Source organism: Trachurus trachurus (assembly GCF_905171665.1).
Source record: "Trachurus trachurus genome assembly, chromosome: 20".
In the NCBI taxonomy this organism is placed as follows: domain Eukaryota; kingdom Metazoa; phylum Chordata; class Actinopteri; order Carangiformes; family Carangidae; genus Trachurus; species Trachurus trachurus.
In genome coordinates, this window is record NC_139911.1 from 17769643 (window position 1) to 17913821 (window position 144179).

General features: G+C 40.8%; 1 protein-coding gene across 1 annotated transcript; it reads left to right on the forward strand.

Moving 5' to 3' along the window:
- Positions 1-15997: 15997 nt before the first annotated feature.
- LOC311003835 (cadherin-12-like) lies at positions 15998-86308 on the forward strand (the record flags this gene model as incomplete). Its single annotated transcript, XM_083995722.1, has 11 exons — positions 15998-16243; positions 37072-37366; positions 40824-40943; positions 42688-42855; positions 45451-45638; positions 58605-58858; positions 63645-63781; positions 67220-67341; positions 81318-81438; positions 82819-83070; positions 85797-86308. The coding sequence occupies 11 exons, from the start codon at positions 15998-16000 to the stop codon at positions 86306-86308; spliced, it is 2415 nt and encodes an 804-aa protein (XP_083851848.1).
- Positions 86309-144179: the final 57871 nt, after the last annotated feature.

The window sequence follows — 144179 nt, forward strand, 5'->3', positions numbered from 1 at the left end:
TTTGTATAATACCAGCCCTGAACTTGTTATTGGAACTGGGACTGGCACCTTCAAAATGCCAGAGAAGTGAACATTGCAGGTTCATTCTTTTTTGTCATCCATTAAACACATATTCAAGAATTGTTTAGGCCACTGCCCATTCTCTCTCCCCCCTCTCTCATATCTAATTTATTGCCATCTGCTCAGCCTGAGTGTAAATCTGAACACAGACTGACTTGCTCGCCCAAGCTTTATCTGTTAACATTTAGCAATGTCTAATTAAGCGAAAATGGAAAGTGTGTCGACTGAAAACTGCCGTGACTGGGAAATGACAGTCATAATAGTTGACAGTCATAATAGTTTGGGATATATGTCTGTTACAGCAAACAAATGCACTTATTACATCAGGGTAATTAGAAGAAGACAACAGCAGACAGAAGCTGTTCATCTGTGCTTAAAGAGGCCAACTTGCACTACATCAATTGTTTTCTCATAAAGTTTCAGCTGGCATATGACTAATGAAGGTCACAAATGCAAAATACTTAAAATTCTCCCATTCACAATACCCACTGAAGGCTTGATTAAAACCCACTAATGCTGAAAATGCTCTTTTGGATAATCTGATGGAAACAACACTTATTAACTGTGCAGGATCAGCTCCACACCACTGAATCACCATCACTATAGCCAGCCAAAACTGCTTAAAGGCTGATCTCTCTACCATGTGTATAACTTGACTGCACAACAGAAGGTACAAGGTACATTTTTGTGCATTTTACTGTCGGCTTGCTGACTGAGTAACATGACTGATGCGTATGAAAAGAGTTTGTTATGCAGATAAAGTTGTATTCTCTGTGGAATCACTGCTCTGTGTGTTCAAAACCATTACCAGTAAGTTGTTTGTTCATCACATGACTACTAAAATGTTCTATGTTAAGGTGAAAATACATATGGAGAATAAGAAATTCAAGGGACCTAAACCAAGTGGTACTTAACAGACCAAATGTATCCTCTTAATGTTACTGTTGCTACTCAATTTATTCCTTCCTAAGGGGTTTAACCCATGACTGAATTTAATGTACTTTACTTAAGGGGCTGCTCCTCTACCTCATATGCCAAGTATAGGGGTAATGGTTGCATTAAATTCAGTAATTTAAGGGATAACTCGCTCAACTCGCTTTTTTTCGGTGCCCAGTCAACGGAAGTAAAATAACCGTTGTAATGTAACATTTTTGCAACGTGAATCATGTGTTTTAGTGGGCCTGTCAGGCAGCAACACATATGCAACACTTGTAGCAGAAAAGTAAATTATTACATTATTTGACAGCTTGTCAGAGTGGAGCAGGCACCGAAAAATAATGTCACTTACTTATTGTTAAACAACAGGAAAGTGTTTTTCTTCCTGGAAAACACTATTACCAGCACTGCTGTAAATCCATCCCTTGTGTGACATAAACATATGTTGAACAATGATGTTTAGGGATTCTTCTCCCATGTTAAACCCATTTTATATTGAAATTAGTGAAGCATATTAATGAACTTTGTGTCATACTGTCCCATGATTTTGAGTGATAGGATTTTATGACCATGAGTTTCTTGAAGACCAACATTTAAGTTTTTTTTTTTCTTTTTGCAACTACATTTTATTTATCTTCTCTACCTAGAAAAGAAAAGTTGGGGTGTTTGCCCAGTGTCTGTCTTGTTATCGTGTGACTACCCATCAATAACCTCTGTAGATAGCTGACATCGCCTTCAGGAAAATTTAATGACACACAAAATTTAGCCATAGACTGTCTTTTCTTAGTTCAAACTGAACCAAGCAGCAAGGGTCAAGGCTTTATCTGAGATTGCACTGCACACCCTGTAGTAGCACGTAAAACGAGACACCCCCCCCACCCACCCACACTGTCAATTTGGCTTGTGGGTACGTTGTCAAGCTGTGTGCTGACAGGCCTCCACATTGACACCTTTTATTTTAACGTACAGTCATTCAGTTCAGATCAGAGAGCAGCGGCACTTCTTACTCAAACAACAGAAACCCAGCATCAGTTTTGAGCTGTTTCACCTTTTGGGATACTTTTCTGTATGTGTGCAATATGTCACAGATTATCCCTAGCATCTAGGAATGAAAGGAGAAAAATCCATAATTCAGATCCACAGCACCTATCTGAAGTTATGTATTTTCTTTTTAATCATAACCTTTCAATGGAGCCATATCTGTTGCATCATAGACTTTGTTGGCAGAGGATACAGACGTGTTCACACTGGGGAGAACTGAGTCAACTTGGTGCTTCTTTATTGCCTCGGGCCAGTTTTGTCTCAACAGCTAAGCCTTCCATATCTATGGGGGGAAAAGTTCATTTTCGAACAGAGAGGCAACCTTCGTTCAGTAGGACACTCAGCTAATTTATTTTTCATCATCACTGGATAATACTCTAGGTGATATAGCATCTCCGGTAGTGTATGTACTCAATGATTCGAGAGCTTCTAATTGGACAAAATTGCACTTATGAAGATATTGTCAGTACATAAACTACTGGAGAAAGGTAATCTATGGTTGCAACAACATCTCAAAAGGTTTTTGTATGCTGCGGGAATACCTTTTAAAGAACAAACTTTCTTTTAAAGAAAGAAAAGATAGAACTCTTGAGTAGTCAAGTGATTTGCGGCTGAACCAGAATTTCAAGGTCACAAGTTTCTTTCTTATACACATGTCAGTCTGCTGCTTTGGAGAAGTGTCTTTAACAAGCTGTGTACACCTGACTCGTCTCAGCCTTGTTATTCATTTGTCTATCGTGTTGTAGGAGTCACATGCTTCATTTGAATCAATGCACCTGCGTTAATTGATGCTATTTACTTCTGATCTACATAAATACACATCCATTCATTCATTCATTAACCTTTATTTAACCAGGCAAAAATTGCTAAGAAAATAATATTCTTATTTAGACAATGGCCTGGTAGGAGGTTAAGGACCTCCTAGGGGGCTACACAAAATGTATGTACTTAAGTATGCACTGCAAGAACACAGATGGTAACACACTGTATAATGTTACTGTACATCAAATGTAGACAGAGACTGACAGTATTGCAGGTCTTCTACCTGCTTGTTATAACCAGAATCTTTAAAATAAGATCTTAATCAAAGCATAAGAGTATTTAGTTGCTCACAAAATATTGTCTTCAATAAATAACTATCACCATTAAAGCAGAAGTAAGTGGTCCGGTCGTTTTGGCTAATGCTGCGTTCCAGGCAGGCTTTTGAAATCGTAAATTACAACTTCAAGTCACAACTTACGACTTTGTAGCGTTTCAGGCAACCCACTCATGTTTTTCCGACCTGTTTTACCGGTGAAAGTCACTATAACGGCCACTCGTAACTTCTGACCGGTGAACTCGTACCAGATCGAACTGGTACCACTTCACGGTCGGAAAAATACGAGTTTCCTTGAACGCACCATAACAGTCCTCGTCCCTACGTCGCCACATTCACGGCGTTCCTTGGCTGCACACACAGCCCTGCATGCCGTTCTCTCTCCTCATTGGATAAAAACTGTAGGATACGATAAATGTTTTCTCTTCGGCTCAGAGCAGAGCAGAGGGACTGAGAGACCCGTGTTTCAGTCCAAACACTCTATGTAAGTGATTGCTGTCGGACGATATAACTATTTAAGACTTATATTAACACAAATATATCACTTACTTCTGCTTTAAGTGATGGGGTCAAAACTTAGTTCTTAAGTGTGCAGGGATACAACTGTCTGCCTGGATGACAGCGATTGCCTGTGCACCATTGGTGCTCTATAGCTACCTTGGGGCAACAGCGCTGCTTCTTTTCATCTTTCATCTCAGTAGCTGCCTGTCTTTCACTGCTCCAGAATAAGATCAGGCATGTCTCCTGACTCTGAATATTTGTATCTGTCAAAACTTCAGATGTCATGATATGATATAAAACATGATAAAAGATAGCTGAGCATGGGATTATCAGTTATGCGATACCTGAGGGGAAAAAAGATTTGTCTTTTTCATTATTTACAGTTTATGGTTGTATACGAAACATTACCATAAGCTCTGGTACAACTGTGTAAACATGATTAAGCCTGAGGAATACTGCAGTTTAAATACATTTTTTGAAACAGAACTTTAAGTTTTGCGTATCAACTTTAATGTTCTGTGTTTTGAAGGTTGAAAAATGAAAATTATTTTCATGGTTTAAACATAGTAATATATTATTTTACTATGAAAAAAAAGTTAACATCCCTCCCTCACTCTCCTTCTCATTCCCATTTATGGATAACAAGAAATGAATTGGCTTGGGTTTAGGCTGAAAATATACTCTCTGGCAGTAAGGTGTCAATTCTGAAATATAGGAGTGATGGATGACAGACATTTCAATATGCATACATAAGAAAAACTTGACATCTTTTGTATTACCTTCTGTAGCAGTCCTAACCTTGACTCGTTGGCTTTTATTGCCAGTCTGTGCTCTCTGGCAGTCACTTGTCAAAGCCTTCCCATTACAAACACTGTGCATATGTCTGCAAATAGGGCTGTCCGGCTCATAATTCTAAGGCCCTGATCCAATTCCTCCAACACTGGGTATCTGCTGATTCCCATACTGAGAATATTCTTATATTTACCTCATATTTTCTATTGAGCAAACTAACTGACAGGTACGTAAGAGCTTTTGAACACCTTAAGCTTCATAAGCTATTTTATCTAATTACTGTAAATCTTGGTTCAAACATTCAGTTAGAGAGTAGACACACTTTATTACTCTTGCAGTTGTTGAACTAACAAAACCCTCATGGAGTGTTGTTACATTATGGAGCTTATTCCCTCTAAAAAAGAATATTTGGCCAATTACTGGTCAACAAATGAGTTTAATTCTGACCTGCCTTCAATTTCCAGACAGAACTGACATTAATCAGCAGCTGTAATATGACAGCAAAAGCTCTGGTCAGTGCTGGGGCCCTGAATGTTTTCTACACAGCTCTTTGCTAATGAGAAAGAGAGCGTTAGACTTGAGGCTTAGAGAATCCATGTGACATTACTTTACCAACCCAGGTGTCAAAACAGTCACTTTTACTGGTGCACACAGTTACATCCGCATTCACTGGCAGGAAAACTGCATCATGGGTCTCTCTTAGAGGAGAGAAACACTGCAACACAAGCAGGATCAGGAGGACAATACACAGTAAAGCACAATTAATCTTTTCAAATACAGCCATATAAATTTTCATAATGGTATTTCACAGTACAACAGTTTCCAGTTTAGTTCAGTTCAGGTTAACTTATTGTCATTCAACATGTTAAAAACATGAGGGAACAAAATATGCTACTCAGGTCCTGCAGTATTACCTTTAAAAAAAAATAGTTGTTATAATGAATACATAAAATAGCCTAAAAGAATAAACAGAAATAGACACATAGTTTAAACCAAGCAGCAATAGTCATAGCAGTGCAAAGTGTAAAGTGTGGAAGGCATTGAGTTCATAAGCATCATTCACAGCCCCTGAGAAGGAGCTGCACTTTAGCCTTGTTTCTGAAGTTGTGGGTTCTGAAATATGTTTTTTAAATAAATACATTGCATACCACTTCTGAATAAACTACTAAGTATTGTTGTTGGTTTTTTCCGTTTTCTTTTAACATTTCTGTAGTCCAACATTGTTTCTTTCTCTTTTTTTTCCACTGTCAGGCTGTAAAGACTGTACACCCAAAGCAGCTTCCACAGCACAACCAAAACCTTCTGCAAAGTCTCTTTCCTGTGATGACTTCTTGGTTCTGCCGACATAGCACTTTAGTAAAGTAAGAATCAAGGCACATTTATCACAGAAATAGCTTTGGCAATGAGAGAAGTTGCTATTTGTCACTATTAAAAGAATGTGTTTTGGCTTACTGTCTTAGTGTTCTAATGAACTCCATGAAAGATGGAAGTGTTCCTCGGGACAAATATATACTGTAGTTCAGAAACCTTACTGGTGTTCAATAGAGGTATTCCCTCTTAAATCAACAAGGTTATTTATGGCAGAGCCAAATGTGGTGCTCTGTGCATCAGGTGTTTTGGTTACCAGCACAAAGAGTGGGTGAGGAAAATAAGAGAAACATCTAACGCAGTCATTCCCAACCTGTGGGCCGACAGTATTGCAAGTGGGCCGCCAAATGATAATTTTCAAAATAGCATAATTTTTGTGGAAATCTTTTTTAAAAGATACTAAATATATTATAGGTGGGTGATAAAACGATCTCCAATCGCGACCATGATTACGATTATCAACTATAGACATGTTTCCTTGATATCACACAGCAGAAATTAACAGGACAGCAGCCTGTCACTCTGCCTATTGACACACTGCCTCCTGTCGTGAGTGTGTATAGTTTGAGCTGCAGCAGCTAAAGCTAAAAGGGAAGGGGCGCATGACGCCTGTCCGACTACCCATTTCTCCGACCATACATTTCTTTATTTTTGCGTCCATTAGTCCGACCTCCCACTTCTCCGACTTAAGTAGCCCTAACCCTTAACCTTACCCTAAACCTAACCTTAACACTGTAGAATGGGTAGTCGGAGAAATGAGCCGTCGGACTTTTGGGCAGTCGGACTGACGTATGCTCCCCAAAGGGAAGAAGGATAAAGTGAAAGTTGGAAAAGAGTAGGGGTGGGGGAAAAAATCGATTCACAATTCTGAATCCATTCATAAACTTAAAAAATCTATCTTTTATTAACGTTTCCTCCTCCTCTCCGCACGCCCTCACAGGCTTCTGTACAGAGGGTTCAGCAAGCTAAGATAACCGACGCTTGTTAACCGATTGATAAGCGTTAACTGATAAGATTAAAATACTCTATTGAATGTCTGTGACTAGGCTTATGCCCATCAGCAACCTGACCCTCTATCGAGGAAAGAGGACAATCGCTGTGTTTTTTCTTGCCGTTCTAAAATACATGCTGCTCCAGGTGAGCATCCACATCTACTGAGCTCTGGATCAACTAATCAGCTCTCAGATGGAGGTTAGATCTTCACATTTTCATACAAAGTGCAGCCAAACACCAGGCTGAAGAGAAGAGAGAGGATGTCTGACAGCTGCAGGTGAACCAGCTGGAGAGCGGAGCGCTGTCCTTTTTTTTTTTTTTTTTTTTTTAGCAGCGCCGCTAGGTGACGCATATGAGAATTGATTTTGAACCGAATCGAGACACCCATAGATTCACATCCCTACAGTCCAGGCTTTTGAAAATAGACTATATGTTCAGATAAATTTGACAGTTTATTTTATAATGGTTCAAATGTATTGTTGCTGAATAAATCTTAAAAACTGACTCACATGTGATGTGGTGCTGTTTTTTTATAGGGGAAATATGGCTCCAGGGGCCGTATTCACAAAGAATCTTAAGGTTAAAAGTAGCTCCTAAGGGCCGAATTTAGGAGCAACTCCTAAAAAAAGTGGACGTGTCAGTCTTAAATTTAGGACTCCTAGTTTTTTAAAATAAGAGTAATTCACAAAGTATTTTAGGCCTAAAAGTAGCTCCTAAGTCTGGGAGAGCTTAAAAGTCCTTGTGAGGACTCCTAACTCAGTAAGACCTATTCACAAAGAATCGGAAATGGCTGCAGCCAGGCAAATGTAGGGAGGACTGCGAATTGCTGCAGAGGGGGGTGCTGGAGCACCTGCCCCTTTGCCCTTTGATGCCCAAAGTGCCTTTTTGTCGGTGTTTTTTTTTTTTTTTTTTTTTGTCATCTACAACATTTTCGCTATAAAACGGGAGTAGTGACGGTGACGGATTGTCCAATATAGGCGTCATAACGGTCGGACCGAGGTAACTGCTACCGCTGCGATGCAGTCATGCTGATGTGAGCCAAAAATATTTTTAAAAAGTTGCTGGGTGCGCTAGACACAAACATCTGTTAGTAGTAATAGCTCACGTGATAGGGCAGCTCCTTCAGTAAACTTAACTTGTTGTCAGTCTGGGGTCGAATCCTGCTATAGGCCACAATGTGGGTAATGCATTTTCTTTTCTCATCATTATTATGATCACCATATAATATTAGGGCTGTCAACGAATGTGAAAATTAATATTCAAATGTGTGAAGAAAAAAAAATCAGCGGCTGCTTTGCGAGTGTGCGCACTGACCCACATAGGAGTTGCAGTTGCACAGCGTCACTCTGAAAGTGGAAGTGACACGCGACAAAAACTGTAGCAGAAAGATGCAGATGGCAGAGAGAAAGACAGAAAGTTCAGAGCCCAATTTGGCAGCAGAGAGAGTGGTTTGGACTCAAAGCAATCTAAAATGCCCCATCGGACCTGACGGCAAAAAAGTGGAGCGGAGCGGGCGGCGGCGAGGAGGAGGGAGGGGAGGGGGCGGGGGTGCGCCGCCGGCACTCAACAACCAATCACCGTGTTGAGCTCCTCGAATTCGTGCATGAGAACTGACGTAATCCATAGCAACGGGGCGTCACCAGGGCGTCACTCTTACCTTGCTCTTAGTGATTTATCCTTAGTAAGAGTAGGTCTCAGCGGCTTTGTGAATAGCTTTTAAGAAAAAACTCCTACGTAAAAACTTTTAGTGCGAGTTAGGAGCACTCCTAGCGGTAAGATAAAAGGCTTTGTGAATACGGCCCCTGATCTGTATCATCATAATCATTCAACTTTTTAACATGGTCTGGTGTTAAAAAAGCTAACTAAACATTGCAAAAATCGACAATATCGAAAAATCGCAATTTAAATCAAATCGGCACCCAAAAAGTTGTAAAAGAGAAAAGCATATCGTCCCAGCCCTAGAAAAGAGGGAGGAAATTAGTGGAAGTGGAGCAACTAGAAGTGGCAACTAGAAGTGGCAACTAGAAGTGGCAGCCAAAGTGACGGTGAACGTGTGGAGTGATTCATGAGATGAGTCCGGCCCGGTCCATTCGCCTGTCTCGGGTCGTCATGTGTTTGAAGCCTTGCACCGGAGACCCAGCAAAGTACTTTCATTAGTGTCAGAGGCGGAGGGTTGAGTGTCCAGTAGAGCAGCATGACAGTGAGGAGACAGAGGAGGCTCCAGCAGAATCATTTCTGCTATTGTGTGGAGCAGTGTGGATGATACAACGGTAAGCAAGAGGAGGAGAAAACTGTGGAAACTGAAGCCATTCTCTGTTATTTAGGATTTAGTCAGGATTAGAGTTGCACGATACCCACGGTAGCCACGGTACCCCGCGGTGCCAAAACGTAACGGTTCCTACTATACTAGAAATTCTACACGACGGTAAAACAGGGGATTACTACTACGGTGCCAGTTTCCGCTACATATCGGCCGCCTCTCCTCTCCTCCCGGCTTCTCACCGCATGCTACTCCCTTGTAAACAAAACCCACATGCACCCACTGCAACCTAACTACACAGCTGCTGAATGATTGGCTGTTTGCCTGTTACTGGTGATGTCCGGGGATATGATAAAGTGTTTCCGCACGCTGGGTCCGCCCGTCTGTTATCTGATTGGCTGTTTGTGTGTTCATGCCGACAAGAACGGACTCCATGAAGACAGCTGAGACAGCTCCGCTTCGATAGAAATTCGCTTCAAAACAAACAACGAGCTAAAGTTCTGTCTCACCCAGACGCGCGCACGGCTTCACAAACACGAGACAACACACTCACCACGGCTGACGCACCGGGCCCAAGTGGCGAGTCTGCCGCGTCGTCGTCGTCAGTGGCACTTAATTAATTTAGCTCTGTTTATTTTCTCATTGGCTAATATCAGGCTATATGCTCCTTGCACAGGCTGAGGAATAAAGAGTTAAAGGATGTCCAAGTATAAAGCACCTAGAAAATGCATAAAAATATAGTTTTCACAGGGAATCAGTTCCTGTTCATTGTATTTTGTCCTGTATGTTTTATTATGTTGGAGAAGAAGCATTATTGTCAAATAGATTTTTTTTAAAGACAGTGGATTTCTTTTTAACCTAAGTTGATTATTTATATTTGTTAAACATAAATGAATGTGCAAGAGACTAGTTATTTATTTTCAACCATATAAATTCCAACTTCATTTATTTGTTTTTTATTGCTTATTTAAAAATATTTGTTTCAGTCTAATTCCTACTTCACCAGTATTATGTTTATAATGCACCAAACAACATTATAAGTAGCCTAATTAATAAGTATTTATAACTTGTACAAATACATTGCAGTTCATAAAAATAATTAAAAAAGGTTGCAGTATCGTGATATTACCCGGAACCGTGATACTTTGTCTGGTATAGTACCGTGGTTACTCATTCTGGTATCGTGACAACTCCAGTCAGGATGCTGCTCTAACTGGCGGCATCAGTGTGCTGTGTTAGTGACTGTGGAGCTTCCTACATGCCCCCTGCTCTCAGTTCAGTCCTGAATCTTTATCATTAAATTAAAAAAGTGCTCTGAGAATGCATCATTTGGTCTATTATTTGTTTAAGGTGGGCCACAAACATCATTTAGATTTTCAAGCGGTCCCTGATTTGGAAAATGTTGGGAACCCCTGGTCTATTGGCACATAAGAAAATAGTTTCTCATTAGGCTTTCTGACAGTAACTATAACTAAATATTTACAATACCTGTCTTTGGGAACACAATGGGTGGGAACTTTATTCTTATACTGTAGAAGGCATACCATCAGTGACATGCTGAGAGGTGACTTTTGCCAAGTAAAAACTCATCATATTCCTGGTATGAGTGCCCACAGCATTCTGTATCCGCAAACAAGTTAAACAACTGCCGAGACATAATGTGAGTTGAAGGCATCCTTTGGCTCTCCCCAAACATAATGTGCGTGGGATGTAAGAAAAAGTGGGGAAGATGACTCATCACATTAATGTTTCCATTGTTCAGAGAACCAAGTTTTGTGCACAAGCTTTGTATGCAGGCAGCCAACCAACGCATATCATAAAGAACATAAAGTCTGTCTTCAGCGTGGTATCCATCTTTTCCAAACACAACATGTCCACTGCGGTGCAAAGTCATTGTTTTACACCTAGACATGGATAGAGCACCCAGTTTTCATGCCAAGCCAACACAATGGCTGATGCCAAACTGCATCGTAAATGAGTAAATGTGTCTGAGTAACTAACAGAGCCATTTCATTCACTATTCATTACTTTGGTTGTGCTATAACCTACACATGAATTGTTCTTTGATAATTTAGCTTGACTGGCCAGCTGTGTTGTTACTACCATTTTCATTACATTCCTTCCGCCTACACTTATTTCCTCCCACACTACCAAAGAAGGGTTCCAATGATAATAGAGCCATAGTAATACAAGAACAGTGTCTTCACAGTGATTTTCGTGACGGACTAACGTTTTGGTTTCCCCCCTCCTCCCTTCAGCCTTAGAGCACATATTTTATCATCAGTCAGGGCTGCAGTTCAGTTGAGGTCACAATTTTGATCACTGAGGTGACAGAGCTGAGCATCAACACATCTATTTTTATGAGACGAGCCTTCTATCACAATCAAATGCTGGTAATATTTAGACTGGCCACCATTGTTGTTTTTCTTTCATTAAATTGCAGCCGATTGGTGATTGTTGGAATTGCACTTTTAATGCTTACACAGTCATAATCAGGCAAGTGAGTGCAGACACATTCAAGATTTACGATGCAACAGCTGCTTCTAGATTACTTTTATTTCTTCTGCACTTGTTAAATTTCAGACAAAATCTCTTAATTTGTTGTTTGAACATAAAAGACACACATGAGCCTCCAATTTCATGAAAAATGAATCACTGAAAATCTATTGTGTTGTCTTTAGATAAAGTTTTAACTGCCTAAAATGCCTGAAAAAAGGTTTAACAACAACCCTGCAATGTATTATTCAGTCCTAATTCAATGCTAATAGTCTACTTGCCAGCCCATAGGGCCCCATTGTGAACCCGGAAATGTTGAGTACCCCAAAGTTTTATGTTAGAAATATATAGTATGGGTCCCCAGTATTCAGAAACTGCCGGATGCTAACTTATATATATTGGGCAATTAGCACAATTGACACAATTAGCATAAATTAGCATAATTTCATATATGGGCAATATTTCAACAAAATTGACTTGGCTGATCTGGGCAATATTGGAGTGGTTTTAGGGGTTATTGATGATGCTGAATCCATTTCTGACATTTTCAAAATTCAAAATGGCTGTCTAAACCGGTAGTGACCAGATTTAAACCGCCAGTGGGCCGATTTTGATGGATTTCAATCTGGTCCCTTCCAGTTTAGACAGCCATTTTGAATTTTGAAAATGTCAGAAATGGATTCAGCATCATCAATAACCCCTAAAACCACTCCAATATTGCCCAGATCAGCCGAGTCAATTTTGCTGAAATATTGCCCATATAGGCAACTATGCTAATTTATGCTAATTATGTCAATTGTGCTAATTGCCCAATATATATAAGTTAGCATCCGGCAGTTTCTGAATACTGGAGACCCATACTATATATTTCTAACATAAAACTTTGGGGTACTCAACATTTCCGGGTACTCATTGTTGGCAAGTAGACTATAATGTTAGCTGAATATACTAATCACCTTTTCTACTTGCTAATCATTGTCTGACTTGTTACTTTTCTAAGTTTGTTTTATTGTTATCTACTAAATTGTTATGAACTGCGTACCGTATAGATAATGAGCTGTAAGTACAAGCTATCAAGAAAAAAAGAGTACAATAAATGATTTAAAATGAACTATTTAGACCAAAACTATTGTCATATAATTTAGTTTGTATATTCAAAGTAAATCTTTACAGTCATTATCTGTTATCATTTCACTTAATTTTCCCTTATCTCAGTCAAATGTAAAATATTCATTTATCTTTTCAGATGATCGTAGAGTTTTGCTCTCTGATGACTGCACCACTTTTTTTACACTTTAGTTGCATAGGTGTTTTTAATATCTTTGTGAAAACAAAGCCTGAAAACCAGGCATACAGACTGACACAAAAGAGTGATCCTGGTGTCCTGGTTTGGTAATCTGTCACTACAGGACAAAAATTCCCTGAACCAGATTATCAAATGGGCTGGTAGGATAATTGGTGAGCCTCAACTCACCATGGCAGCCCTCTATGACACACAGCTGCAGCGTAAAGCCAGCGCTATCTGTAATGACTGCTCACATCCTTTGCATGGTGAGTTCCAGCTCCTCCGCTTTGGCTGTTGTTTTGTGGCCCCTAAGGGCAGGACAAAACGGTACAGAAGTAGCTTCATACCCACAGCAATTGTAATGCTGAATAGTAAAGCCACAAGGTGATCTTGTTCATATTGAACTTAGCTGACCCTAGGGACATGTCAAGCACTTTTCTATTTCTATTTCTATGACTTTGACCATGTATTTTGATTATATTGTCTTTTTCTATTTGTGATTTGTGTGTCATGATGTCTGTGTGTGGCTGTTTTTTATACTGGGATTGCTAAGTGCCTTGACCTTGGTATTTTAGGGTTAGGGTTAGCAACTATGTCTTCTTTGTGTCTGAAAGTCAGGACAGTCTGCAATGCAAAACAGTGAAGCTGTTAAAGCTGGGGAAATCATTCTGCCCACATATCTATCAGGATGTAAAAATGTATGCAAAACAAGAACTTGATCTAGATGAGTCATTACTCCCCTCCGTTTCTCGAAGTCAATGCCTACTTATTTGTTTGTCATGTTTATGGCAGTCTTGACGACTAATAATGTTCTGTGGGAGTCTCTTGTGGGTGGTAATCTGCACCGGCAGATCGGCTAGCCATATGTTCTTTGATTTTTGAAGGTGGTGTGTGAGAACGCTGTCAGCCCACTGTGTCGTGTTATCTGAAGTAGACACACGGGTCAAGGCTCACAACCGAAGCCCGACACATGCTAATGAACTTATCTCATAAAATATGCATCAAGCCCTCCCAGGGCCGTACAGTGGCAGAGGCGTGATTTTGCAGGAATTATGGGAACAGTCATTTTCCATTATGTCAATGCTAAATGAGGAGTGACCTGCGGGAGAAGCATGTCTGACCCGTGTCCAGATAGTTCCTGCCAATTTTGCACGGAGAACTTTGCAGATCAGTTTTGACTTTTAAGATACTGTGGTGACAGAGAATAAATGGATCTGGGTGCACGGCATAACCTTGTTGAAGTCATTTCCATCTGAAGCCAATGTTCCAAGTCTGTATAATTAATCAAAGACAATGATGTCAATGAGGGCTCCGGTTATGAAATTAGAGGCACGCTGTCTTCCATTACTGTACAGCTTTAAGTGCATTAGGAGGGAGAGAGGAACAATAAAACAGGTGTGGAAACCATTAGCTTCATTCGTCATTCCCACCATTTGTGGTTCCCTTCCCTTGTTTTCAGCGCAATTAAGTATCTCATAACAAAGCAGGAGCTGAATGCTTGAGCATTGAGATGATAGCAAGGATTGCAAACAAGGTGTGAACAGCAACAGCACAATAGCTGTTTGCTCGATAATGAATGAGACCTGACAAATTAGGTTGGTTCTGAAATATTTCAGTTGTATGTATCATCCATAATAACAAGGAACCGTCTAATTATAGAATAATTCTAGTCCTTTTAATGATAAAATCTGCCACCTGTCCAAAATATAACTCACCTGATGTCAATTATTTCAGTTAAATACACTTTGAAACTATTTTTATGCCTATCTACATTCAGAACTCCAACAGCTACAGAGTAACTAACTGAACAAGTTGGACTTCTGGAATGCAAACAGGAAAGTTTTGTGTAAAAAATCCACTTGAATGAAAATGTTTGAAGTATACTTGGGAACCCCCCCCCCCACACACACACACACACACACACACACACACAACGCTTATGCTTACTCTTGCATGCTAAATCAGTCTCACTGGTATGACAGGACAATGCAGTGAAATGCTGCATCCTGGCCATGCTTACATCCCACTGGTACTTCCCTTGTAGGGATGTGAAAAAAAAATACATATTGGAAGAAAGAACTAATTAATTATTCAATTGCACATCTGTGAGCTGGATTACATATTGGTAATCTTCTGTACGAGCTCCCTCTTTCACTGAAAGCAGTCTGTCAAATGACATTCTGCAGCAAGCGGAACAATCTCCTGTGGCCGTGCTTGTCAAATCTGTTGTGCTCCTCACCAGACTGATGTCTGAGAGAAAGCAAAGCATCTTAAAGAAATCATTGTGTGCATGGTTATTTGCGCTGACATCTCATACAGCATACGTGTCATTTTGATGAATGAACTGCCAATGCATCATGCTATATCTTCAAATGATTGCTGCAACTGGTGTAACAACGGCACATTTTAGACACAAAAAAAGGTTTACCTCCCCTTTGAGCAGTTTTCTGAAATGTTTAAGTAATGTACACAAACAAGGTTTTGAGGTTATTCATAAAAGCTCATCAGTACCCTCTCATTAAAGTGTCATTAAATAATACACAACTTTCGCCCTTACTGGGTAATCAAGGAACTGCAGTTACAATGACAGGCATGCAGCACAGTGTGAGGTGGCATGTTACTGACAGCAAAAACAAAGCCAAAGTTCTCACTAAGGAGACAAATACTCTAGCTAATTAGACGATACATCTAAAAGAGCTGTGTAGTGCAGAGGTAAGCCTTAAGCAGATAAATAATTCTGACACTGAGCAGTTAAAACCTAAAGCAGTTGGGAGGTGTGGAAAAAGAATATGGGCCATAAATTGAGACAAAATTATTGGTATTAAGGAGAGCAAAGTATTAACACCACATAGCATGTGCTGTAAGACAGTGTCTGACCAGAACAATAACAATACATCATAACTACAGTTAATGAGTGAATGGATGATTAGGTAATGGAAACCTCAAGCAAACAAACTGAGCATTTGTTTTGTTTCTTCCAGGTGATGAGCTCCATAAATCTCTGAGTGGGATCCTGCCAAACCTAGGAAAACTGCTTTGTGGGGTTGCCACGCCTGGTACAGCCCCCCACCTCACCCATTCCCTATAAAGACCTTCACAAGTGGTTTCAGTGTGGCTCAGGTCTCAACACTGGACTTCAACTTGGGGACCTTAACCTCACAGATTGCCAATGCTAACAAGGAACTGCCTGCTGCTGTTCCTGTGGATTGTTGTCGACGCAGGCTCAGTCTCCTCTTTACATCCACCCTCACCGCCACTGGGACGGAGCAGGACAGGGAGGGAGCACGCCAAGAGCTTGGTGGGCCCTATGAGGAATGGGGCAGCTGGATTTCAGCGGGTCAAAAGGGGCTGGGTGTGGAACCAGTTCTTTGTACTGGAGGAGTATATGGGGTCAGACCCGCAGTACGTGGGCAAGGTAAAGAGCCTAATGTCTTCCATTATTTATGGTGTGCAAAGAGTCATAAATCACATAGTAAGAAGCTTGGAAGAAATTGAATTGGTGGTAAATGGGGGAAGCAACAGAACGTGAGGGAGACAAGATAGAGAAAAACAACACTACTAATTGAAAGTTTCAGCAGAGAAGCTGAAACCAGAATAGCAGACATCAACATATATAATAAGATATACTGCAAAATATTCATGCATTAATGATGTGTATAAACATGAACAGTGGAACAGTCTTCTCAGTAAGGTAAGTTAAGTATGTTACTGGAAATAACGACAATGGTAAAGAAAAAGCTGGTGCTGCCTCCACCGTACCATGATTCCTTTAGGCCTTCAGCCGTTACTCAGGTCCACTGTTATGCATCCTGCTTTTTGCTTTGCTGCATGGGTTTCCATATGTAGTGAGAGCAGCAACACAACAAAATCATGTCACAGGGTTTTTTCTGGACGAAAATGAGGTGGTGGTGGTACGTGGTGGTACGTGGTGGTACGTGGAGCTACCTAACCCCTAACTGTCTCTCTCCAGCTGTCCTTTCAAAATACATTCATAAAACCCCCCAAAAAAACAAAACACTGACTCGTGAGCTGGTGGCGGTGAGAAATATAGTGGTGGCAGCCGGCATCATATTCTCTATGCAGGAAAAATCATGGTGTCAATTTATAGACAATTTGTCACAGACTGTCTATGTCTGGTAAATTGACATGACTCTGAACCCTTAAGTGTCCACAATTTTTAATCGTCAATGTTTTGTTTTTTTTGCAAGGCATGATTTCTTGTGAACAGCTTTTCACCTTTGATCGAATTTGACAGGTTAGTTAAGAGAGACAGGAAATGGGGAGGCAGAGAAAGGGGAAATGGCATGCAGCAAAGGGCCACCAGATTCAGGATTCAAACCAGGGCCGGCTGTAGCGAGAAATGTAGCCTCTGCACATGAGGTGCTGCTCAACCAACTGAGCTATATCGCCCCATGAACAGCATACTATTATTTTTTTTTAGCTCTAACCCACACCTCCAATCTGGTTTCATTGCTTGAACTCACTGTTTGATAACTCCTGACTCCAATTAGCTTTTGTTTAAATCATTAACTGAGGACTTTGCACACTTTTCCCCTGCCTACATTGTCAATGTGATGTTTTCAATATGGTCAAGAACACTGCAAATGATTTGTGTTTTACTAGTTGAAACAGATCATTTGTTCATTTTTCTAACAAAACAAAAGATCTGACCATGGTTAAGGGCAACTTTATACAGGAATGCAGGTAATTACTCAGGGTTAATCTACTCTCTGCTACTGTACATTTATCAACTACAGCAACTGCCGCAACCATGTTCATTTTGTCCTTGGAGTGAAGCCTCACCAACTTAATCTAGTAATGCTTTTGTAAAACTGTCCTTGTTTGTTAGTGTTTTAATATATAAATGGTCTCAGGCATGGGATAAAAAAGCTGTTCTTGCTAATGGAGCTGTCCCTATACTTCTATGTTAAAGTAGCCAGACACACATTACAGTGAGGCACTAGAATCGTTTGCGTGGCAGAAATAAATTTAAACTACAGTCCTTGTAAAACTGTCAGAACATCATGGTTATGACCCAGGGAAGATGCTGACAGTAATAAAAACCCAGCAGAGAGACCCAATGGCCTGAGATATACACACATACGACAAGACACACTTCTTTTTGCCCCCCTCCTTTAAATCTTGGCCATCTATGTTTTAAGTATAGGATTTTTTTATTCTCTGCCGTGGCTTAAGACATCCGTAAGTAAACTCTGTGGGGGTTTAAGGCTAAAGTTGTAATTTGGCACTCCTAGCTTACACAGGATAATAGTAAGACTGACTTATCTGCCCCAGTGCCGCTGCAATCAGCCCTGACAAGCCGTGCTGTTTGTGGAAGTCTTGGAGGCTAAAAGTAGGGGGAGGGAGGCTGCTTTCTCCTGCACTCCTAAGTCACTTAATCCTGAGCTGCAGCACTGCTTCAAAATAATTGACTGATTCTATGCCATATGAAAAGCATTTGGAGATGAGATCCTAGGACCTTTGTCAGGACAATCTTTAAGGGAAGTCGCCTGCTTTAAAATGATTGTGCTTGTAACAGGATAAAGGTTTCCTAGGGACTGGGTGTTGGTGACATGTCTTCTAAAGAGTTATCAAGTACCAGCAAAGAGGTGTGTAAAAGGGTAACAGTTTTCTTTCAAGACACATGAATAGACTCTAAAGGAGCAATGAATGATTGTCCTGTAATACATCAAGTGTACTCATGTATTCACTCAAAAGCACAAACAAGATTTTCAGTCAGTGACCTGCAGAGTACTGGGGTGGCCAATAGTATAAGTGGCTCATTATTATAATGAGTGCTACTGCCAAGTACTGTATCAGCATTAATTGTCCATCTCAGTTACTGAGATGAGGAGCAGCACATCTTAATTCTATACCTTTCTCTCTGAGCATTAGTGAATGTACTGAAGTTATTTACCACTCTGTAGATTTACTCATATTCATTTGGTTGTTTGTGTCATAATGTGTGAGGAGATTTTTGGTGCAACACAAATTCTTTATAATTACCCACTGAAACTGTTCAGTGGTAATCTCATTACTAAAATAGGGTAATTTTCTGCCATACTCATGTAATAGGTAGGTAGGCAATGTAGCTTTACAAATGAACCTTCAAAGTGCATTTTGGTTATGATGATATTGGCAGTGTCCTCTATTGAGAGACAACAGAGGTAAAAGGAATACGCAGAAGCAGGTTCAGTTTTTTTTTTTTCCTTCAAAGTTGCAGGTCCAAAAATATTTTGCATAGAACTTCTGAACACTCATCTGCCCCAGCACACTTGTAGAGTAAGAAAGTGTATATTCATTCATTGTGTCCGTTCACAATGATGTTGACGTTCATTATCATTTTAATTGATGTCTCTTCTCCTGTCCTGCTTTTATACATTGATAAATATATCGTGAAAGCACAGTGCTTTAGGGAACATACATGACATACGTGCCTGTGACTGGCATGACAGTCATTCAGCTACTAGGATCCTTGTAATGTCTTAGGCTTGGATAACAGATTTGTTTATGTTTTTTGTGTATTAATGTGTTGCATTTATATACACAGTAATAGTTCTCATATTAAAAGGCACAAGAAAAGTCATTGTTAAACAGGTGTAACTAAAAAGTTAAAAGCAGGAGGGAGCAGGTGGTAACAAATACAGGTTGGTTCTTATCTATTAATGGCTTTCTTAACTGCTATTTGATTTTGAGGCCTCTGGGTCAATAGAAAGTGTTTCAAGTTTTTGGGTTGGTTTCTACTTTGCCTCACCACACAAAAGGAAACCTTATTCAGAAATGTGTGATGCTTCTAACACTGAAGCTTTGCTTAAGCCAGTTTTATCAAAATCCTGACACAGTAATAATAAAATCAATTTCAAGAGTATTGAATGAAATGTATCACTGCCAATTGTAATGTCAACAGTCAAAGCACTGCTAATTAGCACTGGCCATTAAAAAACACAATTCACATTACTAATAAGACGCACTAATTTGTGTCATTTCTGACAGCATGCAAAATTCAAGACAACAACAACAGGAGGAGGAGGAAATGAGGAGAGTAGAACCTCTGAAAGTCTATCTGAGTTACGGATCAACTAGTTTGTCCATTATTTGGTGATGTTCACCTGAATGCACCAGTGGTTGCTTGCAGTAACAGCAGATGTTTGGAAACAAGGTGATAACATTTAGCTGTCCTTGTGAATGTCTTACTGTTGCTGATATAGGTTCAGTGACTCAGATGACTGATTTGAAATGCAGTATATAGTGTAAATTACACTACACATATAGTATGAGATTGATACAAAATGTTGTTTGCCTTGCCACAGTTTTAGGTATAAACCCACATAGTATGTATTTCTTAAAGTATATTTTTGGGGGCGTTTTCACCTTTAATGTACAGGAGAGTTAAAGGGGACCTATTATGCTCCTTTTTGCACCAACTAAAATAGTTCCTGGGTGTCTTAAAGACATGCTTCGGTCAAAATACCCCAAAGATCAAACATCACAGCATTCTCAAAAACAGGGCTCTGCAAAACGGTCTGTTTCAGTGGCCCCTCCCTTTAAATGCAAATGAACCACTCCCTCAGCATTGCGTTACCATGGCGATGTCTACTACTAGTACCTATACTGATTTGGCCAAAATGTAGTATGCAAACAAAAGCTAAATCTGCAGTAGGCAAATTGCCAGTATCTCCAGTATGCATCTGACCAGTCTACATTGTGTAATGAAATGTGCCCATGACCTAGTCTCACCCTAACCAAAGATGGTGAGAAGTCTTTGCCATGTAGGCCTAGGCTACTGTAACCATGTAACATGTAATATAACTTCATAAAATAAATTTAAAATATATGCAGACTGGTCAGTTCATTGTAAAACAGTTATTTATTGATGTAAATGTGATGAGTTGTGCACATAGACTACAGAGCTCCGCAGCACTGCACCTCCTCTCCTCCTCCTTCTCACAGCTTCGTTTTTCATTCAAACTAATCCAACTGCCACAATTGTAAGATTTCATCAATGAGATCAACATTTATCTCCTAAAAACAATAACCACACGGCGGCAAACGTCTAAAAAACATGCAGGTATGTTTATTAGCGATGGTTTTCTCTACCGCGATGAGCACGGACGTCTGCCCGGCCAAGGAGGCCTGCAGACGGGCTCTGCCTGTGTGAGGAGCCGCTGCAGCTCCGGAGCTCCGGTGCTCCGTCGGTCCAGCGTTACGTCGGTCCGACGAACAACGTCGCCCCGGCGGTACGTCGCTGCTCACACAGGTACAGCTTCACTTGCATGAAACGTCGGCGTAAACTTCTAAATAAAACTTAGTAAAGTGACGCTACAGCGCTAAAACATGCAGGGAAAAAGCAGGAAGTAGCCACCAGCCACAACAGAGCAGCATGGGGGGAGGCGGGGCCGGCTGGAGCAGAGACCTCGGCATGACCATGTAGGGGAGTCCGGCACGCCATGACGTCGATGCGAGCTCATGTCAAAAAAAAGTCAGCGCAACCGAGTGTAACAGGTGTGCAGAGAAATCCAAGAGAAATCCCAATCATCTAAAACAGGGGTTTTCAAAGTGTGAGAGAGTGAGCCCCCCTTAATGAAAAATAAACAGCTGTGCGCCCCCCGCGCCCCCCCCCCCCAAAAAAAAAAAAGAGAGAGAGAATTAAACATAGCCTATTTATTATCAGTTACTATGACCAAAACAATATTTGATTCATTAAACGCATTAATTATCATGACAACATAAAGCACTGACTAATAAACCTAAACACTGATAGAACTCTGTAACACACTCATCACACAAGCAGCTTCATGCTCTCCCTGTGTGATCATCTGGGAAGCAGACAGTCTGAGGCTGAAGTTTATATCAATGCACAGGTGACACTGTGACAGGTCTCCACTGTAGTACGTCTTGACCACATGTCAGCTGTTCAGCCGGTCAGCTCCGCCGCGACGTGCATCTTTTTTTCTTTCTTTTTTTTTTTAGGAGCGGTATATTGCGGCTTTATGCGGGAGGACACGCGGTGCTACAGCTGAGCTCACTGGTCACTGTGAGAGGCACCGGGTCTCTTTGAGTTGCGTTCATACAGTATGCTGTGCAGCTCTTCTTTTTCTAACCAGAATAGTTCCACAGCCGACGTACAGTAGGGCTCCGCTCTCCCTGCAACACAGATCACTTGCTCTGAGCGTCACATATCGCCGCGGAGGGGATTGCATTGGAATCAATTGAGATCTCCCTGCGGGCACCTTGGGCGTCAGTGCACAACGCGAAAGGGCCTTGACCAAGCGTCAGTTTATGACGCGTCGGGAGTTGACTGTGTGTGTTGCTCCCTGACACATCAGTCGAGCATATCGCAGCCTGTGTGTTACAACAAGATCGTGTTTTATCATATCGCAGTATAATTGCAAATTATAGACTAGGCTACTGCAAAAACATTAATCATTTAGCCCTATGTGCAAGTGACATGTAACTCATCTTTTGTTTGAATGTTTTCAGTTTTTCTTTTTTTCTTTTTCTCATGTCGCGCCTACCCTCAAACTCTCTGGCGCCCCCCAAGGGAGGCGCGCCTCACACTTTGAAAACCCCTGATCTAAAAGCATAATTCGAACCGGGACCGCCTGCAGTGAGGACTAGCCTCAACACATGGGACGGGTGCTAACTCCGAAACCCATATATTTCTAAAATGTGTGCACACACTGTAATCAGGCAGCACTTGCTGTGTAGGAGCTGTGCTGTGATTAAGTGGAGATCAACAGACAGAACTTGTGATTTAGTTCAGTTTTGTAGTTAATGAGAGAGACACATTGTATGTGATTACAATTTAGTTTTAGCCGTAAAAGCCAAAAAAATGTATTTGTCATTTAACTGTCATTACTTGAGTTATCCATATGAGAGCAAGAGAGAGAGCACAGGAATGAGAGAAACAGAGCAAGAGAGAGAGTTTCTCTTTAGGGTAACAATGTTTCAGCCCCATATTGTTAACTAAGTAAACTTTTGGGTTGTTGTGCAACACATTAGTTTGCATAATGTATCCTTGTGATATTGACTGATTAATTACTTTTAAAAGTTAATTTACACTCAAATTTTGGTCATCAAACCAGAGATAACCCAAACATATATCCTCAAGCTCACTGTTTCCATTGCCTTGTGCATACCTTCTCTTATGATTGCATGCTATAATATGGAGGACAGTAAAATTAGTACAGTGCAGGTAATTATAGAGAGAAGAAAATACTAACGTTAAAGCAGAAGTAAGCGGAATATTTGTGTTAATATAAGTCTTAAATAGTTATATCTTCCAGCAATCACTTACATAGAGTGTTTGGTCTGAAACACGGGTCTGTCAGTCACTCTGCTCTGCTGTAAGCCGAGGAGAAAACGTCTTGTATACTTCCTTGTATCCTACAACCTTTATCCACTGAGGAGAGAGAATGGCATGAAGGGCTGTGTGTGCAGCCAAGGGATGCGCGTGAATGTGGTGACGTAGGGACGAGGACCAATAGATCCATGACGAGGGCGGGGGCTGCTAACTAACAAAGTTAGCCAAAACGACCGTATCGCTTGCTTCTGCTTTAATATTATTTATCTCTGCATGCTGTTTTGTCTATTCTGGATTAATGTGCTGGCAAAGGAAGATGTTCTCCAGAAACCAGAAAAACATGCACAGTCTGCATTGTTTTGGTCGCATGTGACTATGGAATAAAAAAAGATTAATATAGACACAATCAATTTAGCATCCATACCAAGTGTTCACATTCTAGTTTGAAAACAAAACTATGAAACAGTGTTACTGTAAAAGCAACAAGAAACAATAAGTACTGTAACATTATTCATATTGATATTGCACATACACACACACACACACACACATGTAAAATAATAAATGAATAAAATAAAATAAATGGTTGCATAGATGTATATATTGTTGCCTCAACAGCTTCTTGATGAAGCAAATTGAGGCTGTAGACACAAAACGTGAGGGGAATTGTAGGGAAGCCTACAGTCACAACTGGAGGCTGCTACTTACACTACTTACTTAATTATCCTCTTTGCACTCTGAGGTGCAAATAAGGTCATGACAAGCTTTCACATGGTCTTTAGCACTGCTACCGGTCCCTACTGCTGGCATTAGTATGGGAACAACTGCTCTAGGGCCTTACTCAAGAGCGATTGAACTGCAGTGGTTTAGAAAAGTGATTATTTCATTTTTCACAGTCACAATCTCTGGAGAGTCTCCACTAAGATTCCTCTGTGGAAGATGAAACTGCTGGTTAAAGTGAATCAATTACTTTTGAAATAGTACAATGGGGGTATAAAATACCACAGCGGACCTCAACTATAAACAAAGCAAGCAGTCTAGCAAGAATATTTAAACAAAAAAAAACTGTATGGCTGGTTGTGCAGTGTCACCACCAAGATCCAGTACCATTAAGAATAAACACAGATGGGTACTATTAACATTGTAAAGCTGTGGAAGCAGACTGTCAAAAAAATTCTAAAGCTATGAATAATCACTGTCTCAGTTGAGACACAGCATATTACAAGATTCTGATTAGAGATCACTAGCACCAACATTTCACATTTAACATGATCCATTATGCAGTGAAACTTCTGACAATCTCCTGTTGACAACAGTGGCATCATTGCAGATTAGCAATTAAAGCCCAGAGGGTTTAAGAGGGTTAATGTAACGACCCCGTGTACTCACAATTAGATAATGCAGAGGCCTTCCCTATGCTGAGCAGTGTTTATCTGCAAGAAAAATCTGCCATTAGTGGTGAGGCTATATATCAAGTCGAGCTGCTTTCCCTCGGTCTCTGTTTAACTCTCCGCTGAGTTCAGCAGCTACTCTCTAGAATTTCTGTCTGGCGTCACTGCACTCTCCATCTAAAGATAATGGTCGTGGATTGCTGTTTGACATATTTTCTCTAGAATTATAGCAATGTGGCATTTCACAATCTACATAAAAGAAACTGTTCTTGTCATTTCAATGCATGATAAATATTCTAATGACCACTTGCTACCAGAGGAGGTGTAATCAAAAGCAACATGTGTCTCAGACTTGCCAGCACAACAATGCAGGGACATTCAGACTCGGTGCTACAAAACACAGCACACAGTGCATCACTGTGATGTAAGTGGATAAAAATTTGAAGCAAACAGGAAAAAAGAAAAGAAGATTTGTCCTCTTGTATTTTCAATTTGAGCTGTCTAATAATTTATACTGGCTTTATACTGTGATAGCACAATGCACATAAAGATTTTGATTTGAGCGGAGAAAGTGTTGTGTATGAAGAGATGGAGATAGATAGAGAAGGTACAGGGAGACTGAATAGAAAGCAGGGGGATTCAGAGAGACTACACAGTGCATCTATCATTTGCATCATCTCCCTGATGAAGGATTTGACCCACATAAGGGAAATGCCCATAGTTTCCCAGTGTATTTAAAATAAAACATCTTTGCAAGTCAGATGGACTCCACAGTGGCGATCCCACCCAAAGAAATCACCCAACACAACCTTTTTTCTTTTTTTTTTAACCAGTCAAGGGAACTTGATAACAAGAAATGTCCAAGTCTCTCTCAAGGGGGACGAAATAAATTACACACTTGGCAAGAAAATGCAGGAAGGGAATATGTTCAGAAAAAAAAAAAAAACTTGCAATACTCAGCAAACATCATATCCATAACAGCACATGGATTAAAGGTTAAAAAGAAATCTAATCATCTTACAGAGTCACACTTAGGACTGACACAAAGAAAGAGTAAGTTTCTCACTGTCCTTACAAAACATGTGATGGCATGCAGCAGCATGCTCCAACGCCTCGTTTCTAACACTTGCCCCTCAGAAGGTCACTCATTTAAATAAAAGTCAATAAACCACTTTTCCTAGAAAGGGCAGCCCTGTTTCTCCCACAACTTGTTTATTCCCATGCTTCCTGCCTGACAAGGAATAACCATCCCTCTTTTCATTGATGGCTCTTGCTCCCAGTCCCACCCCACACCTGGCTGAGATTTATCACTGATGTGGAGCCTGCAATTTAATCTTTCAATGAGGACCTATGAGGAGGGCATAAAAACCTTTTCAACAAGACTTATGCACCGGCCCCAACAAAGAGAGAATCCATTATCTGACCATATGAAATTTACCAGCCTCACTGGTGATAGCGTGTTCCACATTGTTAAATATGGTTCAGTTTAAATGCTCTGGAATTTAGCTGTAAAATGCTTGAAAACCTAAAGAGGCCCATATAAAAGCAGCAAACCTGTTTACATGCCATGATGATAGCCATTGTTGTTAAATACTTCAGTGGGACTAAGTGCAAGTCAGCAGCTAATTAACACGGTCGCTAAAAATCACATGCTTCATAACTTAATTGCTTTGCACGGTATGCAGGGGTCTATTCAGTGACCTACAGCTAAGTGAGGCTACTAGATGCAGAGCCTGAGAAAACTGCCAAACAACAATCTTGTTCCATGACATCCATAACGTATGACCAATGCTGTACCTGACTGTCTAACAACAATACAGCATTCACAAAGATAGGGAACATTGCAGTCTGATGCATTTATCTGCAGATCAATGGCCCTACTCTTAACAGTGCCAACAGGTTTTTCCATTAAAAGTGATTATTCACACATTCACATTTTTTATATATAAAATATAAATATATTATTATGTATAAACAAAATAGCTGAAGTAAATATGCAGCTTTTTTTTTTTTACAAATGACCTTTTTGTTGTCTTATCCTTAAATTAATGTATAGTTATGCTGCCCAACTAATTCACTGCCATGTACGAAGTAATATGGAATTGCTCTCCTGAAGATTATGTATGAGGTGTGCCAGTGATTCAGTTGCTTGTTAGGACATTAAGAGGTTGAAGGCATTTACAATTGTAATATATTTTGATGATGAATGTTACGAGAAATTCTGAGAAGAACAGCTGAAATAAAAGCTAATGATGTCATTCATCTGCACTGCCAAAGTAATATATTTCATATATTTTGCCCTCTTGGGTAATGGACTTTTCTTCTAAATTGCCTGGATCATATTTCCAAATGGCGTGCTAATGTCCCAATCGGTATCACTTACTACCGTGGTCAACATTTTCTATTTGAATCTTGACATTGATGGTCAATACTGTTGTGATTCTGGGTAGAAAATTGCATTCTGTATGTTGTATCAATATCACTGTATTGTTTAATCATGTGTGATATGAGAAAAGGGAATCAAGCCTTAACGCCAGTCTCTGAGATCAATAACAATCATGTACATTAATGTGACATGTCAAAAATCAGTCTCACACCATGTTATTTGCTATGCAAAAGGCAACCTCACACGAAAACATGTATTCTATGTAACGTGTACTCTTGTATAACAAAGCTGCTACAACGTGCATAATGTAGTTGATAATTACAGTTACATTAGCAGCCATGATGACTGTAGTTGTTTGGTTTTAATAAGTGCCTGTTTACAGTACAACTGCAGCTGTACAAAGGAATTGCAGCTATAAAGGTGAATATAACTCAATGGCACCATTTGCTATCACACACCTTAGGCTATATCTGTCAATCTATTCCATTTCGTCCTTTCCCTGTCTTCCCCTGGTCTCTCTTCACACACTAAGACTGCGCAATTGATCAAAATATCATCAAAATTGCAAAATGGCCAAGTGCAATATCCAAATCACAGGGGCTGCAATGTTTTGATAAAGGTAATGTCACAACATACCATTATAAATTGGTATTGCAGAGAATTGTGGTACTACAGGGATGCCACAGTCTACAAATCATACTCCAGCCTTAAGCAAACACACTTGTCTACTACAAACCCCTACAAAAATAATCATTTTCATTTGTTTCCACTGAAAAAGAAATCCAAATATAACTAACATTGTGACTTCTATCGTGAAAGCTAAATAATCACAATGTGATTCCTTTTGCATGTTTTCTTGTATAGTCTCCAGAGTGTACCGTATGTGTGCATTTTTATCACCATCCCCATTACCTGACTGAAGCATGACACAACGCAGATAGCAAGCTCCGAGCTGTCAGCAGCAAAGAAATAGCTCACAAGCCAATATCGATCAGCTATAATAAGCTTGCAGCATTTGACAGTGTTTTCTTTTCAGCAGCTCACCAGTACACTGACTACCTCCCAAAACTTAGTTCCGCAACCAGCAGTCATGATGTGGAATGACAGGGCACTGGCCTGACAATGCACGAACTCAGAGCCACCTCCAACATACCAACATGCTGCCAGTCTGTCAACACAATACTGGGTTTGGTAAGACGGTGGCTGAAATCTTGGATTGAAGGGTAGTTTCAGACATAATAATGAATGGCGACATAAAAATAATTATAAGACAGCAGCCGGCCAGGGATGTTGTTCAAAACAAATAAGATACTGAATGAATTGAACTAATTACTACCACACATAATGAATTCTTACAGAAGATGTAGGATAAATACTAACTTATTCAGAAAATGTAAGAAATCTATATGGCTTTGTGATACAAGTGAGGGGGCATGTTTATATTGTATTGTGGTAAATATCAATACCAAACACATTAAATTACTCTGACCCCTTTCAGAATGTTTACAGATTTCTGGTAAATGTACTTTCTGGTGCAGGGTGGCTGGGCCATTCAAGGAACAATGTCAGCTTGCTATCAGCAATGAGTTGTGGCTTCCATATGCATTCCTGAGAGGAGCTGCACATAATCCTGGTTGCAGAAATCCAATTACAGCATTTTCTACAGAGGTTGGTTACATTCTCCTCTGAAATCACTCAAATTAATCAATATGCGAGTTTACTGCATTGCCAATGAGGGACCGTGTGCTGCAAATCCTGTAAGTAAAAAGCGACGGCCTCCTCTCTGAAGCAGGAGCTGCCTGTACAGCACAGCCACTACCCTAAGTATGTGGTTACTCCGCAGCCAGATGAGGTCCCATTTTCCTCATCCCCACCACTATTTGAGGACCTTCAGTCAATGGAGGTATTTTGCACCGGTGATTAATAGGAGGTGAATAATGGTCTTGCCAATATTTGTTTGGACAGCACTGCTGATTCACTGCACCACGACACAATTGACACACTGACTGGCCATCTACATTACCTCAACTGTTGCAGACGGGCCAAGAACGGCTAATGGTTAGAGAGAACATTGTGGAAATTACAGGTCACAGCCTTGGAACCTGACAATATCCAATTTGTGTCTGTAAAACATTCCACATCCTGGCAAAAAGAGATTCAGCAAGACTCTGAACTACTTCCTGATCACTGAAACATCCATTTGAAAAAAGCATCAACTAACAGTCTACAATGTTAATCGAAAATGTGTGATAGTCGTGAGCAAGAATCTGAGGGAAAGAAAATGATGAGCGCAAACATAGTTACTCCAACAGATGGTATAAGTTTGGGTGGTAACAGCGATCTTATTTCAGTCCATTGCACTACCTGTTTCTTTTTATAGCTGTCATGTCAACTGGTACTCTGAGCAGAGCATCTTGCTAATTATGCTCATCATGAAAAATGGAGTGTTAAGACATCTTCACTGTAATATGTGTGCATAGCATCATGCTGTCTCTACGAGCCAACTCTCATTCAGTCACTCTGCATATGCTAACCAGATGCATGTTTACATTTTTGAATTTACATAAGGTTATCACTAATGTCATCATTTGAATTCTTAACGCATAGCCTGTTTTGTTGATTCATGCATTATGAATTGGGAACAACTGTTACAAGAAAGACATTGACTTTTTTTTCTCCTCTTGACTAAAATAATTTATTTTCATTTGGGCACACTATTAAGAAGGTTGGGGCTGTGATAATTCCTCTTGTCTACTGAGCCCAATGGGTGTTTTGTAGTTTAAAAGAAGCCTCTGCTTCCCTATTAACAAATCTTTTTTATATAATTGATTACCATTGTTAGAGTAATGGAATTTTTAATTAATATCAGTCAACTTCCATTTATAATTAATGATGCTATGTGCCTATTCTTTTCACATTTGCATTTGCATTCCATCTTTAATTGTGCAGTTCTGAATCTATTTGCAGGTGCCTCTCCTGGGTACTTGCATTGAATATACTGCAACTGTGAAAAATATGCCATTCTTTCCTTATTCATGTCAAAGGACAACCAAATGTAAACGTCCCATTAATTCTGAATACAGAGTGATCATTATTCAGTACACAAAATGATACGAAAGCCTCATGCAGTTTCAGTCAAGAAAAGAATTGTTTTGGCTGAACAGCATGCTGAGTTATCAATATAGCAGTTATTATCTATATAACAATCAGTGTCACTTCCTATCTGCCTTTGTGCAGTGTAGTATATGATGGAGGCTATCGAGGCTAAACAATGTTAAGCAATTCAAAACAGTTGGCCTGAAACAGCTCACAACAATGCCAAAAATCTGTCAGGAAGATGTTGATTCAGCACTAGAAGCTGTAGACTTCACTGTAAGTTGCTTGTTATTTTGTCCACCACAAGTGAGTGACAAAGTCTCAACAAAAATAGGACAATACATTTTCACAAGCGTTGCCCTTACTTGCCATTTATGTTAGATTGCATAAGACTGTTGACAGGTGTTTATGTTGCTTCATGCAACCCACTGTATATTTTCCTTCAGCAATGAATTGGGCCCAACCAGTAAAAGATTGTGGACCCTATAATGACTACGATGTTGCAACAGTCCATCTGCCACTCTGATCTCTGCAGTGTGCCACAAGCAAAAAAGGTAACAACTTTCACCATGCCTAATAATTACATCGCTGTTCACTGGTATTGACAATTCATTCGTCTAATGGGACAAATATGTTTGAACAAGTCTGCAACACTAAGATCTTGAGATAATCTAGCATAATGAGGTCAAAGATAATGTGGATGGATTGAAAGAGATTACAGGATTACTAAACAATAGAAAACAAGATGGAAAATAAATATACTACGCAAAACAGCTACTCTTTCAGGATTCACTGCAGCCTGACTAAAACAGAGGGTGGTGGAATGCAGAGTGTTTTATTAAAGACTGGCAAACCTGGAAACACAGGCTTCTGGGGAGCACCTTAGGGCAACAAGACTCTTAAACCATAGTGCTGAGAGCTAAAAAAAAAAGGCCCAAAAGAAACGGTTTCATTTCATCTGGGCCAATTTAGAATGTAATTCTTGGATTATTCAATTTTCTTTAGATTACATATACTGTAGATATAAAAGAAAGAAAGAAAAAACACCCATACCCAGACAGGACTCAACACATGTGCAAGTCACATGTGACATATGCAACAACTCCTTGCATACAAGTTAAAATTATACATGGCTGCACATATGCAAGTGAATGTTCATTATTCATCAGGAGGTTTTGTCTCTGCATGTTCTGCATTAACTTAGTCTGTTTGACTGCCAGCACTTTCATCTGAATACAGTACAGGTACATTCAGACACACTGAGCTAACCAAGTACCCATGGCTGCTGAAGGCAGTGCTAGGTTACAGAAAGTACAAAACCTGCCAGGACTAGTGTCCTGGGGTCTCATGTACGAAGGTTGCATAGTATACGCACAAAAACATGGCGTATGTCCTTTTCCATGCTAACGTTCAGATGCATCAAAAGTGAAATGACTAGAAATGTGCGGTGACCAACGTCTATTTGAACTGTGCGCAGAGCTGCGGCCTTGATGATTTTGGCCGCTGCCTTGATTAAATAGCATGTGTACACGGGGGCCGTTCAGATGTAGCGTCTTTTGCGCACATTACTTTCAATGTACGCGCGTCATGTGCGCTCACAACCCAAAACGACGACGTAGCAGCGCGCATTGGGTGTGACACGCTTGTTTTTTCGTTTCTCTGCTCAGTTCACTTCACAACAGACTGTACGTTTTGTTTTTGTTTTTTTCCCCAACATACATGCAGAAGTAATGCAACCACTGCCAACAACACTGTCACAGTTCAAAAGTATGAGAGGCATGCATGCCTACGCACACTAGGCATGTAAATACTGGCACAATATCATAAAGCCAAGAAATAAGAGGCATAGGAAACCTTAGAAAAGGACCGACTAGAACAGTAACCTAATAATAGAATCACATCTATACGTAAACATGTTGCATTTGTAAATTCAGACAGAGACTTTTCAACTTCACGCCAAAATCCCTGCAGTATGATAACATCATATCACTTATCAACACTTCTTATCCAAACAAAATTGCTGAATCACTTTTTCAGCTAGTTAAACACACAATGCTGAAAACAAACCCTGCTGGCTTTGTGCCCATTAACGATTAATGAACCATACCTACATTTAAGAGACATGTCATGCCTCAAAATGTTAAATTATTACAACCATTACAGCTTGAAATACTCCCCCAATTTCTCTGATGATATCGTCTCATGCATAATTGCCCATAACTCCATAAAAATCAACCATCACCAAAACCCACACCACAGGTGGGACAAAACCATGCTCACAGTGGTACAGTGACTAACACCAGCATGTAGTATATGGCAGGCCAGCAAAGCAGCACAGAATAGAATAATATTCTACCTTTTGAAGTCAGAACACCTCCGAAGTGTGTCCAATCTGCCATCTGGTCAGTCACTACAACTAGCTGCAAAAGCCTCAAAATATCCAAGTTTCTCAATATCTCATGACCCGTGTTTTGTCCAGCAACCAGCAATCATACATTGCAGGAAAACTTGAAAACAAAGCTGAAGTGTAAACATTCATAAGCTTCCATCCTTTTCAATCCAATACCAAGCAAATGTCTGTGCACACACAGCAGAAAATACAACAGAATGTCACTCCAGTACAGGCCTGTGCTTATAGTCTTCCCAATAACTTATTGTTACTTAACTTATTATTAATTATTTTTGTTTCTATTAATATAGTTTTATGTCACATTCAAGGTGCAAATGCTGTCCTAGACATATTCAATAAGAAGTTTAATGCAATAATCATTGTTCCTCTGCTCTGCATTACAGCTGGAGGCAACAAAAAAAGAAAATTAAAAACTCATTTTGTGAGTTTCCACAAGTTAATTGTACTTTTGCAGTCATCATAATCAGTTTGTTGTTGTTGTTGTTTTTATCATTTTGATGTGCAATATAAGTTATTATTTGATTTGGAACATGATAGGGACAGTTTCCCCACAAATCAATAGCTTTAATGTAAGGAATTTTTGCACAGACCTGTAGCACTGGTACACCCCACCTTATTCAAGGCAGCAGCATTATCAATGGCACGGCGGCCTCTCAACAAGCAAGGAAAAATAAGAAGAGAAAGAGGCACGGCGGCCTGCAAGCGACACAAAGCAGCCAGGGTGAAATAAATTCATGACCTTACTGTTGATGTCTTCGGGCTCGTTGACAACCCGTCCGTGACTCCAGCTCCCTGCCGTCCAAGCTCCGTCCATTTTCCAAATTTGCGTCTGGAAAACTTCAACGGTGTCCAAAAGTTCAACTTCTCCGTCAAGTCCGTTCAGCTGGAATAATTCGCCATTTCGTTCAAGGTATCCTGGTTACTCACACACAACCGTTGACATTACGATTATTTAACCGTGGTTAGTTTGGCCTGTCATGGATGTCAACTCCACTCGGTCAATTTCCCAGCTGACTCCCGTTTTCGAGGAGGTGGGGGCTCCTTCAAACTGCTTGGTTTTTAACGCAGACCGTTTCTTCATGGCGAACTTCCTCTTATTTGATATTTAAAGAAAGTCAAAGTAGAAGTTTGCATGTGAGTAAATTTCTCCCTCCAAAACTCTTCGAAACGCCGTCACAGCCGTTGACGTATTTCGCGCAGCTGACACTGATTACCTGCTCATCATCTCGCGACAGGTGTGTTGGGTACTCCTGCAGCTACTCGAGCGCCACCTGCTATTGCGCAGTTAAAATTTTGTGAACGGTCTGATGTCCTAATCGTTCTACTCGCTCCACATTCATAGTGGGCAGCAACTATTGTGTTAAAATGTTTTCGTTGTTAATAGCACTGAAACTACTTATGAATAATTACATAATGGGGTTATTTACCTCTAAGAAGGCCAGATGAAAGCTACTGGATGGTCCATGGCTAAAAGTGGCAGGAAGTGATCCCCCCAAACTGATGGATAGATGGAGCAGGAGCCCTGTCCTATTGTATGACATGTGTTTAATTTGAACCCCCTGAAGACATCTGATTGAAGGTATATGTACCATTATTAATTATTACAGAAAACTAGAATAACAATGCAAAATACTGTGAAATACTGCAAAAGTAAGAGCATAAATATATGTTCTGGTAAAACATCAAATAGATGCAGAGTTAAGTTTTTTCTTCTCAATCCATCCCATCCCTGGGAAAGAGGAAGGGAGAAATGAAACTCCAAATTGCCTGAAAAACATGTCAGCGGTTAGTTCAGATCCAGGTTACTGGATGTGAGTGTAATAATATCCTCTCTCCTTTCCTCATTCCCTCATTCTGAATCCTTCAGTAAGTCTTCTACAGTTCACCTGTAACCCCATGTCATTGCACAGGTGGGAGAGTAAAAGATGCTCTGTTTTTCTATGTAAATTTAATTCCAATTTAAAGTCAGGTATGACTTTATGTTCCTTCACAAAGCTACTGGGCTGTAATAAAAAAGAAAATTGCCCAAAGCAGTATTTTGTTGTTTTAATGAGGGACATCAATATAAATGAAAAACAAAATGAATGAAATTCCTAATTAATTGTCTTAAATGAAAAGAAGTAGGAAACTTTCCGGAGGCAAAGAAACAGGTCAAGCATGGTGACATTAAGTTTTTTGATGCATGGCTGATATTGTTGATTTAGTGTCTCTTGAAGCACTTGAAACATGTTTACTTTTTTAGGTTTACATGCTTTCAAAATTTTCTCTGATTGACTGTGAGGGCTGATCAATTTCAACTTTAGTTGACCCGTAATTTCTTCCCGCAAGACTGGATGAGCTTCTTTCATTTAATTCATAGACTAAAAGAAATCTGAAGGGGAAAAGTTTGCTGTATCCCAATTTAAAAGTTTGGTCCACAACATGGACTGCATTCCTACTCAGTACTTGTATACACCATAATGAACCAACAAGGCCTGCCTGATGTTGAGGCTTATTTGCCTGCAACCACAAATTTAAGCCTTTTTTTGGCTTTCAAATGTGGGGGACACAAGATGTAACAGTACAGTTTGTACTATAGCAGATTGAAGAGCATGGAGAAAAGGAGAGAGAGGCAAAAACTCATATCTGGTGACACTGCCTCTTCCATATCTGGGTAACACATCATGTCTTGGAGGCACATTTCACAATTTTGACTATTACAAAGTGTAGATTATTTTTGCTGCAGTTTGCAGAAATCTGTTCCTGTTGAATGGGCCATCAGGTGATCCTTAATGAACTCATGGCCCTTTTCTACTACACAGTTACAGCTCTACTCGACTCGGTTTCGGTCATTTTCCATTACAATTGGTCGCCATAGCGCGGCTGCTATGTCCTCTTTATCTAGCTCTCTTTTTTCAGTCTTTTGTTTAGCCTCCAAACACATTGTCTGCACCTCGTCAAACAACAGCCACAGTACTGGGGCTTATACATAAGGAAACGCCACTTAATTGCATCTAAAACAGAACTGTAAAGAATAGAGATTTTTTTTTTAAGTGGCCGTGCGCATGTCATTATGTTGGGCTTCATCTGTGCAAATATAAATTCATTATCACCCTAAAATAAGCAGAAAGCTTTACCTGCCTGAACTTAGCAATCACTTAGCACCTGCCCAAACATACCCAGCATGCATCTGTTGCTGGGTACAGAAGAATGCGGAGCTCAGTTTGTAATTCACTTTGTTTCATTGTCAGATTGTCTCATTTGTGGAGAAGTATGCTGTTGACATTATTCACACAGACAATATATAATCTACATTTCAGATTTCACGCTCTTTGCAGAAAATGTTATGCGATCTACTTGTCACCCACCAAGGGTCACGTACTAAAAATAATTCATTCATTTGAATAGCAATGAATAATGCACCATGCGTGAGAGCGTTTTAATGCCTTGCAATGCTCGTGTGAACCGGACAATTTGCACTGAATCACCAATCACCCCCAGTGCGTTTTGGGCCCACATCTGCTCGTCTAGCGTTGTTTTGAACCACAACCTACAGAGAATTTATAGCTGCATCTCAAATTTACTCTCTTCTCCTTGGCTGGGGGTTCGCTGGAAAATTGGCTACGTGCAAATGATTGCTCAGTGTTTACAAGTGGGGTAGAGAGAGACTTAATTACTCGTAAAAAAAAAAGAAAAAAAAAAGTCAGTGTTGATCCAGAATCTGGATTCATTCAGTCACTCACTGGTGCACAAATAAGAGGGTGATTACAGGCCGGTAATCAGTATTCAGTCAGATGATAGCAGTTGGAAGAGACTAGTTTACCCATTTGAAACAGCCAAAAAATAACCCTGGTTCTACAAATGCATATAAATTAGTATTAGAGCTATTTCAACCAAGGCAGCGGGTTGATTCCTGTACGACAGTGCTGGTGGAAAGTCCATACCATTGATAAGAAGGCAAAAATCAATGTCCATTCTGTATATGATGGTGATCATATTGCATTAGAGTCTTTACATTTTTAAAATGCTTTGAACAGTATAACTGATCTCTGCAGGGAGGTAAACATAACAATGTCAATAGGCTTGCTGCCAAAAGGCTCAAATGTGTTTGTGTTGAACAAAGACAGCTGCATTGGCCCTGGATCTATATTAATAAGGATGTTCTCTGACTGGAGTGGTGATATTCTGCTACTGCTCAGAGTCATCTGGTCACAGGCCTTTGCTGTCAGGTTATAGTATTAGAAAATGTTCCTGTGGAAAATGACTATTTACCTCTTGCTGTCACACTCTGATCTTTACCACTTTGAGAAAGAAAACTCCCACCTCCTATCACACACAAGCAAAAGGTTTTGAGTCATGCTTGAATAGAAGTGTGTCCAAGATGTTGAAGACTTATCACTGCAGCATAATTGCACTGAGAGAATACATTATTTATGAGAGATTTAGCCTCATTAATCTGTGAAACGTTTCCGAAAGTACGATCATTTTATTTTTCTCATGACTTAGTGTTTTGCAGATCTTTGCAGAGACACGAATTTGCTCTTTGATGCACAGTCAGTTTCCTTGACTGTTTCTCTGAAATAGTGTTCTTTGACAGTTCTTCCCCAGCGCTTTCAATGAATCATTATCTGTGCCAAAGTTTGCACTCAACCTGTCTTTTTCCTATTTTGTCTTGCAGCTGCACACTGACCTCGATAAGGGGGACAGTGCGGTGAAGTACACTCTCTCGGGGGACGGGGCAGGCTCCATTTTCACAATTGACCAAACAACGGGGGACATCCATGCCTTAAGGAGTCTTGACAGGGAGGAAAAGCCTTACTACACCCTGCGCGCCCAGGCTGTCGACATGGACACCAATCGGCCCCTGGAGCCTGAATCTGAATTTGTAATCAAGGTTCAAGACATCAACGACAATGAGCCAAAGTTCCTGGAGGGACCGTATACGGCCAGCGTACCTGAGATGTCACCAGTAGGCAAGTAGCCATCTGAAGTGATTTGTTCTGCCCACTAAAGATAGAGAGGCCGGTGCTCTCATTAATGAATTGGAAATCTTCGCAGTAAAAGCTCTGTTTTCTCCTCCTTAACCGAGGAAGACAATAGTGGAGTTGCAGTAGCATCACAGGCGCAACCGGAGAGGCAAAGCTGCTCCCTTCCATCCCACTTCGACATGTCAAAGATCCAGTTATTCCTGGTGTGCCCTGAGTGTATTTCACAGCTCTAGTCTTTATACCCGCACCATCCCCAACCGCCCTCACCCTCCCCTGGGAGAACAGATCAAGGTAATTCGCTGAGAGAATGGTTCCTCTTGTTCTGAATGGCAATGAAGCTCTCAAAACTCCCAAATCAGCAGTCTCTAGAGTGCAAGTAGAAAGCAGGCACAAGGCAGCCTACCCTCCTTGTGAGCACTTGACATCATACACTACAACACAAACTGTTTATTGTAGAATCAGAGGAGCAGAACAGAGATAAGCTTTTAACACCACCCACAGATGATCAGTCAGATTGCTTGGCAGATAAATAGTCAGTTTTGTTTTACATAATCATTTGGACATTTCTGTAATCGTTCATGTGTGCCTATCAAACAATGTCGACATGTTTAGGTTATTCGGGTAAAAGAAGCATTGTTCCATTATCTTTAACACTTTAAAGGGATATTCTGGCAATGCTGTATAAGTAATTGGTCATACAGTATAAAAGATGAAGATATACTTACCCAGACACCACAGTATGTGTCATACCACAAAACATCTACATTTCCCATAATGCACCTGGATACCATACATAAACACTCACTACAACTCTTAACACCAGGTTTCTGTAATGAGTTCAAAGTCTTAAGATGACTAGGACACGTAGGACAACTGTTTTCACAGGCAGAGAACTCATTGTGATAAGCAAAGTTACACTTCATGTGCTTGCTTCTTTTAATAGCAGGAGTTTAAATTAATCACACATGATTGATAATGGAAATTATTCATGAAAATAATTCCAGCCAAAAAAAAAAAAAAAAACGACTGATTGCTTTTTAGGAGGAGGCTAAATTTGAATGTAAAGTGTTTTGTTAAATCTATTTGTTAAACAAATAGTACTGTAGAAGAAAAAAAAACAAGAAATAAATCTGAATAAATTTCTACATACAAATAAAGAGTGATTACTGTCCAAAAGAATCAAACAGAATCACACAGTGGGCATTTAAAGTCAATCAAATTAGAATTTCTGATTTGGACACAAAACCAAATAAAGTCTGGGGGTAGAAATAACATTCACCATCTCACAGCTGATTCCATAAAACTGTAAGGCACACTGAGAATTGTTTCCAAGCTCTGCAGAATAACGATGCCATTGGAAAATATCTTTGTTTACAATTCATTTGTGATTCTAAAAAATTCCCTGCACGGTTTGCGTAAGAAGTTATCTTTACTTCCAGTGCAAAAAATAACACACCACAGGAGAGGCAACCATTGTATAAACATCAAACCAGCTAAAGTCTTTATCAATATTTATACCAGCGAGACTCGTGTGATCAATGGGTTCATTAACTGTTACACCCCTCTTGTTGTCTTTGGCTAGAACGTCCCTGTGGATGTTTCTGTGTTAGCGGGGCAAAACAAAACTGAAAAGAGAGGCTTCCTGAACATAAATATGCAATAATGTTTGGTAATGGAGACTAATCTATGGCCAAATATTTTAAAAAATACAAGTGGCGTAATCCACTGACTGCCCTGGAGTTGTTACCAATGAGCTTATCCATGATTAATTTAGAGAAACTTACACATAAAATAAAAAAAATAAAAATGCTTCAGAGAGTTGCCTGAAAAGACAGTGTAATTACCACAAATGTCTTGGAGGAGTTTGTTCATTTCACTCCCTACAAGCATACATTTTAATGTATTCATACTTAACTTTCCCTCTTTCACATGTACCTGTGCAGATGTCCTCTCCCAATCAGACCAGTCCTATTATTGCATTCAATTATTCTCTTTTCATCGTCATGTTTGAATATAAACTATGTTTGCAAATGCAGTAGGTTGATTGGCTACCTCTGGATTGTATTGTGACATTACAATAAACAGTGGAAAGCTGTAATGTAAAGAATATTTAATAAAGTCAGACACATAATCAACATTTTACAAAACCCTTGGCTGCATCCTCCTCCTGTGTTTACCTGCAGTGTCCTCTGAAGCAATTCTTTTCACCTAGCCATTACTCACACGCCTGAATTACCATCATTATAAGAATGGATTTAATGTATTTTTCTGGCTTGTGTGTAGTCTCACGCCGAGGAAAAGGCGGTCACCTTTATCGCCCGGGAATGTGTAGGTGTGAGGCTTTTACACTCGCTCTACATCTGAGGTCTTGGTGCTGCGGATTCTCTCTCCTTGGCTGAATTGAAAATATTGTGTTAATGTATTATCTCATCTATTGTTTATTCATGTTGAGCACAATGCAGTCCTTCTCTGGTATGTCTAATCAGGAATGTGTGGCTTTGTTAGCGAGGATTGAGACACTAATCGCTCGCACCTAATGTTTTAATGCCATTGTTACCATCTGCTCAGACTACAAAGCCTATTTAATGTAGAGCAAGTTCTTTACAGGTGACTGGGAGCTTACCAGAATCTGAAATGACCGTGTAAATGCCATCCCTGTGGTCAGTGTCTCCTGTTGTTTATTGTAAGAATCCCATCCCCAGACATTCCCTATTTTACACAGCATGCATTTAATCCAGCCAGATGTGGGTATGTGATTGATACATGGACATGTGCACACAGAGCTGTCTGCCTGTTAAGACATCCATGTCAACCTGCCTGCAAGGAGGCTTTCCAACGCATATGCCCATCTGCCCACACACCAGGCTTGTTGTTTGTGTCTTAGAGTTATAAAATAGTAAAGCTGACAAGACACTTTTAGCTGTCGGTTGCTCAAACTAGAAACTTTTGATTGAATCTGCCGACTTTAAATTAAGGACCATGTTAATGGAATGGTGTTTTCAATGCCAGCTAGTTAAGAGAGATGAGCCTAACCCACAACAAGTAATTATTCTGTCCCTGTTACTGCTGAAGTTTGGAAGCCTGCCATCCTAATACTATTCTCCCCATGGACCTTTTGTTTTGTTAATGGTAGCATTGTTTAATGAATGGCTTATTTCTTCTTAATAATAGCCACTTACTACTGCTACAAATGTGCAAATCAAAACATACAACGGGAAAGAAAAATTGAACAACTTCCCAGCACACTCCTCCTCATCGCAGTCTATCAGGGACTTTGACTGTTAAGCATATAAATGTAGCTTTCACAGTTGTGATTCATCATTAATTAGTGTCAGGTGAGATCATCCAGGAAAAAAAGACAAACCTCAAACAGTCTGGATTTCAGTCCCACGGGGAAACAAATTAAGTCAGAGTCAATAAGCCGTCCCATTATTTTCCACAGGGACGTATGTGACGCAAGTGACGGCCACAGATGCAGATGACCCTACCTATGGAAACAGCGCTCGAGTGGTGTACAGCATCCTCCACGGCCAGCCGTACTTCTCCGTTGACCCCAAAACAGGTGAGGCACTCATCCCTCTTTCTGCTGATTATTGATGTGAAAGAGTAAAGTTCAGAAACATCTTTATATTTTACTCTAAATGCACGAGTCAGACGTGTCAGAAAAGGAGTGCCTCGGTTTTATGTGTACCTTTGCAATTGCGGCGAGGCAATCTTGCAGTGAAATAAGGTTATCTAGGTCATTAGTCTTGAATGATATGAGTGATTGAGTGTCTTCTAAACAGCCGACTAGTGGGACTATACATCAAGACAAAAAAAAAAAAAAACAGGCCTAAGCACTGAGCCTTGGGACAAAAAAGGACACAAGAAGACAGTGAAATATTTATTTGATAGACTCAATTCAGGCATTCTCCATTATCGGTGAGGGTAATTTACGATATCAGAGATTTGAAATATCTGTTTTGGAGAGCAAAAGATAAGAAAGCCAGACGTAACATTTATTTTGGATATGGTGGCTCTAAACGTGTTAGGGTGGATTTGCAGTATGTCATCACTTTTTGCAACATATCAAAACGTTAGGTAAACCTATAAAAACCGAGAGTCTCAGCTTCAGGAAACAAACTGCTATCTCTAACCCACCAGTGGTTTTCTGAACCATTGCTGCAAGGATACTGGGTAGTCAGTGTTGTGCACAGTTAGTCAGCAAACTGCCTCAAGCAGGTGCCTTAAAACAAACAAGCACAATAACAACTGATGCTGAAACATCAACTGTTAGTTATTTTCTTTTTGATTTCAACCTGCCCTTTGTTGGATCGGGCACATGGTGTCATACCAAGTAAAAAGGGTGCAGAGTGGCAGCAAGGGGTGTTGTGGCACATGACTCCTCTACATCTAAAAAACCTCCATCCAACCAGTGTTTGCCGGCAGTGGGCCGCTGTTGGCTTACTATCTGGCACAGTTCAAAGCATATGAAAATAGGTTCATACATATCACACGGGCAGATTCTGCGGAATCTGCTGCTGATTATGCTGCTAACAGAGCACATCCTGTGACTGTATTTCAAACTGATGCTGGAAAAAATCAAACTGTTGAAGTAAATGTTTGCCCCGCTGAGCCTGCATCTATCTCCAAATGCACATCAACAAGTGGAACAAACGCTGGGAGGGAAAAGGTGAGCATGGGGAGGAGGACGATAACAACATGGGTAATTCAACCTTGCACGTCACGGGAATTATCTCTGCCAGACACTTTTTTTTTTTAAGTAAACATAGTCTTTGATTTTGGAATCATGTATGTTAGGAGTCTGTGTATGAAATGGAACATCCTCACATCGGCACTATACTTCAGAGTCAGAGAGGGAGGATGAAGTGCAGACCCACCTATATATACGCCCGCTCTCGTTTAGCCTGCCAACCTCCCACTGACCTAGCAATTAATCTGCAGTACAAACACTCTCTGATCTCAGGGTCTCTGATCCTCAAGTGAATCATCATATGGCTTCACAAGAGTTCCCCATTGAATGTCAAGTGTCTCCAGTTTACGAAATGACCTCTATTTCAGCTTTGGTCAGGGGCACATGTGCAGCTTCTTATTGGGGAGTGAACTCTTTAGGTGGAAAAAATATTGCGCGTTTTGAAGTAAATTGTACATTTGGCAGCAAACACATTTCAGGGGATTTTATGTGCAGGTTTCTTTTCTGCTCTGTCCTTTATATCTCAGTATCTCTGTCTCCCGCTATCTCTTCTTCTTTCTCTATTTCTCGTTTTTTATTATCTGTACTTCTCATCAATCTTGTCTCACACCAGGGGTTATAAAGACAGCCTTGCCCAATATGGACAGAGAGGTGAAGGAACAGTACCAGGTATTAATCCAAGCCAAGGACATGGGGGGCCAACTAGGGGGGCTGGCCGGGACCACCACCGTCAACATCACGCTCAGCGATGTCAACGACAACCCACCCAGGTTCTCGAAAAGTGAGTACCCTTTAACACTAACACACAACACCAGCCTTCAACTTTGGAAAAACGGTAATATTGCGGACGACCTTACGCAGGTTGATATATTTTATGATGAGAAAATAAACACTGTGCAATTACAACCGGGCAGAGGGTATCCATCACATCTACTCTGTGTAATTGGTTTTCATTATTTGTCATTATGCTTTGTCGTAAGCAAAGGTCTGTTTATTTAGCATGATTGCATCTACAGCTACTACTCCTGGCAAATAAACCAGGATTTGTGTTATTTCACTCTAGGGGCATTTTTCTATATTTAGATCATCAGGCTTGAGCATGATGGTGCTGCACCGGGGATTGAGTCAGTGTATTTAAACACTGTCTCTTATCCCGTATTTTATATAAGCTGCTAAACCAGATTAACTCGATTGTACTATTCACCGGGTCATGTAAAACGCTGGTATATGGTAACTGTATGCATACTGATATGCAAAAGTGTTTCTACATGTAGGCATTGAATACTACACGTGTGCAAAATATGCCCTCCTCCAAAACAGCAAGTGTATGACAGGAAAGCAAAACGACTGTGCTGTACTGATGCAGTCTCTTCAGGTATTTTGAGGTGACACCGTGTGGTCTCCTCTGAATGTAAATTCAAGCAGTCAGACGGTCAAGCTCCTTTGGCTGTGTGGAAAAGATGATATTTCCATAATGCTGTCACAGCACAGGGGTGTGGGCCAAGTATGGCGCCTCCTCTGCCCTGTCCCAAATCCTCTCTTTGTCTTCTTCTCTTTCCTGTTTATCGAGGGCTTACAGGTAAAAAAAAAAATACCAAAAAAATAAAACAACTACTATATTTGTTCCTGCTATACTGGAGGATCTCATCGGATTTCTCATCAATTTTAATGTACATATTATATTGATGCATGAATGCATGACACATCTGTCGTTTTCCAGACAGATTATGCATTTGTGAAGTCAATCCCATAAACCTCTGTGATGGCACCAGAGGTGGTTGTTACTGCAAACCCTGCAGAGGTCATGAGTAATAGTGGTGTACAGCACCTTTATCTGGCTTTGCTGAATTATCCTAGAAGCTTCTTTTTAGATACCGACAATAATGTGCAGCAGCTGTTTGTTAACTACTCTTAACCTGCACCTCTCTGCATATCGGCAAGGGAGCTAGCAAAAAAAAGTTGCAAGGATGTGAACCCTAAAGGACTTTTATAAATGAATGCATGTCCTTGAAAGTACTTGATTATTTATTGAAATTATGGTACCTAAAATAACCCCTATGCCTCAGCACCCCGTCTATCTATCCTAGGATCAACGCTGAGGAAAAACCCAAGATCCACAGTAAAATTGCAGAATGACAAATGAGGAACAGTGCAATATCATACACAGAGGTACCAGTATCTTATAGTGTAGCGTGACCTAATGCATTGCACTGGCTGTAAACAACATTTAATGCAGCATTTTTCAATAAACTAAGAAAGGGCATTCACTTGTGTTTCAGCACATTTATTCCGGTCCTCCACTGAGAAATAAGAAATAACCTCTCCTCCAAGCAGCATCTTTTTTCAACCTTCTGGTGCCGAGTGTCTGACACTCGGGCTTATCGTAGACATTTATGTTCAACTTCATCCATCTCCAACTTGCCATTGTGTCAAGAAGAGATGGAGTTTATATAGAGTCATTCATCCCTTCCCTCTGTGGCACATTGTCTTCTCTTAGATGTATTCATTCTTCAGCTCAAGTTGGGGTTTGTTCCTCATATAAGAGGCGAATAAATCAAATTTTAGGCTGTTTCTTTTTTTTTTCTTTTTTTGCTGCAGGGAAGTGTGTTAGGGATTTGTTTAATTAAATGTGAATGTGTTAGGAATTTGGTTCAGTGAATGTAAAGCTAAAGCCTTCCAGAGCCACTATGTTTTTGTAACCACTAATGGAAAATCACAGATCATCATGAATAGTCCCTTAATGAAGGTTGTAGCATTTGACACAGTACCTGCTTGTTGAGTAATATTGAGAATTAATGTCAAAAGGATTTGCTGACATGTATTGAGCATGAAAAAGCAGGTGTAATTGTGAACTGTGTGTCCACAGCATTTCTATGACAACAACAGGTGCAGATTTGTTATGTAACAGTTAAGTTTCCACATGTCTGGTGCAAGCAGACGCTGTTGTTTGAACAGCGAGTGAAGGAAAACACAGAAGAGATCAATTTCTATCTATTGTCAGTTGTAGGTCACATTTAAAAAAACCACTCTTTGTTGGTTTGTAGATTCCTTCCTGAGTTGTCAGCAGTGATTTGTGCTGTCATGAGTATTGAAGCCTCTGGGCTCTTGTGTTTGTTGATCTTACAGGTTTAGCCAGCCAATTATAAGTAGCAGAGCAGCCTTGATGTCCAGACGCATCAAAATTGAATAATGTCATGCCTATTGCCAAAGGCCTGACTTCAGACAGAAAGCATATCAGCTACTTGCCTGTGGGTGGATAAAACATCCTCTGGTGGTGAGAGACTAAATAAAAGACAAGATGTGAAGAGCTCAGTGTTTCCATCCGAATCAAGCGACGATAATGAATGACTAAGTCCAGCCTGATGTTTGTTCACAGGTTTCTTTCACCTCAGAGTCCCCGAGTCTTCTGCAGTGGGGTCGACCGTGGGGCGAATCAAAGCCCATGACCTGGACATCGGAAGAAACGCCGAAGTGGAGTACACCATTGTGCCAGGTGATGGAGGCGCCATGTTTGACATCACCACCAATGAACACAACCAAGAGGGGATCATCATTCTCAGAAAGGTATGAAATGTCAGAAATTACCACAAAACTGTTGAACAAATTTTCATATAAAAGCTGAATAACAGACAACCAGGACAAGGGCTGATTAAGATTGGAAAAAAAACACTTGAGGGTTTCACATTACCTGTGTGATTCACATTGTAAATTTCCACAAAACCAATTTATTCAGTTTATACTCACCACCAGTATAACTTTTACAAATAAATTTCCCTTTTGTTTTTCCCAGTTGTTAAGCTGCTGTCAGAAATGCTCAAGACCTTGACTTTTCACATTAAAATACCAACAAGGGTGATTTTAATGTGAAATATTTGCTTAGCTCAACAATGAAGTAAAAAAAAAAAAAAGACTTTAATGGTTGAAGAAAGTGGTTTTCTGAGAGCAGCACTGGTATGACATGACTCTGCTCTGGATTGATCATTATGAATTTCTAAAGACAACAAGGCAAACTTTGAAATGAAAGCCTCTAATATGAACCAAATATTTAAAGACCAGTTGTTCCAGCCACTGAGGCAAATTTTTGAAAAATATATTCAGGATGTTATGTGTATGCTAATGGACTTCTGAGGAAAATGTTCTGAGTTTTTTGTATGGCATGTTGGATGTGGCCTACTACCACGCTACATCTTGACAACACCGTATCATGTTATAAAACACTGTGACAATATGAAAATTCATAATTAAAAATAATTACATATTATGTAATATATAGTGTACAATTCCAGACCCTTCTCCTCCTGCTGTTGTATTGGTGGGACACTGCACACTGAATCATCAGTTTACGATGATTTAAAAAAAAAAAGATAAAAGATATTGCTAGGGACAGTAAATGGAACCTATGGGACGTAACACAAAAGAAAGAAAAAAAAACATGAAACTTTATGCATACATACACACATATATGCCTATATATATATTGCTTTCCTCAGCAAAACAGAGGCAGATATGTTACACCTGGGGAGGAGGGGGTGTTACTGCACTCCTAGCACCCCTACTTCCCACAGGTATGCAATTCTGTGTGTTATATTTACACCTTGAAACTCCTCAGCAATAATATTCCACTGGTGTGCCTGCTGTTATGGAGCACTGTGGAAAGTAGCCTTTTTTGACATTTACATTATTTTCCATCAATAACAGAAACATCTCAAGGCAAAACCACAGGCGCAGTAACATTTAATTATAAATATCAAAATAGGAAAGAAAATTGGATAAATAGAAGATATATAATAAAATAAATGATAATACATATGTCATTATACAGCACTAGCAGGTCACTCCACAGATATAAAGGCTGAACCCATGATCTTTCAGTCGTCTGATGTTGCACTCTAACTGTTTGTCTTGTTGCTGCCTGTGCCTTAAAGCACAGTTCAGAGCAAAAACATTACTCCCTCTGAGTGCCTGTGTTATATGAAGCATTCACTCAGCATATCAGGGCTCATTTCCTATGCCATATGTTCTTTTTTGCTACATAGATTAATATAGCCAGTGCATAGTGACCCACAGCAAGAGGTCTTGGTCTTGGGGTTGTGCTATCTTTGAACCACAGCGCAAAAGTATCTCATTTAATACCAACTTTTACCACATATAGAGCATTCGTAGAGCCTTGATATCGCTTCACAAAATGGCAAGTGGCACAAAAGCAGCAGTGATATGAGAGAAATGTATTACTCTGACGATAAACCCCTGGAGATCTATCATCTCATTTTCAAGAAGGAGGGGGGGGGGGGCACAACTGCTGGAGGTGAAGAAAAAGGACATTACAGCCACAGACTAAAATTAGAGGGAGAAATAGAGTAGTGTAGTCAGTGCAATAAGTACTAATGTACTAAATAGCCAGGCTATAATGAGACGTATTATGCGATCAATTATTAACTTTAGCCTATATATTAAAAAATTATAAACCTCTGTACCAAAATTCATTCATTCATACTTAAATAATATCATGACCTAATGTCTCTAGGATCTTAGGAATAAATTAACTTAATGATCTTCTATTCCTTTAAAATATACCCTACCACCGTGTTTTGTTTTGTTTTCTCCGAACAATGCTACAACTAGGAACCATATGTCTGAACATGGATAAGAGGACACTGAGTAATAGATTACAAGCTCCGCAGGATGAGCCTCATAACATCATCTTTCATAATGTTTTCATGATGTTCTGGTTTATTTAGTGAAAATCTCGCTATTAAAAGTATTCCCTCATTTGTGTACGTTCTCAGCTGTGCTGTGACACCCTCCTTAGGGTACGCCTTGTTAAAGACTTGAAGATCCATCATACCCAAACATACTAAATTGAGATAATATAATTCCTCTTACCCACAAGCTCAGCTGCAGAAAGCAAGAGCACGGCGTTATATCCCTCAAGACACTGAAAGCATTCAGCTCAGTGACAGTGGATGGTTAATATACACTGCGAGTGCTGCATGGGCAGGGAATGTACGTACAAAGGTACACTTACTTATGAAATTGGGAGACAAAAAATATATTAACAGTATTATTTGCACTAATGAAATCATCATTAGACAGCCTTGTCTACATTTGGTAATATTCAGAATGTACATATATGTGCTGCGCAGAGGCTCCCTTGTGCCTCAAGCTTTACTGGCCAGCCTGGTTAGAAAGAATGTGTGTTGTGCAGTTTTCTGCACTTTATTAATTGTTACCTCTCACTGCTCAGTGTCTTGAATGCCCCGTGCAGCAGTTAAGAGGCATATAGTATGAATGGTGCCCACAGCCCAAAATACACAGTTGCACACAGATGCAGTTTATTGTGCACACTCACTCATATGCAGGCAAACATGTAGAAATATAAGCATTCACTCTGCTTTTGTGTTGCACTCTCGGGCTGACTCGCTCACACAAGCCCTACACATTGATTCCTTCATTCTCGCTGCTGCATTTCCCTCTGGCAGGATGCAGTAGACCCCTGTGGTGAGTTTAAATGCCGTTTGCTGTCAGTGCTATTGAGGTTCAATAGGGAAAAAAAAGAACTGCAGAGCAATGCTAAGATTGCATAATGCAACAGTCACAGAATGTCTCAGCGATACGACAAAGGAGAAAAAAATGTCAGTGTCAGAAAGTGAAGACTTTTGTAAGCAACGCTATGATGCACCAAAGAGATGGATTCCCTTTTCTGGATTCAGCTCTCTGGTAAATTTTCCTAAAATACTGTTGTGTCATTATTTCCATATCAACACCATTAAAATACTGTATGTGTATGTGGTAAGGCAACAACTCACTCTGTTTTAGCATCACGTCAGTGACGATTTGGGGAGAGCAAAAATCATTATTTCCCAATAACGGATATCTCATCTAATTTAATCACACAACATTGTGGGTGTTTTCTGTTGCTGTGACACAGAGGCTGCCCTGCTGTAAACAAACAACTGTATTATGACCCATAGTAATGTTTTATTGTCAGGTGACCTCTAGAGGCTGCAGTAATTATAATGAGAGCAAAGCAGGAAGTCGTATATAGAGCAACAAAGTCTGTTGCACTGGGAGAAGCTTCAGGGTGATAGATGGCTCGACAAAACACATTTAATGTTGTATCTTTTTTCTTTTATACATGACCGTTCCACAACCTTTACTATGTATTTACGATTGTTGCTATGACAATGAAAATCCTGTAACCCTAAGGACATAATTATTTTCAACCAAACTGAAATCATTTCTGAAAGCTAATCAAGAACAGTTTGTGCCTGATAATTCCACAAACGTAACTCCATGTTCCCTATTTGTTAATGTTACCATGATAATAAAGATTTGGTATGCCTGCACTGTCATATGTGTACAATATGGTTACATATGCCTGCAGTTTAGAAGACAACAATTATTGTATTTACAACCAAACCTCAAACTTTTGGCTGACTTTCTCCAAAACTTTTTTGCCTCTTTAGATGCAAATTCATTTCGGGAAAATTAAAAGAAAAAAAAAAAAAAAAAGCAGCTTTCTCATTAAATCTAGCCTTTTCCATGCAAATTCACAAAATACTTTCAAGAAGTGGCAATATATCTGTTTTTGTCACTTGTTTCATTTCAGGCAGAGAGCATATATTTCATCTGATTGCAAAAGTAATAAAAGAAAAAAAATGTGTAGCCAATTCTATCTGGTTTTGTGCCTTTCAGGGTATTTCTGATGTAAGTGTCTAAAATGTTCTTTGGGGGAATGCAAATCTGCATTTGTTTTTACGATGTATCAGTCTGAGGTATTCGTTAACTGGTACATTTTTAGTACATGCCCCAGCACACAATCGCACAAAGGTGTGTGATCCTTTGATCCCCAAAAATATGCAGCTGAGTGAGTAATTGATTCCCTGCTCAGTGTAAGAGCCCCTTCCGTTCTCTATGTGCATGTGTATGTGAGCACCTCTGTGTGTAAATCATGAATATGTGCACGTACTGAATGTATGAATGGCTCTTATAGTCGTGCCCATATATCACTGTATAGTGACCTTCTCATTTGGCAGTAATGGAATAACAGAATGTGACAGAAAGCAATTATGATGTAAATGAAGACAGTTATTTGTTTATATTATGTACACCCTCAATGGATGGAAAGGATGCATCTTTCCTCTAATTGTTTTATTTCCAGTGTTTGATATGCTGCCATGACGACAATGGGGCAGCGTGATATAGTCCCTACACTGGGAGACTGCTGTACAAAGCCATTGTTGATGGGGGACATTCTGAGCCCCTTTAACTGACCAAGCCTCCCACAGTGTAATTTTCCAAACAACATGTGATCCTACACATGTGAGATTGTGATATTGGCAGGACACGGACAGAGGGAGAAGGAGGGGAGAGAAAGAACGAACTGTGCCTCGGAAAGATGTGGGGAGTATGTAGCTGAAGATGAAGCCTTTATGAGTTGTTCGCTGTGTTCCCAGAATACTGACCCGCCCACGGACTTGTCTTATTTCAGATTGGTTGGATATCCCCAGAGACAGGTGTGCAAATGTGTGCAGACAATCCTTCTCTCTACCCATCTCCCTCTTTTTCTTTTTCTCTTTCTCTTTCGACTTTCCTCCCTCACACACCCGTTGAAAAAACACAGCAGGACAGACACGAGAGTCACATTGTACAAAGAACAGAGTTTGGCAGACCCCAAATTACAGACTCGGGGAAGGTTGGTTATGATAAGAGGATCAGGCTGAGTAATGGGTTCAAAGGATGATCATCTGTTTCCCAGTCTGCCGATACAGGGGGAGAGGGAGAAAAAAAAGAGGCACAGAGGCATGGATGGGGTTTTCACATCCCATCTGCAAAACATAAGATTATGGGAGACAATAGGTAAATCCACCAATGAATTTCCCAGGGAAACATGCAGACAAATGTGTGCGCTCAGAGCGACATACTGTACATGAATAAGGACGTGAAAAAGACGCAGGCTCATTCAAACACTGCCATACATACAGTATGCGCAGGGAAGGAACACTGATTGAGTTTCAGAATGATAACCTTGGGTTGTGTGTGGTAAAAGAATTGTTAGTCAGATTAAATGTCGTTTGTCCATTCGCGTGTTTATTTACCTTCTCCTGGGAGGGGGAAAAAAAAAGAAAAAAAGATGGCAGATATGCGTAATTGAAATTTGCTTCTCTAAGCCTAAAGGAACCGCATTGTTTAATGACAGCATGGGTGGCATAATAGTTGCTGGCTCACATTCAGGGAATCAATTTTAATACAGGACTATCTCCTCACTCTACAAACTCAGTGCCCCCAGCGCCCACAGTGCGTTGAATAAAGAGCATTCGCTGCAGACCTTTTGGCACTGCCTCCAAATCTATTGCCCTGTACAAGACGTTCAAAAACAATGTAGAGATGAGCAAGTATACTCATAAGGCTTCACTTGGATTTAGCTGTGAAAGATTTAACAGAAACAGCAGTGTGACAAAGTATGACTAAGAAGTAAAAGTGAATTGATGGTTGCTTCATTCTTTGGAGTGCAGCTAAGGTGTTATGAGGTTATTTCTAGATTGGTTGCTAAGGCGTTAGAGCACTTACTGTGCATAACAGTGGTTGCTACAGTAATACATACTCAATGTTGATAGGGTATCTGTGACTCAGGATGGTGCTTTTGATTCATGACTACTCCTGTATTCATGTCCTTGAGCATTACATTGAACCTCAGTTGCCCCCAGTGGCTAGGCCTGGGGCCAAAAGAGGCGCAGTGTTAAGTTGAAAAGTATTAAATGCAGTTGATTTGCCAGCGTGTGAGGTCACCCTGGTGTTAGGTTGTTTTCATTTTTGGCCTTCCTGTGCAATTGCTAGGGTGTAATATACAATTACAGTAATAACTTTGAATCAGATGAATACAGTAAACTACATGTTGCAGCACCACTATTCGACTCATCGTAATTCCGGAGCAGGTTGTTTTTCGAGATGGTATACAACTGATTTATCACCGCAAATGGATTTGACACGAGACAACAAGGTCTACAAAAATTATCCAGTGATTCATCCATCTTGCATAAGGTGACATTTTTCCCCACTTCCCAAGAACATCACATCTGTGTAATTAATGTTGTAGTGTTGCGTGGCATTTAAGAAAAGAGAGGAGTGCAAAACTGATAAACATTTGCATACAAAACAAATGCCACTAATCGCCTGGATTGCCTCAGCTCAAACATGGCCCAATTTAGACTTCCCCAAAGTCAGAGTCATTGGCAGTGTTGAGGAAAGAAGCCTTTTTCATCCTTCCTGCCATCAATTAAGGACTTAATTTCACTAAAGCCAGACAGTGACTGCAGTCTAATTTCTCTATCAGAAATGTCATTACTGGGCTGTTTGAACAGTAAATCATTTCAGAGGATGGAAGCTGTTACTGCCTTCTCAGTCTTGATGAGATACATCCAGGCAGTAAAAAACATTAATGACCAAATGACAAAAGTAATGACCAACCTGCTAACCAGAGAGAGTTCCAGGAAACGGTGAGAGATTTTGGATGAATAGTAAAGAACACAATAGGTTGCTGTCTGATGGAGTAAACAGTTTACATAAAGACACATTGGCACAGTTTAGAATGACAAAATACCTTTACCTTGAAAAGTCATTGAAACATATGTAATCCCTGTATTGGCATTGGGTGATTGCACAGTATTAAAGCTCAAAACTGAGCCGTCTTTGTATCTAAGGGCTCATCCAGTGTCACTATACCAACTTTGTCTTGTTCACAGACAGGGGTTGAAACTAATCTATTGATTATAGTGCTGAATGTTCCAGTGGGAGGTGAAATGAGTTATTTTAGGCCCTGGTGTGAAAGGAGTCGAAAGATGGGGGGGAGACGGAAACAATACCGCAGAACAGCGGGAGCTCCAGGTGCCCGGCTCAGAAGAATAACACCTCACCAGGCAACCAAGCAGGGAGCAATGTCTTTGTGTATGTCTGCGTATGCACGTGTTGTGTGTGAGAGAATGAGCACAAGCAAGAAAAGAGAGGAGAGAGAGTGACAAAGAGGAGGCAGAGGTGGCGCTTGGAGCCGATGAAGTGCCTTCTCTCCAGTGGCCGTCGGAGGTGTGGGTGTAATAGATTAAACTAGTGTCCCGAGGCTCATCCCATGGCTAACCCCGTCCTATTAAGAATGGCAGTGCAAGTCTTTCACAGTCACTCCACTCCACCGCGGAGTGGACAGGGCTGCTGGCAAGACTCTCAGATGGCACTGCTCTGTTGTGAGCACTGTGGGGATGGAGATGCTTCGAGACAGCCAAGGACACAAACTGATGTGACTGATGGCAGCACAATAAAGTGAGCATCTCTTTTAGGACCCCCTGGTATTCAGAGGGACATCAAATGGCTCTCTGAGGCATGTAAGCTTTTTCCCTGCTGATGATAAGCTCATTGTGCTCTGTGGTCAGTTGACTGCTGATGGCACAATGCTGGCTAGGGGTCTTTAGCATTCTTCTGCATGGCAGATTCTTACTGAACTGTCAGTCACTGACTGCAGTGACCTTATAAATGGAGTCATTCATTCACAACAGAGATATTAGACCAGACTCAAACCAGTGAGTCATAATTGCTTATCTGAGAATCTCAGTGAAATTTTCACACTGTAGCGGCTTAAATAATAACTGTAGCTTATTGGGTATTGTTATGATGATTACTGAAACCCAACAGGCAAATCTTTAGCTTTTCCATGCAAGTACTGACATGTGGGATCAATAGGTTTTGGCTCACTGGAAATAAGCACCCAGACATGACCTAATGTTTCTGTTTGGGCAAAATGTGTTGCTTTACACAGCAGCAGTTGTGTGAGATTCTCAGTGTGTTTGGCTTAGCTTTGATTTGCTCTCTGAGGCTAAATCATATGAGGGGGTGTTAATGATTTATAAATTGTATTGTAAATATATAATACTGTGGTTAAACGGATTTAGGGCCCTTCTGCATATCACAGAGTAAACAACATTTGCAATATTTTTTTCACCCTATTTAATCATCACCCTCTTCAGGTAATACCTGTGTTCTGCACAAACAAATGAAATCAGCCCGCTAATGACTCGCTGTGCTGTGGTAATGACTCTTCAAGGGGAAAGACTAGATTCACCCATGGGTGTTGGCATTGGAAGACGGTTCCCCGTATTAGTGGATGAGTGTTGTGGAGGTTTTGAAAGAATATTGAACTCTGCTATTGTACTACTGAACTGAATACACAAACAAACGGAGAACCTATTAAATATGCATATCATCCTGCTTCTTCCATCCCAAAATAACCTCCAAGCTGACAAAACAGCTGCAACTAACACTTTATACCGTGCAGAGGGCTGTGAGGGAGGGACCAGAAACACACCCAAGTATCAAGTGGGAAACGTATTTCAGTCGATTTCCCTTCTTATATCTTTCCATAAATCGCCACCAAAGCGCACCCATTGTTTTGTATTCACGAGTGAATGTGATGATGCAAGGGCTTTTTAATGTGTGTGAAGAATAATACTGTACCTGTGAGACTGTGATGCCTTGATTAGTCCCCTGTTCTAAATTAACAAATTCCCTTGGAACATAACAGGTTCAATTGGCACGAAAAAAAAAAAAAAAAAAGTTCCTTCATTCAGTATCACTGCCAGTGCAATGAAGGTGCACATTTACATATCAAAGGGCGCCGCACCATGTCTAGAATTTCAAGTGCGTTCTGTTGTGATGTTGAAGAGCAGCAGCACTGACATGAGAGGAACTCGGTCTGTCCTCCTTACAAATTCTACCGTTGATACACTTCCTTGTTGTGTCCACAGTAACCCGTATAAGGTGCATAACAGGCGAAGCCATAATGAGACACTTCAAACGTGTAATTGAACATGCATACGTGTGTGCAACTTGTTTAAGGATGATGTATGTGTGGATATGGGTAATTCTTACTCATACAGCAACGGCAGAGTGCATAAGTAGGTCATCTTCGAGGAAGGGGGGGAAAACTAAAAATGATACATGCAGTCTGAGAATGAATGGCCATTTTTTTTCATTCCTGGGAAATTTCCCCTATGGCCTCCAGATCTGATTTGATTCTCCCCAAGTCAAGTGTTGACACATTAGCACGTCTTCTCATTAACTCAGAGTTTCTCATTACCCCCTCCTGGCCTCATTTTATTCCTATTTAACAACAGATATCTCAGACTCACTTGGACCATCCTGCTTCTCAGACACATTAAAAAGGCAGTGTAGCTCTCAACATTACGGTTTTTGCACCCAAAACCAGAATATGCAAATTAATCTGTGGGATTTGTATGACAGTTAATCATATAGTAGTCCATGCAGTGTTCCACTGGTGTCAGAAAGGCCTCTACCTCCTCCATCTGCTGAGGAAATGAGCTGCAATTTGTTCGTGCGGTCTCATCCCTCTTCTTTGCTGCAGTTTAATGAGTACCTGTACCTCTCCCTTTCTGGCCTGATAAAATGCTACAGTATAGCATCAATGAGACTGAATAAATATGTCCAATGTATTTTGTCCTTTATTTTTCAGTGAGTGGCAGTGTAATGATATATTATTCTACAGAAAAAGAGACACCTGGTTTGTGTTTGCTATTAATACTCATACTAATTAGCTGGTCAATCAAGTATCTAGCTAACTATACACTTAAAAACAATACTTACTTCAGGGCATCTGGTCAGCATCTCAGTGCTAAATTTAGTTATTAAGTAAAATTAACACCAGCACTGGTTAAATCTAAATTTCCGAGGAGGCGAGTGCAGACTAGAAGAAGCTGAGAAAGAATAAGTTTAATGCCTACATGCTGCCAAGCACACTAACACACGTAACACGTGTAAGGTTATAAGGCCTCACTCCAATGCCTTTTAGTATGGAAAAAAACACTGCATACTGTACCAAACAAATTTGGAAAATGCATGTTCACCTTATATCCACCAGAGTTTATACAAATACCAGGTGAGTTTTAGCAGTCGCAAAAAATAGGTTGGTAATTGTCTAACTAAATGTGATGAAAACCTCTAGAGCCGAGAATACAACAAACAGGTCCAACCTAGTTTTTACTTAACATGTAGGACAGAGTTAGTAATGTGGCAGTTTGAGAGTGAGGTGAGAACTGTCAAGGTCAAGGTCAAAGTACAAAGTGAAATAAAGCGAGTGAGCTCTATGAGAAAAGAAAGAGAAGAGAAAAATATTTTCAAACCAGTCACTTTTAACATTACTGAGTGCACCTTCACCTAAATAACACTTCCTCTACCCAACTGTTTTAAATTAAGGCATTATTTGTCAACTGGAACTCCAGGAAGCAAGCCTTGCATGCTGGGAGATTTGTGTCAAAACTGCAAATTCTGTATGTGTGTGTGTGCAAAGAGCATCCCCCCTCCCATCACACTCCACAAGTCTCTGTCTTCGGCTAGCTGAGGATTACATGAAAATTAGACAGTTATAAAGGGTGAGAGTTTGGGCCTCTATCCTAATTGTGGTGATGCAGCATGTTGAGATGGAAAGCAGCGCGTCTCCTTGTCCCCTATGAGACTCATGGCTAATGAGGCCTGGTGTACACCTCCTGCTGTCCGCCTCCCCAGCATCGCCTCCTCCCCCTCCTACTCCACCTGTGCATGTATTTCAGCTGAGCTATGCATGGGTGTCTCTATGCCATGGTCTGTGCACAACATGATATAAGCAAGAGAGCCTCCTAATAGGCATTTATATATTTATTCATTACTATATACCTCATGGTTGTTTTTCATCACATAAAGTTGAAGTAGCGAGACTGTACAGATTGTAATAGTGATGCACTTATTGCTGTAAAACCCTTACTTTGTGAAGCAAAGAACGTTGAGTTTCTTTTGATTCTGAGTCCCAGCAATTCACAGAAAGCAGCAGGGTGCTGAGGGGGAAAAAAGAAAAGAAAAAAAGATTGCTGTACATTTTCGACCACTTTGTAGGTGTAGCTTAGCGGGAAGTCTTTGGGTTTGATTGTAGGGATCAGCATTTGAATGACATCTACAATGAATTCAGTGTTTCCACAGGAGTGTTGCTTCAGAGAGTTTGGTCTTCGCTCACTGTTGTCACTTCTTGAAAGAGATTGAAAGGGACAGTGTGTATTTCCTGTTGAAGGATCTTATAGCTGTGCCTAGCCAGTTGCATCTGGCGCACTGTAATCAAACCAATCATGGTGGTTGATGGTCAATGATTGCTTTCAGATTGGCTTGCCTTCACATAGCTCTCCCTTTTTCTTTTTTTTCTCTTTTTACGGACACCTGCTGTAGCAAAAAGACTGTGAAACCATGGAGATGGAGGAAAGACACAGGGCTTGAGAAGCATCTGCTATTGCTGTGAAATCATGACTGAACAGCCTCTGATCATTTCTAGTGGTTGGTCCCTAATTATATCGCTAATTCATGCGCATTTAACTTGGACAGATGATTGGTCATATTTATCTAGCATCACAAGCTCAAAAGCCTTTTTTTTGTTCTTTGCATCCTCCACTACACCTCCCCATCTCGCTGTCTCTTTGCATAAGCACATTTCACAGTGCTATTACCAGCTGTTTTCATTTGGTGTCTTTTGAAACAACATGCCAGAGAAGCACCAAGTCCTGGGGCTGAAAGATAGCATTGCTGCCATAGTGGCTACATGTTAGTCAATTTGAAATACACAGAAAGGAATGTCTCTCATGTGACTCCAGGCCAGTGGAGCATGACCGACTGCAAGCTTGCCAAGTATGGTTGGTCACACATGAGAAGGCAGGAGACAGGCAGAAGCACGAACACGGGAGTCGCTGCTGTCGGATGTTTACACCTCAGCCGCAGACATGCCGAGGATGCCAAGTCCTCCGCTCGCTTTTGACTAATTGACCCTGAGCTGATATGTCAGAGGCTTGAGGGGGTAGAACATATGAACCCCTAAGCTGGTGTCTGAAGAACTCTTGTAAAGAGGTGAAGTTCTGCTGAACCAAGTAAGTGCAGCTTGACTTTCTCAATCTGGCGGGGCAAAACATTAACCTGGTCAGCACCTACAGGGAGTCTCCTCTGAAACAGACACCACTCTTCCTGCCGACTTCCATCCCAGCTGCCATTCAAACTACTAAAATCCAAACAATAGGCACCCATGACATCACTTCTGAGGGCATTTTTTTACAACTGTGTTTACTGTAGTGCTTCTGCTGCTCATGCAGGTGAAAACAATGGCATTTGAATGTGCTTCGTCTGACAACATAAACATTGTAAGAATCACCCAAATGCCGGAATTTGTCAGACATGAGGAGAATGATGTTGACATCTGATAGCACTTATGCTCATCCTTGAAAATGGAAGAATAACAAATGAAGAGAGAGTAAACTGCTGTCAAAACACGGATGCTCATATTCAGTTACAGCATTTCCTCAAGAGCCCTTAGCTTGTACTGGATGAACACTACAGATAGTAAATTATAGTTGGAGCGTTGACATGTTCTACACTCAGACACTCTTATGGTTTCAAGATAATCTGTGGGTGTTAAAGTATACTTAACCCTGCTTTGTTTTTTTTTCTTCTTTTCTTTCCTTGTAGCCACTGGACTACGAAACCAAGAAGGCATACACCTTTAAGGTAGATGCCTCCAACGCTCACATGGATCCACGTTTCCAGAACTTTGGGGCCTTTAAAGACACAGCAACAGTGAAGATTAACGTTTTGGATGTGGATGAGCCCCCAGTGTTCAATAAGCCCTCGTATGTGATGGATGTGTATGAGGACACACCTGCGGGCACCATCATTGGGGCGGTGACGGCACAGGACTTGGATGCCAGCAGCAGTCCAGTCAGGTAAAGTTTAACTCTTCAGTCTGAAACAACAGACTCTTTAAACATAACTCTATGTGCATTGTGTTATATCATATGATAGTGTTATTGCAATGCAGCCAATCAGGTTTGTTACACCTCACTCCATGGCAAAGTGACCTAATTTATCAAAATGAGTTAACACCAAATTGCTCTGTTTGGCTTTAATTGCTTAAAACCACATTAGCAAATGATTGACTCATGATATACAACATTTAATTTGGTATTTCATGTACAACAGTATCTTCTTTTAGAGTTTAGGATTTAATGTTGTTACCAATCAGTTCAAATCCAAAAATCTTAATGAAACTTATGGGTCTCGATGAGGCATCAGAATGCTGGAAAATGGTTCATTTGCAGATGATATTAGTTAAAATAGAACAGCACTCAGAGAGCACAGACATTCGCCAAGGGCAATGTCAAACAAAATACACCAGACTTCATGAAAAGAAAATTAAAATTTATAATGAATGATCCAGATCTGCTCCAAAAACTTAATGGTCTCTTCCCTTGCCCGTGCCCTATCCCTCCACAAAGTTTGGTGCAAATGCGCTCAGTACTTTTTGCATAATTGTGTGGACAAATAAAGACACACACGCAGGTGAAAACATAGCCTCCTGTGTGGGGAAACAAATACATATTTCATCCATTTTCAGTATTTTGAAAGATTCATCTGTAGTTTCTGTGGATTCTTTCTGAGTCCATTTTCACTCTGGTTTTTTCGCAGATAAGCCAAACATTAACAACCTAGAAAAAAAAACATCTATCATTTTCTGTATATTTTCTACCTGGAATTCAAAGAAAAAGGACTGAAAATAATGCAGACGTTGACCGCACTTCGCTTTCTGCACTGAAATATTCAGATAAAGAGAGCGGCCTCTGGTTGTGTTGTCAGTGTTTTGCAGATATAGTGTGCAGCATATAAGGATCAGGAGGAAAATAAAGGAAGAGAGACCACTTGTCTGTGTGAAGGAGGAAGCGTTATGTAAATTTTTTATATCATCTCTACTTTGGAATAAAAACTTGTAGTGAATGAAGTAAAGCCTGCATCTGAGCACACACCTTCATCCTGAGGGCTTTTACCATTGAACCAAATCTAAAGAGGTGAGGGAGAAGTACTGTGATACTGCAACCAGTGATTGAAGGTTTTAGAACTCTAATCCATTCGTCAATGTCTCCAGTCTCCATTCATCAATGTCATCGCAGCTTTAATCTTGAGAGTATTGTCAGTTTTACTCATCAGCTCGAGGACTAATCAATCTATGTAGAACATTTGACATTGTCGTGGAAAATCCTGCTGGCGTCATCTCTCGGCGGATCAGCAGTTGTTGGTGACGTTGCGAGGCGGAGAATATAACATCATTAACGGGCCGCAGTATTTGCATATCTGCACCTGATATCTGATCTCTTTCAAAATGAGAGTAATACTGCCATGAGAGTCCAGGAGATATTATCTGACTTTATTTGATGAAGACTGATAAAACTGTATTAAACCTACATTTTAAATCTATTCAACCACTGTATATTGCAGCTGGACACCAGATGTAGCTCTTGTTTTGTTAACTATGACAGTGCATGTTTTGTATGCTGTACGCTATTCTGCCCTGCAGCGTAAGGTTTAGGAGAGCAGCGCTGCTTTTGTTAACAGATCATGCAGGCAATTTTAAAATTATATATATGTACACGATTTCTTTTTATTTTAGTGCAATGATTGACATAAATAACGGTAATTACATATTCTGTCAGAACTACAAAACACTGTATTTTTAGCTTCACAGCATGGTCTGACGCAAAAAAAACCTGTCTTGGTGGAAATTGAAATGGACGAACCTCCTCCTGGGCTTTTATCACTGCCCATGTCCTGATGTTGCTCTCAAGAAAAAAAAAACTTAATGCTAAGATTAATAATATTGGACAGGATTGGAAGACAGAGCTGGTGTTTGGACAGTACAAAACATGTTTGCATATTGAAAACACTGTTCATTAACATAGATATGATCTAAATGGAATAGGACAGCTGATAAAAAACATAAGCGGTAGTGTGATATATCCCAGAGAAGCAAAGGAGCTGAATATTTAATTCAATCTCTGCTGATTTAATTTATAGATTAAAACGAATTTCTTGGGTTTTGATCTCTCTGTGATTGTTTTTGTAGACCCGAGTAATGAATCCTGATAAAATAAAATTCATATTTCAACTAATAATTTTACAAGGTACTTAACTGTCGATCACTGGTCACTCCTCTGTAATTATCAGCTGAGACACTCAGACATCCCTGCTAAGTTTTATAGACCTGACTGAATTATACTCAGGGGGAGTTGTTCATTTTCTTTCCCTGTCTCTCTGTCTTGCTATGCACCTGCATCCACTCAAATGCACACACAACCCTAACATAAGACTTGAGTGGTAGATAACAATAGACTGTCTTCTGCAAAAAGACAAAAGAAGTGCATTATTAAAAATGTATGAGAAGCTTTTTTTTTAAAGATCTATTAGCTGCTATTGCTCAGGCAGATTGCTTTGTAGTAGTAATGGTGCTTCGAAGACGGATCGTTCCGGTGTTACACAAATGGCAACGATACCTGTTGCATGGGAGTTGTTTTATTATGAATATTTTATTCCAGGGAAAACAAAAGGGTGGAAAAAGCAGAGATTTGTACAACAAAAAGCTTACGCCCTCCACTCTTGTGGATCTCCACTTTGTCTCCAGCACTTTAAATATTCATCAATATCACAGCTGACATTGTTCATTTGTGTGCCTTCAGAGGGAAGCTTTGCATTCTTCACCCCAAAACAATAGAGCCAGTGACCCATCATGCATAGGGAATTATGCTTTTAGACTTTAGACTCAAATGATTTTTGCTATTTAGCAGTATAGTGCCGAGTTATCTCTGGGGAAACAAAAGGGCATCATGAATACTGCATTGTTGGACAATTCTAAAGAGCTTCCTAGAGTTTGAATGAGTTTTAAAGACTGCACTTTTGGCCTCTGTCTAAAATGGTAATATCACAAATCACAAGACACGGCAGAGGCACAATGGACGAGGACTTTAAAGGCTCTACTGCAGCAAAAGCTTCAACTAAAAATCAATGACTGTGGAAAATAAACTCATATGTGCCTTCCCCTCTTCTTAAATTACCTTGTGTATTGTGTGATACGTTCACTGGACTGAATTAACATCACTGCAGTTCAAGGCAGGAGATAAAACTGTAATTAATTTTCATATCTGCAGCTCTTAGTACAGAGCTGAGCTTAAGTAGACTCTTTAGATCTCTAATTTCTTTCTCATAGCTGTTGATTAGCTCCATTCTCTTATAAGATAATGTAGATATTGAGCCAATTACAAGTAAAACATTTTGATGTTTCATATCTCATAGGAATATATATAAATATATAAAATGTAGTAGTTTATTGTATCATTTTGCCATTTAGCTGGAGGTTGTGTTGGGGCCGGCTGGCGGGGGGTTTGTTGTCTCATTCGAGGAACTTTCAAAACCTTCACATATACTGCTTGTGATTTGATCTGTAATATTCTGGTAATGGGGCACTCTCTCTAACCACTGGGCATTACAGACGGTGAACGTATACATCAGTCCCAGCTTGACTCCAATCACATCCCTCCAAAAAAATAAAGAAAAAAAATGTTTTGCCCTCAGGTAAAATGGCACACCATTGATCTTTTGAACTCTTGATGGGAGTTTGACTGTAATATTTATCAAAGAAACTCACACTAAACTATTTTGACAAGATCATGTTCACTTCAAGGGTGCATGCAACGTCAAGTTAAAGACATGGACAAATCAGAGTTGAAACAGAAAATTTGATGGAACGAAAGCTTGTAAAAATATTTCTACTGAAGTGGTTTTATTATTATTCTCATTACAGAAAAAGACTCGGGGGTTTGAGTCTGTGCTAGACCTCTTTCTCTTAATGACTGAGTCAAGTCCAGTTTGAGGCTCTATAGCGTAAAAAAAAACAAGCATGATAAATATTAATGAGAAATAGCCTTTTAAGATCAAATAGCTCACCATGTGAAAGAGAAGGGGAAAAAAATGGCAGAATGGTGGCTTGGAGAGGCTGTTCTTCATTTGAAAGGCCCAGGCTCAAGCCCATGAGAAATTAAGCATCAGTCATGTGGAAATGCCCGAGAGCAAGGCACTAAACCCCCAACCTCTGACCTCCTTGTGGAGAGGAATAAAAGACAACAACAACATATTTTCTCCTTTGGGAACCCAATCGACGATGACCAAATTATTAATGAAAAATCGCCTTTTAAGATCAAATACGATGTAGTGATGAATGGCGCTGACAGTGGCATGTGGTCTGGTTTCAGATCTCTTTTGTATTGCACTCAGAGCGACTGGGCAAGACCAAAGATGGATTTCACAGAGGGGTTGTCTTCTCCTGCGCTTCACAGACAAACAAACACACACAAAAAAAACCCACACATTTTTAAACCTAACCTTTGATTCTCCATCAGCCGCAAGAGATTGATGGGATTTCAACAGTGCTTCAAATTCATCTGTGTTCTCAAGAAAAGCGTTTGCTCAGCATGGCCAAAGTACATGTGCCCCATTACTAGATTGGAATATATATGCAATACTCAGCACATTTTTCTGGAAATGACCATTCAGAATGAGTAATGAAGGCTACGCCAACATTATATTACACCTAATTCAAATACATGAGCCCAGAGGGAAAATCACTATGGTTTAATTCTCTGGTTTATGTGGGAAATGAATGTCATTAAACAAACATTTTCTTTTAAGGTATTCCATTGACTGGAAGAGCGACTTGGACAGCTACTTTGACATTGATCCTGTGGAGGGAACCATTTCCACAAACGAACTCCTTGACAGAGAGAGCATCGCCCAGCACAACATCTCCATCGTCGCCACCAAACTTAGTAAGTATGACAACAAAACAGATTGTGATTCATGCAGGTGTCGTTGTCCTTCCCTCCCCATAATCTGTGTGAAGGATTTAACACACTTTTACTCAAGTCAATACTCAATCCCATTTTGCTGGAAAGGTTTATGGGTGACTATAAACCATGATGGCTCTCCCGGAAGAATGTATCTTCAGGACATTGTCTCCTCTAGCACACCCGCCTCAACTCTGTTTTCCTTTTTAACTGCCATTTTTTTTTCTTTTTTAACACGTTTGATGACATTGGCATTGGAAGGGAGCTTTTCTTGCCAGAGTCAACTTTTACTTACACTGCAGTAAAATGTGAACCTCCCAGAGCTTTACAGCAAGCAGATGCAGCCGCGTCACAGCACGTTGTGAGCCAAAGCCGAAGAGGAGAAGGGTGAACTGATGTGGAGCCGTGCCTTTAAGACATGTCATCAAGCTAATTATGTTTTTATGAAGGAAGTGGAGCAAATTTCCGGATAAATAAGCAAATCCATCGTCATCAAGTCATCAAATCTGCTAAGAACCGTCAAAGTCATTATCCCAGAGGCAGGCTGGTGCTCAATCAAAATTACCCACGCTGTATATTCATTAGGATAGACTGTGAAATATCGGCTGTTAAAACTTGAGTCATTGTCGCCTTGGTAACTGATATTACTCACTTCCCCTCAAGGTCATGGCAGTGACATGCTAATTCTGTTTTCTATGGGTGTGTGTGCGCTTCTTTGTGTGGCTTTTGTGTATAAGTGTCAAGGAATTGGGAGGGATGAGGTAAGCTGAAAGGATGCAGCGTGGATGGAGGAGGGAGACGGAGATGGTTTTACAAGGCTGATCGTACTTGACGCAGGAATCGAGCGGTATTTCTTCACATCTCCCGCCTTCGCCCACCTACATTTTACTCCTCTTATCACCTTTCCCCGATGTGAGCCTCTGAAACAGCCCTCCGTGCCCTCTCTGCTTCAACTATCGAAGGACCGATGTTTGTCTAGAGACAATTTCCCCCATGGCAGAAAAAAAAAAAAAAAAAAAACATCCAGAGCCAGTGTTTAAAAAATAATGGCAGGAAGCATAGAGATAAACACAGCACCCCCAGGGCTTGCGTCCCAACTTGTAAGTTCAAATCTGCTTTTGACCTTGAGTGAGATTTGGCAGAACTTTGTGTTCAGAGTATTGCAGAGCTGTTACTGCTCCTCTGCGATGCACTCTATTATCATTGTTGGGTTATTTTTATCTGTCTGTGATTCAGATTTTAAACCATAAGCACGGGCCCTTAATGCTCACACAAATAATGCATTGTTTATAAAGAGAGGTCAAGCGCACAAAGAAAATGTTCCAATTTCTACAATTTCAAAGCATTCTTAGTTGGCTTTGCAAATCATTTTTTAATAAACGCAACATTTTTTCTGACCTCTGTATTTGACCCATCTGTGCATCTGCTGTGCGTCCTTGCCGCTGTGGTGTTTTTAAAAATGTGCGCACCCACGCCTTTTATTCATAAAATACCTAACAATATGAGCTGCTTGATTAGATTTTCTGTCTTCGATAATGCTACCTTTCACTCTGCAATAATTTGCACAGCACCTGAGTTGGAGACTTTACACTTCGCAAAGCCTCAGAGACTTGTGCGGTCATTGCGAGACACTGCAGCCATGCAGCAAAATGAGAGCTGTGTGTGCTGCTCTCCTGAGACACAGAGCACAGCAGCAGAAGGCACAGGCTAAATAAGAACCGGGGCTAGATTAACAGTTTACTTTTTGGCATTTAAGCCCAGTGGCAATTTTTTGGGAGTCAAAGAGAGAGGAAGATCTATTAAATGCAATAATAACCTTGGCAGGAGGCGACAAGGAAGCACACTTTCTATCTGTTTACAGCAGCTGACTTCAGCTCCACGCAATATTTGTGTTGTGAGTTTGCTCAATTATTCTGGTCACTGTTGCCACTTTTAACAGATTGTTATCCACCAGGAATCTTTCTATCTCCATTTCCCGCCACACTTTATAGATTTGTGGTTGATGGCTTGCAAAGATTGGGGCTTTTTATTAAAATGAGCTTCATTAAAAAAGTAATATCCAGCAGAAAGGCAGTATAAGGCAGGCGACTTTATGGGTGACCACTCAAGCTAGCAACACAGGAATCTGATTTAATAAAATAAGCAGAGCATGTGTTATTGGGCTGAAACGCTGATGTTGGTTCAGATTTGAATATAACCACTATACCATTGCTCCATCTAGTGGGCTGTTAGATATATTACTGATGATGTGCTGGGAGTCAGTCAGCAGTTAAGACGATGAGTTTCTGGGATGAGACGAGGAGGAGACGATAAACTCCTGTATCCAGAAGGCTTTAAAAAAACAATTTTCACAGAATTCACTATTCTGCAAGATTTGAAGTTGCTGCAGCTTTTTAAAGACCAGAGTATTCAGGACCTTGATGACAGAAAAGATCAGTATTTTTGCTGGTCGAGCATTAATGTTGGTAGTTCAGACAGTGCAAAGCAGCAAATCCCGTGCTCGGTGTCATTTTTACCTTGGTGGGAAGATTGCTTTTTCCATCAAGGTCAGAGACAGGTTACTAACTGAGCCGTGGCTGCGGCTCCAATCCCTGTGAGACGACTCCACAGATCCCCCCCCTGCATTCTTCTCAACCACCCACCTACACACAAAAACCTGCGCACCTACGCACCCGTGCGCTTGCACTCACACAAACAAGTGCACGCTAAGCCCCCCACTGAAAAGCAAAGCCTATTCCCACATCAAATCCATAAAGTTTACCTTACTCGGGCTTCCACACAAAAAGAACATTTCCGCGCTGTGCCCCTGCAGCGAGGAAGCATTGTAACAAACAACCCCGGATTCAAGTTAGTCTCTCTCAAGGGGGCTTTCACACTATAATTAATATGTGCTGCACATATTATAGCTAAAACCCATAACAGAACCTGAGGAAGAAGAAAAAAAACATTGTAACGAAAATATCCTCTCTGGAGAGCCATATTCTATAATGTGAGGCATGCTTTATTTGTAGGCAGTGCATGTAATGCATTTATTGTCTGTTTTTATTTAATTCTCCTTCTCATCATCAATCAAAAGCATCATAAAGCGGCAGAGGAGAGTCCCGCTGAAAGTTATGCATCACCATGATCCAGACACATTTGAGGTTTTCTAGCATTTAACCAGAGCGTCTTGCAGTGTGGGAGAACAGCTGGGCGGTGCAGCTCCTGCTCCACCGTGACTCTTTAACCACTCGTCCACCCTGCTTCAACTCTGATAAACCTAAATGCTTTGGCTTCTCATCAAGGTGGTGTTACTTTAGATATCCACATGATGTCAGTGCTGTGAAAAAAAATCAATCTGCATCCATGCAACACTCTCCACATGTTGTTCTTTCTTTAAACACTCCTGTTTATCTTTCCTTTCTTTTTTTCCCCCACCAGATAGTCCAGTTCTGACCAGTCGGGTGGCCGTCACCGTTCACGTGTTGGACATCAACGAGTTTCCACCTGAGCTCGCCAGTCCTTACGAAACCTTTGTGTGTGAAAATGCTAAAACGGGACAGGTATGTTGCCACGTGCTCTTTGGCCTTCTTTTGCACACGTCAAGCGCTCATGGCATGGAATACACAGCAAATCCTCAAGTGTTAACGCATGTTGATTTTTCAGCGAGTTGCCAACTGTTGATTGGAGTGTTGTTTGTCCTCCCATAGAGCTGATATGGCTTCAAGGTGGTTGTTGAAATCTCTCTAAAGGGGCTAAATTGAATCCGAAAGGTGTTGATTTATACACACGCTGGCAAAGGGTTGTTGTTGACACTTAGGCAGAAATGAACGCTATTTTTATGGTGTGTGGAGATAAAAATGGAGGGAGTAGTTCTGTGTTTTTTGTTTTTTTTTGGAGCGCCAGATCCCTGTGGTAAATGCACACAGCTAGCTCTTGCATTGATACCTAACAGAAGGAGGGTTTGCACCGTTTACCTCAAGGTCACTTGAATAAAAGCTTTCATTTAAAAGGGATTTAATAGAGAACGTCTCAGCGCAGAGTATGGATTTAAATCTTGAAATGATTAAGTCACAGTTCTGCCCTCAAACCACCGTCTTGATGTGTGATTCAGCTCTTTACTACAGCAGCAAATGAACCAGACTAGATCGTACTTTTTCATGACGGTAGCAATAGAATCTCTCTTTTGTGCGGCATGTCTCTGCTGTACCTTTCTGTTCTGGACATCTTTACCACCCTGTACTCTCTCCTGGTTGAAGACGTTTCAGGATTATTCTTCTAAAACTGACAGTAAACACATCCAGTGTTCAGCATAGAGGAAATCTTATATCAAAAATATTTTCAAGAAAGTGACAATGACACACACCAGTGACAGTGCAAACTTCTCAAACTTAGTACAGTAACTTAGTAAAGAACCCTACACTTCGGTTAACAAAGAAGAAAAGAAAATTTTCTTTTAGTGTGAGTACACTTCATACCAATTTAAGATGATGAATCTCTCAGGAATTTGTCCATTTACTTGCTGCTACTACTACCTTTTAACACTAAGCAGAAGACCACTGAAGCAATTTTCTAATGTGAATGGTACCGGGCTGCAGCATCTTCAGTACCAGGCCACAGAAAAAGTATGAATTCCATTAATTTTCTTTTTTTCCTTTTTAGCAGTAAAATAAAACTATTGCTTGAAATGAGCGGCTGTGATAACTCACCATGCAGCCAGTCACTATTAACCACCATACATTTATTTTTACATCGATCATTCATGATCACACTGCTTGTCTTGCATGTCCTCTGCTCTCACAGTGAGGTGGGGGTGCACTCAGCATATTTGCATGCGTGCACACACTCACACAGCCCACCTGTTATTGCCTGGTATCTATATCTCTTATTTTTCTTGAAAACGTCAATTTGTCCCCCGCCTCCCCGTGTCTGTGTACATCAACAGTGTGCTAATTAAGCTTATAGCCAATAGTTATGGCCTTATTATAATGGCAAATTAGTGCAAGCTCAGTATTGTTCTAATTAATGCCTATTTTTAGCCCTAACTGATCAAACACTGCTTGCCTTGCTTGTCCTGACGGCACAGTTTCAGATGATATATTTGGGATGCAGCTTAGAATTTGCCTGTGTGCACTGTAAACCACATGTGCCTGTAAATTAGCCCATTAACTAGCATCTATATGCAGTTAGCGTTGTGAGGGAACAGCTTCTTTGGCAGTCCATCAAATTGCCGTAGACTCCTCATCACGCCGACGATGTTTCCCCGCTCCTCAGACCCATTACAATCAAAACAACGGCTCCGTCCTCTGTTCGAAGACACCACTGTCTTCCACAGACTTCAAGGTTGAGTCAAGACACTTTTTTTAAAAGGGGTCTAATAATGTTTTCTCCCATCCAGCTGCTGGGGACAATGGGGTCCTACATGAGCACACACATTTCTGCCAGAGTTTTGTGTTGTCCTCACTGGTTACAAAGATGTAGGGATGAGATGAGCTGGAATAACCTGACAACACATCCTCACATTTTCCAATCAGGACTTAAAGCAGATATCAGCTTCACGGCCGTTTCGGCTAATGCTGCGTTCAAGGCAGGCTTTTGAAACCGTAAGTTACAGCTTCAAGTCACAACTACGACTTGGTAGCGTTCCAGGTAACCCGTAGCTCGTGTTTTTACCATCCTGTTGTCTGTGAAAGTTCCCTATAACGGCCACTCGTAACTTCCGACCCGTGAACTCGTACCAGATCGAACTGGTATGACTTCACAGGAAGGAAAAACACAAAGTACGAGTTTCTTTGAACGCACCATGAGTTAGCAGCCCCCGCCCTTGTCAGGCATCAATTGGTCCTCGTGCTACGTCACCACATTCACGCGCATCCCTTGGCTGCACACACAGCCCTTCATGCCGTTCTCTCTCCTCATTGGATAACACTTGTATCCCACAAGGAAAATTTTCTCCTCGGGTTACAGCAGAGCAGAGTGACGGAGAGACTCGTGTTTAGGCTGAAATACTTCATGTAAGTGATTGCTGACGGAAAATAGGACTATTTAGGACTTATATTAACAAAAACATTCCACTGATATCTGCTTTAACAACATTTGAACTAAAATCTGCTGACAGTGAAGGTTTTTTTTTGTGACAATTTTCCTCCAAACTTCAACTTTCATTTCTGCCTATTTTAAGCTCCACTCCACTCAAAATATGTCTTGCTTATTGTCACTTTACTTCGATGTTTGCCCTTCACAGGACTGAGTGAAGTTTGGAAGTTTGCAGAGTTTTTCACCTGAAGACAGTTTTTTTTTTTAAGAAAAAGAAGAAGACATTTTCTCTGTGCACACCTTAAGTCTGACTTTAAAAATGTAATGTAGTTCTGTCACATTACACTGAGTTTGAAAAAGAACTGTAGTGCAATATGCAGCGTACACACAAGTGTGATGTGGACTCTTGAAGCCGTCAGCACACATTTACTGAGACTTTCCAGTGAAGTCTGACATGTTTTGGGTCCAGTGATACAACTTTTGGAATCAATTATGTTTACATTCACATTCTGGATGTTCCAATGGAGAAAATATGTTAAACTATACTGTATTCCATAAACCATACGAGACAGGATTTTCAAGTCAAAGCAAAGGATTTTTATATATTTTATAACCTTGCATTGAGACCTTTACTCATGAGGTTAGAGAGAAACACTTGAATTTGAAACCAGGTTTTGAGTGGCCTTGAGAATCAACAGATCTCAGTCATCATGAGTCTGACTTCTGCTCTCAACACTTCACCAATAAACTACTCAATTCCTCAGAAAAATGACGCCATAAAGGAGCAAGGCTGGTGGAGGTGAAGAGAAACACACAGCTTAAGAAATGCACAGCAAGTCAACAATGGTAGAAACCGTGTCGCATCCGATACCTGCAGTCATATATTCAGATCAGCTGCAGTCATCACACGTGCCTTGTATTGAAAGTCATCACTGTCTCTTCCTCTGGTCTTATAATCCTCTATCCTATTTCTTACTCACTTGCTCCAATCTTGCTTTTTATCTCCTCTTTCCCCTCTGCTTCCTCTCCCGCTCCTCTCCTCCCCCCTCTCCTTGCCCTCCAGTGCAGAATACACTCCGTCTTCCAGTGTCCCCACAGCATGATTCCACCAGGTGTTGTGCACAGCTGGTGGATGATAAAGAATTGCAGATCCTCACTTGTAAAAATCCATCACATTTCTCCCTCGATGATTATCTGCACTCTACACTGCTTGAAAACATACAGCCCACTTGTTTTGGAGTGTCTCACGCTGTGGCGCAACCTCCCCTGGCAAATAATCTCTATTCAGGACATGACCAAGCCAGAGAGGGAACTGACTATTTTCATTTGATTGTGTGGAAAGAGCAGGAGGCAGAGTAGCCGAGGACATAAGGCGGGAGTGAGATTTGCAAATGAAAAAAGGTCAGTGCCGTGGCAAAGAAATACAGTGGAATATTTCCTGATTTTATTATTTACTGTACTCAGAGGCCTGACCGGTCAACTGGTCAAGTGTGAAATGGGAAAACGCAGCCACAAAGGAAACATACAACAAGCATTTACCACTGTGGAGTTCCATGAATTAGATATACCAAGGACATCCAGTGCAATAATGTGTTCACCACTCTTTAATTTGTTTCCTTTGCTTTAAAAAAAAAAAAAATAACACAGTGGAATGCTAACCACCGCAATCACTTTGTTATGCTGGAATAATTACATTTACATTTACACTATTTAGCTGACACTCTTATCTGGCTTTAACTTAAATGCAGCCGAGTGCAAAAGCAAAGTACACTTAAAGCCATTTAACATACACAATAGCTCCCAATAATAAGCAGTTGCAGCAGGCGCAGCTCTCCTCATGATTGAGAGGGGGTGGGAGGCACTTTGAGCACAAGAAAAGGAACATTTGTACATGATGGACTGTAATTAATACTGAAAATAGCAAATGCAACAAATGGTTTTTAAAAAGCTGCTGATTTTTTAACACTGAAGTTGATGAGTCAGTGTCGCCTGCTTCATCTTTGCACCGGTTCAGTTTTCATTCTTGCATCTGAAGTGGCATTTAATGAACTATTCGGTGTTGAACTCTTTTGTAGCAGTAGCTCCAGCAGTAGCAATAATGGGCCTCAAACAACATGAAGCCCATTGAGGAATGTCAGATGGTCAGGAAACTGTGCTCTGAAGTACCAAAAGAGGCTCAAGGCCACGAAGAGAAAAGAGTTCCTTGAGGTACCTGATTAACTAAGTACACCAGTGTGGCTGAACTGGTCCTTAATTATCATTTTCATTTTGACACCATATTCTAGAAATTAACAAAACTAAAAAGGCCGTTTTTATTTCAGATAATGCAGTATTGGGGTGCTGTGGTGCAGGAGCATGTTGGCAATGCCCAATGCAATGATAGCCAGATTGATTTCCAAATGTGTCGATCTGTGCATGTCATTCCCCCAGTCTCTCTCCAATAGCCTGTCAAATTAAAAAGGCAAAAATACCCCCAAAAAGATATCTTTAAAAAATAAATAATTAAATCCAATATGTTACTACCTCCCATGGTCAACAAAGGCTCAGATGGAGGTGCATTCTGCAACTTCTTTGTGGCGGAAAGTTTTATGGATCACATAGCAATACACTAAGAGCCCAAAAAGAAATCATAAACTAATCAGGGAATGGAGGTCCCAGCTAAAAGTAACAAAATGTGGGAGCTCCTGGGCCAGCCATGCAGCAGGGTGTCGTACCCAAGAGTTGCCACCGAAATAACCTAAAAGAAAGGAAAGAAATCCCCCAGTCCAAATCAAAAACCAGAACCAAAAACTACACCACCAGAGATCCCCAATCCAAGCTAAAATAAAATAAAAAACAAAACAAGTCTCAACCAAAACAAAGACCAGTGAGACAGCTCCCTGGGCTCCTTCTCCCAATCCTTTTAAGGACCTCCCCTATCACTTTCCTCGCCAGTGTCAGGTCCTCCACCTGCTCAGGAGGGAGAGAGCACCTGAAACCTCTCAGAGAGAGAGAGTAAGAGGAAAAGAGAGGGAGGAGTTGAGAGGGAGAAAACAACACACCCAGCCCAGTATATGGAGGCTATTATGAGTGTGAGTGAGTGATTATTAGAGTTGAAATTATTTATAATCTAATCATCAGGCAGATAATTACTCATTGATTATTCTGAAGGACCCTGATGTGAATTGAACCTGGGACACAGCAGTTCAGTGGGATTAGACTTAATTGCTCTTGCACCTGCAAAACACACCATTTTTGACATCTCTTTTGATTGTGGTAATGTCTGTTGGGCAATTCCAGGGCATTATTTCTAACAGAACTAATTCACTTAAAAAATAGGGTGGGGAGATTAAATGCAGGAGTAATTGTTAGTTGCAGCTTTATTTATCACGGCTAATTTGGTTGCAGAAAATCAATAGTGCAAAGTGTACATCTGCTGTGGGGAGCAGAACAAAGCACTGGAAACACCTGCTGTCAGGGAATTTTATTCAAATAGTGAGGTGAGAGAGAGGCAGGGCGACACAGGCAGGTGGATGTAGGACAGGACAGGAGGGCTGATTAGCTGCTGCTGCTGCGTGTGTGGGGGATCCTGGGCCACAGGCATCAGGTGTCCAGCAGGTCAAGTCCAGTGAGTAGGGGAGAGCAGACTGGTGGCACAGCTGGGCTGGCAGGGCAACCAGTTTAGGAAAAAAACAAAAAAAAAAACAACCTCAGAGACATTTGGGAAATAGAGGAGAGTAAAGAGCCGTCAGCATGTCTGAAAGAGAGGTGGCTGAATCAGCAGTCTGTGTCTAGCAGGGTGGAAGTTAATGGCCGTTTGTGGAGCTGTTGTTTGACTAAACTCTGCTGCTGCATGCTTCTACACAAAATTAATGATGGAGTTTGTTTGTGATGTGGTGTTGGATTGATCAGTGTGTCTTTACCTCTTGTTATTATGGGGGTTTTCTGTGGTTACAGCGGATGTCCTGAAAATAAGTGTAAAAGCACTGTTGACGACACTTAACAAGCTCAAGCGGGTTTGAATGAACTTAATCCATGATCTACTGTAAAAAAGGCCAATCTACCTCATGTAATTTCTTACTTTTTGTGGTTAGCAGTTCCTTATTCGCTAACTCAGCTGTCAATCAGTTAGTACAGTCAACCAATCACGTTACACTCCTAGTTGTCTGTCCCCGCCCACCATTGCTGTCATCCATCTTGATCACGGAGACACACGGCGGCCATTACAGACATCAGAAGGGTTGAAAGTTTCCTAAAAGTGTTGTGCGTGCATGAAAAATGTAAGTAATAAGTTCTGGATATTTGTGTGTAATGTGATTACAGCTTTATGTTATGTAAATGTAAGTTTTGCTGTTATCAGTGATAGTCACGTTTTTGCTAGCTTAATTGCTATGTTTAGCTTACTTTATGCTAATGCATCCACATGCTCAGTTCATGTTAAAGATTAGGGAGATTAAGGGTCTTATGTCATTTCATTGCCTTGTTAATTTTGTTTCTTGCAATGTTTCATTGTATTTCAGAACCACACAAATCAATGCACTGTGGAAACTACCCTACATAAAAATTCTGAAACTCTACTCCAATCGTCTCTGTCTTTCACTGGACAACCGTCAGCGTGTCTGAGTTTGGCAATAATCAGCATTAAGTAACGGGTGAGAGCTACATAAGCTAACCGTACAGACGGGTGAGGGCTACAAAGGCTAACCGTATTTTTCATGGTCCTTCGAGCCGGATTCAGACTCACTGCGGATTGACATGGAGTATTCAGACGAAGAAGAACTTACTGCGTGCGCCGCGCCGCAGACATCGTTCGCCACATCACGGGACGACCGTGACCTAGGCCAGATGAAGCGTTCATCACCACCACCACGAAGTCACTACACTGAGGATGAAGACGAGTGGCAATATACAGCACCACGAGCACCATCATATCCCGTAAGCCAGGCCTCGTACTCACCACCACGATGGGTGACAAAGGATAGGTGGGACACCACCAAAGAAGAAATGAGGCTGGAGATGGAATACCTCCGTCGCCGGCAAGACGCCTTGCTGTTAGAAATGGCGAGGATGGAAATGGACCATGCTGATCATCGGACCCGGTCCAGATATGACAGAGAGGAGCCGTCATATCATTCTTGGTCCTCCTCCACACAACCAGTCCCAGCTCCTCGGCAAGGTAAGCAGGAGGCAAGGACAGAGCTAAGCCGACCTATTCCAGCCCCACGAACCAAGAGACCCAACGCTATCCCTGCACGCTCAGGCAGCCCTGTCTCAGAAACCGGACAACCGGAGCCAGTAAAGGATAGGTCATCCCACTACCATCGGGACTCCTCCAATTCTCGTCTATCCAGTGCTGATCGTTATAGGCAGGAAACACCCAGACGGCGAGACTCCGCTCACCCTCGCGACTCTCATCGCTCTTATCGCCAAGAACGTTCAGTGTCCCCCTCCCACCGTGGGTGTTCCCAGTATCGATCGCCAAGTCCCCCATCCCAGAGTAGCCATTTGAGGCTGTATAAGGGACCCACTCCAAGCATACCAGACTTCACTCAACCAAATCCCAGAGAATTCTCACGGATGAAAATTGCCCTGGAAAACCTCCTCCCCGACGACGCCAATGAGAGATTCAAATTCCAGATCCTTACGGATCATCTCAAGGTAGAAGAAGCCTTATTGGTAGCTGACTCCTACTGTAACTCAAAGTATCCTTATTCTGATACGATGGCCGCTCTCGACAAGCAGTATGGGCAACCGCACCAGCTGGCCCTTCAGCGGATCGCTGAACTAATGGATGGTCCGAATATTGCCAGTGGTGACATCAAAGCCTTCAGGCTGTTCGCTCTGCGGGTGCGCTCACTAGTGGGACTGTTGGAGCAGCTGGGCAGGAAAGGTAAGGTGGAACTTGAGTGTGGATCACACGTCTCCAGACTCCTGGGAAAACTCCCCCATGACTTAAGATCCAGCTTCCGCCGTTTCATCCATCCACTCCGGACGCCCATTCCCACTCTGCTTGATCTGGCAGACTGGCTGGAATTTGAGATTCAGGTACAAGAGGATAACACAAGGTTCACTAACAGCGCGAGGAAGGAGCCCCAGGCAAAAGGTCGAGATCAGAGAAAGGAGCTCAAGCATGCTGTCCGGGCAACCACTGTACTCCTCGGCACAGAGACAAAGCCGCCAGGTGCACAATCAAAAGCTCCTGCCACTAAAGACAAAGTCAAAATGTACTGTCCCTACTGTGATAACGGGAACCACACGCTCAATACTTGCTCCAACTTTCAGCGGTTAACTCGTGAGCAGAAGGAGAGCTGGGTTAAGGAGAAGAATGGATGCTGGCGCTGTGGTCGAGACCATCACGCGCGGGAATGTAACCTTAAGATGCGATGCAAAACCTGCAACCGCCGACACTTAATGGTGCTCCATGAGGTTTCTGATAGAGTTCCCGAAAGGCCGGAGAAATCCCAGGATCCCATTGAGGCTGCCAACTCTGTCCTACTCAACACGACCAATGAAGTGCTGTACGTTGACAGGCCGGCTGCAGGTCGCAAGGTTCTCTTGAAGCTCAGTGAGGTCCTGCTGAGGAATGGAGACAGAACCATGGAGGCTTTTGCGATCCTGGACGATGGATCAGAACGCACAATCCTCCTCCATGCAGCTGCACAGCAACTTGGGCTCAAGGGACAGTCAGAAGACATAACCCTCCGCACAGTGCGACAAGAACTACAGGTTCTTCATGGGGCGGCAGTCTCATTCACCATCTCTCCTGCTACAGAACCTAAGAGACTGTACCACATCCGGGGAGCATTCACTGCGAAACAGTTGAGCCTTGCCAAGCACACTCACCCTGTTAGCGCCTTGCAACGCAAGTTTCGCCACCTGCAGGGACTGCCATTGCAGCACTTTGTCGAGGCCCAGCCATTGTTACTCATTGGATCGGATTACCCCCACTTGATAACGCCAGTGGAACCAGTCCGTCTTGGACCACCTGGAGGGCCAGCCGCCATTAAGACACGCCTTGGATGGACGCTGCAGGGCCCCGCGCAGGAGTTAAAGCATGGTTTCACCGAGCAGCAGTGCCTTTTTACATCCACTCTCCCCTCATCTGCGGACCTGTACAGTCAGGTCGAAAGACTGTGGCAGATGGATGTGTTACCATGGCGTAGTGAGAAGGCTAGCGTCAGATCACGTCAAGACCAGGAGGCCATAGACCTTCTCGAGGCCAAGACTGTGAGGGTCGAGGTGGACGGCGTTCGACGATATGCAACCCCCCTCTTGCATGCCAAGCACATGCCTCAGCTACGAGCTCCAAAGGAAGCCGTGCTCCCACAGTTAAGAAGCATTGAGAAGAGGCTTGCTAAGGCACCTGATCAAGCAGAAGCCTACAAGGCTGAGATCCAGAAGCTGGAGCAAGCTGGCTATGTGGTCAAACTGGCACCTGGTGCTGAAGAGGATACAGCTACTAGCTGGTACGTCCCACACCATATGGTGCAACATAACGGCAAGAACCGCATAGTGTTCAATTGCTCATTCCAGTTCCGAGGAAATAACCTCAATGAGCTCTTGCTCCCTGGGCCTACCCTAAGTCCGTCTCTGCTTGCAGTTCTCCTCAGATTCAGAGAACATTCGGTTGGGATCAGCAGTGACATCCGTGGGATGTTTCATCAGGTGAGGCTCCTCCCTGAAGACAGGCCACTGTTAAGATTTCTCTGGAGAGATATGAACCGCGAAGAACCACCCAGCATTTACGAGTGGCGTGTCCTCCCGTTTGGCACAACATCCAGTCCCTGCTGCGCAACATTCGCCCTTCAAAAACATGCCAGGGACAGCAGCCACCCGGGGGATGCAGTTGTAGAGGTGGTCGAAAGGTCCTTCTATGTGGACAACTGTATGTTGAGTCTGACTTCTGAGGAGGAGGCCAAAGCGCTTGTGGACCAGCTTCGGAACCTCCTAGCTGAAGGAGGCTTTGACTTGCGTCAATGGGCGACCAATGTCCCCTCAGTGATCCATCACCTCCCTCCTGAGGCAAGGTCAGACAGTGCTGAACGCTGGATTGCACAAGGGCAGGCAGACACTCAAGAATCGGCACTTGGGCTTCACTGGCACTGCCAGTCCGACACTCTGTCATACAAGTCCCGTTCTCCTGACTGTCCTGAGGTTACCATGCGCACCATCTACAAGGTCCTGGCTAGCCAGTATGACCCGCTGGGCTATATCGTTCCATATACCACCAGGGCCAAGGTGATAGTCCAGCAGCTCTGGGCAAAGAAGAGGGACTGGGACGACCCCCAGTTACCCGAGGATCTCCTCCAGTCATGGAGAAGGTGGCAGAGTGAGCTGCCAGACCTGCAGCAGATAGCCCTCCCTAGGTGCTACAGCAGTCAGGAGATGGACTCTCCCACCAGTGCCAGAGATATACACGTGTTTTGCGATGCGTCGGAAAGAGCCTACGGCTCGGTGGCCTATCTCCGAACAGAGGACCCCAGCGGCAAGGTCGAGGTGGCATTCCTGACTGCTAGGTCGAGGGTAGCACCGAGGAAGCAGCAATCCATACCTCGCCTCGAGCTATGTGCTGCACTTACTGGGGCACAGTTAGCTAAGGTGCTTTGGACAGAACTCTCTCTACCCATCCGCCAAACCATCTTCTGGTCCGACTCCACCACGGTCCTTACGTGGCTCCAGTCAGACTCGTGCCGGTTCAAGGTATTCGTCGGCACGAGGGTAGCAGAGATCCAAGATCTGACAGATCGCGATGCTTGGCGCTACGTGGACACCTTGAGCAATCCCGCCGATGACATTACTCGTGGGAAAACTCTTGCTGAGCTGGGAAAGCAGAGTCGGTGGTACCAGGGTCCATCATTCCTACAAGGGACTCCTGAGCAGTGGGCTAAGAAGCCAGTCACTCCACCTGCAGAAGGAGATGAGCTCCGGAAAACCCTTGTCTGTGGCCTCACCACTACTGCATCGGCTCCGGACAACCCAGAGGCTAGTCAGTTCACTACCTTCGGCGAGCTTCTGAAGGCTACGGCACGTTCTAGTCACGGGGCGGCTGAGGGAAGCCCCTCTGCCAGTGCCTTCAAGGAGGCAGAGATATCTCTTCTCCAGCAAGCCCAACAGGATTGCTTTGCCACTGAAGTGGCACAACTGAGAGCAGGAAAGCCAGTATCCAGTAGCAGTCGCCTGGTCACCCTTGCCCCAGAGTTCGATGATACTGCTCAATTGATCCGAGTGGGAGGTCGCCTGCGACACAGCACTCTGCTTGATCAGGATGCCATGCATCCGATCGTGCTTGACCCCCAGCACTGGATCACCAAGTTGATCATCAAAGACTTTGACGAGAAGTTAATGCACCCAGGCCCAGAGCGAGTATTCGCCGAAGTTCGTCGGAAGTACTGGGTCATCCATGGTAGAGAAGCTATACGACGTCATCAGCGAGGGTGTGCTGACTGTCGGAAATGGCGTGGAACCCCCCAAATTCCTAGAATGGCTGATCTGCCCCCTGCGAGACTGCGACTCCACAAGCCTGCATTTTACTCCACTGGAGTAGACTGTTTCGGCCCCTATGTAGTCAAGATCGGCCGCAGGAGTGAAAAAAGATGGGGCATCATCTTTAAATGTATGACGACACGTGCAGTCTACATCGATCTCCTCACCAGCATAGACGCTGACTCTTACCTGATGGCACTCCGGCGTTTTGTGGCTCGGCGGGGGAAACCATTTGAGTTACTGTCCGACCAGGGGACGAATTTCAGGGGAGGAGAACGAGAGCTGAAGGAGGCTTTCGCCGCTCTCCAGCCTGAAGTTCAAGCCCAACTTGCCAGCCAACAAATCCAGTTCGCCTTCAACCCCCCAAGTGCGCCGCACTTTGGTGGTTGCTGGGAAAGGGAGATCCGCTCCCTCAAGCAAGCTCTGCGGGTCACCCTAGGCGCTCAGTCAGTGACAGAAGAGGTCCTGAGGACGGTCCTCATCGAGATTGAGGGGATCCTCAATTCAAAACCACTTGGCTATACCTCCTCGGACATCAGTGACCCGGACCCAGTAACCCCAAATTCGCTCCTGATGGGGCGGCCAGACGCGTCACTCCCACAGGTTGTGTATCCGGAGTCAGAAATGTTGAGTCGGAGGAGATGGAGGCACAGTCAGTTGCTGGCAGACCATTTCTGGAGACACTTTCTGAAGTACTACCTGCCCGGTCTCCAAGCACGTCAGAAATGGCAAACAGAAGCACCAGATCTCCAGGTCGGCACCCCGGTCATGATTGTAGACCCACAGTTGCCCCGAGCGCTCTGGCCCGTGGGACGGGTCTCGCAAGTCCTCCCTGGATCAGATGATCGGGTCCGGACTGTGAAAGTACAAGTTGGGGACCGCAGCTACATGCGCCCAGTGGCTCGGATCATTCACCTCCCTGCACTGCCTGATTAGGATCTCCCCTAATTATAGGGCCTTTATGATGATGTGCAAATTTCCATAAGAAATCTGGGGGCGGCTGTAAAAAAGGCCAATCTACCTCATGTAATTTCTTACTTTTTGTGGTTAGCAGTTCCTTATTCGCTAACTCAGCTGTCAATCAGTTAGTACAGTCAACCAATCACGTTACACTCCTAGTTGTCTGTCCCCGCCCACCATTGCTGTCATCCATCTTGATCACGGAGACACACGGCGGCCATTACAGACATCAGAAGGGTTGAAAGTTTCCTAAAAGTGTTGTGCGTGCATGAAAAATGTAAGTAATAAGTTCTGGATATTTGTGTGTAATGTGATTACAGCTTTATGTTATGTAAATGTAAGTTTTGCTGTTATCAGTGATAGTCACGTTTTTGCTAGCTTAATTGCTATGTTTAGCTTACTTTATGCTAATGCATCCACATGCTCAGTTCATGTTAAAGATTAGGGAGATTAAGGGTCTTATGTCATTTCATTGCCTTGTTAATTTTGTTTCTTGCAATGTTTCATTGTATTTCAGAACCACACAAATCAATGCACTGTGGAAACTACCCTACATAAAAATTCTGAAACTCTACTCCAATCGTCTCTGTCTTTCACTGGACAACCGTCAGCGTGTCTGAGTTTGGCAATAATCAGCATTAAGTAACGGGTGAGAGCTACATAAGCTAACCGTACAGACGGGTGAGGGCTACAAAGGCTAACCGTATTTTTCATCTACACTCTGTGTTGAGGTGATCTGGAAATTCCAACGAGTTATTGATCGAGAGCTGAGCGACTGTATCCAAGATTTGACATGGAAAAAAATCACTGGCTTTGTTCCAGCACTGACAGGTCTTACACATGTCAGTTCAGGATGAATTTAATAATTTCATATTTCCTGACAGATCAAATCCTGGAATTTTATTTTCCATCAAAGAGAAGAATTTGTCACTGAAACTACTACTATATACAAAACCTTCCAACTGTGCAAATCAGGACTTAGGGGAGAGAACAGCAACAATGGAAAAGCAACACTTAACTACAAAAAAAAATGAAGTACAGCAAAATAAGAATCTCTTCCTTTTGTATTTATTTTTAACAGGTGATTCAAACCTTCAGCGCTAAAGACCAGGATCTCCCAATGTCTGGGCAACAGTTCGCCTTCAAATCGCCAAAGGAAGATGTAAAAACCAACAAGAATTTCACCATCCGGGACTTTGGAAGTAAGTGCTCTTCTGCTCTGACAACAGCTGTGTTTGGTGCCATGGTGAGTCAGTGGCGTGTGAGACCGAGTAGAGCCTGGGGATATCACCTTACCACAGTTTATGCAGCTTCATCCTTGAAAAATACTGAAACTACAACATGCTCAGGACTAATTATTAGCTGGGTGAACAGTTTTTTTGCTCCGAGCTGTAAGAGTGGCATGTTTCAGGCCTAAAAATAACCCAAGCACATGCAGTCAGACGTTGTCTTACGATAAGGGCATAGTATATGACACTCTGCGGCATGCAGTGGCCGAGCCCTTTGAAGTCCAACCAGAAAGACGGTAATGAAAAGTGGGACATGGCAGGATGAGGCCAGGGAAAACGAATGCATTCACCATTCTTGACAAGCCCCGGTCCGAACCTCTGATCCAGTTTTTACCTTTTGGACACAGTGTCTTGCAGTTTCCCGACTGCCAGGGGCCCTGCGAGCACACTCTCCAGATACAGGGTGAGATCTGATAGGCAGGGACAGGAAATAAAAACACCATGGGCGCCGCGAACAGGTTCAGCAAGAGAGGGAGAGAGCACAAACAGAATCGCTGTTGTGCACAACATGCAAGGTGTGCTAAAATGCCTGACCTCCTGTCAAGAAAATGTACCAGGCTTCGTCAGAAGAACAAACCGAGCTTGACAGGGGTCAGACAGTCTAGCTGTAGCAGACAGAACCAGGCAGGTCCAACCTGACATGTTCCCTCGCTCTCATATACATTGTCGACCCCTATTCCTCTTGCGATCCTCACACCTCCGGATGTCTTCCCAAGTTGTTCCCTTTGTGTGTTGTTATTTATTTATTTTTTTTATCTATTATCTTTCATTGCTAATCTGCTGTTTCACAGGAGTGATACTGCCTGCGCTAGGAGATAACAAAAAATAACAACAGATCCAAATAGTTCTCGCAGTGCAGGGAGATTGGGGAGGAAAATGCAGCGGTGCAGTGTTTCAGGGCAGTAAATGTTCTGGGTGTGGTTAAACTCCATCGCCTTTTAAAGTAAGCGGTGTAAAAATGGCGAGAGCTGTGATAAGCCATGTCTTTGATATGTTGCCGTTTTTCATCACATTCAGAGAGCCACATTTGCCAGAGGATCTCATATCAAACATGAAGAGTTATCAGACATTGAAACGGTTTATCTTTCTCATTCTTGGACCTACAGGCGTATCTCAAAGGATTGTCTGATTGATGTGAGGTTGTACCGGGAGGAGTATTTTCTGTGGCTTTGGTCGGAACACCTGTATAGATCAAGGAATAAGCACTTGCTACACTACTGTAAGCCTTTTCACACAAATTTAAAGATTCTTTTAATCTAAGAAAAAAAAAATTCTCTGTTTCCCTTCTTCTAGATAACACAGCTGGGATTGTGACAAAGCGGAGTGGCTTCAGACGCCGTTTACAGGAGATCTACTTCCTCCCCGTGGTGATTGAAGATAATGGCTACCCACCTAAGAGCGGCACCGGCACCCTGACCATCCGCGTTTGTGGCTGTGAATCTGATGGATCCCTCTTAACCTGCAGTGCAGAGGCCATCTTTCTCCCCGTGGGCCTCAGCACCGGAGCTCTGATCGCCATCCTTCTATGTATCATCATCTTGCTAGGTGAGACCTGCTTGTCTCCTGCCATGTAACAGGTTTCACGTTAGCACAGTGCCACTGATAATCATTAAGAAGACAGGAGGCCCTAACCCTGATAGTTAGATATGTTGCCTTAAACTACAGAAAAAAGCTGGTAGGTGATGTCACCACATCTATTTTAATCCTTTCCTGGTGCAGTTTTTAAATTTTGCTAACCTTGAAATATCATCGTTGAAATTATAGCCGTGACATTCAACTGAGTTCATAAAGCAGAAATATACATCCACCTAAATGCACAGATAAACGGGCAGATTTATTTCCACTCAGTTATGTTTGACAACGACTCTTTCCAAACAGACGAGCTGACCATCGGTTTGGCTGCGCATCTCTGCTGGAGAGTCGGTAGATAATCACATAACCCATATGATTTTGGTCATTCAGTGAGACATTTGAGATTGGAGGGAGGGACGCTTGGCTCTATAAACTAAATCCAATTTGGCTGCCCCGTGGCCGCTTCCCAGGCTGCAGCTTTTACATTTCCCACAAGGTCATAGTTGTAAAACTCCTCCTTAATTCCCCGCTATTAATGTCCAAACTCATCTGCATAGCAGGGAGGACGTAAATGTGGGTTTATGGCATCATTTTCTGAATTATGAATGTGGGATGGAAGGTTGTTAAAGAAGTTCCCATTTTACAGTGGAAGTCAAGGGGAGCTATGACCTTTTGAATTGAGCTGTATTTACTTTTCTCTATCCTTCTCTATTATATGGTTTAACAGGGAATCATCCATGAAATTGCTGCCACGCTTCAACATTAATCCCTTTTCATTCATATTCATATTCATTGTTTTATATGTGAAGGGACATAAAAGCACACAGTTCAGAGTGGAGCCGTATCGGTGTGTTGACTTCATCTGAGAAAAAAAAAAAAACGTTCTTCAAAGCTCAGAGTTGACTCGCACCCAGAGCTGAGCCTGGCGCCAAACAGTCATGCTGTCCCTGAGCAGTGAAGTGGCAGAGCAAATCAGAACTCACACTGAGAACATTTCCATAGAGCCACTTCGTTCCTGTGTAGGATTTGTCAGGATGACCCAGTTGTAGTAGTTCTCTCTGTGCAGGGGAATGATGAGGTAAATTAAACAGACCGCCACAGAGACTTTCATCTGCATTGCTGTTTCCTCCATACTGATACAGTATGGACTGGTGCACCCTGTGAGTCCAGCCAATGTCCATCCTATACTGTATATCTGCCTGTTGTTGAAATTTAGTTTAGGCGCCACTGGGGGGAGCTGGCACACTATCACACTACACACAGGTAGATACAATCACCAGGGAGTGAAGGAAGGCGGAGAGGAAGTGAGATACAGAGAGGATGAAAGTAAGAGACCTACTCAAGGCTTTTTTTTTCTCCAGTCTGAATATATTTATTGGATTCTTTCATTTGAATGATTTCAGTTTTATCCTGGCCATTGCTCTTCCTCCAAGATGCAACTGTATATTAAAAACCCAGAGGAAAAACACATATTTTACTGAGTTTTTCGCTAGGCAGACAGAGAGAGGGACTCTCAGGGAGACAGACAGGGGGAGACAGATTGCACTGACAGGAGAAAGGGAGAGCAGGAAATTTATTGTAACGTTACGTGTTGGAAACCACACAGTGGTACTACAGTGCCCGAAAAATGCAGAACCTGACGGAAGCTTTAAAAGGAATGTGTGCTCAAACAGTAAACTGTCGCTTTGGGTCTACTCTCAGTGGTGCACTTTTACCTGCAATGGTGTTTCCACTACTTGTACTCACTGAGTATGTATTTCTGCCTGTGCAATTATTTGCTTCGTGCTACAAAAGCAATTCAAATCCCACGAGGTATTGATTTGCAGGTCAGAATATGTCAAAACATGAAAACCAAGTGATATTTTTCCCCCAGATGTCCAGATTGCTCGCTTTGTAACTGTTGCTTCAAAGAGGTTCTATTTACTCTACCTTTACAACTGAAATAATATTAAATTGAGGGCAATAGTTGACCTTCAGTAAGCCTACAGCTCTGTAAAGCTGTATGTACAGAACCAGTAGTGCTTTGAGCTGATGCTAATGCCCGCATTCTAATGTACTTAAGATGACACAGAAGCATTCAGCATCTTGGTTAGTTTGTTAACACACTTACATTTGCTATTTATATAATTAGTGCTAAACACCTGAAGCTAATGGGAACATTATTAGTTTTAAGCTTTTTAAGCATTAGCCTGTGGAGCAGGATTAGGGTTTATTATTATTATTATTATTATTATTATTATTATTATTATTATTATTATTATTATTATTATTATTATTATTATTATTATTATCATCATTATCATTATCATTATTATTATTATTATATATTTTTTAAAGGGGGTTGACTCGTCTTAGTTTAAAGTCAGGAAGGACATGGACATATAAATGCCATGGCAAATATTTCAGTAATTAGGTATTTAATCATTAATTGTAAAGACATTCGACAAAAAGCAACAAATGGCAACACAATGGTGGTGTTATAACAAATCTTACTCAAATCAGTGGGCTTCATGAATAACTGCACAGAACTGGCATTGCCATCTCTACAGCCATGCTGTTGAACATCTATACAATGTCACCCAAACACCTCAACACCTTTTACCAGCACTGTGATTACCAGGGTCTTCACCTTCTTCAGAGGTATAGTGCACACAGTTGTCAGTGGTCTAACATATAATTCTCTCAATTTGTTTCCCTAGTCATTGTGGTCCTCTACGTGGGCTTGAGACGGCAGAAGAAGAAGGAAACTCTAATGTCCTCCAAAGAGGACATCCGGGATAATGTCATCCACTATGATGACGAAGGAGGAGGCGAGGAGGACACCCATGCATTCGACATGGGGACGCTCCGCAATCCCAAGGTTGTCAAAGAGAACCTGTTCCGCAGGGACGTCAAACCCGAGCTGAAGAGAGATCGCAGGCCGCCTGCCTCTCAGGACAGCGCCGACATCCGAGATTTCATCGACCAGCGTCTGAAAGAGCACGACGTGGACAACTCAGCCCCACCGTACGACTCCCTGGCCACGTACGCTTACGAGGGCGACGGCTCCGTGGCCGAGTCGCTAAGCTCCATCGAGTCCCTCGCCATAGACCTCGAGGAGGACTATGATTACCTCAATGACTGGGGGCCTCGCTTTAAGACATTGGCAGGGATATTTGGGGAACAGTCAGAATCTCAGTCGGACTCAACAACCACAGAGAACACACATTGATGTTATTCACAGACTCAAAAAGCAAGTATGTAACAATGTTCTTTTTGGTTGGTGACACACAACGTTTCCAGCATTGTTTTCCTCCCATGTTATCTGTTGTCATCTTTGTCCAGCTCACTGTTTTCTTTCTCTTTTTTTATGTGGTACTTTACCATGCTCAGTCCCAAAATTGTAAAAATCAAGGGAACATATGGTAACATGATTAGATGAGCAAGGCAGCCATTCAATTGTCACTAAATTGAATGTTGTTTCATCTTAAAATTTGTTTCCTCTTGGGGAATACCGATTAACACGGAAATGTTGTCATTTCCTACAACATCCTTAAAAGTGCCTCAATATAATTGTTCTCTTTCACTTGCTATTTCATGCCACATATCCAGTGTTGCTCCTTAGACCCTCATAGGTTACTGTCAGCATAGAATACTGTGCTATGAATGGCCCAGGCATCTACCAAGACCAACATCAACTCTGTGGGACAATGAAGTGGCCTGAGTTTGGCCAAAGATGTTTTGAATGTTATTTATTGTTCTATTTATTTATTGGCTGATTGAGTTTGATTAGATTTTTTTGTGTATTTATCTATTTATCTCTCAGTCATCAATCTGTATTTTTTATTTTTGGAGACACTCGAGTAATTTTGTAATTAATGAAGGCCCACATGAAAATGTATGTTTCTGTTAGGTGGGTCCTGTGAATAGACTTGTACTAGAGTTGTAAAAAGATAAATTAGGGCTAAATACTGCAGTTCAGTCATGTAATAAACACTGTTTTTCTTAAATAAACCACACTTGGACAAAATCCCTTTCAGTATTTACTTATTTGTATCATGCCTTATTTATAAATGACTCATTTACTATAATAACCCAAAGTGTCTGCACCTATGTTGGTTAGTCAGTGTCAATGGGCCATAAGATTTTAGACCTAAAACTTGTGAACAGGCACAAGAGGTTTAATAATTAGACATGTAAATGGCACTCTTCATCTCCATCTTCATATTATTAATCATGTTAAACCAGGGAACACAAAGACTTTTGACTTCATGGTGATTTAAAATCTCAGTAAGAACTAGTTTAAACATGCTTTGAAAAAATATGCAAAGATCCTCCAGTAACCTCCAAAACATCCTTTTCATTGCTCACCTTTCATATCCTTTATATCTTCCACAAAATGAGTGTTTAACTTCCACCTCTTTCCCACAACCCCCTCTGACAACATAGCACAACCTTCCTCGGAGGGAGAAGTCACTTCACATTTGATTGGTTTTCTCCAGACAAACCAACAAATAAATGCTTTTAAAGGGAGTGTTTCCTGATTCTGCTAAATATCGGCATAATGAAAAAAGGCAATCAAGGTGCAAGAATTACAAAGTCACACTGAGGCTTCGGTAAGGCACTGAAATGGTCCTATTTCCCCAGTCATTGAATCGAGTGCCTCAGACCTTTCTTGCTACGGTCTGCTGACGACGTAATAGAAGGTCTGGATGAAAGCCAAAGCAGTCGGTGACATACAATACAGAGCCTTTACCAATGGATCTGAAGTGATTCCTTTCTGTCTCTTGCTATCACATCCAACAGGTAGAAACCAAGGCTGAGCTTGGGTAAATGTGTTAGAATGTACATCCAGTAATCTATGACTCTTGTGTGCAGCAGCTACAACTGTGACTTGCTGGCTAAATGTCTACAGCTTTTGTCTGTAACTGATGAAGTTAATTACTTTCGAGCTATGGAATGTTCGTGGAGGCCATATGTTATAATGCAACAACACATTTTATGTAAAAGTTGTAAGAGGCATCATTCGCTGACACAAACTGATTAGGTCTTACTGCTGCAGCTTTACATTGGGAACATTTAACCACATGGAATGTGTTTGTCAGTGAGCTAAGCACCTCATGCTAACATCCATCAAAATTGCTTCCACAGAACAAGTCCATGGTCATTTTAGCCATTTTTCTTTTGACAGTGGATCAGTTTGAAACATTGCAGGCAGTGATGGAACAAGTAGGAGCAGCCACAGTGAGCTGTTAGATGGAGAGCTGCAGGCGACAGGCTGCACGCCTCCAACTTTTCAGCCAGGTAGCCAACCCCTTTCACCGTGCCCTGCTGTTTACACACTCATGCCTCATTCAGCACGAAATCAGATCATGGGTGCTCACAGAATGATGAGGGGAAAGTCCATTATTCTCTGACTCCTTTATTAAAATGGTAAGTTTGTTTTGTTGCCACCTGAACCACATCTCCTGTAACTTCAGGTCATGCCAAACCAACTAAGATTGGAATCTTCCAGATTGCAACTTTAATAGATCAGCAGGAAATCTCTGGCCCCTACTTTTCCAGTGTGAAGACTTACAGTTCTTCTCTATCTGTCCCATCATATACTGAGCTAAATTGTGTACTGTCCAAAAATCCACAGGGTGAACTGGCAACAAAATTCATATAAAGACATTAATGGTTTTGATGATGAATCTAAATACTTTTGACACGGTCTTACTTTTTTGTTTACAATATCTAAATTAATGGTCCTCAAGGGAAACAACTCAACAACTATCGGATGAATTGGCATGAAATGTGGTGCACACATTCCTGCCCCCTGAGGATAAACTGTGAATCACCTTGGTGATTCCCTGACTCAGCATTGTCAAATGATTAAATACCTGAAAAACTAATGATATCCCTAACACCTACAGCTGCACTTTGTGTCTTGATAGTCTAGTTTGTATTAATCACAGACCTGTGTGAGCACCAGTTTGATGAAAACAGTCTCTGAATCGGTACAACAGGAGGTTATGATAACTAAACACTACACTCCCCCCACCCTGCTGTTCCATGGCCTTTCCCAAAACACATCATTTCCACACTACTTATGACTCACCATGTCTGGTGGCACTTGCTGCAGAGACAGACCAAACAGAGACATCAGCACTAACGGAGGAATGGTGGGTGTGGGAGGGAGGTGGCCGCAATTCTATGCATAAACATGAGAGAACTGGCACAATATCCCCAATAGCTCAGGGGAGAGCAACCATTACCACCGGCCAAGGCAAAAAAGAAGTGATGGCATTGATACTGTTTATGTTGGAGCAGGTTCAACCCTCTGTGCCCCAGTGAACAGCACTGTCCAATCTCATTGTTCAGTCTCCTCTCTAGTTGTTTTACTGCCAGTGCTCCACCATGAGTAGAGAGACTCAATAAAATCGAAATGCCTCCTTCCTTGCAACTCATTCATCAATAGTTTTCATCACAACAAGAAGGTTTATTCGCAACAGGAAAGGTGCAGGAAAAAAAAACATGTCCCTGTGTTTGACTTTGTATTGTAGGGAAATATCACAGTTTACCTAGCTGACAAATTACAGGCGCATGGTTTGGTTGTGAACCAATGTGTTTACAGCATTCAATTTCAAAGTCATACAAGCCTGTGCAAGCATAGCTGTCACCACTCAACAAAGACGACTTGTCACAGTCTTTTGAATTAAGCCTATTGTTAAAGTCTCCGAACAATTTGTTTAGACAGAATTAAATGAATGCATACCATCACCAAGACCACTCTTCACTTTTTGCTGTTCAGTTTGCCATTGAAATGTGCCTCAGCTTCTAATGAACTCCTGAATTGCGCTGTAGCCAGGGATTATAGTGCTGATACATATGGGTGCTTTAATTAATACCAGTCACTTTGTATTATTCCGAGGGTGTTTATGCATATGGAAATAAAGCTGTCAGCACTGCTGCTGAGCGCTCTCTCTAAGCTGACAGGTTTGGTTTACAGGAATGTGCTGATCTTAATGTGCAAAGCTGCATGCATTTGTGGCCACAACCTTTGTTAACCCTGTTAATTATGCAGAGGCATCGGCGACTACCCTTGAGTGTGGCATGTAAGCAAACACAATAGTCGTCACTGTCTGAGAGCATGTTTACCGAGTGTTAAGCAATAATCATTTGCATGGGCCATTTACACACACTTGCAGGTTTATTACTGTAGGTACAGTACACCTCGGTAGTGTAAATCCAATGACTCAATAGGAAAGTTCAGCAAGTTGGGGCGATTGGGGTCGATTTGAAGACCACAGCTGGTGTTAGATTTTGTTTTGCAATGTATTTATGTCAAGAGCAGAGGAAAATCACACCCTTATTTTCTCCATGATTTCAAAGTGCCAGTGCCACCATGACATCTAGGTGCAGCTCATTTTCTTGGAAATCACTTGAGAAGCCACAGCTACCAAACACAACCCTATCTCAGCCCTACACCGGAGACTGGGTTGAAAAGAACAGGGTGGAAAAGTCTGCCGCTGAATGAAAAAAAAGCATTGTATTTTCCCTTTGAAGGTATTACATCAAAATTAAGCTTCGGAGTGAATTCTTTAAATCCATCCTCAACTTTTTAAACTCCATGTGTGGAGAATTTGGAATTCTTCTCTGCTGTAGCGTCTTTATTTTCTGAGTTGCTGTTTTCCTTCGTTGTTCTCCATAACTAACTTCCTGATATTGAATTGAATTACAGGGTGACATTCAAATATCAGACCAAAATTGAGCAACTGAACATGTAGCTATGGTAATGAAGATTTGTGAAGAAAAAAACAAAACAAAACAAAATAATCTCATAGATATTCTGTGTCAGTGGCTTATTACCCCACATAGTTATGTTTCATGTTCAGTTGACCTCTAATTATGACAGGAGCAAAAGGAGGAAGTCAGCTGACGTAGCGAAAAGATCAATAAAGTCCACATTAGAAGGAGAATGAGGTGGATGGATGGGTCGACAAAACACATGAGACCTCTATTCATTTCCCATGTGAAACCTTTAATCAATTGCGGGGCCAAACCCTTTGGAGGCTGCATATAAAGATTGATTGCGTCACAGCGGCTCGACTGGGCAGTCCCATTTCAAAGACCCCTTCAAATGCAGCCGAGAAATGCAGCCTTTTTTTTTCTGGGCGAGGAAGAGGTAGACGATTAGCTGTGTGCTGGTAATGAAAATAGAAGAGCAGTAAACGACACTGCTAGCCAGCCTGTGGGGTACACTTTAAAATGCAGGTATCAAACTGCTAATGGGACAACTGTAAAACAAACCAAAAACCTTATAACATTGAAAGTATTGGTAACACTTTATTTGACGCCTATCTCTATAACACATTATAACCATACTTATGAGTTATAATGCAGTTATAGCAGTGTAGTTATAAACACTCATAAATGATCATAATGCCTTATAACAATCATCAGAACACACTATAAAGCATTTTATCATGACTTATAAGGTCAGGTATTATAATACATTATAATTGTTAGTAACTCTCTGACAATGCCCACATAGATAATGCATTAATACAGTTATAATGTGTAATAATTGGCTTGTGAACGTGTATAACTATCATTATACAGTGCTATAACTGCATTATAACTCATGGTATGGTTATAATGCGCTATAGAGATAGGTGTCAAATAAAGTGTTACCAAAGCATTTGTTAAAATCATGTTACCAGAGTTGCCAGCCTCCATGGTCTACTTCTTTAACCACTAATTATTGTAACCATGGTGACAAATGTCCTCTAACCATAAAATGTAACCAATAACTCTTTGTGCCAAAACCAACCCTGACTATTCAGCAACCTTAACAATTGGTTGTTTTGGTTGGAGGACTTGTTGTGCTTTTGTAATGTCAAATAAAGCACCGGCTAGATTGTGCAGTTATCACTTCCTAAAATGTAGCACCTGTCTGCACAGCTCTTGTTCACTTAAGCCCGGAAAGCCCATAGTAGAAGTGTTGGTTTAACGCTGCAGGAAGACAAAATAAATGTTTACTGAGACAAAAAAGGAGCCATTCAGGACAATAAAGCAGGCAAAGCAAGTGTATTTGTTTATTTGTTGCACTTCCCTTATACTGAGGCAAGACATGGAGCTTTTTCACTGGGAGAGAAAAAAAAACACAATTCAAAACACAGGAGAGAGGAAGAATAAAAGAGAACAGAATTAAATAAGTGAAATAAATAGTGCCGGCACCGCTTCTATTGCCAAACAAAATGTGATGAATAAAAAGTGAAGAGTGCTTCTGTGATGTTTTGCAATTCAACAAGCAACATATTCGCTGCCTGGTGTGTTCTACTACGTCACACTCTGAGCTTCACCTCAGTCGTCTCTGGCTCCTCAGTAGTTCAGAAAGTACGGGATATAGCAGCTCCGGGCGATAAACGGCAAGAGTGGAAACAGATGCATTAAACATTAAATGCCACAATAACTCAGCATGCAGAGTGTACCATACACCCCCACTCTCTTGCGCTTTAAAAGAGGCAGTGACCTACAATATAATCCAAAAAAAAAAAAACGACGACGTCTGCACTACAGCAGGTCAATGTGTTGTTCAGCACAAACTAATATCTTGAATATCGCCGGCGTTGTGATCCTGTTGTCTCACCTTATAAACAATTATCTCACTGTTACATTCCTGCCTGCCTCAATCAAACACATGTATTAAACATAGGCTGCGACATGGGCATTATTAACTCAAAGACAGAATTAAAGAGTCGTGGCATTTCCTGAAGCCCTCTTTGGGTTTCATAATAATTACTGACATGGCCAATAAGTGTTAACAGAGTATCATAATTTGCAATGGGACATTTCTGTCATCTTGTAGGTTATTTATTCTCTGGAAATGAAGATGTTCCAGTGGTGTTGCTAAAATGTAAAACACCTCGGCTCTCTACAACGTAATAAATGATCCTCTGTGCTAGAAAATACATGACTGACAAGATTGTGGCTCCATGTGGGAAAGAGGTTCGTGCACGCACACTGTTCTGTTGATGCTCTTTTCCAGCTCTGACTCAGGAAGTGAAACTGTAATAAGCAGTGTAGAATCGTCTCTTAGTCACCATTGTCTTTGCCAGTTCATTAACTACGACGACTCATCTTCTCTGTTTACCGCTCGTGACTTCGGGAGCATATGTTCTGTGATCTGCTCAGGCTTAACATGTAGACGACACACGGCTCCGACTCTCCTCCTCTTACTCATCCAATCGGCCGCCTGTGTGCTGTACAAACACCAACAGACACAGACCATTTCCTACACAGTATCTCCCAAGGGACTGTGCTATTTTTAAAAGTCAATACAAAAGAAAGGAAGAAAAAAAAAAACAGTTTTGAGCTCCCTGGTGAGATACAAACGTGAATGCTATTAGTAAGGCAACTGCCACAAAGGTGTTATCTGGAGGAATATTAGAGATTTTCTCTCTGCAGCCGTCTACTTCTTCTTCTGCTGCGTTCAAAACATTTATGAAAATGCATTTGTACTTTGCTTTTTTTTATATTGCCAGAGGGAGGACTATAGCTGCTTGCCTCTGTAAAACCCTGAAAAGTGTTTTGTGAAAAGTGAAGGATTAGGATAAATGTACACATTTAGCATGCTCAAAGCAGCGCATTTCAACTTTTTAGACTGCTGCTCTGCACGCGGGGCACCAGAGCACAGCACTCAGGGCTCCTCCAGCTGCAGTGGTGCTTGTAGCATTCAAGTGCAAATCATGTGGACAAACTAGAGCAAGCAAACCCAAAATGCAAGGTTTTTCACAGCTATAAAAAGGCGGATGTTGGGATCCAGTAGGCAGCACTTACTCATGCGTAGAGAATGAACTGAGGGCAAACCACAGCTTCGACTGCTGTGAACACCGGTTTGTTTTGTTATCTGTGTTGGAGGTTTGCGTGTGAACTCTTGTTACCGCGGCACCCAATTTGGATCTGGGTCTGCTGAGAGCGAGAGCTGTGAGAGTATTGAATTTAGCCGAGCATCCCTGGCTTAAGCTTTCTTCGATGCACTGCTGGTACAGTAAACGATTGAACGTGGAGGAACCCCTGATTCCTTGAAAAGATTTGACCACAGATCTGTGAAATTGAGCAGATTACTGATTAACACCAGAGAGAGTGCACAGGCCCTACCTCCGCCAAGGCTGCAGAATCCTCGAAATCTGCTATTTTAATAAAACTCCCTGAGAATATCGGGATTCATGGCTTGTTCAACAAACATCAGACTTTGACACAATTTTGTTTCCATTTTGCTACCGTGAGCTCCTGATAGGGGTGTCAGGAGAAAAACTCGCACGACTCGTGTAGTTCTGAAAAGTAATGACAACCAGTGTGTTTTATGGTGATAGGTTTGCAGCCTGTCTGCAAATTGCAATTACCTAAGATTTTTGCAGCCTGTCACAAGATGTCAACATAGGAGAAGATGTGATGATACAATATAATCAATCTGTCCAGAGGTGGATAAAGCACATAAATATTTGAGTTCAAACATGGCTCAAGGACAAGTAAGTTTTTTCAGTGGTTTAATGTATTTCCTTTTGAAAACACTCAAGTATTCAAAAGTTCATCTTTATGTCCTTATAGATTCCACAGAGCATTTTTACAGATCCTTGTATCTCTGACACAACCCTCTGAAGGTCTGACCTGCATGAAGAGCCACATTCTCCCACTCACACACATTCATTCAGCACATTTCTACCATTCATACACATTCAGACACCCATGATACCTCAGGATTTTTTTTTTCAGGCAGTGATGAGATGAAGTTTGGTCGTGGTGAACAATGAAAAGAATCTTTGTTTTGAAACTTTCAAACACGGATTTACGATAAGACAAATCTTCTGCCTCATCCTCATACGACGTAGTCTTCAGTAGGACACTGCCAAGTCAAAACTGAGCTTTTCAAACATGCAGCAAACACAATGACACACGACTGACAGAGTAGGAGTCGGCTTTAATCGTTTTTTCTCCTGCGACCAACACAGTATATGGTCCATAACATTATCCAAAGTAGATGTCATTCCCTCTGTATGATATTCTGTTATAGAAATAATTCTGCTTTGTCTTGCCTTAAAGTTCTGTCTCAAAACAAGAGTATCCTACCTCATTCAGATGTAGTGGAGAAAAAAATTAAGTATTTGCCTCTGCAGTGTTGTGGAGTAAACATTAAGATAATACCAAGTAAAGTACAGATATACTTAACCACAGTACTCAAGTACAGTAAATGTACTGCATAACTGTGCATCTGTAAATCTCCAGAGATTAGTTCTAATTCTATAACCTCTGGCTCAGGTTCCTCCTGGTTTTTATAATTGGCCCATCTTTGTTCCCTTTGGAAAATGTATCAGGTTTAAAATATGATCACAAGTGTTAAGGTGTTGCTGATGTACAGTATAACCTGCTGTGTTAGACAAACACTATGTTTTTGCATGTTGCTCAGCTCTCATGTTGTCTGGCAGGTATTTTATATCATCAACTGAAGTTAGTATTCCAACTGAGTCTGTGAGAGACTGAAATTAAAATAAGGTTTGAGGTGATACCAAACCTTATTTAAGATGCAGCTGACACACGGGTGTCTGTGCTGGAATTACTGTGATAGAGACAGAGTGATTTTAATTACAGGGGCGTCCCAAACATTATAAAATTTAAAGGGTGGATACATTTGTTGTGGTAGAATGATCATAAGTATTTTCATTTAGTATTATTATTATTTTGATAATAATAATAAAAAGTATTTAGACTCAATGTTACATGCAATGGATTTGCTGATTTTATTCTCAGACAAGTTTTTACAGAATGCAAAAATAAAACCACAACCATAAAATTAATTGTAATGACTGTGATTACCCCTGTGCTCTGTGAAACGGCACCTCGGCCACCTCAGTTCTACACTGAGGCTCAGACAGCAGCATTCAGTCTGAAGCTTGAAGCCAGGTTGTTTTTTACCACCCAGTCTGGGAGTATAAACAAGCTGGGATAGCTGCCCTCAGGGGGTCTCTAGGGGGACAGCAGAGAGAAAATAAAATAAAGAACACAGCAACAGGAGGTAATTAATATTGCACTTTTATTGATTTTATTGTAACAAGCACTACAGTAAACCGTATTTTCACAATTTAAATTGTAAATTGGATAATTAATGGCCTGGTTGTGCTTTTGTTTTTGGGTGGTAACCAGCAAATTCATTCTACCTCTGTACTGTACTATAATGAGTAGAAGTAGTATTTTTATTTGATGCAACTACACACTACTATTACTCCATTACATTTATGAAGTAAATATTGATTGAAGATTCAGCTTTTCAGTGGAATTCATCATCTAAACACATCTATATTATCCAGTTTGCACACAACATAACACATTGGCTATGCTGCCCATTGCCTTTATGCATACATTGAATTTCCATGCACAGTATGCAGTGTGCACACATAGTCATGTAAAAATGATTTGTGCACCAAATCAGAAATTGTAACAGTTAAATGTATTGGCATTATACATTATGCATAGCCCATGTATAAACATGCATGTATACATGTATGCTCATAGGCATAATGGTAAATTAATAAATGGAAATATGAACGTCTGTCAATTATGGTAATGCTATTAACAGTAAAGTCCAAAGATTTGAGATCAGAGTGCCAGAATCAGAAAATATTCATGTTTTTTTTATGCATATTGTTTAAGTGAAATATGTGTATAGACAATATGTCAATATTATAAGATGTTTCTGAGATAAGATGTTATACACCTTTTATCATCAGTATTTACAGTATAATGTGTCTTCATACAGGCCCCAGAAGATGTATATGTGATCATAATATTTCTCCAAATGGGTGTTTAACATTCATTGTTGAATTATATGTCAAATATAGTGAGCTTTTGAGGTTTGTCGCTGCAGAACTTTGATGTTTCTGAATCACTCAGGAGCCTCTGTTCTGTCTATATCTGCTTCATTATGTCTTATCAAGGTCAAAAGAAAAAGGACCATATTTCTCTCCCTCTCACCTCCCACTCTCTTGTCTCTTTTTTTGTTTGCACGTTGTCTACAAAGAATAAAACGTTGTCTGTCCCTTCTTACACTGCAAAGCTCCTCTCTCCATATTACACTGGCAGGCTCTTGTCTGTCCCTTGATCCAGGACTAAATGTTCTGGGGACAGGGGCTTCTTCGATATCGGCCTCAAATCTGTGGAATTATCTTCCTCCTGCTGCACATTTTTCCTCTCAGTAGAAGTTTTCAAGACTCAACTTCAGATTCTCTTTTATTTCTTGACCCTTAACTGTTCTGTTTCTTCAAATGATTCTTTGACCATAATTACACACAACTCACCTTCTCAGTCACCTGTAAATGTCAACAATTGTATATTTCTGATGCTCTAATATCTAATCTCTATATCTGCTGGATATAATACTAGTTTGCGTCCTCATATGGACCCCAGCTATATATTTATTTCTATATTTTCCTTCACAAATATTTAAATATATAATGAAAATGGTAATGAAAAGAAACTAAGTGATGCCACTTCACCCTCTTACATTATGTTGCTAATGGCTGCCTTCCCCAGGATCCATACAAAGGCATGACAGGTTCGCTTTTATGCACTGGCTGCTTTACTTGTCACTGGTGATGTGACGTCCACGTTATTCAGACAGTTTGATAATAGTAATTACAGGGCAAATACAACGTGTTCAGACCACTTTTTAAAATCAATAAATTTTGTTATGTTGCCTTCTCATTTTAAGATAGTGTGAAATTATTTCCACCCTCATCAACCTGAACTCAGCTGTACGTCAAAGAAAAACTGACATCACACTTGATATTTAGCTCTTTGGTCCTGTATGAGATGGAGATGCCTTTATATGGCACAGTACATTAGATCAAAAACCAAGTCATCCAGAAGAAAGTGCAACCAGGAGTGATAAACTGAGCTGAGAGAGGTGACAAAGAACCTGATGGTGTAGAGAGTGGATAACTTCAAGTTGGATGACCATCACTACAGAGGCCTTTTGTAAGTGAAAGACACATGAAAACCTCTTAAAGTTCTCTCAGACTAGCTGTCCAGAACAAGACTCCCTGGTCTGATAAAAACCATTATTGAACTGCTTGGCTTCAGTTCTATCCCTTAATGTCTGGAGGAAACCAGGCACCGCTCACCATCTGCCCAATACCAACAGTCCCAACAGTGAAGCACAGTGGAGGCAGCCTCATGCTGTGGAGTTGTATTTCAGCAGGAGGTACAGAAGGACTGGCCATGGTGGAGGGAGGGAAAGCACAAAGTACAGAAATACACTAAATGGAAACCTGATCCAGATCACTCACAACCCCAGTCTGGGCAGAAGGTTCACCTCCCAACGAGGTGTGACTTCGGAACAACTGTGAATGTTCCTGAGTGGCCCTGACTATGACCCTGCCATGAACCCAATCGAGCATCTCTGGGGAGTCCTGGAAATGTCTAACAGAGCTTGAGAGGATCTGCAGAGAAGAATGGCAGAAAATCCCCAAATCCAGGTGTGCAAAGCTTCCTGTGTCACACCCAAGAAGACTGGAGGCTGCAATCACTTACTTACTTTTTTTTTTTTTTTACTAGGAAACTCTCAGAGAGCGGCAGAATTAGAAAACAAAACAACAGTGATGAGGTATCTATACAAGATAAATAAAGGCTTTTGGCAGGTAAACAGTGAAAGAATAAACAGTATAAATGATCATGACAAAATTAGAGTAATAATCAAATTAAGAGGGGATCTGAATACACTGTATCTTCATCATTAAATCTGGCACTGTGTGTAGTGAATGTTCTATCTTTCAATAAATATTATCACTAGATTCACTAATTAAATGAAAGCAAAAAGTGAGACTTTGAGATTAATATTTGAATGTGCACTAGAAATTTCAAAATGCATTTTGAAAAACAGAAATAAAGAATTTGAAAACTGAATTAGAAAATACAACTTTTAATCAGTCTTTTAAAAAGGACAATTCCATGTCCCTACTGGTCCTCCACGCTTAGAAACTGCAAAGCAAATGAGCTCTGAGCGGCGATGTAAGAAGCTCTTTGATTGGCTGTTACACCTGACATTCAGGCACAATGGCTGCAGGAGTTTATGAGTTACATTATTATGGTTTTACATTTTTTCAGGTGAGAAATCAATACATTCCCCATACCGTGACCAGCTGGTGATTCGGTTTAAGACCCGCTGACTTGTGCTGCAGCAGGACGGCGGAGAGCAGCGAGACCGAGATGCCCAGTCTGTTGGTCCTCCGCTCCGCCCTTCCTGATTGGCCCCAAGCTGCAAAAACCCTGCGGATAAAGCGGAGCGGCTGGTAAATGCTCCAGCCAAGTCTCTCTTCTCACCCACACTTCACCACCCGTCTGACACAATGTAAACAATTTGAATGTATACGTGTAGGGAATCAGTGTAGTAAAAAAAAAAGTTGAAGGCTATTCAGACTATTTAGACTATATTTAACAATTCACACGGTAATTTGGAAAAAAGAGCATGAATTTGAAGAAAAGCAGCATGTTAATGAGTGATCTACAAAGGATAAAAGATCCAAATGAGCGTCATTGATCATTATTTATAAAAAATTAAATTTAATCATATTTTTTAAAAATAAGATAAAATTGCTGCTTTTTCTTCTTTTCTCTAAATTACCATGTGAATTGTTGTATATAGTCTAATTTATCAACTTTTTTTTTTTTTTTGTTTGTTTTTTTTAACCAGGCTACTGACTTTCAAATAGAAAATGGAATTGCCCTTTAAAAAGACTGATTAAAAGTTTTATTTTCTAATTCAGTTTGCAAATTCATTTATTTATTTCTGTTTTTCAAAATGCATTTTGAAATTGATTTTGAAATTCAGTTATTTATTTGGGATTTCAATAGTGTATTTTCTAAAAAAAATAAAAATAATTGACTGTTTTAAAGTTGCCTTTTCAAATCCTTTTAGAAATTCCTCTTTTTAGTTGATGTGTCCCCCATGGTCCTCCATATAATTTGTGGTAAAACTTAGTAGTAAAAGTATTTTTCCATCTCCTGCCTCTCTTTGAGGAGGTAGCAACTGTTTTTTTGTGTGTTCTTTTACACAGATTTCATCACCTTGAGTCCCCCGTCCCTGCCACATTTTGGGTTGGGGGGAGTTATGCAGTATTCATGTGACGCTATGCTAGAATATCTGTGCATAGATCTGAAAGGTGTCTTAAACATTAATTCAGATTCAGATCTGTCTGTGACTCCAGGGATGAGCCAGTCTCGAGGTGAGGGTGCTCCAGATTTTGATCTGCATGATTCCGTCTTAATACTGTCTGCTTGTAAGATCTGTTTGACCTTTCATAGTGAAAGATGGACACCACGAAGCCTGTAGTGTTGTGCCTTAAGGTTCTTGTTGCCTCTGTCTGTAACAAGACTCGAGTGCACAGTCTTCTTAGGGGAATATCTCAAAGGCAGGCTATCTAAGCCAAGTGAATTCATTCATGTAATCTCTCATGCAATTTCATGCATCTGTTGTTATTCTTCATATCATGTATTGTCATTTGGTTTAATCCTTGTCTTTTGTCTACTTATAACAATTCTGTTCTTTTATTATTTGTTTATCACGTAAATCTTTTTTTTCCCTGCCTCCTCTCTCATATTTATTTTCTGTTTCTGCCATGAATACTTGGGTGTCATCTTACTTCTGACACCTTTTTGCAACACCTGAGATTTGAGACTTAGTGGAAATCCTCGCTGCCAGCTGTTAATGAAAAGGCAGTTCGCCACCTCTGCCAGAAGAGATAACGTGGCTCTCTGCGACACTGGCAGCACCGCTCCCGCAACTCGTATAATTAGTACCCTGCAGAAACTTTGAGTGTTTTAAGGCTGTTTGGTTTTGCTGAAAATCGGGCTAATTAGAGGTAAACAAGTTTGAAATAAAAGGTGCAACATGTCTCTGGAAGAGGAGGCTGCATACTGCATGTGAAAAAGTTGTAATATTTATTGTTGCTACAAGGGATGAACCTAAAACTATAGGGGACATAAATACTTGAGGTCACATTAATCAGTATTGTACATATTTAGTATTAAGCCGGGGTGATAGAAAATCACCGTGGGTGAGTAGCAGAAAATACCAGCAGACAGTTCAACTCTCATGACTTTGCCAAAAGCATCTACATCACTGAAATAGAAACTTGCTGAGTGAAAATGAGGAAACTCATTACCCATGTCAGTTTTGTTCACTGATGAGAAGCACACGACTCTAACTCAGCGACTGCCAGTGGGGAGAGGAGGGAATGAAAGAAAGAATAGAGTAACCCCAAAATTGGCCACTTCATTCAGGTGTAAGTGCAGACGTTAACAGTGTAATTGTGTTCTGCATGATGAAATTCTCATTATCACCCCGGCAAAAAAAAAAGGATGAAACTGATTCCTGATGCCTAACTGAGATGGTAATCAAACCCAGCAAACAATGTGTCCTCTGCAAAGTACCTTGTTCAAGACACAAGAGTGAGAGAGCAAATGTTTATGTTGGGGTTGTGGCTGTCGTTTAAAAGCAGCTTAAGTCATTCATTCCACTAAAATCTGCAAACGCTTGCTTTATGGTGGCTTTAAAATGTCTGGATCATGCTTTTATAAGCATATTATGTAAACTATTATCAGTATTCCCCAGCTTCATGTTGCCAAAGTTCTCTAAGCTACTGGTGTCATTGTTGTTGTTCCAGTGCCAGTTCATAACCAGCTCCAGTTTCAGACACGTCATTGTTTTGTTCATCTTTTTGTTTTACATCTCAGTTCAGAAGTAAATCTTCAGTTATTCCTTTGTTACCGCCATATTTACATTTCTGTCACTGCGCTCGAGTGCCAACACCATGTAAATAAAAGGTAGTGTTATGGAAACTGGTTGTGACATGTGGATATTGTGCAATTGTGCACTTTATAGAAGTGTGATGAATAATATTAAGGTGAAAATAGCCAAGAAAGCAAATAATTCATTTGTGATAATGTAGTTTTTACATTTTAGTCTGGAGTGTAGATGATGGCTCTAAATTTAATTCATAATTGAATTAACATTGCATTCAGAGTTGATCGTGTATTTATATTATACTGTACTGCCTTTGCCTATTCTCTATGCCTCATAAATCACAGATGATTTCCCTCAATGCACACAGCCACTGATGACATAGGCTACATTTATGTCTCTTCTTGTTTTTGTTGCATGTATATGTTTGTTCATGTCATGTATTGTATACCTGTTTACCAATAAAGTTGCAACCAAATGTAAAACATCTGTTTCTGATTTCCATTAAAAATCAGTCAATTAAAAGACATAAAAAATAGATTTCTTTAACAATTCAGTTTTTGTTTTCATCTTAATATTGGAACGAACACTGAGATAATTTGAGACAAAGTTAATGCTCAACATCACTTGGAAATTTCTCTGCAGTCATTATGTGTTTGTGTTGAGAACATTCACGTGAATGAGTGCACAGAGTGACACTGAAGTTGACTGTGAAGACAGAAACACAATGGTGTTTGAAATTAGTAAAAAGAGAACACAGTCCTATTTCTACAGTTCAGCAAACAGGCAGAACTGATCCACTGCTTCCCTCATCCTCATCCAGTTAATGAAGGGACTCGGGAGTAAATAAACACTGAACACCTTACTAATGCGAGAAAGAACAACAGGGAGCCTTTGAAAGCTAAAATAGACATAAACCCTGCATAAATCTGTGGCAGGCTGTGGTTCACTGGCTGCCCCTGAACGACAATTTCAAAATGAGGTCTTCTCTTTGATGTGGCCAAGGTAGATTGGAGAGTGGAGGGTAAGTTTGGTCGGTGGGTAAGATCAGCCAACCTCTGTTTCTAGGCAACATAAATAAAGCAAATCTCTGGATTGGTGATGGCAAGTCTGTGGGGGGGAAGTGGTAATGAGCGAGGTGAAAACATGAGAACCTATGATAAATTAAGTGATATAACAGTGACTAAGTTCCCATGATGCTGTGCGGAAATGGATGTGATAAAACCTTTATCAAACTTGTATTAAGGAATTAACATGCAACAGGATGTAACATGACCTATTGTATTCTGCATTGCTGTATAACCTGGTTAAAGAGGCTGGTTGTGCCACACTATTGTTAGAAAAAGAGTATACTGATATGTTCTGTGTCCTTGAATCTGCTGAGCTGAATGAATACAACTTCCATCTACATTATGTGCTGGTGGAGGACAGTGCATAAACACAGCAACTTACATCCAGACATAACTGGATACAGTCAGATGTTAACTGGTCACAAGTGTTCAAGTAATCACAAGCTGGTCGGAGCATCGGACTGCTGAAGGCATGTAACCCAGACACAATGCTCTGGGGCAGTCTGACAGCCATGGCTCATGGGAAACATCTGGGAATTGTTTCCCAACAACAAAATAGGACAGTCTCTTTTAAAATGACCCATATGGTGGTTTCCAATGTTATTCACACGAGTGGGGTTTTTATGGCCTCATTAGTTTAGGCACCTAGATCTATGAGTGTCTCCACCAAACCTTTTCGTCATCACACTCCTGTCACATTGCTGCTTGGAGAGGACAGTAACTACTCTCATGACCACAAAATGTCACTTGTCAGAGAGAGTAAACAGGTTGTTTTTAGGTCTTGGAAAATCGACCAATGCTGAGGTGAGGATGTCTCTCTAGTTCTAGAGGATCTCACAGGAATGAATTTAAAGGACCTATATTTTACTCTCTCTCTCTTGCAAATCCTTCAAGGTTGGGGTGTCTGGGTGGGCTGGGGGTAAGGGGATGACTCCTGGTGGTCCATTTTGGAGCTCAGTTTTTAAATACAGGCTGTGTGCTTTTTTGACAGTTAAACACAGTGGTCATCAAACTTTTTCTGTCATGCCCCACTTTGAACAAGGGGGAATTGTTCAGGCTCACCTATCTTTTCTTTTTTTTTGTGGGGGTGGTGGAGATGGACAGCAGTAGAGAGATTGTTTAGGTTACATTATAATTCAATAATCATTATAAATGAGGGTGAGTAGGCTACTGTATATACTTACGTACTTGGTGTTTATATCCAACATGTCACTGTTTACAAAATCAAGATCTAATTTGTTCTCTTCTCTTCTGTTTCTAACGGGTGTCTCTCACCATCTTGCTCTCTCTCTCTCACACAATGTTATATAAAAACAATAACTAGTGAAAAAAAACATATGGGCAACAACCACAAAAGCCATTCCTGTGACCTGTAGCCACAGCTGGCCACAGTGGTCTATACCAGCTGTCTACATTTTATGACCGCTATGGTGGTCAGAGGAATACATGCTCAGAAATCAAGTGTGTTTGATTTGAATAAGTTGTAGGCTTAAGAAATGGCGCACCCCACCTGTCACGTATCTACTCCCCACCAGTGGGGCTCACCCCACACTTTGAGAATCATTGATTTAACATAGGTGTGAGGCCTTTAAAAATACTCAGAGCTGTGCTCTTTATTTCCATTGAGTATGAACTTGATTTAGCACTGCTAGGTGTTGATGCATCAGCCTCAGTGACAGACTAGGTGATGACTAAATGCAGAGTGTTTAGTCATGACGTTCACTGCGCTAGTTTGTCCTCCACATACCACTTTCTATAATCACAAAGACGTCTTTGAGATTCTATCTGTGGAATAGCTCCTCATGAATACACTGAAGGATGCGGGCCACAGTCACTAAGTTATATCACTGTATGCTGCATGCAGGAAATATATGTGACATCATGGGCGTTTTCTTGATTCCTCCTCAGCTGGTTTACCTGTGGGCCAGGGTTTTGAGTCAACCAACACTGACAGAAAAGGATAAAAAAAATGTCTGATGCTATTTGATCTCGCAATAGACTGACTGCCTGGCTCCACGCAGGTGTGTGTATTGTTTGTGTGGGCTTTAAATTCTTTATCTCAGGAGTTCACCGTTTCTCCTTCGGGCAGCGTTACTTTGGTGAATTCTCCCTTTCTTAAACCGAGCTGACACTGACAGACTGATTGTTTTCCTGTGCAAACCATGCAGGAGAAAAGCAGACAAGCATGGGGGACGGTATAGACTTCCCACGATCCCTAGGTTTCCACAGTGTTTGCTCTATATTCCCAAAAGAAGTTAGAGCCTCTATAATTCTTTGTCACACATGTGGAGATACACTGTAAGAACTCGGCCACAGGGTAGGAGTATCTGCGGATTATTGTGAAGGGCAAGACCGAGTTAAATGTCTCTCGGGGAATTTTTTTCATCCCAGAGTACAATTAACAGTAAGATAATGAAGGAGGCCACAAAACATAGTGATTTCACTTCATCTGAATTTTCTCCACTCTGTGAATGTAGTAGCTTATTGTGTTTTAATCATGCAAAGCCATTCAACATGGTTATTACTGTAACCATGACAACCAAAATCATCCAATGTTGAAGGAGGACTCAAAATATCAATCATAAACATAAACATACTATGACCTTTATCATAATAACCATAGCAACATTTGCAGGTATTGTTTGAGCTCTGAAATTGCTATTAGAGTGACTTTGTTAACATTCTGACAGCAAACAGGTAACAGCTACTGGTATTTGCTAACCATGTGAAAGGGCGACAGTGCAAGAAAAATAGTGGATAGCAGAGGCCACGTTCTGTTGAACACAACAGAATGACATCATCTGCAAAAGAAAACACACAATTCTGAGTTTCCCATAGCAGATACCCTCCTCACAAACTGGATAGGACATGTGGCTATGTTGGAAGATTAGGATTCAGGCAAGAGAATGGGTGTGGAACAGTGGACATGGACCAGCTCTTAACCTTTGTGATAACACTAAGGGAGACATGGGAGCTTGTTCAACTAGCAAACATGTGTGGAAGTTTAGGGCACTGGGTATTATTGGCCACTCAATCGAAAGTCAAAAATACTATTTTCGTGAATGTTAGACTCAGGGTGTTGGAGCTACAGATATTGGAGGCTAAAAATAAAAGCCCGTGATACATTTAAGTGCACAACAGAAAAGTAGAAATGTTTTCCAGACCGCAATCAAGACAGGAAGAAAGTTAAACCACATCAAACATTAGAGGTGGCTCAAAAATATTGTAGGCATTTACATACAGCAGAATTCGTACCGCCTATAGCCACAAATTACTCAAAAAAAAAAAGTTACTAATCCCCTGATTCTCCCTTGGCAATACTGAAGCCATCTGGAGTCAAAAATATCCTGCTTTCATCATCGATTCAAATATTTTAGGTGTTTATTCAACATCAACACTTCTACAACAAAGTAAAATTCACTTTGCTGTGTGTTTCTGCAGCTGCTTAATAAAGCACATCGTGCTCATTAAAATGATTCTCAGTAAAAATCAATTTTTAATAGGCAGTAATCTTGTCACCAACAATGCTCTGTGGTCTTAACCAATGTTTTAAGCCTCTGTTAACCTGGTGTTTATCTGGTAAAATGGTGACAGTTACACAAGCAAAGCTCAAAGCTGTCCATTTATGCTGAACCGATTTCTAAAGGAGTAAAAAGAAGAAGAAGAAAAAACTGTCTTGTTTCATATTGTTTCATTTTCCCTTCTAAGCTTCATGCAAATCATTCCATTGTAAGACAACAAGCAATTCGGGCTTTATCTGTGTGCACCCCCCTGCCCCTGTGTGCCCCGGTTGCCACCTGGGTGTTCTAGGTGTGGATCAGCGCAGGAACACAAGCTTTGTTGGCGCAACTCGAGCTTTGTGTGTATCTGCAAAGCCCTGTGTTTTTAGTGCATGGGAGTAAATGGCAGATTATGCATGAAGCCCCCTTGCAGCAAAGCAGTCAGACAAGGTGACCCCAGAGAACAAGGCTGTGTTTGGAAGATATGGAGATCAGTGTGGTCATCCATGACTGCCAGTCTCCTATTTTACACACCCCCTTTCCAATTCCAGTCTTAACTGCTGAATTCAAGATAGGCTGCACTACATTCCCACAATGCATTCACACATTTACAATTGTATCTCCACCATTGTTAAGTGGCATTTTTTATTCATACACAGATGGTTATTTGCCTAATGAAGAGAAAGACACATCGACTTGGTTTAAATCCCACTGAGGACTGTTTTTTTTATGAAAAAACACAAGGGGAATCAATTTTTTTCCCCAAGACCTGTCTCCACATACAATTATTACAAGTTTAAATTAGTCATATCGCAGGCAGAAAAATCATAAATGGCCATGAAACCCCCCCTGTGCTGCCACCATATTTAAATGAAAAGGTCAACCTACCATAGTGAATATGGCACACTGAAACATGCGGCAGTCAAAGTCACCATTGAAGTCATTGCTAAATATATTCTAGGCATGAAACAGAGCACATACCACTGACAACTGCCTTTTGCACTGAAACATTTACGGAAATTACAGACAGTGTGTTGAGTCAGACAGTTCCTGGGTTTGAATTGTCGCAGCCATTGCTGTCTGGAGTTTGCATGTCCCCTTCTCGCTGGCATGTGTTTCCCCCAGTGTCATATGATGAATATGATTATTCACATATTCGCTGCTCATCACATAGGGGATTCTTTTCAGAGGACAACTATATATAGCATGTAAGATGACAAATTCAAAAGACAGTTTCTGTTTTTTTTATGGTGGTAGAGGAATAGGTATATTGGATGTGTTGTTTAAAAATAACTTTAGGGCAACTTTACCATCGGAGACAAAGAGATCTCTTATAGAATGATATTCACTTCATCACTGTCATGCATCATTTGAAGAATTTGTCATTTATGGGACATAAACCAGTCATGACACAACGATTACACATATTACACCTATTGTTGAAGTTTGAGCAGTAACTTTGAAACTAATTTAAAAAAAACTAAGTTAAAAAAAGAAAAACCTTTACAATGCTGTTTGGTATTGAATTGTAAGCCCACATCCATCAAAAGAAATTATGAATAATGAAATTATTCATAATTTCTTTTAGCAGTTGTTCAAATAGATTGATGGTACTTATTTCTTAGTTCCATAATGGGCTTTTTTCTCCTTTTAAAACAGACATTAATTCACATCTGCTACATATTCTACACTTGAACAATGGGAATGTACTTGCTGGACACAAACCTTGAATAACTAGGTAGAAAAATAAATAGTTCAATGAAATCATGTCAGTTATTGTTGTCTGTACTATGCAGGTAATATTAATTTACTTCATCTATTGTGGAGAAGACAAAGGCAAACACATGGACATTAAATATGCTGATTTTCATTATTGTTATGATCCACTTTTAAATATTTTTTATGTTAATACAAGCATAATAATATGGTGATGGTGTGTGTGGCTCTGTTGTTTTTCAGTTCATCCTGTTGCCTTTTCACCATCCAAATATAATTGTTCTTTTTGATCACAAACTCTGTCTCCACCTCTCTACAGTCAGATTTGAGTCTAATTTATTTACCAAGAGACAAAACTCACAATAAACAAAGTCAACAATACTGTGATTATATTGGTCTTGTGGCCATGATGTGATAATCTGATATCATGAGAACCCTACAGTCGTATCACCATGTTGCTACAAAACTTCTAAGATCTAACATGAAAGTCAACAATAGAGCGATGTCTGCTTGTGATCACTGGTGAGATGAGATCAAGTGTCTGCCTGCTATGGCCGTCACGGCCTGTTTATGCTCATGGGCAGTTCTGTAAACTTCAGTTAACCATTGACAACACTCAACTGCTGTTGCAGCTCAAAATAGTTAGCTCCAGAGCAATAAACTTTCAACAGTCCTCAACTTTTTTTTTTGCCTTTGTTCCGACACCTTTGAAAGATCATTTCTTATGTTTCTGTTCCCTTAAGATGCCTCCTGAAATCATGTCAGCGTGTTCAAAGCAACTCCGGCTGATGCTGCCCTATTTCAGTGACAAGACAGGCAAGGGAGCAGCATTCCTCTCACAGAAAAAAAAAAATGTTGTGGAGATACTCTCCATACGGTTACTGTTTTTTTTTTTTGCTTTTTTTTTTTAGGAGGGGGGCTGCTGTGAGAGTCTAATTCACTCATGGCACTACAAAGCTGAGCCTTTTAGACATCAAATTTAGACATCAAGAAAGGATCCCCTCAATCAAAACACAAGCCTTAAAAGAGGTACTATACTTGTCCTCCTGTATTGGTGGTGACTTAAACGGCAAAATCACTCAGATTCTACCAAACATCCATACACAGCACGAGGGACACTAAAGAAAAATAAAAAATAAAGTTTTGGAATCTATTTGAAAGCAAACAAAGCTGACTTAGCCTACACTGAAACCATTTTCTGATGTGTCATCACCGTCCTCTCCTAAACCTTCACCTGCTCGACCTCACATTAGTCTTGTCTGAAATTCACCTTATTGCAGTGAAATTCGCCACAGGCCACCCACTGACACTCTTCTCATGCAGGAGAAAATTAACAACAGTCCACTCACTTCTTTTTTTTTCCAAAAGCAGCTTTTAAAGCCAAGTAATTACTGGTGGAGGTGCGAGCCAAGGGCGGCAGTCTCGCTCTGTAAAGGCTGTTGAGGGTACAAAGCGCGGTGACCTGAGCAGGTCTCACTTATGCAGCACATCCACTGTAGAGAAGAGGTGATGTGCTGCAGTGGCTTCTGTTTCATGATTTGATGAAAAGGCCAGAACCCTTGAGAACTGGTATTTTCTTTCTTGGAGTATATTCTAGTATTTAATATCGTTTAAGTATACAGGGAGTCAATTGTGTGAGGCAGGTGTCAGCGCTTTGCCTCAAACTGAAATGGATCCATCCTTTCCTGCAGACACTTTATTTGTTTTTAATAAAATGTTGATTAGAAGTTTGTTGTTTTATCATGGCATTTATTTTCTGTTTTCTTTCTTGTGAGTGCTGTGAGCAGTTAAAATGTCAGCCATGTCAAGTGAGGCCATGCCCCCAAAGCAATTAATGTCACAATGGTTTACCAACAAGCCAGGATGAGAGTCCGTAGAGAGCCTCTTAATCTAGTTTCTTGATGAAAAGTAAGCATGGATTAAATGTTTCATTGGGATCAATGAATAGATGACCTGCCAATTGTTGTCTTTCAGATCAGAGGGCCTAATAGGTGTGTTTTTTTTATCTCTCTTTTGCTTTGCTCACTATCTAAGTTCATGCATTGCAGCATTTACCACTCATAACCTGCCCTGCAGAGCCTGCTTGTTCTGTGCCATACAGAGAACCAGAGCTTCGTATTGTGATGAGGTATAATCATTTTCAAAATGGCTGTATTTTATAAATTATTTATAGAGACAAATAGATTTCTCTCGTTTGTCAGTTAGAGGTTGCACTTACTTTCTTGGAGGAGGTTACTGTATAAGAGTGGATTGGTAGCCTTTTCATGTATTTTCTTCCTCTCAGAACCTAAAGTTCATTAAGAACAACAATTATCACTTAGGTGTTCATTACAGACATAAGCAAAGTGTAAATCTGACATTTTAGCATTCACAAACTTCTCACTATGTTTGAAGAAATGTCTCCTTGTTGCCATGTATTTGTTGTAGGATGAGGATTTTTTTTCTGCTCATTCACACCCTGCACCAGACCTTACAATGCTAAAGACGCTTTTCTGTATAGCAGGCGTCACAGGGTCATGTAGCAACAAAATACTTAATATTTACCATGTTGCTGATATGTTCCAACTTGGAACCTTTATGCTGCTTCCTTTAAGCTGCAAGGCGTTACAGAGATGTTGGTACAAAAGACAGCAGCTCCTGTATCAGTGGCAGAGAGATTTAGGTATCAGTAACTATAAGCATGCAGCGAATGTAAATCGGCGTGAAATTTGCATCCTCTCTGACACCAGCGTCACATCTTTTCATTCCGAATGTGGCTGAGAAACTGATCCACGTGTAAGAAAATAAAGAAACTGCTAACATGCAACTTTTATTCTTTGGAGGATATTTGAATTAACAGGCACCGCTTCCATGGCTTTTCTCTCCTTCCCCCCCTTTTTTTGTCTTTAAGCCACCACTTTGTATGAATGTATGCAATGTCTTCTATTGCTATCTGTCTTAAATTGTGCCTGTCTGTGTGTCGTGTTTGTCTTGCTTCATTAATAAAATATGCATATATAAGAGAAACATTTTCTGAGGAGTTAAAGCAGAAGTAAGCGGGATGTTTGTCTTAAATAGTTATATCTTCCGACAGCAATCACTTCTATAGAGTGTTTGGTCTGAAACACGGGTCTGTCAGTCACTCTGCTCTGCTGTAAGCCGAGGAAAAAACTTCCCTTGTATCCTACAACCTTTATCCAATGAGGAGAGAGAACGGCATAAAGGGGCGGTCCTCTCTGTGTGTGCAGCCAAGGGATGCGCGTGAATGTGGTGACGTAGGGACGAGGGCGGGGACTGCTAACTCCTTCGGCTGACAAGAAGTTAGCCAAAACGACTGGATCGCTTACTTCTGCTTTAAACAAAGACTGGATGTGAACAAACCCACTTTTGGCTTTGTTGCACGTCTGATCATGGAGAGTGTGTATTGTATTTTGTGTAGGACTTATGCACATCTGACATTGATGAATAATGAAAAAAAAATGAATGGAAAAAGAAGCAAGGTAGCAAGTATCTTGGTGGGATTGGTGGTGCTAATTGCTAACATCAGTAAGCTAACACCCCGACGGATGCTTTTGATTATCCTTTGGCAACAAACACAAACTAGCTACAGTAGCAGCAGGTTTCTGAGGACCATGACACTGTGTTACATTTTTTGTGTCAATCCAACCTGTTGGTTGTGAGATATTACAGTGCAAGAGTGACATGGATGTACTGTGACTTACTGGTGGCACTGAAGGAGAATCCAGGAGATTACCAAGGTCTTTAGATGTAGCAATCACAGCAGTCCATCCAATAACTGTCAAGATACCTCAACCTAATGGCACTGCTAGAGGAAGAGTCCGGGGATCACACAGTCTTTAGGATTTATCCTCTGGAGACCTTGACCTTGGCACTTGTATGACCAAAATATTAAAAATGTCAAAGGTGGATCACAATGACTTTAGGCCTACCTGATGCTTAAATAGAAGTTAAGTATTTTATTCTGCCATTTTCAGACAGATACTCAATGGAGTAGTAATGGTCAAATATATTGTGTAGCGGTATAAACTGAAAACTGATGTCCTCTAAAGAAAACACACAGTTTAATCCTGCTGGAAACTCTCGATATAGACCTGTCTCATTTAGTGTGCTGAGCTTTTTTCCCCATAAAAGACAGACAACAGCAGCACATACTTTCTCCTCAGTCTTTGTTGTGGGCAGATTCAAGAATAGAAAATCTCATTTAAGCTCCATCATCTACCTCACTGGACATACTCGATAACTTTATTGCAAACAATGAATAATTAAAATGAAACTTTGCAGCGCACTCTTCATTTCATTGTAATGCCAACGTGCGGTGATGTAACTAATGAGATTTTGGTAATGGGCCCACTTCTCCCACAGGTGCTGTAATAGCTGTGTCTTCAACAGTTTTGGTGGAGCTGGGAAATTGCCTCGCCGTGAAGTCAGTACTCTGATGAGCTTTGATTTCTTCAAAGGAAAACGCAGCACCTTTATGATCCTCGCTCCTCCTGAGTGATCGTTGCATGTTGCAATGATGTCACTTGTTTTTCGTGCACCTTGCAGACAGACGCTGCTATTTTGGCGTTTGAGTGTCAATAACAGTGCAGCGTTTTTGGATTTATTTGCGCTCAAAGTGGTGTTTCATGTCCTTTTATACTCGAACGGATGTCAGATGTAAATCTCACATCATAAAGATGTCACTTGGATTGTTGTGTGTGTGTATGTGTGTGTGAAACATTATGTGTGTGTCTGCTCTGCCTGAAACTTCTTGTTTATGCAAACCTCTTTGGGACAGGCCTATATGGATTTAAAAAAGAACAAAAAAGTGTTTCATGCTTCATGTGAAGCTACTTTCAGATAATCATTAAACACCAATTTGCTATCTTTTACACATTTCTTTGATTTGATGTCTAATGACACAGAGGATAGACAAAAATTGTCAAGGTTTGGATTTATTGGCTTTCTTTGCACTTGAATGCTGAATTCCCCCAGCAGCTCAGGAACAATTCACAGACCTGAATCAGAGGACTGGATATAAAAACAGACTGAAAACACAATAGCTGTGACAATATCTATCAGCCTGTCATCTTTATGCAATTATTGCACCAGTACAACAACCACAGCGGAATTAGGGCAGAAGAAGGAGGAGTTAATCACTGTGTTAACGAGCCCCAAATTCTATAAAATCTCCCTCTTCTACAGTATTTAACACTTTACCCACAGGAAACCGGCTCCTATGTCCTGATATACAGTATAAGTTACTTCCTTTTAAAATTTAGGTCCCTCTCTTCCTAAACCCTCCCTCTTCTCTGATGTGTGAAATATCTAATTGAAGAGTCAAACTCTCCATAGAGCTGTTTTGCAAGGCGAACAGAATTAAAATTCGCCTCACTAAGGACAATAATTATTCTCCCAGGGTTTTTCTCTCAATGCCAGCCACTGCACATGCAGCTTGAATTCAAGTTGATTCAAATGAAATACTCAAATCAGTATGCTGTGTTTATGTGAACGTGCCAAGAACATTTGTGAGATATATGCAAAGGGACATCTTACTGTAAGCTGGAAAACAGGCTTAACATTTGGCGTATTGAATCTAAAGCATGGTTTTAAATATATTCATGCACATTGGAATAACACAGAGGGGGTGGACACAACAACATGTACAGGTCATATTATAATACATTACAGTATATGCATGTCACTTTCATATTCACTACTACAGTTACCTGGTTTTGATGAGCTAGTGTCACAGTAACATATTGTAATTTTTGTGACCATAGTTTGTATTGGATTGCATTATGTTGCATGTTGTTCTGTCCACACACTGTAGGTGGACACGGTTGCCAATCCCGAGTCCAGCTCTCCTCCCACACAAAACCTCCGGGAACATGATTGTAATTTTTTTTTTTTCAAGATCTAAGAAACATATCTGCACTGGATTAGCAAATTATTCCTGACGTGAGCATTAGAGGCATCCAATTGTCACTGTAGATATTAAATCATACTGTAAATCAAGTTGGATGAAAATTAGAAAAAAGTGAAATAATGCATAAAGTCAAAAAACAAACAAATATACAGCTTGCGGCCATGTCACAGCAGAGAGCGGGTGCCAACAGCCTCTTCATCTCCACGTCAATATGCTTAATTGTCATTCAGTCATAATAACCTCTACTGGAGCATATGGGTCCGGCAGACTAGCGTGCAGAAGGTGCCAACACATGGGGGCTTCATGAGTTTAACCAACAGTAAATCTCAGAGGAACTTGGGAAATGTGACTGCACTAAAACTGACAGCTCCAAAGCGTATACTGCAGAAGAGGCTGGAGTCATCTGGTGAAAGAACATTGGAAAAGAATGGGACAGAAAATGTATGATTATTTCACAAAAATGATTGATGATTTTGTTATACATACTGGCATTACAAGGAAATCAATGAGCTATACCAGTTGATGTGTGTTTAGTTGCTGTGGAGCTCCATAAGAATTGATACCTGAGGTGGTGTAGGCACAGCTAATGAGACCTTACCTGCATTGCCTTAGGGCCTGAAGCAGTGGGGATACTCTCTGAATTTAGTGACTACTGTATCACACCACTTGTGAATATTCACTCTATTGAACCCATATGTTGGTCATCGTGATTATTATTTTTAATTGGAGCTGCACTGATGTTGCAGAGGTGAATCCATTAGGTCCAGCAGCAAATTCAAATTAACTCCATAAGTCTTTTTTTTCTCTCTGGGAATTCATCTTGAAATGCTCATTACTTATCTGAAAGTCAGATTAAGAAAAAAAGATAAAAAATGAAAAATTAACCCTCCTCGAGAACCCTCTTTCAAGTCTCTTAGATCTTTCTCTCCTGCCAACTCGATACAAAACTGAGGTCAAATGAGCGAGCTCAGCAGTTTTACATGCCACAGAGCATGATGGGAGGTTAACTGCTTAATTGCATCATGCAGTAGGGCCTATACGTTTCTGTACAGTACACACCTGTATTTGTTTGTGTCTCACAAATTTATGGAGTGGTTGTTTGTATTGTGCTTTATAATTGCTCAGGAGCAACAGAGTTGGGCCAAATAAGTTGACAGGGATAGAATATTTTATAAGGTTTAGCATATTAACAATGTCAGCCATGTATTTGGGCTTTATCCTCATCTAAGATACTGAGGTATGAACGCTTTAATTAAATGTTAGAATATAGAACAAGTCATTAAAAATATAATAAAGATGGGAAAATAAGAAAAAAAAATACAATTACTCATATACTGTATTGTACACCAGGTTATTAAATGTCACTCTCACTGTGTCATTCTGTTGTCGATTTAAAAAAAGTTAAACAAGTTAATTACGGTGGCCCACAGAGGTCAACACACTGCATCTTAAGAAAACACATGCAAATAGGCAAAACATAAGAACATTGGATAAAACAGTTGCACTGCACCCAACTAAATACACAAACTGCACTGCAGATACAACACAGCAATAGAAACATGCTCCAAGTAGCACAGACAGATTCTCCTTTTCTTTTTTTTATGTGAGTATTTTGACATACTGTCTAATGAACAAAGATGTTGTAGAATGTGCTTACTGTATGTTTAGTGTTGAACTCTTAGGGCCACTCAAGATTCAAGACTACTTTATTAATCCCTTAAAGGGCAATTCCATTTGGTGGCTCGCACACCACATGACAGCACAAACACACACGTAACAGAGAAACCAGGAAAGAAAAATAGAGTTGGCAGCTGTGTGCAAAGTCTGCTAGTTGCATGTAAGAAAATGAATAAATACATCATTAAAAATAGGAATTCTAATAAATATCACCATTAAAAGTGCATTCTCTAAGTCTCTGGGTAAAAAAAAGCAATACATAAAAGTGCACAGTACCCAGTGCGTGCCGCATCACACCATTTCAGTTAAAAAATGCACATAGTTTTTGTTCAGCAGTCAGACACTTTAGTTTCTGGCCATCGTCACCTGTGTCTCAGTCAATCCAATGCACTCATTTAGTCTTTATACAGGATATAGTATGGGCAGAAAGGAAGTAAAAGTTTCTTTCTGACTTGGATGTAGCAGAATATAGTGAAACACTCAAAGGCTGTTCCTGGACAAATTTGAATGCTGTTGCAAATGCATCATGGCAACTGAACAATGTTTGGGCATTACTGATGTCTTGTTGGAGCTTGTTTTCAAATGTCATGACTAAATGTCCTACAACTGATTGGATTTTTTTTCTTCTTCAGCTGGACCAGACCAGGATATGACTTAAATGTGTCCCTCACACAGACTTGGTTATTCTTTATTTCAAAGAGCAAACCCTTGAGATCTTAAATAATAAAGGACCTCTTACTATTTCAAAAGGAGCCTTTCACAGTTAATTTCTCCGCAATCCGTCTGTCAGAGAGAGGCACTATCTCAAAGATGTACATTTTTTATGAACTTTCATTAATTTGATTGAATAATTCAGCAAATCGCTTTGATGAAAGCGACATCATTCTCGTTGCTCTTGTGGTTGTCAGTTTTTAGCCTTTGTCTAAACAAGATTTCCCTGAGAGCATTATGCAACCCATATGTGCTGCATTCGACACATCAGCTCCTTCATCAGCTTGTTTGTCCCATTTTTTGTTCTTATACTCATCAATAATAGTTCGAATGGCAACATTTGACATGTCAATTACACTGAACTACAGGCTGGTACTGAAGAGTGTGGACATGTCTTCATATATAAAAGGTGTGGTTCTCCAGAGGTGCAGCGATGAGCTCCTCTTTTGAAAGCTGTGTGTATATCACTCATGCTTTCACACTCTCAGTCCTTGAGCTGGTCATTACAATCTCACAGATCCTGTTTATTGGCTCATATGAACTTGTTCTGCATTAATATATGGAGGTTTTCTCTTTAAATATATATATTTTTCTCTCTTGACTGACATTTTATGGTATATTTCCCCCTGCTCATTACAACCCCACCTGGAGTAAAAACGTGTACACTTGGCAGTGTTCCATGTAATGTTTCTCAATTATAATAATCTTGTCACTGAAGGCCAGTTATATGAATATATGAATGATTTCCCTTCACATTCATCACAGTAAACCTATGCAGTCTTATAGAGTTAAAGATGTCAGTCCTCCAATGTGACAAATGATCAGCATACTTGGCAAGCCACATTCCTGTAGCATGACTTTTGCACTAGAGGCAAAACTGAATCCAGACTTGATTCAAAGTTTTCTTTTCTCAGTGTCACATTGGCAGGCTGCGTACAGAACTATAGATTGCATTGTAATAACTGAGAACTTGCCCTGTCCAGTCCAATAAACCAACCAAGAGGAGCCTCCTCCGTGGGTGTGTGCGAGAAACTTTTCCTCAAACTCGCGGCCAATCCAATTGCAACCTTGTGCTCCGCACGCAGCCCACCTATACAGCGGTCTCTAACTTGATTTTCTCCAGACCTCTTGGAATGAGCCGGTGTTGTGGCTTCGTCACTTTGCCGCTGCCGTGATAGATGGCTGAGCTGCTGATTGAACTGATTCAAAAATGCATTTCTGAAGGGGACAAATGCTTGCAGTCAGACCACAGGAGAAAGTTAAACTGTTTTCAAACCTTCTGCTCTGTTTTTTTATGGAATGAAATACACTTTCAAAATTCATATTTATTGCTTTATTTGTTTACAAAAGGATTTATCCCTACAACAGCTGCACAGTCACCTCCTCTCTAAAATGCCTAAGTGCTTTTTGCTAAATAAACATAATCAGGATGTAATTAAAATCTGCACCAACATACCATTTAGAGCATATGCAATAAAGTGATTATACATTTCAAAAAGCCATTTAGCCAGCTAGCTTTACATTTTTTATATTAATTAGTAGATGTCACTGGATCTTTTGGGGTAACAGCCACTCCTTCACCCTCACTTAATGAAAAAGAAAAGGGTAGGCTGTGAAATGAAATGCACTTTTAATTATTTCGCAATCTGCTGAATGGAGCTAAAACACAGCTCTCATTATCAAACAGAGTGATGCAGCGAGGATCCACCGCAGTCAGTCAAGAGTCCAAAGTCTCCCCTCGCTGCCTGCTTAACGAACTGGCTGCCTGCTCTCTGGGAAGGAACTGCTTCTATTTCCAATAGGTATTTACCTCACACGCACAGACCTGCCCATAACCTCACCTTGGCATGAGGAGTATCTGCTCTGGATAACAATGCCAGATGATGTGCAGGAGAAACACAATCACCAATAACCATAAAAAGGTGTGGTGTTAACAAGCAGTGTGGTTTTGATTTAGAGTGATCAACAATGAGCAAGTGATTAGAGATCAAAGTTGTTGGACTTTAATGAGTCCTATCACACACACACTCACTTGTGCAGATTGCCTTGACCCTATTCTTATGATATCAACTGATGCAAAAATGATAAATATGCAGATTGTTTGTCAGTCATTGCCTCTAAAAATAACCCATATACGGTGGAGAGCTCAACACACTGCAACTTAAAAAAACACATGCAAATACACAAATATGCGGCGCCGGCGGATTCAGAAAAACATCATATCAGTTGGACAGCATGCACTGCAAAAATGTAGATAATAAAAATAATAGTCAAAATAAATGAAATGACCACACAAGCAAGTAAACAAACATGCTACATTCTGAATAACAAAAGCATCCCAGCAGGTTTGTCACTTTTTTTTTTTCTCTCAAAGTTCATTTTTGCTTCAATTCAGACAGAGAAGATGATGATATGGAGTATCGAGCTGTGTTTGGACTTTGAGAACAGCACAGTGATGATGTTTTCAGAAATTGCAGCACATTTGTGCCTTTGCATTTTTCTTAAATTGCAGCGTGGTGAGCTCCCAGGGCCACAGTGTCCATATAATCATGTCAGGACAACAGTGTTTCATGATAATGATTTTCTGATTCAAAGTATAGTTTCAGTCACGTGGAGGTGCCACACCTCTGACAAACAGAGAGTGTCGGGGTAGGGTGATGTAGTTTATTGGAATAAATATTATAGTGATGCCTTATTTCTCTATGACATAATTATCATTATCAGCATCACTGTTTAACAACATTTAACTTCAGCAAGTGAATCTTGATTAGAAACAAGATAAAAACAGGAACTGAAATAATAAAGATGTCACTAAGCTTGATAACATCTGAGGTAGAAGTTTATGTTATTGTTTGTGCCCTTTTACCCTATGTTGCCATTTGTATCAAATTTGATTGATTTTATTTGACACTTTCTTATAAAACATGATACATTACGGCACCATATTTAAAGCAGAAGTAAGCGGAATGTTTGTGTTAATATAAGTGTTAAATAGTTATATCTTCCGACGGCAATCACTTACATAGAATGTTTAGTCTGAAACACGGGTCTGTCAGTCACTCTGCTCTGCTGTAAGCCGAGGAGAAAACTTTCCTTGTATCCTACAACCTTTATCCAATGAGGAGAGAGAATGGCATAAAGGGGCGGTCCTCTCTGTGTGTGCAGCCAAGAGATGCGCGTGAATGTGGTGACGTAGGGACGAGGGCGGGGACCGCTAACTCAATCGACTGACAAGAAGTTAGCCAAAACGACCGGATCGCTTACTTCTGCTTTAAAACAGAAGGTCGGGATAAAACAAAAAAGCCACAGGGCTTATTTCCATTGTGGTCCCTGCAAACAATATCATAAATCCAAGAGTTTACATACATACATACAGTAATTAAACTATGATTGGTGTCTGAGCCAGAAAAACCTAATGTATACAATCAGATACATGCAATGATCAGATGATCCACCAGGGTGCAGATATTTATGCACCAGCAGGCCGCCACTGGGACATCCAATATGGTCGGTGTCAGTCAGTGACCCAATTGTGTTTTCTCATTGATATTTTTGCCAAAGTTAAGGTGAGAAAAACTTTAAAATTGTTACTGAAACTTCAATAGGAATATTTACTGCATTGATGCAAAGTAAAACTACTTAACAGATCCGTGTTAAAAATGTGTGTATCAAAATAGATACAGCAGGTATGTAATGTAATTTTCTATGCAAATCTGATATCAATCAATCAATTAGTTTATTTCGGGCATGTCAATTTAAATAATCATCATCACACTTCATCTTAGTTCAAATAATACAATACACATGGCCGAAAGGGAAAGCGGGAGAAGCAAAAGCTTATCTAGTCCCGCCCCCATTACCCACAGAATAAAATCTTTTTCATATTCAGATCATATCATAATCTTTTTCTTTTGTTTTTGCTTTTTCACATCTTGAAATGCAAATTAAAAAAAATAAAATTTGGAATCCTTTTTTTTTTTTTTTTTTTTTGCCAGAAGGTCCAATTTCCAACAACTTTAATTTTCTGACAATTTTTTCATGGTTCAGGCTTTACAGGGTTACAACATCTATTTTATTGTTAGTTTCCTGAAACTAACATTTGGAAAGAACCTCATTACATCCCTCACTCTTTACTTTGTTACTAACCTGACCATATCTTCCTTCTGCTGTCAGGCTCTTGTATGTAGAGAGGTTTATAACCACAGACCAATACTACTCTACTGGATTTCAAAGACAGTGCTAGAGGTGTTGCTAGGAGATTTGTAAATGCAAATTCAAAGCCTCTATAGGCAGAAGCTTAGTGCTGACGATCTGAACAGTACAAATATGTGTTAGTGCATTCATCCACGCACTGCGTACCGTGAAGACTTTAAGTTTCTGGCTTTGAATTATTGTGTATTCTGTATTCTGAAACGAAAGAAACTTCAGATGTCTGCACGTCTTCAAGACAACAGCGTGAGCCTTTAAAAAAAAAGTGCAAATAGGGTTAATAATTGATCACTGGATGACTTGAATGAGCAAGGTGCCTGTTCTCATGACTCTAAGCCGACTTCTTTTAAATAAAAAGGAGCAGGAAAGATGTGTATCAATAATAGCTGATGCCCAGAAGCAACAGAATTTATCAGACACATCCATAACACTTTTAAATTCAAATCGAGTCTCAGTCATCAGTCATTAAAATGACATGTAGACTGTAGAAAAGAAAAGCGAAAGACAATGGCCTCAGGCTGAACTTTTACCTTAGTGTGACATGTGTGAGTATCCCTACTCGCCTGGAGATGTTTCTATCCCACAGAGCTTCAAGGAAATGCTGCTGATTCTTATTTGTACATGTGGGAGTGTTTCCTCAAACAGAGTCTGTTCTTGTTTTCTCATTTTCTCCTGATTCCTTTCCCAACAGAGAAAATCTTCTTAATCTCAAGTACAGCCGGCACAATTTCAGCTCGTAGCAGAACAGTTACTTTTTAAATGAGGTTTAGAGACAATATTTCAGCAACATATCTTTATTACCACTTTGCAAATGTCGCTTCTAAGACAAATCCAAACACGTTGTACTTTAAACGATTATTTTTTATTCCCTTGAGCAAATAATGTTTCACAGAAGAATCTGTTAAACCCGATGAGCAGAGGCTGGTGGTAGTGTCTTTTTTATTAATGCATTAGTGTTATTGAATGCGGGTGACCAAGGTGGCTCATGCCGACTTGTTTCTGTAAGAAATATTGTGCTCACCAAAGATGGAATGTGATATGAAGCCACTTAGTGGCGTCGAGACCAAAATAAAAGTGGTTTACACCGACATGTTTCTGGGTGTTAAGAAGAAGCAATAAATGAAGTGATGAATTAAATAATAACCTGCTACAAAAAAACAAGGACAGATGCTTTCACTATTTATAAAAAGCTTTAACACTTGACTTAGTAATTATAAGTTCGATTGGATCAGGACTCCGACTGCACTTCAATAGCTCAGTAAAAACAACCACATGAACAGCAGTTTGAATAAAGTATTTTTTTCAAAATAGTTGTGAGTTGATGACATGTTTCAGAAGTTCACCAGCAGCTGTAAATCAGTAGATGGGTGTTGACAGGTCTTTTAAAGCAGTGTTATGAGTGTCAAGCTACATGTAACACTAAGTGGGCAAATTGTTAGAAAAAATGTTTACCAAGAACAACCAGAGTATCTGTCTCTATGTGTTAATGACTTATGATACAAGGACTATTTTTGTTTTTGTAATATATGAATGCAATTTATTTGGTTTCCTGCATTTTTCCACACCTATCAAATGTGCTCCCCCAGTGTTTTGTGGCCATGGTGATTCTTTGGTGCATAAACAATGAGGAAGTAAAGCCAAAGTCAACAACACACAACATTTTACATCGTATATATTCTAAGGAAAGTACAAAATGCATCATGCAGCCACTAAGTATAAACAAATTATATATAGTACATGTTGGCTCAGTGCATTAAACCTGTTTTAACCTGGTTATGTGAAGCTATGCTGTCAGGGGATGCTGTGTGGACCCTCTGTGTCCTTGACCTATAGCAGATAAGGTGGGACTGAGATACTTGCAGCCAGTGACCAGCTCAACAACTGTGACTTTTATCATGAAGCTCACACATGCCTGTTCAAAACCGCAGCCCTCAGCGCTTCAGTCTGGGCTACTTCACACACACTTATCAGTGTGGAATTTACACACTTCAGCCACTATGTAGGCACATGTTTCCTGTATCTATGGAGGACAGATGCTGTGTTGTTGTTGTGTTTTTTTTTTCTTTTTCCTGGAGGCTTCCGGCAGTGTATCGGCCCTGTCCTTGCACACCGAGACAAGGAAAGGGAAGGTCACATGCAAGTCCCAGGTGAGACCATCAGTGGCAGGATGCATTTGTGCAATAGACTGATGAAGCGAGAGGGAAGAGAAGATGGAATCGAAGTAGTATGAGAATGCATGGAGGAGGAAGGGGGAGGTGGGGGAGGGTTGCTAGGGTGACCTCTCCTGTCCCTGTAAAGCTGCAGTTTACTTTTGTAATCCCCTACAGAACAGCTAAGGGGGATGTTCACACTGTGCCTTCCTTGAGGAAATAAAGGTGACAGCGGAAATGTAACATTTTGTGCTCGGTGGGTTAAATGTGAGATCGTCGGCCAGATAAACCTGATTCCTCCCTAACTAGTGCAGGAACGTTTTCCAACCGACTAAACTTCAACATCAAAGTTGTTTTCGCTGTAGCATGATGGAAATCACTGGTGGTATTTTTGAACCTTGAAACGGCTCATTAAAACAATCAAAATCCTCCACATGAGCCGAGAGCGGCGAGCGCAGGCTGCTGGCTCTGCACTTATGGGTAAACATGTTTCGATCTGCTCCGTGTGTCTGTTATTATTCTTGTTTTGTAGCACCTTATAAACTGAAGTGCAGGCTAATGAAAACCTCCTCAAGCTTGCCTGTAGCTAAAGATGCCCCAGCCAAGTCTCTCTGTAACTGTATACAGTGTGCATGCTGGCCTGTATTTATTAGTGGAAAGGATTACAATCCACATAATTGCTTAAAAAAAGCACAGATTCAGGTTTTAAATCTGCCCATATTTGTTCCTACACTGCTCAATGTCCTAAACGCCCTCCTGAAATTGGAATCCTCCAAGAGTTCAGTCCCCGCGTGGTTTAATCAGCGTCATCCCGCACAACTTGGTTTTGTTTGCGATCCCTGCTGCACTTGTAGCCAGTCATCTATTCATTGCCCCTACTCTTGTTGACCTGGCGAGGGGATGCGGCAAACAATTTAACAGACAACTGCGGGAGCGGCGGCGGAGTTCAGCAATATCAAGGTGCTGCAATGAGATATCAGAAAACTCAGCCGACTTGATACGCTGTCGCGAGGAGAAATAAGAGGAATCTCTCGGAGCAGATCAGATGGGTCTCAAGCTGCATAACCCCAAGAATCAGCTTAAAGAAAGAGAGAAAGAAAGAATGTCAGCGCTGGCAACTTGACATCAAAGTAGAATCTCCCCCTCAGATGTTTTTCTCCTTCTTACCTCAAAGGCCACAAGATGTTCCTCCTGTTGGAATGAAAAAGTTGGCTGAAGCTTCACTCAACTATTGCAAAAAAAAAAAAAAAGATAGAAAGAAACAGCATGCATGCGGTGAAATTAAACCTGATCACTCTCCATGAGATTAGATATTGATTCTTCTTCCAAATGACTATAAAGAGATCTCTCTCCAGATGATTAGGTATTTATACTTCATACTATTACTTCCTTTTCCCCAGTGCTAGCCATGGATTTAAGACTGGGAGATGATTGCAGAGCTTATAGCGTGGAAATCTGCATTAATAATAATCAATACGTGGATTCATTTTTTATCTATTCTCTTGATTTGTTCATGCACCATGAGCTTTTAGATGCTGAATGTATGTATTTTCTCCTGAAGTTCAGCAGACACTGATTTCCTTTCCCCTCCCTCCTCGCAGTTACTTTCCCCTTTGACAGAGTCTGATGGAGGAGTTTAGCACAGCGCTGTGACCCTGGAGCTCTCTGCTGTTTAAATCTCATTTCTGCAGCCTGGTAGAGAAGGGCTTACTCTGACGAAAGCAGCAATAATGACAGAATATGGCTGATCACGTGGCACGAGCACTTCATGGACAGTACAGCTGTACACGCTGAAGGTCCAAAACTCTCAAACTGGACGGCAAAACACAGCACTAGTCTGTATGGGTGAATCATAGATAGGGAATAGAAGTATCTGCATGTCACCACCATTCATAATGTCAATTCCTGTAGGTGAATGATTGCCCGACTGACTGATTGACTAATATTTGTTTTCTTGTATTATTTGATGTGCTATATGCAAAGAAGCAACCCGATGCTGAATATACCTGCCCTTCAGCTGTTTGCATATTATGAGTCATGAAACATTTTGGCAGGTAATTCTAAGAGACCTAAGGTCCATACATTTTTCATATGATTCATTTTTCCTGCAGCGGCACGGTGTCTAAACAAAACAAATTACTCTCCTTCAAAAATAACTTTTATATGTACCTCAGCTGGTGAAATCAAAGCAGACTCCAGTCTGGTTCCGCGTTTCCACTGAATTAAAAAAAAAAAGTAGAGGAAAATAACAAACACAGCCACATTTTTGTGTACATTCATGAGACAGGTTAATTGGTCAGTGGCATTAAGGTTTGGACTAGTTGAAAGCACTGACCAGCAGTACACCCCTCTTTGCATTTAGAATGGATCAATCATATTTGACCGTGTAAACAGGGGCTGCCCTGTCCTTTTGTTTTTTGATGAAGGCTATCACCAAGAGGCAATGGAAATTCTCACTACCATGTCTTCAGATTTTCATAAATCTGTGCATACATTATTTTTCTACTAGTGCCTTTGCCTCTTAAGAGTCTCAATAGTCTATTGTAGGATGTCATTAATAAAAACGTGTGCTAAGGAGCCATTGTCACGTAGCTCAGGTTAGCATTAACAGCTATTTACTTAACATGTCTTTATCGCTATCGCTATCACACAGGGTACAATGAGTCATTATCAAATGATTATCAAATGAATTATCAAGTACTGGAGCTAACTGATTAGCATGTGATAAAAGTGATAGAAACAGAGTTAACGTTGGTGTTGGTCTCCAGCAGCAGAGACAGCTACTGGTTAGTAAAGAAAATATGTTTGATGCTGAATTTGCAACATTTCTTCTAGGCTTTATTTACAGGTTGTTAATTGCTTTACTAATGCTGTTTTATTTAGCAAACTGATTAATTCAATCATTCGCAGACATGAGTGAGAAAGCTCATATTTGCTAATGTGCAACTGTTGTATGTTGATGTGTTGATGAGAAGAAGTGATCACCGCTGACACATCTTTACTTGCAGATGAAAAAGAGTTTATTACAAAAAGGACAATGTTGCAAAAATGCAGAATCCTGGAGAGCCTCTGGTGTAAATTATTTCATAATTTGCTAATAGAACAAATGGACAGCTCACTGCAGGCTGGTGTGTCAGCAAACAGGGACTTTGACCTTTGACATGGATCTACAGTTCACATTAGACAGCCGTCAACTCAACACAATAGTTGCAACAACTATTAATTAATATACAGCTTATTTAACAGAAAGGTTTTTCTCCACTGGGCGACTTGAGCGGGTTAAACCTCAGACCCCCTTGCAGTCATATTCTATCTATCCGTTCCTTTATTTTCCTAAAGGGAAAGTGGCAACAGTGGTATCACCCTTCACAGAAGCCTGATCTCATTTCACAGTGAGTGTCAAACTGACACCATGCACTTGTCTTGACGCACACTCTAGCATTGTCAAGGAAGTCAGAGGTGCATATTTTCCAATTCGGAGAAGTTATGAAATATATATTTTAAAGTGTAAATCAGAAGTACGACATCCTGTCTGTTCAATCTGCCCTCGGTGCGGAGGGTGAATAATGAAGGACCTCTTTCCTTCAGGGGTGAGTTCTGCTGCTCGAGTGGAGAGACAGGGGGTTTGTAAATAAACAGTCAGAGCTGAGTGACTGGCTCTGACTAACTTGAAAAATTAATAGAGTGAACATTGTTGATTATTTAATTTGTTGCAGCTGATTGGAAGAAAACATCACACACAAGAAAAGAAACTCTACAAGTGACACCTGACAACACCTCTGGAGGCTGAGCCTTTGTTTCTCTTTGCTGTCTTCAATTATAGAGGAAACCCCCTCCTCCTTGCTCTCTGGCACACTTTCAGCAGCCTTGATGAATATCCTCCAGCTATTTTGGTAATTTTGTTTGCTTATTTATTTACATAAAAAGCAGATGCGCGGATATCACGCGTGGGTTTGAATGGCAGATGATAAAAGGGAAAACATCCCCAACCCCCCCTCAAAACCAAAACCTGTGTGGTTTACAGAGTGTGTTACAGAGTGTTGGGTGCAGGAGAGTGTAATAATGGGCATTTATTCAGGTGGCTTTCAACATCTCTGTGCACTTAAGGGGAGAGAAGAAACAAACAGCCAAAACACAGCTGCTCTTTTAGAAACCAGCTATTTCCCCAATGAGTTAAAGCAAAGAAATGACCAGTCTTGGCATGGCTTGGGATTCAGGTTATGAAAAGATAAGATTTGAGTGTGACGGGTTCAAGATTTAAAGAAAAAAACACAGTACATCTACATGTGGCTGCATTTGGTGAATAAGCAGTTTTTACTCTGCCAGCATAAACATGCAATGATGCTCTTGTGGTTCTTGCAGGTCAGTCATTAAATGGGAGGGCAAGGTCACCGAGGAGGAAAGTAAAGGGGGAGGTGGAGTATAGAAGATCCATGGTAGCACAGAGGCCCTATGGACTTACTTTCACATCTGACCTCTGACTCCTGCTGGAAAACATATCCCTGCCTTCGCTTATCGTGATGCGATGCAGGAGTATATCACCTACTCATATACCTGGGATTTCCGCAAGAAAAACAGATTTAGAAATGGTAGCAAACAAGAATGCCCCGCCTCAGATAACATATGAAACCCTGAGCTGGACTATATCAGATACCAATGATGAATAAATATTAAACCAGCCGCTGCTTTACCAGAGGTATATTATTCACTTCGGGGCCGTTATCTCATACAGTGGACAGCCAGTGCGGAGCATGGATTTGCAGTGTGACTCGGATGCTTCAGAGGACATCCCAGGCACATAGGAATCTGAGGAGGGATCCCTGGGAATATCATCTAAAGCAGAATGTGGAGCAGGGAGATGTTATCAGTGACTTTCCAACTATATCCAATACCCCTGATGAATAAATATGGACCCTGGGGCTTCTTAGGAGACAGTGCACCTTTCACTGAAGAGGTTTTATTGTGTACAAACCATGACAGTGGTTCAAGTTGTTGGCAAAAACTACTAAGAGTAAATATGTTTTCCTAGAATAAAGAATAATAATAAAAAAATAGCCATAAAAGTAGTCATATATAATAATATAGTATGGACTACAGCTAAGGTCAGGCAATTTTTTACTTACACATGTTCAGACATTATTTTTTCATACACAGACAACAGCTAAGTCAATCAAACATATCCAAATGGAAAGGAATTGGGCAAAATGTTTTGTAAGAAATGTCACCTTACTGTACTATTAGGGTTAAAGGGACAACGAGGAGTTTTGGAAAAGCGAAGCGTTTTCACACTACATTTATGAGCCTCCGCGCGCACCGTAAAATTCTTTTGACCGGCGCAAGACGGACTCATGTTTTCATTCATCAAGAATTAAAGTCAGAGGTTCAAAGAGGTTCACATACCGTCGTAGTTCCGACCATAAACGGCGATTCAGCTGCGTTATTCTCATGACTCGTTGCGAAACCGAAAGTAAAAAACGCTGGTCGGCTCGACCAGCATCTCCGCCACCACTAATAATAACAAAATAACAATAGAGACAGAACGATATATTTATCGAAAATGGGCCCATTAACAAGTGTGGGTAGCGGAGATTCATCCACATTAACGTGAGACTTTTTTATAACCGAATAGAAACTCCTCGTTGTCCCTTTAAGTAACTGTAATAGAGGTTTTATTTCTGGAAAAAAATGTTTTGTCAATGAAGCATGATGTTTGAAACTCATTCATTTTAATGTTTCAATGCAGAAAGTAACTTGTCCCTGCTCTTTTACACCACAACATAAGGTCACAGTGATAGTGAGACCCTTCCTGTTGTGTCTCTGCACGCCTCATTTAAGAGTTTAACTGTGAACAGCCGGTTTTCCTCTGTTTTATGGCTGATAACATTTGCTCACTTTGTACTTTCAAAAACTATAATTTTGGCAAGATGTGACCTTTTACTTGTGGAGATTAGAGCATTACAATATTTTTTAAAACAGGAAACTATTAGTGTTGTAAACGAGCAACAAAAAGAGACACCTTTTGGCCCCACCACTGGTTTTAATGAGCACAATCATTTTCATATCCCTCTTTGTATTCACAGCAATAATTGATGCACACCCCTTGAGCTATTTTTCAAATAAAGGTTTTGCCTCATACTGACTTTCAGACACCCCTCAGTAGATGGATAGATTATTGATTGTTGAAAGTTTGATGTTTGCTGTTCCCCTGCCACAAATATGTCCCACCTCTTGATTTTAAACAGGTTACTGTCCAGCCAAGAGCCTGCTCCTCCCGGGTCCGTTAACAGGAGAGGAAGTCAGCAGCTGCCTTGTCTGCCGAAAACATATGGATCACTTGAAAATTGATCTTCTGGGACGAAAACGGCCCCTAGCCATCTGTTTGATGAATTCGTCTGGAGGTCAAAAGAAAAAAAAAAGTTAGGGTTGTGGAAGAATCTTTTCAAATTAGGTCAATCAAGGGTCGAATTGGCTACAAGGCTAGCAGAAGAGAAAAAAAAACACTTGGCCACTGTTTCACCCACTTTTGGCTGCAGCACCCATTATATAAATTTAAGTTCAACAGTAATCTTCACACATTTCATTCTTGAGCAAAATGTTGCACTGACAAGCTGATGGACCTGCAAACTGACATTTCCATCCCTTGAGCCATGCCTCAAGCATAGTGGCAAACTCCTACATTATTTAATACATACCTGGTGTTTGCAGTGAATAAGTGTTTGGGATTATGACCTGGAGGGTGTGATATGAAAAGGGCTATAGAGCGAATTGCATCAAGACAGAGTATGTTGCATTGTTATCAGCACTGACAACAACATCCTCACTCTTTTTAAAAGGAGGACATCAGCTGAAGTAATGGGGGTAGTAACTCCCTTTTGGGATGCCCAGGAAGTTGATTAGTTGACATTTTCCAAAAGTCACAGACGCACTCGCATCAGAGCTGATATATTTTATGTACAGTACTTAAGGCAAATATTGAGAGAATGAATAAAACCTTAAGTCAAGCAATACTGTACCTAGAGCAAAAACTGGCAGGAAATACTGAAATACCAGAGAAAGAAATATTATATAGCAAAGAAACAATGAAAATCTTTTCTTGACAGTTTTAAATAACCCAAATAGACCCTTTATAAAATAAAACCCGATGTGGTTTATAGTGCCACAGTCATCCTTTATCACTCTATCATATATCATCCTGAGACTGCTGCCAGAGCCCCACTGAGAGCCAGGCCTTCCTCCTGGGAGAGGTGCACCTGCATCTTAACTTGTTCATCTTCATCAATCTTGAATGACAACGCATCAAAACAAAACAGCACCCTGCCTGTCAGAACCGCACACATGTATATTTTATCATCTGCCCTTTTGAACTGCAGGACAGTAAGGACATTGCCCGTGCTTTGATTTGGGATCGAGTTTGGTTTTAACTGGTGTTTGTTTGATTGTGAGAGTCCTTGGTGCCACACATCCTGCTTTTAAACCCACAGTGGTTCTCTGGTGTGCCCCTTGCTGAATAAGAGTAGCTAACCCAGAGGCGACTTAAACAACCTGCCCTACTTTCATTAATAAGCATTTGTCACATAACGACCCAGTGCCACACTCTGTAATGACTCTGGAGACCAAGCTTGCTGGTTTGGACCGGAGAGGCAGCAGGAACCCGGGCAAGACAAAATTAAAATGGCGGTATAGGGGAGAGAAATAATCAGGGTTATGGGACAGAACCTTGGGTTGGTTGTAGGTCACCGATAGCTGGAGGTGCAGATGGAAGTCTGCTATGTCTGGACCGTGGCTGCAGTGAAGGTAAATGGCCAATGGACCAGTCAACCATTGCTTTCTGGGGGGGAGGGGGGGGCTCTGGTACCACCTGCTTGATCATCTCCTCCATGTTGGATATTCCCAGCTGCAGCCACCACCTGCCCACAAAGAGAAGTCGCTATGCATAATAAATGAGGTGGCCCACAGCCACACGTCCAAACTGAATTATCTCCACAGACCTAAAAGGCCCAGGATCTCACTCTCTATAGGAGACTGTGTATAGCCTAAAGTGGTGTCAACTGTAAAAGCTTTTGAACAGCTGCAAGTCAGACTCCTATGTGGAAAATCTGTATTGGCGAACCATATCTAGTACATTTAGAAATAGCTTTTTCCAGGAAATGCTAAATGAAAAGAGGAAGTGTTAGAAGCTGAAATAATGTGTGTTTCCTGGCCTGAATGTCCTCAACCAACTGTGTTCGTGTTTGAAATAATGCAACAGAAGAATACAGCAGAAGCTTTTTCTGTTCTAAATTGTGGACTAGTTACTCTACACAGCTGGATTTGCAGTGTCCTTTTTTGGAAATCCTGTAGAGTCACCATCTTTACATCTTTAAATGGTTTAGTGGACAGGAGCAAAGGTTGCACAAAACAACATCCTCCTGACAACAAAACAAAAGGACAATGACAATGTGACAAAGTGCAATGTTTGATTCCCATGTGAAAGTATCATTTTATGTTGAGTGTCCCAACTATGCCAATAAAGATCATCTAATTTAGAGGAGGTACTTGTTTAAACCCAAATTAGGATTTTTTTTCAGAAACCTGTGCAGCCCTCAGTACTGTCTGTGTATTTATATTTGTGACCATGACGGCCAAGTCCCAGTGCTCATGCCAGTGTAACTCATAATGGTAGGATCAGAGGATTAAAAGAAGGTTTGCTGCTAAAGGACTATTTCTGCTGTTCTGCAGTTTTGCATCAAAATTTTCAAAATTCCCTGTGTCTCATGCTCCCATTTTGGGGTTTGTTCTGGGTTTTTGTTTTGCTTATTTTGCCCGATAAGCTCCCAGTGTTTGTTTGTAGGTTTTGGATTTGGTCCGAGGAGACTTTTTTCTTTCCTTTTCCCCCCCCAAAAAACATCCTTGCATTGTCTGCTTTTGGATCCTTGATAGCTCATAACTTGACAGCTGGTCAGGTTAGAGGACTGATTGGCCGTCACCCTGTCCTGTCTTAATCAATTGGTCCACAGGGAGTGTTGGTACAAAAAAATAGTAAACAAGTTAATACTGTAGTTAATAGTAGGGGTTGCACAGACTAGTCGACTAATCGACTAGTCGACTTTACTGCTCCACAATGACGTTTTCAGCTTGACGTCGACTAGTCGCTGATCATGTAACAGTAGGCTACAAGAGTAGCGGCTTGAAACAACAGCTGAGTGCGCTGAATGAAAAAAATACCAGCGCCGTCAAGCTGGATGGAACGAGCGCGTACCAGACAGGAAGTCGGGCACAGAAAAGGCGAGAGAATCCGGTCGATTTTCAAAATAAAATAAATGATGATTAAGTTTGCTTGTCCGCCTAGATATTTGTCAGTTGCGTCTGCACACAAGACACACATCCATACACACAGCGCTAGAGACAGACCTGTAGTCTACAGACGGGTCGATGTTTGACCGGAGCGGAGAGAGCAGGAGAAGCTGCTGCCTGAGAGACGCCAAGCGCCTGTGAGGCGCTGCGCTGCCGCGGCCAGTGTGTCGGGCTGTCGGCAATTAAAAAAAAAAAAAAAAACTCATATCGACAGCTTTACGTCGCGCACAACGACAACCAACAACAGCAACAACCAACCAGAAAAAAACTGTGAGTGAAACTGTGAGTGAGCAGGACTGTGATGGTGACGAGGCCTGTGTGTCGTTTTCCTCCCTAATTGTTTAAGGGACAGTAGCTACAGTATTATCTTTTGCACTTGTATAGGAGTGCATGTTACAGAAAAACAAACTGATTTACAGCTTGTTGTTTATAGGCTAAAGCTTCTGTTCTGTGGACTAATTTCTGTGCATGAGCGTCTGTCAGTGAATAATCTACAGATTGTTGCCAAGCATTTCCCTCCTCCTGTAATTTATGATGGGAAAATATGAATGACGTCATCAGCGACTAGTCGACGTCGACTCGACTTTCATAACATTAGAGTCGACTTTTAAAAATCTGAAGTCGTGCAACCCCTAGTTAATAGTAAAAAAAAAAGGAATTGTTCCACAGAAAAAAGATATGTATAGCATATATGATATTAAAAAACATTTAAAAAAACAATACATATATTCTGTTTGTGAGCGTAACATCAAAACCAGACACCTGCTGTTCACATTTACAGTAAGATCACAGAATTTCCTTTCTTCTTATTTCCTGTGTTGTGACTCCAGCTGTGCAGGAAATGTCTCAATCTCAGATAGAAAAAAAACAACACTACAACAAAAATGGACACAGGAATCTAAGGTATGGCCCGAAGATTTTTTATTATTTTATACTTTAAGTCACAATGTGTGAGCAAGAAGATGAAAATTCAGGCCTTGCGGCTCACCTTGTCCAACATGAAATATGTTTACTGTATCATCAATCCTTCCTTTCTGCATTTTATCACCACATGGGTATTCCATGCAACTGAGGTGTCAAATTCCGTATATGTTGTTTGTTGCATAATAAAGTGGGAGTAGAATGGGTGCATAGACATACAGTATACAGATGTTGCATCCATTCTGGCAGTGGAAGCTCAGCTTGTAGCCTGTTCTGCTGTGATAAAGGAGATAAATATACAGACCAGCGACACAAAGACTCACAGTTCTGGCTTGAGCACAAAGATTAACACATGCACACACACCCTTGTGCACGCACAGAGAGCCTCAACAGTCTTTACAAATGCCGCAAGAATTCTGACTCTCACATCTTAACGTCATCTGACAGTCCCCTCCTGCTCTGGTATGGGGAAATGCTGAAAACAATTTTTTTGGGTGTCAATAAATTATTTATTTATTTGCACCACAGTGACGCCATTCAGCACTGTCATAGACGACGTGAGATGTATCTGAAACCCCAACGTGCCCCGAAAGTTCCCCTCTTGACAAAGAACCTCTTTGAGGTGCTGATACTATTATGAGCAGTGATTTAAAATGTTAATGGTGTTTGAATTTTGGTTTTGACAGCGGAATGGAATGAGGTAGACCAAAAGAAAGCAGAGCTCCTTTGTTCTCCACCTTGACAGCTTTATGTTTATTTGATGAAGCCGAGCTGAAATAAAGAAGAAAGAGGCTCTGAAGCTGGACTGGACATCCAGAGTAGGTGAGCTGATCTCCACAACCATGTGATAAAGAAGAGTGGAGATGAGGCTCTCAGTAAATACAGCAACCACACTCATATTATTGGCTAATAGATCCTTTGACACTTTCAAAGTTCAAGAGGATGGCTCACAGGGTAAAAAATAATGTGCTGTTTATACCTGCCATGAGTAAGACATAGGCTGAAGTGTGCCCATGTAGGATATGAATGCACATGTGGGGAAAAAATAATATTTTGTCCGATGCCAAAGAGATAATTATAGTGTTGAGGATTTAGGGCAGTGAAAGTGAACACTCACTCTGGATGCTGCCTTGTAGATTAACACCTTCACCTGTGAGCAATTCTCAAGGGTTTTCAATACTGTAACACTGTAAACCTCTGCTACTGCATTGTTGACTCAGGCTAAATGAATAAAAAGGTTTTCCTGGTTTTTGGCATACAGAGATTTGCCTGTATATTTGGAGCCAATTACAAAATTTGGCAACATTTGGTTTACTAGTTTGAATAGCACATTCCAACCCCAAAATTATTACTTCGATTAAATTAGAATTAAGGCTCCTTGTTGACTGCTTCAAGTGAATTGATTTACCTGCTGCCAAAAATCGAAACATGTGTCTCAAGGTCAAATTTGCCATGTGGGTGTTTCAACACAGCCCCCCATTTTACTTTTTATTTTTCTTTTTTGGGGGGGGGGGGGGGGGGGTTCCATCTACATAGTCGATGTCAATAATATGAGGTTACTGTCATCTGACTTATCTGTTTTGTTTTTGTATGTCTTACCTCCTCACTTTTGTCAGCAGTGAATCACTACAGTCAGAATTAATGGACTTTACAAGGGGACATGTAAATGTATTTAGTAATAACATGCTAAAAAACATTGAATTATCATATATTTACATAATCTTAATCAGGTATATATATTTTTAATTAGCCCTTTGTGGGGTTTGTGTTTTCCCTGTAGCTACTGATATCTGATATATAAACTGTATACTTACAGCTAGTACAGCATGTTGTGTTATGAATAAGTGATCTCTCTTGTATCAGAATACAATTTTGACACACGTATGTGATATATATATCCATCCAACTGTACTTTATGCCAAAGGATAGAGAAATGGGAACATTGGTGAGGAGAAACCCTTCTCACAAAATCCCATAAAAAAAGAAAAAAGAAAAAGATTCAAGCACTCATGATGGTAAAGCGACCTGTTGGAGTATTTTTGAGCAGATCCCTATGAGATGGGAGCCATCAGTGGTTTTTTTTGGCTCCGTGTGGTCTCATCTCTGTGGAAAAACAACCTTAAAAGATTAATTTCCCCCTCAGGGCATCACAGTATCAGAAGGCACAAACACATCTTTTAGTAAAAAAGCTGTAAGTAATTTGAAACTTTCTGATGCAATCTCAAGAAAAAACTAAAGAGTAGGTATTTCTGGTGCTGTGGCTATTGTTTTGGAATACAGTATCACACAATGTTTTCCTGCTATTTTGTCCACCGCTCGCAGAGTTTCAAGCCATCAATCTTTTTTTCCTCTTCTGTAGTAGGTGTCACCACATCTTTTCAAATGGCTGCTTTGTCTTGCGGGGCAAAAAACACTACCTGGCTTTTTTATTGTCATTCTGTCATTCAATTGGAAAAACATGTTTCAACTGAAGGGATGACCTGCTGTCATCTCTGTCACTCACAGGTACACCGTGTGTCCACCAGGAACCACAGAGCACCTATTGTTGTTTTCTAAAGAGAAGAGGCACTCTAGCATACTGTTTGTAATGTAGGGAGACCTCAGCAAAGTGTATTTTCTATATTTCTGATAAAAAAGTAGTGTGCCAGCCACCACCCTCATTTCTCCTATACATTTGTTTTGGCTTGGCATTTTATCTGCATTGCGGACACTTGGAAGTCAGACATTCACAGATGGTATGTTATGTTTACATCGTCTGTGCATTATGGTGGTCCAATTTGGAAAGAAAATGGAGGCTGTTGAGTTTCTGCCCCAGTGTGTTTTCTTTCAAGTTATGATCAAAAGTTGTTGTATTTGAAACAATGAACAAACCATTTCATTGTTTCATATAAGAAACACACACAAGGTGTGTCTAACTTTTCCTTTTTTTCCCCTTCTGCACATATTAATCCCTTACGGCAGTTGTTTCTTTAATGGGCTCTTCCCCCAAAGATATTCTAACATCCAGGGACAGAGAAAGAGACAGACAGCTGAGGCTAGAAAGAAACACACACCCCCACACACACACAAACAAACTTGGAAGTCAAATGTTCACAGATTGTAGTTCACAGTCTGTGCATTTAACAGTGGTCCAACTTGGAGTAACCCAGAGAAAAACATGGATGCCCTTTAGTTTTCCACAGGAATGTATCAACAGTTTCCAAAAGTGGTGATATTCATATAGATATTCCATGAGGATAAAACTAAATTCCCAAAAGAACTTCACATAAACATACACATTGTCCTCTATGCTGATGCATCCTCTGCCTTATTTACACCAGTCTACAAAGAAAAAAAATTCTGGACAGCTTAATAATTAGTGCCCCTTCGACTTGTTGTGAGGGCCAGACACTGAAAGACTGACTGTGTAACCAAACATAAATACTGCCCAAATAATGGGCCCTTATTAACTGTTAAATAGAACCAATTAAGAACAAAAAAGTCTTATAAATTTTGTTCTGGACAAATATAAAATGGAGTTAGTCATTTGCACACAAACAGAAAAGGTGAATAGTGGCAGGCTACTTTTGATTTTAAGTTTAATCATAACCTGAGGTTTCATTTTTTATATACACGATTTTCTCACTGCTCTTATTCTAATAACAGTGTCATTATAATTTAATTTTGTTTTTTTTCCTTCTGACTTTATAAAAAGGTTATTTCAGCCAATAAGGGGAAGCAGCTTTGTGTGCATCTGTCCCTGTTTTTAGCTTTAGTTTAAATTATCTCTCACCACATTTGCCACTGACAGGGCAGCCTCTAAACACATGATTTGCAACATAACATGTACAAAATGATCTGGAAATACATATAAATCTGATATCAGGCCGCTTAACTGCATTTCAAAAATCACAACATACTGTGCATGAAAATAAATGTCTCCTACATGGATTCCTGACTTAATTATTGTTTGCATGGACTTTGTTTCCCTGGAAAAGGGTGAAATTCTGATAACATATTCATTGTTGTGCACACATTCACAAGCAATAATTAAAGATAGTGGGGATATCATTAATTGACGGTGTGCAATACTTTAAATTGAATTATTTGATTATGCATAGAATGTATTTGGTATGCACCATGACTTCAATGCCATTTTCTAGATTAAATAAAAATGCATACAGGGTTTTTTCAGTCCCTGTACATAAAAAACCCACTTGAGAGCTTGGTGGTAGAGAATGGTAGACTACTACAGCTCAGCATTCAGCAGCAGCACTGATAATGTGTTGGTTTCTAACCCCTACAGGAATGATTGATTTACATGGCAAGCAGTGCATTCAGAGCATGTCTCTCCTCCATAGCCAGATTTATGATGGTGCAAAGATGTGTAGAGGTCAACACAAAATGTACACAACAACACTGAATTTTAAAAGTGCGGGTACCGAGATGCAGATAGTTGTTTTGGAACTGTATAAACATCTCGACAAACATGAAACCATTAGAGAGGAGCAGTGGCGGCTGGTGACTGAAAAAATTAGGGAGGACAGGAGGAACACCAGTCCACGGCCTCATTTTATTTTATAGCACTACTTCTCCCTACTTTATTATATTCAATGAAAATTAAACAGTAAAACAATGTCTTACAAGATTTCTTAAAAACAACATAATTTTATTAAATCTTACTGTTTTCAGATTAACACAGGCCTAATGAAAAAGACAGAGCCATGATCTTGGATGTGGGATGTAAAAAAAAAAAAAAAGCAGGCCAGTGTTCAACACCTGTAAATGCCACAGTGGGGATTTACACCCTCTGATTTAAAAAGGAAAAACAAAAACCATGAAAATCTGTAATTATTAATAACAAAACAAAGTGTTCCACTCAAATTACATACATATTTGGCTTTTACCTCTTAGATATAGCTATGCTTTTACCTGAGCTGATGGCGGAGAAAAAAAAAAAAAGTCCGGTCGTGTCTTTGTTTACCCTCCAGCTGCCCAGGTCACGTAACTGAAAACTATTAACAATCTCTCTGACTGCTTCTCTCTGATATCTCCTAACAGTTTATCCAGAAATCTGCTGATATTTCCTTTCAAATCGATGCCAATATCTCTGAAAACTCCGTATTTCTTGTGCTAGGAGCAGCATAAGCAGCACGGCTGGGAGTGAAAGTTTGGCGCACATAGCAACAGTAACCAAGGGGGGTTGGAGAACTGTCATTGGACCAACCTGCTGTCAATCTTGTGTTCTGATTGCTGATTGGTACAGAAGAGCCTCCTCCGTCATGACGTCATTTTACGTGTCTTAGCCAATCACAGGTCAGGATGAAGACATCCTAAATGCATTGAGTCAATGGAAGAAGATCCCGCCCCGAGGCCAGTTAGGGAGGTAAAAATCTTGCCACCTCCGTAGAGCCCCCACCTTCCTGCTCCCTGCTCCTCACACAGCCTGCTCTGTCTCCTGAGCCTGCTGGCGGCGCAGTTGAGCCGTTTTAAGTGGATTTTCTTCCAAAAAACAAACTTTTTTTATGATAAAATACATATATAATATTTTATAAATTATACTGAGATTTGGTAATGATTTATTTCAACCAGTTACTCTTTCTTAAATAAAAAATAAATTTTCCTTTTGCCTCTCAAAAATAGAGGAGGACCAACCTCCTCTGCCTCAATGGACCAGCCTCCTCTGGAGAGGAGTGTAATTATTTCTCTCTGCTCTCCCATGTCTGTGCAGCTGGTTGTGCTGGTTGGGAGCGAGACATATTAGTGGCTCACTGCTAGTTCAGAAATCTGTAATTACTGAAGGAAATAAAACTTGAAGAATACCAAGCATCCTCGAAAGCAACTGGGTCACTCTGCCATAACAAACGTCTGAACTGTCCTGGCAACAGGCTTTATTTAGAGCATCCAGTTTTACCACTCAGTATCATCTGACTGCTTGCTTTTGCATTTGCATTAGCATTAACTAGAGAGATTGAGCTGTTCATACGAGATGATTATGCAGGAGATTGTTAAAATCCAAATACCAAGGTTATGTTAATTTTGCAGTAGAAATAATGGGTGTAGAGTGTGAATTATTCACTTAAAAATCAGGAGGGTCAACTATTTCTCCAGGGCAGCCCAGTGCAGTGCATAAATGTGCTTCAGTCAACTGAGGAACTGGAAACATGTTTTTTTTTAATGATTCAAAACTGTATCAGTACCACAACTAATCGTCCATTCCCTATTCTCATGACTGAGGAGCAGTGTTTTCCAGCCATATATAAACTAGAAATGAAAGGATACACTATCTGCTAGCTAGCCTTACTGTAAAACTTAAAGCAGAAGTAAGTGATATATTTGTGTTAATATAAGTCTTAAATAGTTATATCTTCCGACAGCAATAACTTACATAGAGTGTTTGGACTGAAACACGGGTCTCTCAGTCCCTCTGCTCTGCTCTGAGCCGAGGAGAAAACATTTATCGTATCCTACAGTTTTTATCCAATGAGGAGAGAGAACGACATGCAGGGCTGTGTGTGCAGCCAAGGAACGCCGTGAATGTGGTGACGTAGCGACGAGGACTGTTATGGTGCGTTCAAGGAAACTCGTATTTTTCCGACCGTGAAGTGGTACCAGTTCGATCTGGTACGAGTTCACCGGTTGGAAGTTACGAGTGGCCGTTATAGTGACTTTCACCGGTAAAACAGGTCGGAAAAACACGAGTGGGTTGCCTGAAACGCTACAAAGTCGTAAGTTGTGACTTGAAGCTGTAATTTACGATTTCAAAAGCCTGCCTGGAACGCAGCATTAGCGAAAACGACCGGACCACTCACTTCTGCTTTAAACTGGAATTTAAGGCTAGTTAGAAACTAGTAAAAAAAATTTAACCAAGCTGCAATTTAAGACTAAAATTTCAAAGTGGCCAACATTTGGCTGAATTGTAACCATAGAAATGAACTGTCATTAGTGTTTATCCATTGATACGTGACAAATGTAATTGAGAAGATGAGGAAAATTAAGTGTATTAAAGGACCAACATAGCCTACTGTAGTTACAGCGACAGCTGTGGCTCAGGAGGTAGAGCAGGTCGTCCACTAACCAGAAGGTGGTTCAATTTCTGGCTTCTCCAGTCCACAGGCCGAAGTGTCCTTGGGCAAGACACTGAACCAACTCTTCCCCCCACGATGTACCATCAGTGTGTGAATGGTGAGACACCATACACAAAAAGTAAAAAGTGCAGTATGAATGTGTATGTGAAACTATATGTAAACATGGAATCATAGTGTGTGCAAAAATAAATGAACTCCATCATCTTCTTTCAATGTCTTAGGCTTTTTGTCCAATATTTGACTGTGAAAATAAATAGTACTGACAATGACGATAATGGAATAATAACTATTTGAAGTGGCTTCCAAAATCATTGTGAAAACTAATGAGGGACTTTGAGTAACGATAATTGCGTTTGTTCCATAGGGGGATGCAATCAGCTCAAGGCGTGGCAAATGATGGGAGAGACATAAAAGATTTGTTCAAGATAACCATTTTATGTACTAAACAAACTGCTGTTCAAAATGAAAATGAAGGTGGGGATCCTTGAAAGCAGGGAATCATAAAAGAAACTAAATGCAGCATATGAGTGAGATGTTCTGAGTGGAATCCTGTTTAACGGCACCTTAATGCAGCAAGAGTAAACCACTGGGCACACCTAAGCACAGCCAGAGGCCCATCGCTGTTCTCAGCAATAACTGGCTTTCATTAGCTCCATAACTCATCTCATTTACTTTGTCCTGAATGGACAATTTCCCCTGGTCAAGAGGACAATTTCTTCATATTTCTACTATACATTTGGAAATTAATGCATCGGTGCTCCAAGGAGTAGCTCCTAAATTTATACTAAATAATCTACGTTAGATCATTTTGTTGTATTACATGGAAATCTTCTACAGTGATGAATTCATTACATCACTTACTGGGGCACTTAACCCCGGAGGCATGTGTACAGTACAACCCATACATTACTCCCTCAGGGGAACTTTTGGACTTTAAAACCTACCATTTACAGATACATACTGAGTAATTCTTTGGTTAGGGAGTTACTAGAAAAAACAAATTTCACCTCATTTCTCCTGGAGGGAAAAATGAGGGCACTGTACATGTTTAATGTGAGAAAGAAACAGACTAGTGAACCAGCCACATTCATTCAGCAGACACCAAAGTGAGGGTGGGGAAGCCAAACAGTGAATAATTTAGTCTCATAGACAACTCCAGCAACCCTGACACTATTAACATTGTCCTGCCTATAAACCAATAGGTTGTTCATATTTATTTATTATACTTTTTCACCTGAAACAGTCATGCACTGATCTCATTCTGCCATAACAAGCACAAAAATCCATAAATAATACTCACTGCTTATACTTTCACTTTCAAGTGAATTTGAGTGATACCAGGGTTTAAATTATGGGGGACTTGGATCCCCACAAAAGAGGTAAGACATGGAGGGGTTTAAACATTTATATAAACTTACTAGCTCTTATCGTAAATATTACAATGTAATTCTCACATTAGAGGAATCTTGTGGATCCTACCATTCTTAATAACTACAGACCAGTGTCCAACTTACCTTTTTTAAGTAAAATTTTAAGTAAAATTTAACAACTTCTTTTTATTCAGTTGAACGATTTTTTACAGTCCTTGTGCTACTTGATCTAAGCGCTGCTTTCGACACAGTTGATCACCCAATTCTTTTAGACAGACTAAGACAACTGGTCGGCCTCTCTGGCACTGCCCTTCACTGGTTCAGTTCTTATCTCACAGAAAGAAAATTTCTCGTAAGTCTGGACACATGCTCCTCAAGGATCCATGACATTAAATGTGGTGTGCCCCAAGGTTCAATTTTAGGCCCTGTACTTTTGAACTTGTACATGCTCCCACTGGGTAATGTCATCAGGAGGCATGGTATCAATTTCCACAGCTATGCGGATGATACACAGCTGTACATATCCATGTCTCCTGATGACACAGGGCCAATTGATGCCCTTTTTAAATGCATTTTAGACATCAAATCCTGGATGGCAGAAAACTTCCTACAGCTCAACCAGGACAAGACTGAGGTTTTAATTATCGATCCTAAGGCTCAGAGAGAGAAACTTCAAACGCTGTCTTTAAATCCATCCAGTCAGGTTAAGAATCTGGGCGTCATCTTTGACTCTGAGCTCAATTTTATTCCACACATTAAACCGGTAACAAAAACAGGATATTATCATTTAAAGAACATAGCCAGAGTCCGCCCCTTTCTCTCTCGTGCTAACACAGAGACGGTAATGCATGCTTTTATCTCCAGTCGTATTGACTACTGTAATGCCCTGCTTTCTGGTCTTCCAAAAAGAAACATCTCAAGCTTACAACTTCTACAGAATTCAGCAGCACGTGCTGACGAAGACCAGAAGGCGGGCTCATATTACACCGGTTTTAAAATCGCAGCATTGGCTCCCTGTGTGTTTTAGGATTGATTTTAAGGTCATTTTAATGGTTTTTAAATGTCTTAGGGGTCTTGGACCTTCTTATCTTTCAGAATTGCTTTTACCATATGAACCCTCGCGGACCCTGAGATCCTCCGGCACTGGCCTTTTGATAATCCCTAAAGCTAGAACACAAACTTACGGTGAGGCAGCTTTCCAGCACTATGGCCCCCGTCTGTGGAATAGCCTGCCGGAGGACCTGAGGGCCGCAGAGAATGTTAATATTTTTAAAAGCAGGCTCAAGACCCACCCATTTAATTTAGCTTTTAACTAATGTCTTACGTTAATAGTCAAATTATATTTTAGCCATTTTTTATCCTCATTTTTATTTTATTTTATTTTATGAGTTCATTCATTTTTAGCTATTTTTTATTAGTAGTATTTTATTTTATTATTTTTATTTTTTATTATTTTTTACTTTTTACTTTCTCTTATTATCTTAATTTTTATGTTCTTAGTCTGTGTAGTGGTTTTATGTTTTATTTCATGTCTCCAGTGTTTCCTCAGTGGGGGCCGTCTGTGCTGGGGGCTGTGATCGGCTCTCGCTGGGATGTCTCCGACTTGTGGTGCACATCTGCTCGGCCCAGTGGGGGATCTATGGCAGTGCTTCACTGCTGTGGGCCCCCTCACTGGCCTGCAGCATGATGGGTGCCCGGGTGGAGGCATCCTGGCCGTGCCCGTGACCAGCACCCAGTACGGACGGCCTGGTGTTTCCTGACCTGGCGCCTCTGTATTCAGCCACATGTTTCACATTTCTTAGATCTTGCTTTGTGTGTGTGTGTGTGTGTGCGTGTGTGCGTGTGTGCGTGTGTGCCTGCGTGCATTTGCATGTGCTTGTGTGTGTGTGTGTGTAGCACCCTGTTATATTGTAGCCAGTAGGTGGCAGTGTGAGTGTGTTAGTAGCAGAATACTGCCAGGTTAGGGCAAAGAGGAAGTGTATTTTGTGTGTTGCATTCTGGGAAAGAGAAAAGAAAAACAGAGCGCGCACGGTGACTTCCCGACATGTTGATATGTGTTTTTGCCAGTTCCGCCGTGAAAATAAAAGTAACGTTTCCCACACCACGTCGTTGTGTTGTAGTGGTGTAACAATTTGGAGGTTCCACCGAGATTTTTGAAAGAATATTGTTTTGCGGCGGACGACTTTTTCAACTGCGGAAGAAAACTGAAAACGTCGGACATGTGTGAGAGCAGCAAGTCAACTGAGGAAGCGGTAGCTTAAGGTAACAGTTGAAGTCTAGCTAGGTCGACACGTCCCGTTTTGTTGTTTTTCCATAGTGTTGACAGTAAATAAAACGCTACGCAATATGTCGGAATGCAGAGAAGAGCTCCTGTTGGAGATAGAAGCTAAGCTGCTTGGACTGACTGTGAAAGAACTGCACCGAGTCTGTGAGCTCTGTAAAATAGCGGAAGACATTAAAAATAAGACTCGTCGTGCTTTGGTTAAGCACATCACAAAGTTTTGTGAACGTGAGGACTTTCTGGAGAGGGAGGACGAAGGCATGTCGGTGCTTTTGGAGCTGAATGACACACTCGACGCTCTGCGCGAGAGCCCGCCGGTGGAGACTGACGACGGGGGAGCACCGCCATTCGTCCTGGCACCTGCGGCTGCGGAGGAGAGACAGGTCGAGGCGGCTCGTCCAGCTCAGCCCAC